This window comes from Girardinichthys multiradiatus, chromosome 18, assembly GCF_021462225.1.
Source record: "Girardinichthys multiradiatus isolate DD_20200921_A chromosome 18, DD_fGirMul_XY1, whole genome shotgun sequence".
Classification (NCBI taxonomy): Eukaryota; Metazoa; Chordata; class Actinopteri; order Cyprinodontiformes; family Goodeidae; genus Girardinichthys; species Girardinichthys multiradiatus.
In genome coordinates this window covers 34,570,560-34,693,547 of record NC_061810.1, presented here as the reverse complement: position 1 = coordinate 34,693,547, position 122,988 = coordinate 34,570,560, and the positions used below count along the sequence as shown (strand labels likewise).

The 122,988-nt window shown below is 39.4% G+C and overlaps 2 protein-coding genes across 10 annotated transcripts; both read right to left on the bottom strand.

Moving 5' to 3' along the window:
• Nucleotides 1–47,648: 47,648 nt before the first annotated feature.
• traf4a (tnf receptor-associated factor 4a) lies at nt 47,649–100,679 on the bottom strand. The gene is made up of 7 exons (XM_047391218.1): nt 100,259–100,679; nt 63,613–63,664; nt 58,222–58,326; nt 57,958–58,119; nt 54,749–54,910; nt 52,285–52,440; nt 47,649–51,314 (listed from the first exon to the last, which is right to left on the bottom strand). The coding sequence occupies exons 1-7, from the start codon at nt 100,399–100,401 to the stop codon at nt 50,682–50,684; spliced, it is 1,413 nt and encodes a 470-aa protein (XP_047247174.1). The 5' UTR covers nt 100,402–100,679; the 3' UTR covers nt 47,649–50,681.
• Nucleotides 58,257–120,641, bottom strand: nek8 (NIMA-related kinase 8). 9 transcript variants are annotated; one of them, XR_007042326.1, is made up of 16 exons: nt 120,543–120,641; nt 118,135–118,340; nt 116,902–117,134; nt 116,552–116,683; nt 114,344–114,552; nt 113,922–114,249; nt 113,201–113,348; nt 112,720–112,796; nt 110,724–110,841; nt 110,476–110,626; nt 108,916–109,079; nt 108,557–108,709; nt 106,531–106,689; nt 104,556–104,695; nt 63,613–63,664; nt 58,257–58,326 (listed from the first exon to the last, which is right to left on the bottom strand). XR_007042326.1 is itself a non-coding variant. In XM_047391214.1 (15 exons), exons 1-15 carry the CDS (start codon nt 120,587–120,589, stop codon nt 104,667–104,669), a joined length of 2,085 nt encoding a protein of 694 aa, XP_047247170.1. In that variant the 5' UTR covers nt 120,590–120,641; the 3' UTR covers nt 102,129–104,666. The 9 variants fall into 9 exon arrangements, 5 of the variants coding, with proteins under 5 accessions (XP_047247170.1, XP_047247171.1, XP_047247168.1 ...); XR_007042327.1 differs by lacking the exons at nt 58,257–58,326; nt 63,613–63,664 and adding an exon at nt 92,220–93,062; XR_007042329.1 differs by lacking the exons at nt 58,257–58,326; nt 63,613–63,664 and adding an exon at nt 100,543–101,260.
• Nucleotides 120,642–122,988: the final 2,347 nt, after the last annotated feature.

Below are 122,988 nucleotides of genomic sequence, written 5' to 3'. Positions count from 1 at the left end.
CTTCCATTCCCTCATTCTACGTTTTACACAACCTCTGCAGGGTTCATGGTATCAATGTTTTACATGTTGCTGTGCACCAGAATATTTAGTCTAGTTTCCAAGAATGGAGCTGAACAAATCATTTAAAAAAGTGAGATTTTTAAACTGCATCCATTCACTACAGCAGTAATTTATAAAAACAAATGTAGGGTTTGCTAACATCCACGATCCAAATGTTAAATATACGTTGTAATTTGCGGAAGCTGGAACAATAAGCAAAGACCCCAGTGGTTTTGGATGTTTCACTGTCAGCTTCAGCTAAATAGACAGTTTTCTTGTTTAGGATGGTTTCTAATTGTGTGAACTGGTCTGGAATCATCTTAGTTGGAGCAATGATGAGAACTGCTCAAAAGTTTTAAACTGCTCAGTGAAGGAACCAGAGCTCTGTATTATTCTCCTCATAGAAAATAGTAATAGCATAGAAATGAGCTTAATTTAAAAGCACATTTCAGTATATTCTAGTGCCAGAGCACCTAAAAATCCCGAACACAATCAGCCTTTACAATGTTTTTCAAACCTATTGATAAACTGCCATTTCTAAAAGCAGAGCTCCTTTTCCCATCATTATAAACAATAAACAGTTTTTGGTTTTTTTTTTACAAAAAAGAATTGCTGGTTATTTTCTTCACCATTTTGTAATTTTGTAGTTTTCTTTTTGTTTGCAACTTTTAGAAGAACAAAAAAGATGCGTCTGCAGCTGAATGTTTTTTACACATGTTGTACCTCCCTTGGGGGCGTTCTGTGCCTGCTTTGACCACCAGTAATTTATAATACATTTTCTATAACCTGCTCATCCTCCACTGAGCTGAAATGTGCTTATGAGATAGGAAGGAATAATATCCTCCAATAGGAGGTCGCTCTGAGTTATTATATTGTGATCAGGGGTCATATTCATATTCATCATTCAATGTAAACTGAACATAACATACAGGGTTACTACGCACTCTGGAAAAGTACTGAGGAGGCTGGAATTTGATTTAAGCATGGAAAAAGAAAACAAAGTAAGGAAAAAAATAGTAATTTCAGACTTTATTCCGTATCCAATTGTCTAAAATCTCTTCCTTCCCTCAGCCCTCAGTCCTCATGAACGTCTATCCTTTTTTTCTTGTGCTCCTCCATCTTCATGACCTTCCTTCCTTAGTTCTTCCTTTCTTTTTCATCTGTCTTATTCTAATCTGTTATTCATTCATTCCTTTCTTCTTTTCTTCCTTTCTTTCTTCCTTGTGGCCTTCCTTTTGTCCTTTCTTCCTGTCTTCCTTGTATCCTTCTTACCTTCAAAAAACATTGTAGCTGAATAAAACTATATTTTAGCATTTTCATAATTTTGTATGTGAATTATTAATCAGAATTATTTAACTACTAATATAAATAAACTGATAGGAAATGATTAAGTTCTTGGGTACCAAATTATTTACTTACAGGTAGAATATGTCAGTGTGTGGCTAAAGAGCAACGGGTTCAAAATGGTAAAAGGGTAAACTGACCCTGAGCCCACAGAGTTATTCTTTTCTTTTTGTCTGAGCCAAATGAATAAGCCTTGACTGTTGTTTGTTGGACCAACGTGCAGACTGAAACTCAGGAGCAGAATGATGAGTAAAAATGGTTTAATGATCATAAAAAAGCAAAAACCTACAGAATGGCACAAGGAGAACAGGAAATTGAGCATAGATGGAAAAACAGGGAGATCGATGTGGAAAAAACAGGCATCGTAATGGAAGGATCCAGTAAAGAACAATGAGAACCAGAGAGCTGATATGCTGAGGGAGGTGTGGATAATGACATTGGATATTGGTGTGTTAGTCAGGCGATATGTGGAGCAGCTGAGACAGAAGGTAAGCAGGGAAACTGAGGAAGGAAGACTAATTAACACAGAGAAGGTGAATTAAAAGACAAGAAACACAAAAGAAATGAAACGAATTCAGCAATAGGCTACCTTAAGAACATAACGAGCAACAAGGAAATAATAGAAATACAAAAGAAAATCAAAACCCAAACATCTGTGGATCGTGATACAAACACATAAAGCATGTTCTGTGAAAACTAACTTTAGATGGACCTACAGAGTGTGAGTTGTATGACAATGTCCTTCAGAATACGTTTTGACAGCTTTGTTACTGTGGTGCAGATTGAGGAGATTTTAGTTGTTGCCATTTGATACTCCTGTTTTACAGAATCACTGCACGGTTTACTGGTATAATGTACTCTAGAGACAGTTGTGTCTGATAGAAGATGACAAAATGATTATTATAGAGTATAACTCGACTCATGGACTCGTTCAGCATCCCTGAAGGAGGACTAGGCAAGCATCCATTAATCTTTTTATGAGTTAGACGAACAAATGTTATAGTGGTAAACCCTTAAAAAGGCTCTAATGAGCTAAAAACTAGAAATAGGAAATAGTGCTATTAGTATACATTGGAGGCTGATCAGTTTGGATGAGAATGATGTTGGAGGCTTCAGAAATATTTCACTGAGCATTATTTTCAACTGCAGCTCATTTAAAATACCAGGGTCAGCATATGTGGGAGCATACTGTATAAAATCACATCTTGGCAGGCAATGCAATCCATTATCCACGCGCACATTAACAAAGAACATAGTGTCAACCTCGCAGAGTGACATGTGGACTTCTCTAGGACAGACGCTGCTGCAGCAGCATCATCACCACATCTGAGCAAACAACCTGCTGTCTCTCCAGCCACATGCAAACCGCCTTACACCTACAGACAAGGACATAAAAGAGCTGGAAAACCCCTCACCCACCAGGCTTTACACTGCTAATTAGGTTCAAAGACTGACGGGCTAGGGCTTTCTGTGTTACAGGGGTGTGCCGGATTATGTAGAGGCGTATCAAAGACTTCCCCACTGCATTATATCTTTAAAAACTCCCCCGATCTCTGGCCACTCCTTTGCCTTAAATCACTTCCCAGCTGCTGTGATTTGAATATGAGAACCTCCCTGAAGAAAAGGGGCATCTGGCACACGCCTTAGAGGCGAGGAGTAAAAAAAAGTGTTAAACTGATGCTTTCAATGAAATACACAGGATTAAACCACTTTAAGCAACTTTCTGATGATGTACAAAATGTATCATCAGGAGACACCGGGGCAATCTAATTGTAACATATCTAGTATTTGCTTTTGTTGCTGTGGCCTAAAAGTACATATTTTATATAGTTTAATCACTTCAAATTATGTCTTCAATCTCAGATTTTTAGCAACCTATCTCTATCTGTAACTGATTAGCAGAGTTACTCACAAGGCTTTCAAGAAATCACTACTTTTTATCACTCTTAAAAAGCTTAAGGATTGTAATGTATCTCTTGCCTCTTTATGTGTGTTTTACTGCACATTTAAATAGATCCAATTTACACATGGATCCAGTGCCTCTACTTTTTTATTAAGAAATGTATTGTTTAGCTTTGGGAAAATTCCAGTTTCCACTATTAGTCAAGTTAATTTTTAGGGCTACTCCCGTGTTCAGATATTTTTAAAAGAGAGACAAAACCAGAAAGGCTTCAGGTCAATTTATCCCTTCACTAATGTGGACCCCATTTCATGTTTTAGGTGTTTGTCCCAGCCCACTTCCATTTTGTACCCATAAACAAGCCATATAGTATTTGGAGAAACATTTAGCTATAAAAAAGTGAAATGTCCCATATGTTTTTTATTTATTTCTTTGTAAATAATTCTTTTTTGATTTTTACCATCTATTGTGGTGATTTTGACATATCATGACCTTGGGGGAGACAGTTCTTCTGCCTCCCCCAAGCAGCCTATTTTGAAAGAAAGAAAGAAAGAAAGAAAGAAAGGGCTGAAGTGCCACTCAATATTGAAGAAGCCATATATATTAAAAGGTTAGATTATGGGTTGCTGTCACAAAGCCCAGATCGGTTTCCCATAGAAACGTTTTGGTAGATCCGAAAAGATGTGTGCAAGAAAACCAGCCTACAAGCCTGACTCAGCTACATCAGTTCTATTGGGAGGAACAAGTCAAATTTCCAGCTAATTCCCACTGTTGTGTAAGGAGAAAGTTGTGTAAGGATACCTAAAATGTTTCACCCGAGTCAAACTGTTTAAAGCTAAATCTACTAAATAAAAAAAAAATAACCTATATAAACATCTGAATTTAAAGAAAGGTGAAAATAATAATTGTTGTAATATTGTATTGTACGTAGCATGTACATGTTCCTTTTCATCAGAACACTGAAATGACCAATTAATTAATTCATTATTCAGCACTGCGTAATAAACTTTAACACAGATACGACCTTCAGTGTCATCAGCCGACCTTGGTGCAGAGCACTATTTTTCTAGAAACCTCATCATGTGAGGTTTTTTTCTTAATTTTTAGGGTTATTAAGTTTGTGGAGGTTTGAGCTGGAATATTTGAAGCCATTATTAAACATTTTTCCTGCTTAAAGCAAACTCCAGGGAATGTGTACTCATTCAGTGACTCTAATCTCGACATAAAGATTTTTTAGATTCATCTTACTTTCCATAGTAGGTCACAATATGTTATTAAAATTTCTGCAATGCATATTTAACAGAACAGTAATCTTAGAATCAGCTTTATTCACACAAACAAGAAATTGACTTCAGTTCCACTTTGCTCTTGTTCGTTAAAGAGACAGCCTGGGAAAAGAAATTGTATCTGTGGAGGCTGGTTTTGCAAATAGCGATGACCTGAAGGTAATAGTCTAAACAGTTTGTGTTTAGGATGTGTGGGGTCTGCAGAGATATTAGCTGGAGGGAAGGTCATCCTTGATGATCTTCTCTGCAGACCTAATTATTCAGTAGGTCTGCAATTCAATTCAATTCAGTTTATTTATATAGCGCCAATTCACAACACATGTTGTCTCAAGGCACTTCACAAAAGTCAGGTACATACATTCCAATTAATCCTAATTATTGAACAGTGCAGTCAGATTCGGTTATTTATTCAATTTGGATAAAAAGTTTTTCTGTCTAAGGAAACCCAGCAGATTGCATCGAGTCAGAGACTTGTAGCATTCACTCCTCCTGGATGAGCATGTAGAGACAGTGGACAGTCACTGGCGTTGACTTTGCAGCAATCCCTCATACTGAGCATGTAGCGACAGTGGAGAGGAAAAACTCCCTTTTAACAGGAAGAAACCTCCAGCAGAACCAGGCTCAGTGTGAGCGGCCATCTGCCACGACTGACTGGGGGTTAGAGAGAACAGAGCAGAGTTACAAAAAGAACACAGAAGCACTGATCCAGGAGTACTTTCTATGGGAAGGAAAAGTTTATGTTAATGAACAGATAAACTCTGATCCAGTTTTCAAGGTTAGAGTCTGAAAGAGAGCACATAGAGTTAGTCACAGTAAAAGCTCAGTCAATTGCCATGTCTAGGAGAGAGAAAGGGTTAAACACTGAAAGACAGGGCCGTGTGGATCATCGGTAGAGGGTGAGCATTAAGTTGTTGCCAGCAGAACCTTGGACGTTGCCCCTCTCCAGAAAGGTGTCACAAGTAGACACAGAGTCATGCCAGGTATAGGTTCTAGGAAGAGAAAAGAGGGAGAACATCAAGTTAAAAACTGAAATAACCGCAAATAATGAATTAGGGAGTAGTGTGAGAATGTAGCGAAGATGGTGAAAGTGGTCATTATGTCCTCCAGCAGCCTAAGCCTATAGCAGCATAACTACAGAGATAGCTCAGGATAACCTAAGCCACTCTAACTATAAGCTTTATCAAAAAGGAAATTTTTAAGCCTAGCCTTAAAAGTAGACGATTTGTCCATCTAGAGCCCACTGATGGTCATTGTTATACAAAAAACCACAATGATTGGGATACCTCTCTCTGTCAGATTGACCATAATCATTGGAAAAGAGAAGGGGTCATACAGGTAGCAGAAATGGAGGGTGTGTTTGCACCTCAACCATAACTGAGACGGTTTAGGCTAAACCTAACTCCCCCTTACTCCATCCAACAGGGAGGGAAGAAGATGGAGGTACAAAATATGGAAGATAGCTCAGGATAACCTAAGCCACTCTAACTATAAGATTTATCAAAAAGGAAAGTTTTAAGCCTAGCCTTAAATGTAGACAGGGTGTCTGCCTCACGGACTAAAACTGGGAGCTGGTTCCACAGGAGAGGAGCCTGATAACTAAAAGATCTGCCTCCCATTCTACTTCTAGACTCTAGGAACCACCAGTAAACCTGCAGTCTGAGAACAAAGTGCTCTGTTAGGAACATATGGAACAATTAGATCTCTGATGTATGATGGAGCTAAATCATTAAGGGCTTTATATGTGAGGAGGAGAATTTTAAATTCTATTCTGGATTTAACAGGGAGCCAATGAAGGGAAGCTAAAGTAGGGGAAATATGATCTCTCTTTTTAATTTTCATCAGAACTCTTGCTGCAGCATTTTGAATCAGCTGAAGACTTTTAACTGCATTTTGTGGACATCCTGATAGTAAAGAATTACAATAGTCTAGCCTTGAAGTAACAAATGCATGGACTAGTTTTTCAGCGTCACTCCTGGACAGGATATTTCTAATTTTGGCAATGTTCCGGAGATGAAAGAAGGAGATCCTAGAAACCTGTTTAATATGGGATTTAAATGACATGTCCTGGAGGTCAATTTAATGCCATCCAGGTTAAGTGATTGACTAAGCAGTTTATTTTTTAAAGACTCCGGTCCAAAGACGACAACTTCTGTCTTGTCTGAATTTAGAAGCAGAAAATTTAAAGTCATCCAAGTTTTTATGTCTTCACGACATGCTTGTAGTCTTTCTAACTGGTTGGGCTCATCAGGATTCATGGATAAGTAAAGCTGAGTATCATCAGCGTAAGAGTGAAAATTTATCCCATGCTGCCTGATAATTTGACCTATTGGAAGCATATATATAGTAAAGAGAATTGGCCCAAGTACTGAACCCTGTGGTACTCCACAATTAACCCTGGAGTTTAAAGATGATTTATCATTTACATGAACAAACTGGAATCTGTCAGACAAATAAGATTTAAACCAGCCTAGCGCTGTTCCCCTGATCCCTACAGCATATTCCAGCCTTTCTAAGAGAATATTGTGATCGACTGCATCAAATGCAGCACTGAGATCTAAGAGGACAAGTACAGGCACAAGTCCATTATCTGAGGCCATAAGAATATCACTAGTGACTTTCAGTAGAGCTGTTTCAGTGCTATGATGAGCTCTGAAGCCTGACTGAAACTCTTCAAACAGGTCATTGCTGTATAAAGGCTCACACATTTGATTAGCAACAATTTTTTCAATAATTTTAGATAAGAATGGAAGATTGGATATAGGTCTGTAATTTTTCAAGTCATCTCAATCAAGCGAAGGTTTCTTAAGTAAAGGTTTAATTACAGCTAACTTAAAAGCCTATTGTACATATCCATTTACTAAGGATAGATTAATCATATCTAAAATGGGGCTGGTAATCAGAGGGAACACTTCCTTAAATAATTTGGTTGGGATTGGGTCTAACATACAAGTTGAAGGTTTAGATGAAGCTAATATTTCTGATAACTCAGGAAGCTCCACAGGATCAAAACAGTCCAAACACAAATCATGTTCTACAGTTACTTCCAATGTTGTCTCACTTGCTGAGGATGAAGTAATCATCTTCGGGAGTATGTCAAAGATTTTCTTTTTAATAGAATCAATTTTATTTTGGAAGAATCCCATAAAGTCATGACTGCTGAGAGCTAAGGGAATGGATGGCTCAACAGAGCTATGACTCTGTGTAAGTTTAGCAACTGTACTAAAGAGAAACCTAGGATTATTCTTGTTCTCTTCTATTAATGATGAGAAATAAGCTGTTCTAGCTTGGTGAAGAGTCTTTTTATACAACAGTAGGCTATTTTTCCAGATTAAGTAGGAATCCTCTAGGTATGTAGAGCGCCATCTTCTCTCCAATTTTCTAACTATATCAATTTATAAAGGGGAAGAAACAAAATTATTGCCCTCCACTGTGCTATTCTGTGATAATGAGGAAATCAAAAGTTGAACAGATTCTTTTAAGGTTGTTACAGCATTGTCTGATAATGATCTACTATAATGAAATGTTCTTTCAGGTGTGGAGTACTCGGTTAAATTAAACTCAAAGGTTATTAAAAATGGTCAGACAGGACAGGGTTATGAGGAAAGATTGTTATGTCTTTACACTCAATGCCATATGTCAGCACAAGGTCCAGAGAATGAAGACAAAGGTGGGTCGGTTTGTTAATGTTTTGAGCAAAGCCAATTGAGTCTAAGATAGCATTAAAGGCTATATTTAGGCTATTACTTTCAGTGTCAACATGAATGTTAAAATCCCCCACTATAATAACTTTATCTGTATTTAACACTAAATCAGATAAAAGGTCTGAAAACTGATCTAAAAATTGAGAGTAAGGGCCTGGTGGACGATACAAAACAACAAACAGAAGTGGTTTTATTGCTTTGCAATTTGGATGAGGAAAACTAAGGATTAAATATTCAAAAGAGTTGTAGCTATTGATTGGTCAGGGACTGATTAATAAATCGGACTGAAAGATGGTTGCTACTCCTCCTCCTCGCCCAGTATTTCGAGGAATGTGAAAATTTATATAATTAGTAGGAGTTGACTCATTTATAGTAACATAATCCTCTTGCTGCAGCCAGGTTTCTGTTAGGCAAAATAAATCAATCTGATTGTCAGAAATCAGGTCACTAACTAACAATGTCTTTGAAGAGAGATTGTATGTTCAGTAAGCCACATTTAATTGTTTTCTTTTTCTTTTCTGAGTTGTGTTTATTTTTATGAAATTTTCATGATTTCCTCATTTGAGATTATTTTTTAATCTATTAAATTTTGGCCGTGGCTGAGACACTGTCTTAATAGGGTAATGGGTGGGAAGCAGTACAGAAGCTGCAAAGAGGAGTATTAAACTACGACCCTGCTTCCTGGTCTGAACCCTGGGTTCTCAGAGTTTTGGATAACTAATAAATTTGGCCAGATTCCTAGAAAGAAGAGCTGCTCCATCCTGCAGAACCCTATTCTATAAAGGAAGATTATGATTTATCAACACCATAATCTCCTTAAGATCATCTGAAGTCCTTTCTTAGATATAAAAGAAAAAATTAAAACCAGAGCAAACCCCTATATCTGTGTCATCACTGTATTTTTGCTGACTGAGACGTTCCCCCCACATATGTTTCTCCTCCCTTTGAGCTCTGTGAATTTCTTCCCATGGCTGAGTTATCTCTGAAGAATCAGCACAGTTTGAGTTCATGAAGGTCAACAAGTGGGTGTGGAATGTAAGGTTTTTCCTATGTAGAGCAACACAACACAGAGGCTCTGAGAAAGCATTAGTTGGCCTTCAGTACAGCTCACAGGAATTCAACAAAGACCAACTGATTCAAGTTAAAGTAGGTACTTCACACCAGACTTCGAAAACAGTTTCAGATCTGGAGCAATGAATGATAAAGTACAGAAAACCCATGTCTCTACTGAACTACTTTAACACCAGAACCTTCTGCCTACATTACCCACAATGGATCCCCGTTCTTGACAGTTCTGTCTAAGGCTGATGTGGCAACAAGCAAGCTGCTAAAAGTTAGATTTTGTTTCAGAGCTAAAAATTTGATTCTGAGTAATTATCTTTGTCTCCTTATGTAAAGTTGATTAGTTGATTATAATATAGCAATCTCAACCCATAGCATGAGGAAAACCCTGGGAATTGTGGGATAAATGGGAAAAAAGCAAGAAATAACATCAGAAAGTACTTATTTTATTATATTGGTTGTCTTTTGTGGGAGTAAGCTCCTTATGCTTTACACTGCTAGTTTTTGTTTTTGCATTTTTGAGTTGCCATGTCAAATGCTTTGATTCAGAGAGGACTAATTTAAAAAGGTGCTCTTTGACTAAAACTCATTAGAATCAATAGGCTTTTTTAAAATTATTATTATAACTGGTTGGTAGAAAACACAAAAAATGTCTGGGAGGACCAGAGAGTGTGAATGAAGGAGATAAGACACTGTCTTATCGAAGCCCAGTGTTTAGTTATGTCTTTCTCCTCTGTTTTAGAGAAACCATTCAGATACTTCTGGTTATCTGTCCACAATATAACCACAGCATCAGGGTCAGGGTTTTGCTTAATTCAGGATAAAGTTAAACTCAATACTGTTTTAATTCAGTTTATTTATTCATCGCCAACTCACAACAAATGTAATCTCAAGGATCTTTGGAAGAGAAAAGGAACAATTCATATCCAGCTATTCACAATTCTTCCATCCACTGTTTATGCTTGTTTATCCATGGAGGCTTGCTGAAAACCACAACAAGGAATAACCAATTTTTTAGTGTTTGACCAGTTAATCAGTTTTCGGAGGGGATCAAGGGAAATTGACCTCTGTCTGACCAATTGGTGCATCTCTACATCAGAGTATTAAAGTACAGTCTCAACAAAAGGAAACTATGGTCTATTCAGCAACTTCACAAATGTTTTTAACTTTAGTTTTTGAGAAACATGTGTACAAATGCAAATGTGTACAAAAGATTTAACAGACATTGTTTTTTAATCCCTGCAGAGGAATAGACAGGAGGGGAGGAGTAGGAGTGAGAAACCAGGTTTAGAAAGGTGCCTACACATACAGAGGACATCCATTGCTGAGACCGAGCTGTGGATGTTAGAGAGATCTCCCCGTGTGAAGCTCCGTGTTTCCTATGTACCTCTCATGACAGAGTGGATCTACCACAACACTGTCAGAACAAATCAGCCGCTGAGGCCATGACGGCCTCCACGCTCGGCTCTCTCAACACAGCCCCCTAGAGACACCACAGCCCTGTTGCTTTAGTCCTGCCTGCCTTGCTCTCAGTAACGTGGACACGGCCACCTAACACAATACCCTCAATGGAATACTCTGTGCAGGATGAATGATGACCTGCATTATGAATTATTTGTGCTGGCAGTTAGGAGAATGGACAGAAACAACAGTACGAGGTCATGGAGAAAGTTTTCATAAAAGGCCAATCTGGTGCAGCTGGAGCATAAATGGCCTGAAGGTCTGGAGCTATGACTCTGTCTGCTCTGAGAAGAACACTATCCTCCTGACCTCATTGGAAAGAGGGCCAATACAATGCTCTCCTTCCACCAGGTGGTTGAAAATGTGTCCTGTCGTCGCTGTGGTCCCCCCTTACTGCGGTATGCAGTCTGTCAACAGACTGAAAGTATTCTTGGCTGTCACCTGCTCTTTAGGAGTGAAAGTAATGCTGAGGAGCATTAAATGGCTGTCGGGGACAGAGGAGGAATGTAACGCCAACAGTGTGACATGGAAAGATAAAGACACATGCTTCAGGCTTCGATACCTCAAGGTTACGACCCTTCCGTTTTACGTCTCTACACACTGGCCTCGGTCTGGGAGGAGCCACAGCATTGTGGGATATTACAGCCAGCTGCTGGGTGGGAGAATATAAAGAGTCCCCGATGGATGGATGGATGGATGGATCAAATCCAGACTCTTCTAGACTGCAGGAACCTGCATTGAGAGCTCAGTGTGTCATGAAGATCACACTAGAGCGCTGATGATGACACCAAACTGCTGAGTGACACAGATGAAACGTAATTGCCAATGTTCAGACTTCACACACCAGCCGGGGACAAAAAGAGTGCGTTTACAAGTACATCCTAGTGGGGCGGTCAGTGGGAAGGTGTGCTGTGTCAGGCTACAAAGGTAGCAGGAGGCTTCAGGAAAACAGGAAATCTTAAAGTCACTGTTTCCACATACAAAGTTACTGCAGAAAAGCAAAAACAAAATATTTTTTGAAGGGTAAATCTTATTGCTGTTCTTTCCTGAAGGTGTCACGGTTTCGAAGTCTAAGGTTTCTACATTATTTGACTAATCTGTGCTAACAAACAGGACTTTTTTGGCTATTCAGAAATGTTTACCTGTAGAAATATACAAAAATTTAGAAAAACCTCTTTAACACTATATTAGACAAATAGACATAATGTGTTGAAACTACATGCCAGCTTTTTTTAGCTGTTCAGTCTGGACTTATAACCCCTGGATTCCCTTATCCCATCTTAGCAACCGCACAGACATGGTTGTGTTCAAAATTATAGCTGCATGTTCAAAACAGCATATTGCTTTTAATTGCATACACACTGTAGAAAAAGTGTTGTTATCGCTCTACAGAAAGTGAGGAAAAAGAGATTCTAGGCTCTTCAAAACTTATAATTTACTGTAAAAACTGAATAATGCTGAAATATTTGGCTTTCCAATGCAACACTGACCTAATATTTAGTCATATAACCACTATTTCTGAGAAATGCTTCACATCTGTGTTGCATGGAGTCAACCAACTGCTGGCACCTGTAAACAGGTCTTTCAGTCCAGGGCGATTGCACCACTTTTAAAAATCTATATAAGATGTCCTGTTTCTGCCTGAGAAACAGCATGTTTGACCACAAGTTTTCTATTGGTTTTACATCCAGGGAGTGAGGTGGGCACTCCACAACATTGATCTAGGTCGTCTGGAACCAAGTTGCTGCAGTGTTTGAGGGCTGTTCTCTTGACAAAAAAAAAAAATCATTTCAAGAATGTTTTCTTTCTCGGCATGACAACATGACCTCTTCAAATACTGGGATGTATTCAAACTGACAACCAGCCTACACAACATTCTCTCCCTTCATTCTTTAATAAAGGCCACCTATATGACAGTTGTTTTCCTACAGGTTAGATGAAGTACACACATGCCCCTATCAGTTGTTAATTCAATTAGACAGGATCCCCAGCATGCAAGTCATGACAGTTGGGTCTGTTGATTTTCTAATACTCTACTATAGCTACTAGTAAGTAAATTATTTCCCATGTATAAATACAGTTTCTACCAAAAACAGTGAATGATCCGGTTGGTGTAGCCAGCTGGACTGCTAATATTTTAAACACAACTGTATTAAAACAGTCCTTTTCCACACTTTTTTGTTTCTTCAGAATTATCGTTGCTGCTTATTTGTGCAAGTTTTGAACAGATCTATACATCAGGGATTTCCTTCACATCCCAAGCCTTTTTAATCCAGTGTGAAAACCTTTGTTTGGGAGGAGCTCCATGTTTGAAAAGCAGCCTGAAAATGTTGAATGAATAATGAGCCATTTTTTGCACTTTTGGGAACGGGACATGACTGGGACCAGGGACAGTGATCAGAACATTTTGGGTTGAAAACTGACATGTGGTTCTCATTGCTGCAGTTTAGTGAGTAATGGTTGTGCACTGGTGCCTTAACTGGCCTGGGCTTTGCATGTGAGACGATCAAAACCACATGTTCTAGTATGATTGTGTCTGTGGGATTGTAAAGTCAAAGCTTTGGCTTGAACAGCCACTCAGACCCCTCTTTGGAGCTTTAAGCATTTTTTCACCCTCTTGGCTGATGCAACGTAGCAAAACTTCCACATGGAGAGTATTTTCCCTGACTAAGGAGTTTGAGATCTGATTTATAGTGGAGAACTGTTGCGGCAATGATTTTTAAGGAGTGGGACTTTGTTTTTCTAGGAATAATGCTAGATTTGATCCTTCAGCAGTGATACAGAGAGAATAGAAGTTATTAAAAATAATTACAATTAAAGCCATTTAGAACATTACTGTTTTCAATTGCTAAAGATCATTTACAGAGTTGGAATTGTCTTTAAAGTTATCCACCCTGTTAGTAGCTCTGCTTTTCTCTGCTTTGTTTCTGCTGGTACAGATTATTCTGTCAACATCTGGTTTACATTTCTAAAAGTACATTCCTTTGACCTATACATACTTTAGATCAATTTTATGGCATCAAACTATCTTTGGGAGAACATTCTTGAAACCAGAGACACAAAATGAAAATGTGCTGCTTCTTTCAAAAATGTTGTCAGGGAAATCACTTTTAAACAGCCATTGTGCTTCTAAGTCCATTATTTTATTGTTTTTTTTTTTTTTTTTGGTACTCTGAAATAAAGTTCTATTCTATTTATGTGTGTTGCCTTTGCAAAATACCTTGTTATCCCTGGAAGAGGACATAATGTATGTTAATGAGGTTCTTGTCAGTAAATAAAGGGCAAATTAATCAAAATAATTTTTAGGAGACCCCATATTCCAGTATGATTATGTCTGTGGGATTGGGATGACTCGCAGCCAAACAGGCTACTGTAGGCATGTTTATGACATGTTTTTCTAGGCTCTTACTGATGCAGTCTGGCACAACTGCAAAGGGGCACCACAGCACCCAACAATCTGCCCTATATTCTGCATTTATTAACATCCAAGTCCCAAGTCTTTGTTTTTTGGAAAGCCTCCTTGGCATCATCCTAATCTTTAGCTCCCTACACACATTCTCTTTGTAATATTAATACAACTTCAAGTCAGAAGAAACATATTTATTAAACTGAACGATTACTTTAAATTAAATCCACCAAGTGTGTGAATACTTTCGGGGTAAACTGTATGCCTGATGCTATTCACCTTGTTTTAGGCCTTTGAGCATTCATTTGATGCATTTTCTTTCAGGGTGGAATGAATGCCAAACAAACACATTACACCATCTATTCACACAAGGTCAATATTGTACATACTTGTACACTCCCAGTAATATTTGGTTAAATGTTCCTTAGGGAGTTGCCACATGCTTTCTCTAGACATCAACAGGCTTCTGGCACATTTGAAACCAGACATTTAAACATTTATTTTGGTAAAATTAGTTAAGCTTCATGGTTTCCTGGCACCAGTGGCGGTTTTTGATGCAGCTCATATTGGCAATTGCTCAGGGTGCCATTGGAAAGGGGAGCAAATATAAAAGAATGTTAAATATTAACCTGTCATATGCACCCTGAACAAGTTTTTTGCATCTTTAATGCATGTGCAGTCAGTAGGAAATTGGCACCCCTGTGTGTTGAGTAGGCACCCTCTGCTTGCTGCTAAGAATAGAATTGCCTGTCAGTCACACTGTACCCATGTAGATTAAGGCACAAGTTATTCTGTTCTTTTTGCTGAAGTGTCTCAGTGCTACTTTAAGCTAAGCCCAACCGGAAATTTGAATAACTCACATCTTGACAAACTAGGACCATTTTTGTGGATGTTTGTATCACTGAAGCAGCCACAAAGAGGAGTAAATACAGTGCTAACATGGACCACAATAGCAACAAACCTGCAGCAAGTCAAAACTTTGGCTATAGCTGAAGGCAGTTCTGCATCAGAGAAGGCTCACCTGAACGCTCATCCAAAAAGTACAAAAAAGAGTATTCGGTCTAAGGTGACATTTGCTTTTGTTGTGGTGTTATGAGCCTATGCTGCTAATTTTAAAGGCCAGGTTGGTGCTGTTTTTGTGTTTTTGTTTAACAGAAATGGTTCTGCAGGTTTCTGTGATAAAGGGTGATAACTTGATTAAAAACGTAGTGATAAACAAATTCAGAGCTTTTGTTGAGTACCACTTGCTCTGCTCTGTTATACTTGTTTGCAGATATTTTCAGTGAAGTCTAGTGTTTAAATTTGTGCTTTGGCATTTAATTTAAAGACAAAAAGGAACTGTTATGTTGATTTTGTCTAGTAGGTTGTTGAGTTAGAAAAACTGCTTCATAAGAGTGGCTTATTCTTTGGATGAACAAACATAATCACAAAATAAAAAAGATGTGTCCTTGATATACATATATACATTTCTCCTTTTAGATTAATGCATTTTGAACAACATTTCCTTTTAAAAAGACCAGCTTTGGATGATAAAGAGTAAATGCAATGACTTTGATAACAATTTTGCATAAAAACTGCTGTTTGGTACTGTTCTAAGGTATTTAGTCAGGTTTATGGATGACATAAAGAATCCAGATGCTTTAACGGTAATATTATCACTGAGAGTTGAGAATGTTGTAATTAAAATAAATATATATCAATGAGGGCTGCACAATGTAGCAGTTGTCAGCATCGCTGCCTTGTAAGAAGATCTCAGGTTTGACTCCTGGGATTGTTCTGCTTGGAGTTTGCACTTTCTCCTTGTGGTTGCTCCTAAAGTCCCCAAACACGACTGTTAGGTTAACTGGGAACTCTAAATTCTACCTAAGTACATGTGAGTCCTGTGGACTGGTGAGCCTTCCAGTGTTATGATTTGGGGTTGTTTGGTTTTTGGTTGTGGGTTTTTCCTCTTATGTTTCTCACGGTTGAGGTTTTGAATCCTGTTTTTGTTTATTATTTTCCTGGTCATGCTTTAGTTTTTTTATTCTAGTTCATGTTTTGTAAAGTTAGCTTTTTGGATCATGTTTCTGGTGATGCTTTAATGTCAGGGTTTACTAGTTGTATTTCTATTAGTATGTATTCAAGAGTCTCTGTTTTGCTCCAGCTACGTTTTGTTCTCTCCTGTCTGTTTTCAGTCATCTTCATTCGGTTCATCTGCACTAAGCATTCAGTCTCCTCGTTTCACTTGGTTATTGCTCCATATATACACATCTGTTCTGTTCATTCCTCGCGGAAACATTTTGGATCACGTCGCTCTCAGTTCATGTATTGTCCTTCGCTCATACCAAGCCTGTCTTGCCAGCCTGTCTATGTTTGTTTTTTGCCACCATCTTCTTAAGTAAGTTTTGTTCATTAAATCATTTCACTTACCATCATGCTGCCTGCTCGTCTGCATTCCGGTGTCCTCCGTTACACAAGTCATGACATCCAGAGTGTACCGTGTCTTTCATCCAGTGACCACTACAGAAAGCATCCACCACCACCCACAACCCTGCACTGATCCATCCATCCATCCATCCATCCATCCATCCATCCATCCATCCATCCATCCATCCATCCATCCATCGTCTATATACCTGTTTATCATTGTGGGGTCTTAAGGAGAGAGTGGTGCCTATCTCCAGCAGTTATTGGGCGAGAGGTGGGGTCACTAAGCCTTGGCGATGGACTAAACAGAACATGCGAAAATCTAATTGACCCAGGTAGACATGATTAAGCCAAGGATCTGACAACAAATAAAGGAAATGTGGGACTATTTAAATAAAATTCCAGACCACAACTGACAACGGAAAGACACGAGAAATACAAAACATTGTCCTGACAAACATTTCCATTAAGCTATTTAGACAAGTTTTCTCTTTAAAATTTTAGAATTTGGTTCATGTCTGTTTGCTTTTCTGTTTCCTACTCTCTCAGTCACATCAATCTCTTTTCAGTCAGAGCAGCATGTTTACTTTATCAAATCCATCTTTTTGTACCTCCTGATCTTTTCTGCTATCTGTTCGCAGCTGCAGATGCACCTTATAGTGAACAAGTGCTCCTGTAGAAGCTTATTACAGACCTAAATAATTGATTAAATTAAATAAACTATTTTTCCAATCAAAGAGTTGATTCAAATAAAGTGCTAAAGTGCTGTTTACAGTTAAACTTGGGATCCTGAAGTCTCTAGGCAGAAATCCAGCAGCAGCAGCTTGACTGAGCAGCTGAGCCTTATCTCCTGCAGACAGGATGCTGATTACAGGCAGACTGTAGAAGCATGCACATACATCATGCTCTGTGTCAGAGACATCATGACTGTGCATCAGCCTCAGCAGCTCTGCACATGTGCTCACAGTCATCATTATGCTGCTCACTGTGATAGGACATATAGGGGCCACATTTGCACTGCAGCATTGTGTGATGTAATCTGACTCCTTGGACACAACAGGTAATGAGAGCAAAATTATACGTTATTGGTTCCGCTTTTAGCCAGCAGGGCTGTGGTTGATTTATATTAGACTTTTTTCTTCCCCATATATTGCTTTTAAAAGGCCGGTTTTGTGACATATTCTGCAGCAGTGGATTAAATACTGATTTCCTCTAGACTGAAAAATTTTTCAAACAAGACAGGAATCTGGAATGGACAAAACAAAAGCTTCTTTGGTTACTTCTCTACAGTCTCAAAATACACGCATAAAATGTTTTAATTGTGTAAGACTGAAAAATATGTGAGGAAAGAAACAACCTGCTTTACACATGCAGAGACTGTTAGTCTTGGGTGTCTGGGTAAGTGGAGGAATTGTTTTTGAAGTACTGCTGCTGTGCATAAAAACTGGAAGTAAAGTAAGTTAAAACTATGGTTCGGAAGAATGTGACCGCTGCAGACGGACCAAGTATTTATTGATAGTGCTAAAAGGTCACAGTAACAACGCCTCATTTTGGTGCATTTCATTGAGTGGAAAAGGCTCAATGTTAGCCATTTTCAATATCAGTAAGGGTTTGAAAATTAGGGGAACCAGAGAAATGTAAGAAGCAACTTAAGAGGAAAATGCATTTTCTACAACATCTCAAGAGTTTTATATGGTTCATTAATGCTGCAAGTGAGTGAGAGAGAGCAGGACTTTCATCAGACAATATGAAGGCTGAACTAAATACAGCAAAGCCTCTGTCTGAGCATGCTGGATTCAGGGAAGCTGACAACCTTCAGGAAGCCTGCAGCCTGCAGAGTTATTAATAAGGGTTTACAGTAGCATCCAAGTTTTGTGCCATTTGGGCCACAAATTATCCAATTCAAAGTAATAAAAACCACAAAAATTCAGTTTTTTAATTAAAGGCATAAAAAATGTTTTTTCAATTTTCACTTGCTAAACAACAATCCAAACTTGTAATATCTTATTGAAACAAACAATGCTGGGTCATCTTAGTTTGCCTTATTAAAAGAAAGGCATACAATTCCCTAACGTTTTTTTGGGTAAATTATTTTCTGTTTTCTTGAATAGAAAAAAGAATTAAGCTCATTCTCAGCAACAAGAACAAGATGTGGTTAACTCTTTGAAAACTGAGTGTAGCCAAGTTTAATAAATGGGTGTTTCTAAATGTTTTGGTCTTATTTACTATTAAATTTAAGTGAAAGCTAAAAATGTGGTTAAAAACAAATACTTGTTGTAACTTATATTTTCCCTTTTAAAACATTGGTTATATGTTTTCAAATATCACCCTAAAAAACATAAGAACTGTATAGATCAACCACCTGTGGGCCACATTTACACCAGGCCTCAATTACAACTTTCTTTAAGAGATCTGGATTTTTTTGAATTCTGATTAACCTTTATATCTCTATCTACATAAATGCAATAAATGTCCCAGAAGTCTAAATTTGAAATGCATGCAGTTCATTTTAAGGAGGATTAAAGCAGACTTTTAGTTGGTCTCATCAGCACATTTGGCTCATATGTTGATCCTCTAAAACAGAAATTTTAAAACAGCTTTTCCACACACTCAGTGTAAAAACACAAAAGCTATCTATTCAGACATTTTTCATGAACTAGATTTATTTGTCTCCTTGAAATAAATACACATAATGAATTGGTATTCAAACCAAAAGAAAGCACAGGTTATGGATCAATGCGTCTCTATCTGACTGTCTCTTCCAAACAGGGGATTTTAACTGTTAATGACTGATTACGGGGTTTTAAGACATAAATTATTGATTTTTAAAATGCAGCACAAACACGTGAAGAACAGTTAAATATTCAACTTGCTGCTGCAGACTGAGGATAACTCTGCAGCAGATAAACAAGAACGGAAGATGTATCTCCACCTGTTGAAACTGGAGCACAGGTGGGACCACCCAGAGCTAGAGGATTACTGTGAGATATTGTAGTATTTAAAACCTCTTTTAAGGTTAGCAAAGTACAGTAATTCTTTCTTTTCTATGCTTCATGAAGGCATATTAACAGCATGCCACATGGCATTACTGCACACTTTATAAGTTATATCCATTATAATCCAATGTAAAGTGACAGGGGGAGGCGCAAAAGATGTGTGACTCCATACTCCATACTCCCATAATCCTTACCGTATGGTGTGCTGTTTAAAAGGTTTAAAAATACTGTACAAGCCATAACCTTTATGATCATAAATCCTTTTGTTTGTTTGTGTTCATTGCTCTGATACCTTTGCATTTCATTCAAAAAATACACAAATAAATAATTTTGAGTGACAAAATATGATTCAAAATATAGAAGTGGTAGCAGCAAAGGAGCAAATAATGGAGTAATTGGATCATTGTTTCATATCTGTGTCACCTATGCAATGAGGAAGATTTGCCCCATTGACCACAGATCCTAACAATCTTTTTCCTGCAATGCAACAGTCTGAGGGCTTTCTGACAACTCAGCCATGTGCTGAAGTGCTAATACAGTCAGATGGATACAACAACAGACAATAACTATCAAAGTATCCATTTATTTTATTCTCAGGGATGTAAACCATTGTTGCTGGCTGCCCTCTAACTAAAGAAAACTTCTTTTGCATTCATAACCATCATCTCTTAGAGCTTACTAGTGTTTTTTGGAGGATTTCACTCAACATGATCTGTTGTTTGCGCGCTGAAAATGACGCTGTCTCTTTAAGTGATGAATCTAAATGTAAATGAATTAGAGCTGAAACAGATTTTCTCTCTGTGCGGCAGAGACATAAACAGCTGAAATATCAGTGTATCAACGTTTTTTTGCAAGAGGATGTTTGTTGCCGTCTTGTTTCCTCACACATTTTCTTTCTTATAAGTTTGTGTTTCAAGATGTTGATAGTACAAAATTGTTGGTTTACCCAAAGGTTATCCACACCCCACCCTAAAATCAGCTTAAAAAAAACAACTTAAAAGACAAACTATGAAAGAGTACTTTGGTACTGTATTTGTGGTATTTTAACCAAATTACATCATAAACATTTCTTTAAAACGTCAAGATTTTGTTCAACTTATATGAACAAAATAGATGAAACTACATCTATATTTAAATAAATGCAATAAATGTTACAGAAGTTTAAATGTCAAATGCATGCGGTTTATTTTAAGGAGTATTGAAGCTGCCACCTGCAGAATTTTGGTTGGTCTCATCAGCAGATTTGGCTCATTTGTTGATCCTCTGAAACAGAAATTATAAAACGGCTTTTTCTGACACTCATAAAGTATATTTAATTGTCTCCTGGAAATAAATATAAATAATGAATTGGAATTAATACAGAAATAAAGAAAACTTTCATTTGTGATGGTGAAATCTCTACTATTTATACATATAAGTATATAATGCTGTCGTGAAAAGAGTTTTAAAGCAAAACATTTAGTTTTTTGGCACTTTCTCGATCAATATGTGTCCATCTGGGTGTATCTTTATGTTTAAAACCACAAAATTTGCAGTCTTCAAAAAATATAGTTTCCAACTATATTATACCAAACAACTGCCTAATTTTGATAATAAAGGTAATGAAAATCACTTTTAGGTAAGTAAATAATGGAGTTATTGCATTATTGTTTTATACGCCTGTATTCTATTTAATACGAAAATATCTTTTGAGTGATAAAAACGCAACTAAGAAAGAAAAGCAACATTCAAAAGTTCAATCAGTTAAAACAACAAACCACTAATTGCCCATATGCCCCTGAAATTGACCTTAAAAGTCTCTTTCCTGCACAGCAACAGCTTGTGACAGTTTTTTAACAACTCAGCCATGTGCTGAAGTGATTGAGCGACTGTTGAGCAATTCCCTCCTTCCTCTGCAACAAAAGCTGCAATCCATCACTCACTTCCTGTTTGTGTAGCGGCTCGTTTTACACACTTCCTGTATAATCCAGAAGACTTCCTTTAAACCCCTCTGGGCTCACCAACTCTTTCAAGGGTCCGCTTATCTCCTCAGCACAGCGTGACAGAAATATGGACTCGAGAATCATTGGAACACAGGCACAAACAAAGAATCATTAATGAACAATAAGTGAATGGCTGCATCCTGGTCAGAAGGGGAAATATTATTAACTCAAACTTTAAACTCTGTCATAATGGTTGTTTGAGAGTCTTTCTGGTTAAACTGGGATTACCAGACAGCTACAGTGTTTTTAGACTCCTACTCTGATAATGTCTCTTTACCTTAAAGGCAATTTAAGTGACATAAAAAGCAAACTTATAGCTGATTTTTTTTTACTAATTCAGAGTTTTTTCTTTCCCTCTTCTCCTCACCCACAATTTCAGTCACAGCCTTTGTATCTGACACAGTATCCCAATGCTGACAGAGATCTCCTGATTGATTCTCATGTTTTGTCACTGCTACTATCAGCAGAGCCTGCAGGCCAACCAGGACCACCAGCAACACTTCAAACAAAGTGAACTCATTCAATGTTTCTGCGAAAGCGAATGAAGTCTACAGGTGTGCCAAAAGTTATTATACAATGTCAAGACCACAGTTTTTGTGAATTCATCATATAAAAAAATGAGTTGCAAAGTATTCAGACAACTTGAACCTCCTCACATTTTATCATGTTTCAGCCAAAACATTTTAGGTATCTTGTAATGTTACAAGTTAGAGCAAACACAAAAGACTGCATATTTGGGAAGAAGAAAATAGTACATTATTTACATTTGTTTAATACAAATAAAGATCGGGAAGGTGTGGTGTGCATTTATATTCGATCCCTCCTTACTCTAGTTCCCTTAAATGAAATCCAATGCAACGTTAGAAGTCATAATTACTATATAAAGTACACCTGTGTCTAGTCTTAATCTTAGAATAAATCCAGTGGTTCTGTGAAGGCCTCAGAGGTTTGTTAAAGAACATTAGTGAATGGAAAGCATGATGAAGACCAAGGAATACAGCAAACAGGTCAGAAAGTAGTGGAGGCATTTAAAGCAGCAATAAGTTATAGAACATTACGTTTTAATCAACCCACAGCATATGGTTCAATCCATTTTCTGAAAATGGAACCAGTATGGCACAATTACAGCCCTACCATGACAAGGCTGTCCCTTTGAAAGGACAGCCAAGGATTGTCTTGATTAGAGATGCAGCCAACTCGGAGGAGCTACAGAGATCCACAGCTCAGGTGGGAGAATCTGCTGAACACTGCACATCATACTGAATATACCATCCCCATGGTGAAACACAGTGGTGACAGCATCATGTTGTGGGGATGCTTTTCTTCAGCAAGGACAGAGTAGCTGGTCAGATTTGATGTGAAGGAGCTAAATGCAAGCTAATACATGAGGAAAGCCTGTTAGAGGCTGCAAAAAATATGAGACTGGGTTGGAGGTTCACCTTCCAGCAGAAAAACAATGGAGCTACACTGGACTAAGAAAAGATCAAGTGTTAAACTCAAATTGAGAACTTGTAGCAAGACTTGACAATTGCTTATCTTCAACAATGGCTTTAATTATGTGCAGAAATGAAAGTATCTGGTTGTGCAAAGCTAGTAGAGACATACCACCACAAACCTGCAGTGTAATTGCAATGAAAGGTGGATCTACAAAGTATCGACTCAGAATGGCTGAAGACAAATGCATGCCACACTTTTCAGATTTTCATATAAAAATTTTTAAAGTAATCTGTCATTTACCTCCACAATTATGAACTTATGAACTGTGTTGTTCGATCAAATAAAGTTGTAATAAAATATACTGAAGACCCAGCTGGCCTGCTACTGCTGCAACATAACTCTTCTTCTGGCTAAGATGGAGAAATGTTTTATTCATGATGAGGTCATGACTGGAGTTAGCTGTACCAGCGGAGAGAGAAATGACTTCCTCCCTGCATGCCAAATTGTGCCCACCCTAAATTATTCAGCACTGGACGGTGATGACAAGATTGTAAAACAGAAAAAGCATGAAGTTAATGGTGTGGTGGTGATGGTGTTATGTTTCTGCATGAAAAGACTTTATTTGGCAGCTTTAAACTCTCATAAAATGTACTCAGACATTCATTAAATTCTCATCAAGGAAAAAACTTAACCTTAGTGGATAAGATCAACTGGAACTGTTAAAGTATTTTGAAAATAATAGCCCTATTAAATATTCGCTTGTTATAACTGCCGTCAAAAGGAGCAAGCTTAAAATCTGCTTTTGCATTTTTTTTATTTTATTTTATTTACTGAAAAATATTTTCCCTAAACTGTTAAGGTGTCTTATTTTATTTGTTTTCTATTTTATAACCAGTCTTAAAAGTCTAAATAAAAAAATAAACTGCAGAAGTTGATCCCATGACAAAATCATTTTATACTGAAGCTGACAGCGAAATGTAAGCATTAGCCACGGAAATTATTTAGATTCATAAAGGGGAGAAAATCTAATAGGTAATTTAGCAATACAGGTAAAGGCACGATTAATGTAAAAAAAAAAAAAAAAAAGACAACTAATTAAGGGATTTAAAACCTGAATAATAAAATTAAGGTTTTTACTTATTAACCACAGGCTGGACACAATTTTTCTTTTGTGTAATTCACAAGTTACTTTGTTAGGTTTTTGCTGCTTTTTTAAACTCAAAATTCATAGAGACTTTATTGTAGACAGATTAAAAAAATAAAACATTTGGTTTGATAAGATCTTCAGATGAATCCTTCTGTTTCTGATGCTGGTATTTACATTGTTGTGAATTTTGAATGTTTTCTATACCACCAGAGGTAAAAATTAAAGATCATATTTTCATTCTGTGCTAACTGATCACTGGTTAAGGACTCCTTTTTGTTTTTGAGTGCTCACGCCGTCCCACAGGACTTACTGCCCTGGGTGGTAAACCATGTTTCCCATATCAAGAACTGCCACTGGAAACATGTCCTCAGTCCCAGACCCTCTGTTAAGTATTTAATCTGCAGATTACAGGGACATGAGGCCAGTTTGGATCCTGAGGTTAAATGCATCATCAGCAGAGGTCAGAGGCCGCAGGAGCTCTGTTACGTAAATCTGTTTCACGTCTGACACCTGATGTCAATTTCAACCAGAAAATCAATTCTGTCAGGAGTAAAGCAGATGATCATCGAGCTAATTCATTGTTTCTGGGCGGAAACTGTTGTAAGGCACATGGCTGTTTCCCCTGACAAAGCCATTTTCCCTGTGTTATAAGAACTGATGCACAGCAGCAGCAGGGAGGATTCCTCCAACAAGAAAAGGTATCCAGCTGAGGTGAAAGGCCACGACCCACCCTTTCACAGTCAGAGCAGAGGACTTTCAGATAAAGAGCGGCCATCTGCAGACTAAAATAAAACCAACTGTTTATTTTAAAAGCCCTTTGTTTTTAAAATATGTTGCTTTTGGATTTTTCAGCAGATACTTTTACATCAGATTGTAACATGGTCTGCAAATATGGCCCAGCATGTACCCTCTGAGAGGAGATGTGTTCAACCGCGGATAGAGGAATGAGTCAACTTCAACCTGTTATCTGTTGCTATTTCATCTGTCACTCCTAAGCTCATAAGGACATCTCGTGGCCTCAGAGAACAGATTTATGCACTCTCAAGGCCATTACAGGGGTATTACACTAATTTCTCTACACCTTTTTGACGCAGTGATCTCCATGTGTGGGCTGCTATCTCTCTCATGCAAAGTAGATTTTGTATTTTTAAACAAACTCATCAGTTCAGATAAGATGTCTCTTTTTTATTTGGAAGCACAGAATGTCTGTATAATGATAATTACAGAGAAATAATTTATACACCAACAAACTCAGAAACTATTTAAGTTGAATTATTATATGGAAATTTACTGTTTTAAACATAGGAAGCGTTAAAAGTGTAACATGGTTATAAAAATCTGTCATACTGCAGCTTTTACACTCAGTCACTAGTGTTTTTTATGATGGCACTGATGTGTTAGTTGTTTTATTTAGAGGCGATCATTATTTTGCCTTCATGTCCTGAATGCATTCAGTCAAAAGTGAGTCTGATATCCTGCAGATTAGCGCAGGAACCTTCGACAGCAGAATCCATCCATCATCCAGTTGTTTCTTCTAAGTCCCAACCACCAAGTGCTCACCGATGAGTATGGCTCCAGGACAGTGCTCACTTCTGGTGGTTCTTCATCCAGATCCAGCACGTTTTTTCATTTGACCTGAGGTCAATTCGCTCTACAGGAGTCCAAGAACTGGTCAAATTAGCCTCCTAGATCGGAAGGATACTGAATTTTCCAAACAGCCCCACCACCATCTCCACCATGTTGCCACCAAGGTGGAGACTCAGCTGAGGGAAAACACTTTAGACTAATGGGACAGACTGATGGATAATATTTACTAAAAGCATACACTGTAGTAACACAACTGATTCTGTTTGTTCATTTAGCTTAAATCCCCAGACAGACTACACAATGTTGTATTATTGGTAATTTTCTGCAGTTTTGTCTTTTGTAAATAAGATAACATATTTTGCTGCAAGAATAATACATCTAAATAACACAAATCACCTAATCTTTGTGATTAGAGTCCAGACTGGATGTGTGCCTCTGTCAGTCATAGGCCACGTAGGCCATAGCTGTGGGCTCTACGTCAATGTGACTCAGTTACAGACGTGGCTTACATACCACAGCAGAACATGGCTGTATCTTAAAGAACAAGCTGGAAACATGAAACTGTGCCTGACTGCCATGAGGTACCGAGATGAGATCCTCAGACCCCTTGTGAGACCATATGCTGGTGCAGTTGGCCCTGGGTTCCTCCTAATGCAGGACAATGCTAGACCTCATGTGGCTGGAGTGTGTCAGCAGTTCCTGCAAGAAGACATTGAAGCTATGGACTGGCCCGCCCGTTCCCCAGACCTGAATCCGATTGAGCACATCTGGGACATCATGTCTTGCTACATCCACCAACGTCACGTTGCACCACAGACTGTCCAGGAGTTGGTGGATGCTTTAGTCCAGGTCTGGGAGGAGATCCCTCAAGAGACCATCCACCGTCTCATCAGGAGCATGCCCAGGCGTTGTAGGGAGGTCATACAGGTACATGGAGGTCACACACAATACTGAGCCTCATTTTGACTTGTTTTAAGGACATTACATCAAAGTTGGATCAGCCTGTAGTGTGTTTTTCCACTTTAATTTTGTGTGTGACTCCAAATCCAGACCTCTATTGGTTAATAAATTTGATTTCCATTGATGATTTTTGTGTGATTTTGTTGTCAGCACATTCAACTTTGTACAGAACCAAGTATTCAATGAGAATATTTCATTCATTCAGATCTAGGATGTGTTATTTGAGTGTTCCCATTATTTTTTTCAGCAGTGTTTATCTAGGTAGTTCTGCAAAATATCAATCTATAAATACAATACAATAACAGGAAAAAAGTATTTTATTGACTGAATATTCTTTCAAGAAACAATCTTATCACCAAATGAAGCTGAAAAAATTGGGTTTTTCTGCTTGAAGTTTTAATAATGATTTAGGTTGGAACGACCTTTGGAAAGCTGAGTGACCTCAGCTTAAACTCACTAAATCTTCAGCCAGGGTAGCTGCTTGAAACTGAACACCAACACTAACACTCTTACTATCACCTCCTTTAATATAACTGTTAATGTTTAATGGGAGAGTTTACCTTTGTGCCAAAGGAATGTATGAATCATGGTCCTGTTGAGAAAAGGTGTTGTAATCACTGCAGTTTATTAAAAGTGCAAAACTGGAACACAAACTGGAAGATAAACTTCACTGTTTAAAAAATCTGTACTAACACGGCTGATGGCCTTAAAGTCACGGTTTTAATATAAATTGGCTCTATATTGTGTCAGCAGAAGTGTATATGAATATTTATATCTTTGTTTGGGACATAAATGTAGATATCGATGTCAAATACTCTAAAGAAAAGAAAACTTAGAGCTTGTTTTATACACAGTATTACATAACAAAGATCATTGTCTTAATCACCCTTTTTCTCTTATTCAGAGGAAAAAAACAATTTAGGAAATTCATCATCAGTGGCGTTACTCTTCTTGGCACCCCTAAAAAGTCCTTTAAAATAAAGGTAACAGAAGTCTTTTTATCATTAATTAAATTTATGAAAGTTTCTAAAAACTCGAAATCACTAATAGATGATTTTCTATTTTACTGCTGTTTAAATACCACACTATTTCCCTAGCTACTCTTAAAAATGGGAAAGACAAGAGAACATGACATTCTTCATAAGTCAAAAAAAAAATGGTCACAAGAGAGAGTGGTCAGTTGCTTAAATATGCTAGTCTATACAGTGAGGGCCATGACTGAAAAATTTAAAACAACTGGAACTGTGACAAACAAGGCTGGATGAGGACCAGAGTTTACCTCTCCACCACAAACGTGGAACAAAAAAAATCCCTAAAGTTCACTGTTAGAGACTACAGCACATACTGGGAACTTAGGGTCACCAAGTCTACATAACAATGTGAAGCTGTCTACATGCCAAGATTGCGTTTGGGAGGCATTTCAGGAAAAAAGCTTTTTATTTTATACCATCACAAACAACTGGAGCAACTGGGAACTTAACAGAAACGGTGCGCTTTAGATAAATGAGACTAAAATTGAGCTGTTCAGCAACAAACACTTCAGGAGAAAACTTAGGACAATTATGTGGAAACTTACTCACTGCTAAGTATAGTGGAGGATGTGTGATGTTGTGGGCCTGTTTCTTTTCCAAAGGACCAGGGAACCTGGTTAGATCACAATGCGTCTTAACCTCTTTAAAATACTGGAACAATAAAAATATGGTGGTCGCTGTCAGAAAACAGAAAATGAGTCTTGTGTCTTTTAGCTGGATATTGTTCCAGGGCACAACTAAATCAACACAGAAATGTTTCATCAGACAAAGTTAACCTACTTGGGCATCCCCAGATCAGCATGCCAGGATAAACTAAGAAAAACTACGTTCAATGAAATTAATAGTGAAGTCTATTTTCTCCATACAAAAGGTATCTGCAAATTGCTATAGATCGAAAACATAAGAAGGGTCTTGAAGTTTACTACTATTTTTGGGTCGATTGTTTTCAATTTTGGTCTAGAGATATATTGTTTGAGTCTACATTCAGCAACATAAACAGAACATGGGTGACCCTTTTTAAAAGAGCTTGCTGTAATAGGCCGTCTTAAGTGAATGGGTCTGAATAAGTTTCATTTTGAGTAAAATTTCCTGGGTTTTTGTGGTCCCACTTAGAAACTTTAGGACTGAAAATCAGAAAGTGTGGCTAGCAAAAGACATATAATTTGTGTTGTAAGTAGCATTTCCATTTTAAGAAGTCTTTTATTTATCTGTGAAGATTTTACCCCAAGAAACCTAAGAATTGGTCATCGGCCTTTGCTAGTGGGCCAAATTTATAGGATTCTTGAACTGTGGTCAGAGGACGCACTAAATCATTTAGAGAGCTACAAACACCTGGGACTCCCTTGATGTAGAGAGATTGTGCAAAGACGAACGGTCAAAGATTCCTACCTAGGTGCGCTCCAAACTAGTGAGATGTTGGTAGAGAAACTGTGGGAATAAATGTATTTAGATTAAATGTTGAATTTTTAACAAATGTATCAGTGTAACATGATGTCACTGCAATAACATGAATTTCTTTTAAGGTTTTTTCACATCTACACATCAATAAGTGCACAGGGTATTGAATTCCAACAACATTCCTCACTGATTTACAGCAGGGGCCTCAGCTTCAGTAAACAGCACCGTCCTGCAACAACAGGTCTCAAACATACACTGTGTTTACAGAGAAAACAAAGCAAACAGGCCAACCGCTGCGCAGTCCGGATGTGGTGGACGTCACCCTGCTAAAGTGCCACATCCAGGCTGGTTAATCCACTCTGTGTGCGTGAAACACAGCACAATGCCTGAAAGAGGAGCGCAACGAGACAGTTAGAGCTTTAGGTGATGGAGGACTCCCCATTGACCCATCAGTATGACACGGCACAGCTTGATGACCAAATTCATTACCCAGCTCAGCTAAAACCTGTAGCCTGACCTGTCAGTACAATAAAGCCAGAGTTCGTAAAGCTTCAAACGACAGAGGAGACCAGGTTCTTACCGTTTAGGCATTCATACTGTTAGTCTGAGCTCTGAACTAAAAAACAGTTATCTGATGAATATTTTTTTAAAACATTTCCACTGTTTTATTTTTCTATTTATGTTCTTATTTTAATCTTTTGAATTCGAAACAAATTGACATTCTGTACAAAGCAGCAATGTTCAACATGATAAGATTGTACAATAACAATAGTTTATCACATCTTTGTTCTATATTCATCTATATTATTGTTGTATAGTGAAAACTGTTTTGGAATATTTAGTGATAGTCTTCAAAACGTTGTATATTGAGTTTTTGTCTAAATTGCTGAGGTTTTTACAAAGTTTTGGTAAAGTAGTGTGTTTAACACTGGATATGATGATACTGTTAAAGGAAGCGTTTGATTCATAGCTTGGTGGTCGCGTAAAAGTGCAGATACTTCTTTGCGAAACAGCTTCAGCTCAATCAGATTGGATGAATAGTGTCTGTGATCACCAGTTTTCAATTCTTGCCACTAATTCTCAGTTAGACTTTGACTAGACCATTCTAATACATGAATATGCTTTGATCTAAACCATTCCATTGTAGCTCTGGCTGCATTTGTGTCCTGCTGGAAGGTGAACCTCCACCCCAATCCGAAGTCTTTTCTAACATGTTTTCTCTCAGGATCATTCTGGATTTAGCTCCATCCATCTTCTCATCAACTCTGATCAGCTTCCCAGTTCCTGCTGAAGAAAAGAATCCCCTCAGCATGATGAAATGTGGATATGGTGTGGTCAGGATGATGTGCGGTGTTAGCTTTCTGACACAGATGGCACTTGCAGTGTGATGCTTTGTTATAAATTAACACTGTAGATGTACAGTATATCCTTACAATGTTTAGAGACAGATTTTTGGACCTTCTCTTTCTCCCAGCATGAAGGAGTTAGTGTTGGAGTATAGGACGGAGTGGTGGATGAAGATCTCATGTTTCAGATGCCTGTAGCAGTTTCCCCTCCACGTCATTCCTGCTGCAGAGTTCTTGTTTTCCTGCTTACTTGGAGTTTGTTGAGCCATCCTTCACAAAGAAAGACAAAGCACATCTGGAGTCGCAGCCGTGGGGCCAAATGTGGCGCCAGTCCGAGCTGAGCCAACACCACAAACACTCACACACGCAGACACACACACAGAAACACACACTCCTCCCCTCTGTTTGACCCAAAATGCTGCTGGGTGGTGACAACAAAGTGTTTTTTTTACCCGCTTATAATTTATGCAAGCAGGAGCTCAGAGGTACTTGATGGGCCTTCTCCTAATGTGGAAAACTGTTTTAATTCGACTCAACTATGCAGGAATGGAGTCGCTCCACTTCTAAAAAATCCCCACTGAAGTGGTGCCCTTAAAATCTCCTTAAATGAATCCTGAGAAATTAACACGAGCACGTGTTATTCCTCTCCCACTGAGGGAAGGCAGATCCTCATGCATGTTAATTGTTTTCAGCTTTTCTGACCCAGTCATGCTAAAGTGGGACCTGATCCAGTCAGCCTGTTTCTGATTAACACTCACGTGATGAGGGATGCTGGAAAAAGAGCGGTCGAGGTGCACTTTTCACAGTTTTATGGATTTCAAACTGTTGTCTTTAATAGCTACCAGAAACATCCCTTTCTAAGTCTGGCGATAATTGCTGATTATAAACATTAGCTTTTCTTTTACTTTCATTGGACTCTAAGTATTATTTACCACTCCAGCTGTCAAGATTTCTTCTGCTGGGAGGAATTTACAATAAAAAAGGAGACATTAAGTCCCAAAACAAACAGATAGCAACAGTTTCAGAATTCTGCCTTAATCATCTTTCAGTCCTGAATATCTTTGGATTATTATTTTTTTATCCAACTCAAGGAATTTAGTTTTTACAACGTACTATTTACTTTATTTAGACACCGGGCAAAACTGTATGAAAATTGCTAGAAATGGAAAAGGTTGATTCACGGTCTGAACATCTGAGAACATTTTATTCTTGTGTTCAATTGCTGACATTTGAAAATAACATCAACCTTATAACTAAATAACACTATTCATTGTACTTCTTTATTATTGGGTAATATGAATGCTACGCTGATGTTTAAGAAAAGGCTTAAACTTTTACAAAACTTTCCCTTTTAAACCAGACATACCCAAATTTTATTTAAATGTTAAGCAATTTCAGTGTCCATTAGAATACTGCCAGTGTGGGAGTACAAACCTGCTGAAAGAGCAAATATTTAAAGCAAACATTATTGTTAATATGCAAAAGAGACAAAGAGGAACTGAGAGGACATTTTCCTGAGCCCTGTCATGTTTTGGTGTTTTTATGAACCCATATGCCGACATGAGGAGGTAGGAGCATTTTAAATAAATAGCAAAATCCAAAACTTATGTCATCTCAAGGCACTTTACAAAAAAATACATAAATTCAATTGATTCATAGACAGATTCCAAATCAAGTACATACATTCAAACATATCCTAGTTATTAAAGAATGCAGTTAAATTCAGTTTATCATTCAAATTGGTTAAAGAAACCTAGTAGATTCCATCGGGTCAGTGACTCCTCCTGGGTGAGCACATAGTGACAGTCGCTTGCATTGTGTTGTTAACTTTGCAGCAATCCCTCATACTGAACATGCATGTAGTGACAGTGGAGAAGAAAAGTCCCGTTTTACAGGAAGAAACCTCCAGCAGAACCAGGCTCAGTGTGGGTGGCCATCCGCCACGACTGACTGGGGATTTGAGAGAGCACACCCACAAAATAATACAGAAGCACTGATCCAGAAGTACTTTCTATGTGGAAGAAAAGAAAAACGTTAAAGGTAATAGTAGCCTCTTCAATGGCTTCATCCAGGAAAGAAAGACACCTAAGTTGATAAGCTCTGGGCCAGTTTTTAAGTCTATCGAATGAAAGAGAGCAAATAACATCAATGGTTGTCATTAGTCATTACTGTATTCTTCTGTTGCCATGCCATTTTGACCTGTACTTCATGACCTGTTCCTCTATTTTTTCATTATTATTGTCAAAGCCACTCTCTGCCGTTGGGTCCATCACTATCACAAATATGACATGTAAAGGTGAGTGTGAACAAGGCGGCACACAAATTGGACTCAGTTACACTGGTCCGGTCAGGAGAAATGGACAAAGACAGACAGACAGAAGTGCAACTAATGACTGACATCAGAACATGCTGCCACCTTGCATGACAAAGCTTTGACTATACCTATGCTGTGGCTTTAAAATTACAAGATGATAAAAATAAGTCCATAACTCATATTTTTGACTGTGTAACACGATCTTGGAAATTAGGACAGAAGAAACAAAGCTCCACCTAAACGTGCAAGGGACTTGGCTAAATTAAAAACGTTATGGTTTTTACATACAAAAAATTGTTTTCCTGCTCACACCCAAGTTATAAAGGGCATATTAAAAACTAAGGCTACACTGAAGAAAACCTTCAAAGAGAACAGTGAATCATTGTTTTCCATCTTCTTCACAAAGATAATGTCCCACAGCTTCAAACATCCTGAAAACACTTTAATAAAAACTGGGAGGATCTGTCTGTATATATAGCTCAAATATTAAGAAAGCATCTACTGTAGGAAAAAGGAAACATAAGCTGAAATGCACAAAATGACAAAACAACACTTCCATTTTTACTTATCTGAATTATGAACAGACATCTTCATGCAAAAAGAGATAAAATAGATAACTAAACTACTTCGAATGTTTGATTTTAATAAAAGCAAGTAGTTTAGTTTGTGTTAATAACAAATGAGCATCTAATAGTTTTATTTTGATTACTGATACAGATGTTGGTGAATAAACTAGAAAATCATATGTGATCATTTGCATAAACGGAAAAGCATTTTTTTAAGCTTTCCTGAGGGGATGGGAGGTGAAACCGTTGGTGGAGAGAAAAATAAATACACAAAAAACAATGACAGCATTATGAGTAGCCCAAATTTATGCAAGGAAATTCTTAACACTTCAGTGTTTTATTTGATGCATTATTGTTTAGTTAAACTTTGAGGAATGTAAAAAGGTAAGACATGCGGAAGTGTGAAAATGATCACACCCTATTGTATTTGCACTTGGCGAACAGGTTTTGACCTTCTATTTTTTTACTCCCCAGAGGTTTCAACACTCTTTATATGTCAGCAGCACCTTCCAATGAGGAACCTGCCATTGACAAACAGGATCACGCCACAACCTGCACCACTCCCTGACCCGTGTGCTGTGTTTCTTGGTCTTCATGATGCTGATTGTTCTCTAATGTTTTCCAACAAACCTCTCAGGACAGAACCGCTGAATTTCTATTCAGATTAAATTATACCCAGGTGCACTCTATTTACTAATTAAGTGATTTCTGAAGGCAGTTGGTTGTGCCGGATTTTATTTAAGGTTTTCAGGGTAAAAAAGGTTGGATGCAAATAAATGTCAGCATTTTTAGAATTTCATTTGAAAACATGTTAAAAACCACATATCACTTTCCATCAACCTCACTTAAAATCCAATTAAACCCTAAAAATACACTGAAAGGCAGTGTACACCCAACATAAACCTTCCAACAACCAACAAGGATCATTCACATTCTGACTGAGGTTTTTACACTAAAGCAGGGTCTAAAGCTGCTTTAAGTATCCCTTTAAAGTCAATTAAAGGGTTAAAATTTTACATTTATGTTTATTATTAAATCAGACATCAAGAATATAATACAATGAGATATGACTAGTTTATTTTAATTTGGTACATGAGTTACGGCAGGTTATCATGATAGATTTTTAACTCAATCAAAGTAAGTTGCTGCTGGTATGAGAAATGCTCACAGAAATGCCAAATCATCAATGAAATCATCTTTGATCATCTTTTCATTCAATAAAATGCTATTTTATTCAATATGTGTTAGGAATGAATGTAGAATAAAAAAATAATATAATAATAGTTATTTAAAAATTTTTTCATAATATAACTGATAAGTCAAGGGTTTTTAATTGCATTCAAACTATGTTTTAATAAACATTATTTTTTAGCTGTTGATGTATAATGTATTAAAATAATATTTTCACATCTTACAGTAGATTTTCTGTTAATCTATTCACATCTAAGGGTTAATTTATTAATTTATTATCTCATGAAAAGAGCAAGTTTCCAAACCTAAGGAGTGAGCTTGTTGCTCATAAACATTAGCTTTGTACCAGGGCAGCTTGGCATGGCAACAGAATATCAATTGTTTCCCATTGGCAGAGTCCCCTTACTTCAGTGGAGGTTTCAGCCAATCAGAGGCTTTCTCGAGGAAACTCAGTTTGTTCACTGTGGCAACCGCACTGCTCTACCTCTGCTCACTGACAGTCCTCACATTGTTTCTGTAGGACAGACAGGATAACACCTAGCGGTTCACTGAATCCGGCCCAGTGCTCCACAGAACGCACTGTCCTCTCCTGCCCCTTCTTACCATCTCAGAGTGTCCTGATATCATTTAAAGAGGAGAGGTTATCTCTGAGGGTTAGGCTGGTGTTCCAAATGAGTGAAACATGAGATAATCTAGAAGTTTGTGCAGAACTGCTTCCTCCGCCTGCAGCAGATGCTTGTGGGGGGAAGGAGTGATATCTGAGCCACAGCACAGATGTGGGAACACAGCTCGACACAAGTGTGGGTGGTGCTGAGTGTTTCAAAGCGGCTGGGTCAGAAGACAAACCACGCTTGTTTGAGTAACCCTTCCTCAATCACAAATGTATGTACACGGTAAAAAACATGTGCAGAGGTACGAAGATGCAGGGGAGAAACCTGCTCATCAGGATGAAGAGTGTTTACTCCTCTGTGTTGCCGAGTGAGGATAGGGAAACATGTTTATAGGATAATCTTGGCCAGGCCATCTGGTCAAGATTTCCCTGGATTTTTCCATGATCAGAACAAAAACATAGGGGAAGACATCTTCTGAATCTGATTTAGATCTTTCAGTGGATGCATTTTGTTGCCATTTGTTGGAGAGGCAGCAGCAGCTTGTACAACAAACCCCAAGCCAGCGGAGAACCATACAATCTATACCATCACTGATCACTTCCAGTTTAGTCAGCCCATCTGGTAGCAACAGCCATCCCATTGCTTTCCCAGTTTAATCGTCGTTGACATGGGAATTTTAATCCAGAAATCTTGGTGATTAGGAAAGTAGTTGTAATAGGATTAAATGGGATTGACACTGCTGTGACACTTCTTCTATAGATGCTCCTGTATAGTCAATTATATCACTGATGGAGAGATGAAATGTTTCTCAGTTTCTACCTTTATTAAAAAGTGGTTGTTTAAAAAAATTTAAAAATCAAATCTAAATTCATGTGGACACGTAATTCTGAAAGATTAGCTAAAGTCTTTGCTTTTGACTTTGAAATTTACTATTAAAGGAAATTTGAATGTCACATTTGCTTGTGTTTATACTGGAAGAGTTGATGGACTGGGAACAGGTGAGTGGGATGAACAGGTAAATAAATTAAACTATGGCATGTAAAGCTGTTTTTAAAATGAGCTTATAATGTTTAATAGCTGTTGTTTTTATGCTGCAATTTGTTCTTTGAATAAATGTGTATACATTTATAAATTTGTCTAATAAACTTTGTCAGTTTGCTAAATAGCTTAGTCAGATTGTCTGGAGAGCATCTGTGAGGAAAGGTTTTTAGGTCTAGCCATGGATTCTCAATTGGATTTAGCTCTGGACTTTGACTGGGCCATTTTAACACATGAACATACTTTGATCTAAACTGTGCCGTTGTAGCTCAGCTGTATGTTCAGGGTTTGTCCTGCTTCAAAGTGAATCGTCTCGAGGATAAAAACCTAACCCAAACCCACCTCAGTCTCAATTTTTTTGCAGTCTCTAACATGTTTTCTTCGAGTATTGCTCAATATTTGGGTTGGGATTAATTGGAATGTATGTACCTGACTTTTGTGAAGTGCCTTGAGACGACATGTGTTGTGAATTGGCCCTATATAAATAAACTGAATTGAATTGAATTATTTAACACCATCCATCTTCCCATTAACCGTGCTGAAGAAATATGGTGCATAAGTCGTTCTTCTATCAGCTCTTCCATAAAGAACAGATATGTAGAATGCAGAGCTTGCATAGCTGTAACGGTACTGAAAAAATTCGGTACAGCTCTGTCATTTGGGTATGCATGTGTACCAAAAGACTACAGTATTGTTTTATACCTGAACACGTGCAGGATGTTTATATGCAGAAATATGTGCTCAATGCAACATTCTGTTGAGCAACTTTAAAAGTAACACAAAAAAACGAAACAAAGAGGACCTCCAGCTATCTCTATACTCTGCTGTTTGGGAACATGAGGGATTCTCATGCAGCTGCAGTGGAGAAGAAAGGTTGGACTGAATCAAACCCTTATGTCAGCATATGCATCTTTCAACGGCAATAAGGCATGTAGCTCGCTCAGCACATTTTAATATATTTTTAATTAGTTTAACAACATAGAATTTACACCCTGCAGCCACCACACACAATAGAGGGTGGACATAACATAATAACAGGTGGTTTTTCAGCATACACACACATCACTTAAATGTATCCATCAAGCTAACAACTGGTTGCCAAATATAAAATACACTTTGTCGGCTAATGAAGGTGAATCTGTTTTTCTCCAGATGGACCACATTTCCAAATTCTCCTAGCCACATTGTGAAAGCAGGGGGTTTGTCATACGTCCAACCGAGAAGTATCACCTTTCTGGCCACTAGTGTATTCCATGGCACAACCTTCACCTCTATCTTGACCCTCCTATCAACTCTATATTCCTACTTTTGCAGTTTAAGACCATAGTAAAATAAAATTAATTAAAAGAATTTAAGAAACTATTTGGTCAGTGCTGACCAAAGTAAAAAACAAAACATTTATATACAGTTTTTTTTTTTACTTGATTGAAGCGCACTGAAAACCAAACCGTGATCAAAAACAGTATATTACACCTATAAAGACAAGCACTTGTCCTGCTAACAGGTTCTCCCACCTAAGAATCTCTGCAGCTCCTCCAGAGGTACCACAGGCCTCCTGGCCGCTTTTCTGATTAATGCCTTGCCAGGCCTGTCAGATTAGGCAGACTGCCATGAATTGGTAGTTTGCACTTGTGCAAGGTGCTTTCCACTTTCAGATAACAGATTAAACAGTTCTTTGTGAAACGTTCAAAACTTTGGCTATAAGTTTATTTCTGACCTGTCTGCTGTGTTCCTCGGTTTTCATGATGATGTCTGTTTTCTCATGTCCATTAACAAACCTCTGAGGCCTTCAGACCAGTTGAATTCAAACCAAGATCAAATTACACAAATGGATCCTATTTATTAATAACAGTACCCTGCAAAAGTATTCACCTCCCTTGGCTTTTTACCTATCTTGTTACATTCCAACCTGTAATATAAATGTTTTTAGTCATATTTTGTGTGATGGATCTGTAAAAAAATGTCTAAGTTGGTGAAGTGAAATGAGAAAAGTATACATGTAAAAAAAGAATAAAACAAAATACCAAAAAAACTAAAAATTGTCATGTGCATATGTATCCAATCCTTTTGTTGTGAACCCCCTAAAAGGTTCTGGTGCAACCAGTTGAAAAGTCACATAGTTCCACAGTAGAGACTGGAGTATCTGTCCAAAGGACCACAAAACGTCATACACTCCATAGAGCTGAGCTTTATGGAGGAGTGGCCAGAAAACCAGCCAGTAGTGATAAAAATAAGAAGGCACATATTGAGTTTACCAAAAGATATGTGGCCGACTCCCCAAATGTATGGAGGAAGGTGCTCTGATAGCATACTGCTAAAGTAACAGTCGAGTGGTTTAAAGGGAAACATTTAAACGTGTTGGAATGGCCTAGTCAAAGTCCAGACCTCAATCCAATAGAGAATCTGTGGTTAGACTTAAAGATCATTGTTCACATGCAAAAACCTTTCAATACAAAGGAGCTGGTGCCGTTTGTAGAATGGGCAAAAATCCTGGTGGCAAGATGTGGCTGATAAAGACTTATCCAAAGCTACTTGCAGCTGTAATCGCAACAAAAGGTAGTTCTACAAACTTTAGAGGTGGATGAACTGTTATGCATGTTGATGTTTTCTGTTTTTTCCTACTAGCTGTTTGCTTCACAATAAAAATAATAATACATCATTGTAGTTGTAGGAATGTTCTGAAAATGAAATGAAATTGTGGAAACTCTCAAACAATCCATTTTATTTCTAGATTGTGAGGCAACAAAATATGAAAAATGCCAAAGGGTGTGAATACTTTTGCTAGGCAGTATAAAGGATAATTTAAACATGCAACACAAACTAATTTACCAATCTTGTATGGCTTTCATAGATTAAACATTTGGTAAACTGAAAACCTCTGTTAGCGCTGTCATCATACATATTTTTAAAGGCCCATACAGAGATTGTGAAGTAATGGAATTATCATGAATGGATGCCCAAGTAGTAAATAATGTTAAAGTGCCATAATGTTGAAATGTCTTGTTATTTTTAATAGGGTGACACCTTCTTCATTAGTTATTTATAAAACGTGCAGCTAAAAATAGACTAAAAGCAGTTCTATTTTAGTCTACAGTGAGCCAGTACAGTCTTTTCTACTTGCTTGTCTGTCTGCTATGTGGCCATTGACCAACCAGCTAGATTATGGCCTGCATGATTGGTGCCACAGAAAGGCTTTACTTATGAGCTGAAGGCTGGAATTAAGATTATGTGCAGGCCCAGAGGCCAAGGAGATTTGTATCCAAAGGCTTGCCAACACAACAGCGTGTTTAGCACTGAGAGGATTGCAGGGTAGAAACAGTTAAATCCATAATTAAGCTAATTGTGGTGGGTGAGCATATTGGTTAAAACAATATTTGAGGAAATCTAAAGAAAAGGTTTGTCTGTGTATGCTAAGTTCCTTGACACTGAATAATTGGGAAGATGCCAACTCTTTGGCATGTGTGTTTTGTAAATCTTATGAAGGTTTATGATGGTGTTCCAGGGGATACTGTTGCTGCCTATTAGGTCACTGTTTGCAAACAAGGATCTATTCAAAAAGCATTGCTCCCTTAAGTGAAGAAAGTTTAGGTTTCTTGGTGTTTTGTTCAAGCATGATGCCAGGATTTAGTGGGAGATGGGTAGATGGATTGGAACCTTTTTCTGCACTGTTCCAGCTGTAGATTTGGTACGTTCCTGTGAAGACGAGGCTGAGCCAATGGTGGCTTGTGGTTTGAGGAAGTGAATTTAAATTATTGCACCAGACTCAGCATGTAGTGATTGCTGCAGCTTCAGTGATGTGGTGCAATCGGTTAGGTTTCCTTAGACAGAAAATATTTTACCAGGTGGCACAATAAACTTAACAGCATTGTTTTATAACTAGGATCGAATAGGAATGTTTGTAATTGGCTTTGAATCTGTCTGTGCTGTCTGGTTGGACTGATTTAAATACTATATGTCTTATATAAATCTGATCTGTTTGCCTTGAAATTATATTTGCCCTATAAAAATAGACTGGTCTGAAAACTGAATATAACATCCATATATTTTCTCTTCCCACCTCCTGACCCTGCAGGGAGTTGCAGAGGATGGTGTCTATCTCCATCAGTGAATGGGTAGGAGTTTTAGAAAATAAAATGATAAATCTCCCATGACTTATTAAAAAACACATTACAATTCATGATAGCAACTAAAAAATGGTAAACAATTGCTTTACATTGTTTTTTGTTGACTTCACGTTTTTGTCCTTGATTTGCAGGCCTAATAAAACAAAATAAAAAACCTGCTGGTCAGGCAGGTTGATCTGTGTTAAAAGTCTTATATTGGAGTCAACAGTATTGAGTGACATGACCAACAGCTGTTTATTGGCTGATGTTTTTCACAGTTTGTTCACAGCAGCTGACTGATATTCACACCTTTCAGTGTTTACATCTTAGCTGATGAATCACACTCACAGAGGCATCTTACTTCATGCATTTATGGAGTCTTTGAAAAATGTCTTTCATAAAAATAATGATTCAAGATTATTGACTATATTCCTAGTAGATTTCACTGTAACATGTTGGAATGGTGGAAATAATGAGAAAGGCAAAGCATGTTTGCTTGATTCAAGAGTCAAGTAAAATTGCTGGCCATAAAAAGATTGCATATTTTATAATATACAGTATTTAGTATAAACATTTTGGTTTTTGACTCATTAAAACCAGAACCCTCAGTCCATCCATTTTTTAATCCACCTATGCTCTCTCCCCACAGTTTTTTTATAGGATTTAGATGTGGAAACTGAGATGGACATTGAAGAAGGTTAATTTTTTTGTCTGCTTAACCATTTCTGTGTTGATTTAGCCACATGTTTTGGATCATTATCCTGTCAAGAGACCCAATGATGACCCAGTTTTAGATTCCTTGTAAAGGCCACTAGGTTTTTATTTAAAATGTCCTTGTATTTCAAAAAGTTTATGATGAAATGATCTCTGACAAGGTTCCCAGGACCTTTGGAAGACAAATACTCCCACAGCATCACAGGTTTTCCACCATACTTAATAGAAGTCATGAGGTGCTTTTCGGCATATTTATTCTTTGTTTCACACCAAACCTACCTGAAATGTTAGTTGCTAAAAAGCTTAATTTCAGTCTTATCTGACAAGCTGGCATGTAGATGGTGTCTAAGGGTTGTCATGGAGACTTGGAGATCCCAAGGTGCTGCTTTATGTCGCATTTTGGAGTGAGCCTCCCTAACTATCCTTCCTTTGCACATGGTGTCAAGTTAAATAGGGGTCCATATCGGGCTTGTTGGCCAAAGTTCAAGTTGTTTTAAATGTTTTAATTATTGCTCCTACAGTAGCCATTTCCTAAATTATAAAGGCCAACCCACATCTACCTTACTTGTGTGGAATGTTCTCCTGTCTTTGCCATTTTGAGTAGCGATTAAGAAAAATGGGCCTCTGTGTTGTGTCATGTGTATACCCCAGAAAAACAGGTCATGGATTAATAATTGAAAGGTTCTAAACCCTGTAATCAGCCTCAGAAAATAAAATATAAATAAAGAAATGTTTCAGAATTTGTTGTTTTGTAGGAGCACCACTTAAAGCACTGCGGATTTTGTTGAAAAAAATCTGGATCTGCAGCATATTTATTATAATCAATCAGAAAGCTCACTGAGATGTGTGAGCAAGCATTTTGTTCATAAATGCCTCCATGTTCCCCCTCTGAGGACTTGTGTGTTTGTTTCTGAGAATGCCAGGCGAGTAATTGATCCATGCCTGGCAGTGGTACAGCCACGGTGGGTCTCACTGACCTTTGGCCCTGGGCCATAGCTTCCAGTTGAACCAAGCTCAACTTTATTATCCAGCTGTTGCATTGATATGTAGAAAAAGTACATATTCAATCACACACATTTAGGCTTTTAATTTTTTTAAACCTTTTATAATCAGACAGGTTATAATCAAAGAGGTTTGGGGAACATATGGCAGTTATTATGGTTAATCCAGAACCGTGTAAGTGTCAGGAATGTTTTGACTAAACTTTTATAAAGACTTAACTAAAGAAAATCTTTTGTATCTCAACATCAAGTAGTTATTTCAGTTCGGAAATCGAGTCATATAAAAATAAAATGTAGGACATCTCCACAGAGAGGTTAAAAAGTATGGGCTATGAATGATATGTGCTTTGCCCGTGTCACAGTTTTACACCAATGGATCTATTGGTGTGAGTCAAAGGTAAGTGGGGTTGACTCATTAAAGGAATGGGTTGGGTGGAGCTGGCTTGGTGTAATACAGGATTACGGTGGGAGTATTGAAATACAGAAAATGAATGGCAGTCATAAGAGCTGATAATCCTAGCATGATTCTGAAACTTTTAGTAAAAATTATTTGGTAGCACTTCTTATTGAAAGTTATAAACAAATAGGTTTCTACACCCGTAAAAAGCAAATTTTAAACTATATGTAATAAAGCCAAAAACAGCAAGATTAAGACCATTAGGTTATTGAATATGTGTCAGATAATAAGGCTGTAGATTTTAGAACCAAGGACTAAATGCTTAATTTTCTATCAATAATTGTAAAGCTACAGTAGATCTGTCAAGCTAATTTCAGTTACTAAACTCTGCTTTCAAAGTTAAAGTAAAAACTTTAAAGGTAATAATCATAATGTAAAAAAACATAAAGAAAAATAAAGTTATCCCAACTGAAATAAATTAAATTAAAAATACTTTGTAATTGAATTAATATATATAAAAAATGATTTCCCATAACACTGGTTTCCAAACGTTTCCGCTTTCGACCCACAGGACCCGAACAACTGGTTGAAGATACCCGCAGTATGTTGACTAACAGGGTTCTAATGACAGCACAAACACGGTCAAAAGCCAATGTATTACTTTTATATGTATTTGTATGTACAGTTTTTGTAGTCTCTTCTAACTACGACCTCACCTTTGGGAACCATGACCTTATAAAACCTGCATTAAAACTATTCTTTGTTTTTTTTTTTGCTTTGCTTTTTCAGGCTCATTTGACTTTCTTTGCTATGCATGCAACTTTTAAGTTGCAAGAAAAAAAATCTACTTGGCAAGGTTGAGGCATCAGAACTGCAGCGTTCGGATAAAGAAAATAATTTGTTCCATTGCATGACATTATCTAAAGAAAACACAGAAAAACTCAAGCTTTTCTTTCCTCTGATGGTATGAGTTTACAGTTTCTTTGCTGCTGTCACACAGAACCTCTGGCACAGGACTGGTGAACCATTCAGGCACATCTGGCAGATGGAAGCCGCAGACCATCACTACAGATAGCTGTAAGTACAGTAGAATTACTAATATATCTTAAGCAATTAAGATGGTTCTTTTAAATAAGAGGTTTGTGAAGATTGTATGAGTTCATCTAAATTCTGCTTTGTGAAATGAATCAGTACCACTGCCAGCAACACAGCACTACAGCATGATGCTTGATAGTTAGTACAGTGTTCTCAGGCCTAAAAGCCTCAACTTGATTCCTCCAAACAGACTTCCCCTGTCATTATAATAATAATAAAATAATAATACATTTTATTTAATAGGCGCCTTTCTGGCACTCAAGGTCACCTTACAATAAATACAAATCAATATTAAAAACAAGAACAAATAAAAAATTTTATACAAATATAAACACAGCGATCAAGCAGTTAAAATGTAACAGTGCGAAATAATCAAGTGCAGAAGGCAGTCCTAAACAAATGAGTCTTTAGTGAAGATTTAAATTGAGAAAGTGAATTTATGTTCCTTAAATCGGTCGGTAGAGAGTTCCAGAGCCGAGGAGCAGAGCGGCTGAAAACTCTACCCCCCATGGTGGTGAGACAGGCAGAGGGAACAATCAGGTGAATAGACGAGGACGATCTGAGAGTGCGAGAGGGAGTAGCAACGTTGAGAAGATGGGATGGAAAAGGTGGAGCGAGATTATGGACAACCTTGAAAGTGAGAAGAATGATTTTAAAGTCTATACGGAACTTGATGGGGAGCCAGTGGAGCTCTGACAGAAGAGTGATGTGATGAAAGGAAGGGGTTCTAGAGATGATACGGGCAGCTGAGTTTTGAACTAGTTGAAGCTTATGAAGAGATTTGTGTGGAAGACCGAACAGGAGGGAATTGCAGTAATCAAGACGGGAAGTGACAAGGCTATGAACTTGGATGGCAGTAGTATGTGAAGTGAGGGAGGGGTGAAGACGACTGACATTTCGCAGATGAAAATAGGCGGACCGGGTCATGTTATTGATGTGAGATTGGAAAGAGAGAGTACTGTTGAGGATGACACCCAAACTCTTTACCTGGGGCGAAGGGGAAACAGAACAGTTGTCAATATCAATGGGAAAACCATTTGTTTTGGATAATGTGGTTTTTGTGCCAATTAGGAGAACCTCAGTTTTTTCACTGTTTAATTTGAGTAGATTGGTGGAAAACCATGATTTTATTTCAGCCATACAGTCAGTAAGGGAGGTGGACGGAATATTGGGAATGTCTTTGCAGGAAAAATAGAGCTGGGTATCATCCGCGTAACAGTGGAAACTAATATAGTGTTTCCGAAAGATATGGCCAAGGGGGAGGAGGTAGATTATGAAAAGAAGGGGACCCAGGACAGAGCCTTGGGGCACACCGGAAATGACAGAAGAAGGCTGAGAAGAAAATGCTTTTAGCTGAATAAATTGAGAGCGATGGGAGAGATATGATTTAAACCACTTTAGAGGGGTCTGAGAGGGTCATTAGGACCAAATAGCTCCATCTTTATTTTATCTTCCCATTAATCTTTTCTCCAGAAGGCATTTGGCTTTTTCATGAGGATGACAGCAAATTTAAGTTGAGCTTAAATATGTGCATTGTGGAGCAAGTGCTTCATTTCTTATTAGCTGTCTTAGAGTGTAATTCTGTGCACATTGACACAGGTGGTTCAATCTCCTCCAGTTTTGATAGGCTTCAATCTTGGTGGTTCCTGGACAGTTCCTGTCAATGCAAAAGATCAGTCTGACAAATGTTTAGATGGAGACAAATGGGTGAACTGTTTAGTTCTCTTAATTAGGGTTCCTCTTAAATCAGTAACCGTTTTCATCAATTTGCCATTTGCACATTTGCAGGTCAGCTGGCAATGCTGATTCACAGACACTAAGTTTTTTTAGACAATTGTTCTGACTCATGATGTTAAACCTCTATGGAGGCTTTGGTATTAATCCATGCACAGATTTTCTTTAAGGCTGCTTTGAGACACCACCTTACTTATAAACCACCCTGGTTCACTTCAGCTGTGAGGCACAATTGTTAAACTCCAGTATGAGGAATGACAGCATGGCACCACTTCATATACCACGGCTTCTCTATGATGTGTTGGCTTTTGCGGAAGGAAAAGGAAAGCCTCATGGGTTGGACTCTTCTCCATTCCCACCGCCTCCTCTTCCTCCAACCCTGCTGGCATCTGTTATTCAGCATATGTTAACCAAAGGTTATATGTGTTTGCTCACAGTGTTGGGAATGTGACTACCTGCAAATCATTTACCTTTTGAACAAAGGGTCACTTCAGAGAGCAAAGCTAAAGGACGGCCCTGTATGTAGCGAGCTGCATGTGACTCGGCTCCACATGGGAAGCAAGGAACTATGCTAACGTGTAATTAGCTGTTACTATTTTGATGCTGCATCGCCCTGAAGGAGCACGGGGTTGTTGGTTGTACACTACATGCCAGGAAACTCTGAAGCTTTCAATTTAAATCGAAAAGGTTTCTGTATTATTGAATAGCTGAGTCTTGAAATGAAAAACAAGCCCACACATTACTTCTAAAACAGATGTTTTTATCTTTGAGCCTTAAAATGAGCACTGAGAGATCTGAGTTAATAGCTTTTGCAGGGCCTTGGCCACTGTTTGTACAGTAAGTGAAATGCAAGACCGTCCTCTGTAGAGACTGTAAAGAGATTTTGATGCTAAAAGCTCACTTTCCTCTTCCCTAATCTTGCACTTTAGCCAAATGGAAAGCTGATGCAAGCTCCTGTCTGTCTCACTTCCTCTGCTACTTCCCACCATCTCTGGCTGGAGAAACTTGCAAAACTACATTGACCCATGACCTACATCTCAGAATGTTTGTTAGGAAAGAAATTATTTCTAGATAGAAGCAAAATAAATTGCAGTACCACAAATTAACAGACATTTATCTGCAAAACTGGTTTGAATAAGGGTTTTGTACTGATTTAAGTTAATATAATATAAATATTGCAGCTTCCTTAAATTTTATTAAGCAGAGAAAACAGGACAGATGGCTAGATGAGTTTTACAGGCTTTCAGTCTCATCAAGTATTAATATTAATAGTATATTTAATTAATAATTCAGTAAGGCTTTAAGTACGCTGATGCTTTGAATTTAGAGGTGCCTAGCAGCTAATGTGCTGGTTGAAAAATTCAAAGGGTTTTGATTTCCAACTCTATTTAAATACGAATCTGTGAAACATTCTTTAAACACCTGCTAACCCATTAAAAACTGTAGAAGAATATCAATTTAGTGCAGATTGAAACATCACGTGCAATTTTGGAGCACAGTTAACTTCGTCTTATGTTCAAGAAAGCAGTTGGTGATGCTTTGAGCTTTTTGAAATGGTGCATTATCCTGTCAGAGGTAACCATCAGAAGACGGGTATGCTGTGGTATACTAGATAGGAGGTGTCCATGCTTTCATGTCCATTATGCCAAACTCTGACCTTGCCATCTAAATTTCAAAGCTGGAATGACGAGTCATTGGACCAGGTGACACCAACCTGCTATTTTCCAGTTTTTGTGAGCCTTTGGAAACTGTAGTCTCGGTTCCTTGTTCTCAGTGGACAGGAACGGTGCCCGGTGAGGTCTTCTGCTGCTGTAGCTCATTTGCTTCAACGTTCACTGTGTGTTGTGCATTCAGATAGTGTCCTGCATACTTTGTAACAAGTGGATATTTGAGCTTCTGTTGCCTTTTTACCATCTCAAACCAGTCGGCCCAAAACCAGTCAGCCATAAAATGCCAACATCTCAGGTATCATTTAATCTAAATACATATTTTTTAATAAAGCTTTGCATTGCTCCTTGTTTCCATTAATAGTATTGTGGTTCTGATTCCCATTTGGGCCAGTCCATTATTATTAATTTATATAACAACCTTTTCTTCCAACACATTTGAGAAGATTATTTTAAAAATGACATTAAATAATCGGATGTCGAAGCGTATAAATTGTTTGAATGAAACATCCCGTGATAAATGACTCGGTTTCGGAATTTTTTTGTATAAAAATGGTGCTATACAAATAAAGCGGTATGTTGGAGGCCAATATTTTAGTTAGTTTACTTTTAAAATAATACTACCTCTACTCTGGTGATTTGATATTTGTCAATTGATGTTTTGATGATTTAATAAAGCAAATTAAACAGATAGAAGACTGTAGAGCCCACATGCAAAAAGGCAAAACTATAATATATGGTATTTTATTTCAGATAAGAAATCGACAAGCACTCATCAATCAACATATTAAAACATTTGTGCCATCAGTCTAAACTGAAGATGGCTCTTTAAAATAAATACTTTTAAGAGGAAATAATACAGACAGAACAGGCTCAGACCACACAGACAAACAAATTATCCAAATGTTCAAAAGACGAATGGGTCTGAAAACTCCCAAAGTCAACCCCGACTCTCCAACGTAAAGAGCTTGTATAAAACAGTTAAGCATTTTTAAAAATACATAATCTTACAAAAAAGGTTTTTATTTTCTTGCTTTTTTGTGTCACTGTAAATTATCAGCTGGTATCATGACAAGAAATCAAGAATTCCCCCATGTGTAGTAATAAAAAAAAAGACAGAATGTGCTTCTGTGTTTTTACATTAGTATTCACATATATCATACGTAAACTGTCATCAAAGTCCTGATGGTGCTTTAAAGAAAACGGGTCTACAGCACAGGGCTGCTTGTCATTGACACATTGAATGTTGAGCTGAGGATAGATAATGATTACAACGAAGATGCAGTCAGTCCCATCATGCCAAGCCTCTGAACACCTTTTATTCCCCAGGTGTGTAAAACAGTTCACTTAATCCAAATGTTCATTGTCTTTATAGGTTATACCACCAAGGGCATTCACATTTTATAAAAACAAAATCCGAAAAGCTATCCTTTGACAGTTTTGTCAACTTTCAAATGGTAAAAAAACTAGTGAATAGTCATCACCAAGTGAGGATTTCAGGGTACAGCTTACATAAAAAAAGAAAGTCAGAACCAGGTTTTAACACATGAAGCATGCATGTGCTTGACCTGCTCTCTACTAAAACCCTCATGCGAAGACATACTGTGTAAAAAGGCCACATGGCTTTTCCTTCACTCTTAAATGCATGTGTATTCTGACAGTTGAGAGGAGACAGATGAAAGGTGCTTTAATTTAGTATGAGGACTCCATAATAAATATGAAGCCAGTTAGTTGTGTGTGTTCGGTACATCAGAGAGCTCCGGAAACTCTCTATGATCTGTCTAGTACTTATACAAGAGAGCGCCAGCTAGTTCCTGCTATGGTAGCAACAAACAGATCTTTAGTAGGCTATTGTCGTGTGTTTTGTTTTTAACGCGGCATTGTTTTATTGTAACGTTTTAAAAGTACACAAAATCTGATTTTTTTCCGTTGGAGGAAATAAATAAAAAGACGTTTTGCTCTTTAAGCTATGGTAATGTAAAATCATCAGCAATCTTTAGCCTAAAAGCCTGTGCATACTACGCGGGAGCCAGGAAATTTGTTGTTTTTCCCAGGACAGTGGGAAAATAATGACATCACGTTTTTCATACAAGTAAGTAGGCATCCTGGCAGCATGTTCTCAGTTTCTCATAAAGGCAAAACGTTTTTTCTCATGTGGTGATGACAACAATTCTGTGATTGGTCAGAATTTTGCAGAGGGCGTGGTTAATGTGGAAAAGTTGTCATTTCGGCTTTTCCGCCACTAATGTAATTAGCATAGATTTACATAAAAAATTAGAACTACAGCAGCAGTTTATTATGTTTAACAGTTTGTGAATGGGTACAAAAGTTAGCTTTATATGAAGTGTTGGGTGGTAGTTGTTCAGTAAAAGCCAAGCTGGTTTATCTTACTTCAAATATTTAAGCAAAACCTAACAATCTGGAAACTGGTTTTAGTTTCAGTTTCAAATGTTTTTGTCAAGTTTTAGGGAAAAAGAGATTAGATTTCTTTCGTTTTGATCTAAATGAGAAGGGATTTTTCACGTTATGCTATGCCATGCTAATGGCAAACTGAGTGAAAAAGAGGGAAAACTAAAGCAAATAATAAGCTTGCTCTGTCAAAAGATTATGTTTGGGATTAGGACTGAGCCTTACATCTACTGTTCAGTGCAAATTGCTCACTAAAAGGTTGTCCTTGGTCCTAGTTCTTGCTACAGATATTTAAGCGATTCAGAAGCTGAATTTAGTTTCATTGTTAGCACAGAGGATTTTTATTTCTAGCACTGCAAGAACTATTAAAACCCTAATTATTTGATTAAAATATGATATTTTAGGTGTTTAGGTACGTCTCTTGAATATATTAATGTGTTGGTCAGCGTTCTGCTAAAGCTCAGAAGTAGCAACCAGAGATTTTGAGCTTAGGGGAGGTAAATGAAACATAAATCAATGAAAAGTTGGCTTTGTTTTAAGTTTGTGTCTGGATCAGGATTACACTTTTTAGCTGCAGTTAGAGGGATGTAGTTTCTTGAACAAAACCACGCTACTTTTCAGGCTTTCACTCTGTACGGTAAGTTAAACAAACAAGACACTAGCTGCGATTTCATATTTATCATATTGTAAGAGCTTTCCCGGCTTAATGAGAGCTATAAACGCAAAATATTTAATTAAAACATCTAGATATTTAAGGTTTCCTAAAAATATTAGTCTGTATGTTGGAAAAAACTTACAGGTACTTCTTACCGGTGTCTGTGTGTTTGTTAAAGGATCAGTATACTGTCTGAGTGTGTAAACAAAAGGCAATTGGGCTTGAGGTTTAATCTACTTAGCTCCCTCTTCTTATGAGCATTTCTGAACATTTTCTAAGTTTCTTTCAGCTTACAGATGCCCCCCAACCATATCGCTGTATCTTTACCACATTCATTTATGTAGGTACTGCAGAAACAAAAATTAAAGTATAACTCAAGATAAACACTCTAGGCACTGTTTGATTTCAAAGGCTTTAAGTTGTAGAGGATCATTAAAAGGTCAGCAAAAGCACTGAAAAGCTAAAATAAAAAAGAAACATCAACGAGGGACACTTCTGCAGACCAAACATTTTCCCCTCTCTGATGCAAGTTCCTCCAAGTCAGCTCAACTTGTCCTCATTTCAAACCCTGTGGTGGAGAGGCTGTGAGGGCAGAAAGTATCTAAAGGGTAAATGTGTAGAAGTTTTCAAGGTAAAGAATCAGTTCCAGTCTTTAACCTATCTTTCTCCTTCATGAACAGAAAACAAACATTGGATCTTAACCCATTATCTTCTGGGGAATATCTATTGAGGCCTTGATGAAGATGCAGTTGTCTCGGATGTAGTTCCTCTTCTTGATTTCCTCATGGGAGATGAACTTGGGATAGCCAAAGCCCAGTGTGCTCTCGTCCAGCGAGTTGCGGCTGCTGCAGGGCTTCTGGAAGTTCTTCCAGTTGGGGTCAGGGTTGAAGGTCTCTGTGATGTGCTGGGGTTTGGAAAGAGAAGGGTCACTCTGGTCCAGGATGGAGAAAGTCACCTTGTAGGAGAAGGGCCACTCTAGTAGGTTGTCGTACTCTCCCGGTAGAACACGGATATAGACGGAGAGATGGGAGCCCTCGCCGCTACCATTGCCATTCAGGAAAGCAGACACCTGCAGTTTGTAGCCATAGCGGTGGGTGTAGAACGGCGGGCTGAAGAACTCGTGGTTGCTCCGGAGTTTGGCTTCCTGGAGTTTGCGAGAGTAATCACTGAGTTTCCAGATGAGGACACCGTCTTGGCTGACTGACAACTCCTCCATCTCTCTTCGCAGCTCCAGAATTTCTTGCCTTTGACGACCCACCAAGTTACACATCAGGGTGAGGTGCGACTTGGTGGTCTCTTCCAGGTGACGGCCAATAGCCAGTTTAGGGCACTGCAGAGAGAAAGCAAATTGATTATACTTTATATTTCATGCAGAAAGTTTCCATGCTTAAACTATGCTTTATTGAATAATTTTATTATTTTAAAATGTAAACAGTATATACTGGATTCCATTTCTCATTTGTCTTTTTCCAGTAAAGAACGTTGAGTAATGTTTTTCAATTAAGATTTGTTCATCTTAGTGGTTAAGTGTGAGAGCTGCTCCTTTTGCCCCAAGGACCCACAAGCCTCTAAAAGAAGTGTGAACCACATATCTAAATTACCACAAAGACACACAACTGGGTTGTAGGTCTACACCTAGAATGAGAATGTTATCAGTACTGTTTTATATTGAATTAGCTACCTTCAAAATTTATAAAATCTTATTCATTTAAATCTGAATCTGAAAAAAAAAAACACCATTTGCATTTGCTATTTCTTCATAATTGACGTACAGTCTGTATTTTATTTTTATAATTATTATTGCTAATTTTTATGTGTATATGTGTGTTTCCATTTGCTTCTCACTTTGCCTCTGACACATGTCAATTTCCCCTGATGGACAAATAAAAAACAAATTTATTCTTTTTTTATAATTAAATTAAAGAGCTTCAATACACTAAAATATCAATTTTTTAGGGGATCTATCTTCCTCTCTTTTAACGTTAAGGTTTCCTGTCTCTGGGAGTCTAAAACAGTGCAAAAATGATGTTTGATAGTCATCTATTCACCTTTCCACATTTTGGTACCTTTAAAAATAGACACCAATAGATGTTGTGTCAATTTGTAAATGTTGGCCCTGTTGTTATATGCTCTAAAGGCACTAAACTGGATCTTTGGGCCTGGTACCCAAGGCCACAAAGAAAGTTTGATGTAAAAAAGCACCCTGGCAAATTATTAACATGCAACAATAGCTGTGGTAAAAGGAAAATTCCTCCAGAGGCAGGGGAATTTTAATGAGAACAGATGCAGGTCAGCCTTACCCTGTGTTTGCAGCCGGCGTCTTTGAAAGGACAGAGGACAAGTGCATTGCCGCAGTTGTCCTTCACGTGGTTGGCCAGATCCTCCCGGGCAATGTTGGGAGTGCCGCACTGGTTTGGACACTGGACAGGGAAGCGTGGGCAGTGATACTGGTGGTTCTGTGTAGAAAAGAATGAAAATGGAAAATATTTTTGATTTTAATTAGAGAAAAAAAGTGATATACTTTAATTTCAGTATTTAAATCCATTTCAAGTATGTTAGAGATAATCATTACGTTTTGTCCATTTCTGACAAAATGACAAACTCAAGTTCAAACGTAACAAGGATCACTGCAAAATCAATGACTCAACGCAATTCCCTGGGTTTCCCTAGTTAGAAAAGCTTTTGGCAAATAGAAATTGAATTTGACACCACTGTATTATAACTACGAGCAAATAGGAATGCATTTCATTGAATTTGAATCTATCTATATGATTGTCTACATCTTGTAACAGCAGATAGTACTGTAAGTAATAGAGTGTTGTTTATAGCTGAGAGTAAGGGGAGGTAGCCTTCAAATAGTAGAAGGTGATTTGAAAGCCCCTCCATTAATTTCCCTTTTTTTTTTAAAAAGGTAAAGACTTTCAAAAACACCAGAGGTCTTGGCCAACATCTGCTGAATGAACTGAATTCAACAGTTGACCAGCTGACAAAGCACTAAGTACAGGGGTTGGACAATAAAACTGAAACACCTGTCATTTTAGTGTGGGAGGTTTCATGGCTAAATTGGACCAACCTGGTAGCCAGTCTTCATTAATTGCACATTGCACCAGTAAGAGCAGAGTGAGAAGGTTCAATTAGCAGGGTAAGAGCACAGTTTTGCTCAAAATATTGAAATGCACACAACATTATGGGTGGCATAGCAGAGTTCAAAAGAGGACAAATTGTTGGTGCACGTCTTGCTGGCGCATCTGTGACCAAGACAGCAAGTCTTTGTGATGTATCAAGAGCCACGGTATCCAGGGTAATGTCAGCATACCACCAAGAAGGACGAACCACATCCAACAGGATTAACTGTGGACGCAAGAGGAAGCTGTCTGAAAGGGATGTTCGGGTGCTAACCCGGATTGTATCCAAAAAACATAAAACCACAGCTGCCCAAATCACGGCAGAATTAAATGTTCACCTCAACTCTCCTGTTTCCACCAGAACTGTCCGTCGGGAGCTCCACAGGGTCAATATACACGTCCGGGCTGCTATAGCCAAACCTTTGGTAACTCATGCCAATGCCAAACGTCGGTTTCAATGGTGCAAGGAACGCAAATCTTGGGCTGTGGACAATGTGAAACATGTATTGTTCTCTAATGAGTCCACCTTTACCGTTTTCCCCACATCCGGGAGAGTTACGATGTGGAGAAGATCCAAAGAAGCGTACCACCCAGACTGTTGCATGCCCAGAGTGAAGCATGGGGGTGGATCAGTGATGGTTTGGGCTGCCATATCATGGCATTCCCTTGGCCCAATACTTGTGCTAGATGGGCGCGTCACTGCCAAGGACTACCGAACCATTCTTGAGGACCATGTGCATCCAATGGTTCAAACATTGTATCCTGAAGACGGTGCCGTGTATCAGGATGGCAATGTACCCATACACACAGCAAGACTGGTGAAAGATTGGTTTGATGAACATGAAAGTGAAGTTGAACATCTCCCATGGCCTGCACAGTCACCAGATCTAAATATTATTGAGCCACTTTGGGGTGTTTTGGAGGAACGAGTCAGGAAACGTTTTCCTCCACCAGTATCACGTAGTGACCTGGCCACTATCCTGCAAGAAGAATAGCTTAAAATCCCTCTGACCACTGTGCAGGACTTGTATATGTCATTCTCAAGACAAATTGATGCTGTATTGGCCGCAAAAGGAGGCCCTACACCATACTAATAAATTATTGTGGTCTAAAACCAGGTGTTTCAGTTTCATTGTCCAACCCCTGTATGTGGAAAGAGTCAGGCACCATAGAATTGCTAAAAGGACCTGAAGAGTGAAAATACTTCATAGTGTTCACACAATGATGAAAATCCATAAAAATACAGGACATCAGCTGTTCAGCACTGTGATCCAGGTTTGGTTATTTCAGCACATCCTGACCCAATATGTGAGGGGAGGGGAAATCACTGCTCTGTCAAAGAAGTGCTGAGAGGAAGGTGCTTTGATTTAAAAGCATTAATGGCAGCAGCTCACACAGCATCCAGCTGAAGAAGGACAGAGACATGCTGAATGGAAACGTCCTGCTGCTACAGCACTTTTTCTTTGCCCTGCCTTGCTCTGCTAAGGCCTCAGACATAGGATACTTCAGTGATACTTACCTGAGAATAAATGTGTTTCTGCCCATTATTATTAAATATAGGTTTTTGGTTTTTTTTTACAATTCAAGCAGCACTTCTATGAAAAAAATGGTTTAGTTCTTTGCTTCACGTGAAACCCACCTGGATTGTGTCGAAGACAAACTCTTTGCCGCAGTACTTGCAGGGCTGCGTGCGTTTGGGACACTCGGCCATGCTATGTTGGGACAGCAGGCGACGCATCATCCTCGCTCCACATTTATTCTCACAATAAACGCTCTCCTGAGGACACACACCCTGGTGGTTCTGGCACACAAAGGAAATAAAAAAATGTGATTAGAGAATCTATTGATGATATGTAAAATAATCAGATTCTTTATATTCTGGAAACAAAGAATTTCCATCATTACCCTGTCTATAAACACATCAAACTACATCATGGACTAGGATGAACATGTTTTAGTTGAATAAAATCAAATAAATGTAAAGGGAATACATTTTCATGTAATCCTTTACCTAAAATTTTGATTCTAAAGTACAATCTCTTAAAACCTTGCAGCAATTTGTCTCGTTTTTGTTTCCTTTTATGGTACAGCTCTAAAAAACAATCTGTGAAATCTGTGAAAATCCAAATTGGCAGGTCAGCCCATGAAGAAACCAGACATTGCCTAGTAAAACCCTGATAGGATCTCTATTATTCAGGATTCCTAAATATTTTCAAGTTAAAAGTCGATACAATTCCAGTTCTTAGTCCTTTACGTTTATTTTAAACTATTTCTGGTAGATATTCAAAACTTATCTTAGGGAACCCATAAACCCAGAGACAAGAAAAGAGGGAAGGAAGGAATAAATTAAGGTGTACACAAGGACAGATAGAGGAGGCAAAAGAAAGGAGAAAGGACAGGAAAGTAGGAAGGAAAGGCAGAAAGATAGGACTCAAGGTAATAATGGTGGCAGGACATGAGGTAGGAAAGAAAGGTGGGAAACAAGGAGTGAAAAAAACAAGGAGGAAAAGAAAGATGCAAGGAAGGGAGGAAGGATAAAGGACATAAAGGAAGGATATGACAAAGCAGGGAATAAAGAAAGGAAGGAAAAGAGAAGAGCATAAGGGAGGGAGGAAGGACTATGGAACAAAGAAAAACAAGTCTGGAAATACAGTGCCTTGCGAAAGTACTCGGCCCCCAATTTTTTGTGAAGAATCAACAACAAGTGGGACACAATCGTGAAGTGGAATGAAATTTATTGGATGTGTCAAACTTTTTTAACAAATAAAAAACTGAAAAGTGGGGCGTGCAATATTATTCGGCCCCCTTGCGTTAAACTTTGTAGCGCCACCCTTTGCTGCAATTACAGCTGCAAGTCTCTTGGGGGATGTCTCTATCAGTTTTGCACATCGAGAGACTGAAATTCTGGCCCATTCTTCCTTGCAAAACAGCTTGAGCTCAGTGAGGTTGGATGGAGAGCGTTTGTGAACAGCAGTCTTCAGCTCTTTCCACAGATTCTCAATTGGATTTAGGTCTGGACTTTGACTTGGCCATTCCAACACCTGGATACGTTTATTTGTGAACCATTCCATTGTAGATTTGGCTTTATGTTTGGATCATTGTCTTGTTGGAAGATAAATCTCCATCCCAGTCTCAGGTCTCTTGCAGACTCCAACAGGTTTTCTTCCAGAATGGTCCTGTATTTGGCCCATCCATCTTCCCATCAATTTTGACCATCTTCCCTGTCCCTGCTGACGAAAAGCAGGCCCAAACCATGATGCTGCCACCACCATGTTTGACAGTGGGGATGGTGTGTTCAGGGTGATGAGCTGTGTTGCTTTTACGCCAAACATATCATTTTGCATTGTGGCCAAATAGTTCGATTTTGGTTTCATCTGACCAGAGCACCTTCTTCCACATGTTTGGTGTGTCTCCCAGGTGGCTTGTGGCAAACTTTAAACGAGACTTTTTATGGATATCTTTGAGAAATGGCTTTCTACTTGCCACTCTTCCATAAAGGCCAGATTTGTGCAGTGTACGACTGATTGTTGTCCTATGGACAGACTCTCCCACCTCAGCTGTAGATCTCTGCAGTTCATCCAGAGTGATCATGGGCCTCTTGGCTGCATCTCTGGTCAGTCTTCTCCTTGTTCGAGATGAGAGTTTAGAGGGACGGCCGGGTCTTGGTAGATTTGCAGTGGTCTGATACTTCTTCCATTTCAATATGATTGCTTGCACAGTGCTCCTTGGGATGTTAAAAGCTTGGGAAATATTTTTGTATCCAAATCCGGTTTTAAACTTCTCCACAATAGTATCTCCAACCGGCCTGGTGTGTTCCTTGGTCTTCATGATGCTCTCTACGCTTTGAACAGAACCCTGAGACTATCACAGAGCAGGTGCATTGATACGGAGACTTGATTACACACAGGTGGATTCTATTTATCATCATCAGTCATTTGGGACAACATTGGATCATTCAGAGATCCTCACTGAACTTCTGGAGTGAGTTTGCTGCACTGAAAGTAAAGGGTCCGAATAATATTGCACGCCCCACTTTTCAGTTTTTTATTTGTTAAAAAAGTTTGACACATCCAATAAATTTCATTCCACTTCACGATTGTGTCCCACTTGTTGTTGATTCTTCACAAAAAATTTGAATTTTATATCTTTATGTTTGAAGCCTGAAATGTGGCAAGAGGTTGACCAGTTCAAGGGGGCCGAGTACTTTCACAAGGCACTGTACAAATATGACGTCCATATTCTTATTTTATTTTCAATATTTATCCAAACCTGGAAAAAAATCAAAGATTTTCCAGACTGCGTAGTATTATAGTTCTGAATTGAGTTTTTTCTTCCAACAGGATGTTAAACATTGAGAAATTTGTTTCCAGCAGGCTGAAATACTACAGTATGACTCCTCCAACAAATATAGGCTTACTTTAAATAGTGAAACGTTCCAAATATGACTGAACTAAACCTTCCTAAAACATGTCTTTAACTTTTTATTTAGCTGTTCATTTTAAAGTTAAAGGTAGATTGAGTGGTTCTGGAAATGTGTGCTTAGAGATAAACTGAGTAAGCAGGGGAGAGTTAGGAGCACAGTGAGGTAGTGAGGAGAATAAAGCCCCTTGACTCCCCTGCTAAGGAAAAAAAACTTTTAGTATAAAAGATGCAGTCAAAATGTTGTTTCTCCTTCCACCACTCAGGTTACTAGAAAATATTTTCCTAAAACGATGACGCACAGGCCTGAGTTTTTCCAGCTGCGGTTCACAGGTACGCCTTTCATTTAACATCATGAGTCTTCTCTCCAGGCATTTTTCCATCATACTCATACGAAGATAAAAACAAAACAAAATGAACGGTGTTTACCTCGTAGGCCTCGCCGGTGAACTCACTGCCACAAAACTCGCACTTGACCTTGCGCTTGGGGCAGTCGTGTTGCAGGTGGTCGGGCAAGTCGCGGCGCGTCAGCTTGACGGAGCAGCGGTTTGGGCACGGTATTACGTTGAAGGCGCAGGTGGAGAAGTGGCCCTGAGGGAGGCACAGCAACATGTTTAGCAGACTCGCCCCATGTGTTGGGCACCGAACAGGGTAATTAAGAGAGGAGCGGAGGAGGTAGGAGCTCCTTCTCACCTGCAGCTGCTTCATCTGTCCGGTCCAGCGGCAACCCTCCTCGCTGTGGATGCAGCGGATGGGCAGCGCCAGAATCTGCTGCTCCAGCTCTGGGTCTGGGTAGATCTGAGGATGAGAACATGGGATGGCGTCAGGGTGGCAGATACATACACAGTACCCTCCATATTTGTTCACCTCTGGTAAAGATCTGGTAATTAAAAAAGCAGAGTAATCTTTTTTTTGCGGTACTATTGTCTTCACTACGCGTGGTTGCAGGATAAACTTGAGCTCTCATTCGGTTGAGTTTGTTACAGTTTCAGTTGTTTTAAACTACAGATTTCGGCATATTTAGGCAAGTAATTACTTTCCTGTAGCCATTTTCAAACTTATCAAGAGTATAAACACATCTGTCTTTCAAAAATGATGTTTTCTTGTCTTTCCCATCTTGAAAAGGGGCTAAGAGATTTGGGCCTTGGTGTCGCAAGCTTTTACGCCGGGAAAACATAAACTCAAAGAGAAATGGGCCATGACAGGTGACCGGCTTGTCAGAAATTCAAAACTCCGATCTTATTTAGATCACTGAAGGCATCACACCCAAATGCAAGCAGGTCCAGCTGATAACAAAACGTTACGGGGTGTGGACCAGGGCTTCCTGATACATAAAATCTTGCATTGGCGATATATTGGTAAATATGATGACGATATCAGTTCGACATAACCCAAATTTTATCCTTTTTCCATTCCTCATCTGTGCTTCCTACACAGTATTTTGGGGAATGTCATTTGTTTCCAGTGTACGCATCTGCTGCCGTGAGACTCTGTCCAACAGGCTAAATATTATTCTTAAAAAAAAAGCATAAATACTCAAAATAGGTATCTGCAGGTCAAAGCCCAAAGGAAATTGGTTATTGGAAGTCAGCCACAAAACTGATCGGTGCATTTCTAAGAAAAAGGCTTCAGCTACATTTAATTTAAAGGAGTTGGCAGGCATGTCAATATTTATGGCACAGGTGACTTTGCAGAAACAATTGTTTTCTATTGTGGGATATTTTTCCATTACTGAGGAAATGTATTCAAATTAAGGACTGGATTTTCTATGTACAATTATGGTATAGGAACAAAATAGCAATCTAAAAATTGTTTATGAATTTAATATATTATTGCAGAAGAAGCAGAGCAATAAGTCAGAATGCCCCTAAATCTACCACCATTTGAAGAAATAAAGCTCTCATTTGCAGAAAAGCTTTAGTGATTAAAGACACTCATCTTTTTATCATGGTGAGAACACCCAATAAAGTCACCAAGATTTTGGTATTTCCTGTGTAGCAAACCTTTGATTAAACAAAGTCCTATGAGGATCAAGTCTTAGGTTTTATCCTCAAAGTCCAACATATCTTCAATTATTATCATGTGCAGTGATTACATATAACAAGGACACTGTGGTTATTTGGAGTCCACTTTATCAATAATTTCCTGCTGCTGTAAACACTGAGAACAGAAAATTTATTTTGTAATAATCCGTGGCATGTTTATTGTTCATTTCTATTTCAGAAAAATAGAAACTGTAACATCAAGATGTGTGAAGCTATGAGATCATTTTATTTCTGTAAACATTGTAAGAATATTAAAAAGGTTTGAGAATAGGTCCCTAAAGTTAAAAGCAATAACTGGGACTGAAACAAGTTATTTTTGTTTATTTCTGTCCTTTTCGGCTCTTAACTTGTCACATTTTTAGGAAAGTTAAAATTTTTTGCTGACAAAGGAATGTTCATAAGGTCCTTCTACTTTTGGACTTTGACACATAAACGAGTCTGACTGCCAGGTCTAGTTTAACCAGGAACACAGGATCCTGTTTGTGGATTTCAGCTCTGCCTTCAACACCATCGTCCCTGCTCTGCTCCAGGAGAAGCTCTCCCAGCTGAGTGTGCCCGACTCCACCTGCAGGTGGATCACTGACTTCCTGTCTGACAGGAAGCAGCGCGTGAGGCTGGGGAAGCACGTCTCTGACTCCCTGACCATCAGCACCGGTTCCCCCCAAGGCTGTGTTCTCTCTCCTCTGCTCTTCTCCCTGTACACCAACAGCTGTACCTCCAGTCACCAGTCTGTCAAGCTTCTGAAGTTTGCGGACGACACCACCCTGATCGGACTCATCTCTGATGGTGACGAGTCCGCGTACAGATGGGAGGTGGACCATCTGTTGGACTGGTGCAGCCAGAACAACCTTGAGCTCAACGCTCTAAAGACAATGGAGATGGTTGTGGACTTCAGGCAGAACCCAGCCCCACCTGCCCCCATCACCCTCTGTGACTCCACAATTGACACTGTGGAATCTTTCCACTTCCTGGGAACCATCATCTCCCAGGATCTCAAGTGGGAGCCAAACATCAGCTCCCTCATCAAGAAAGCCCAGCAGAGGATGTTCTTCCTGCGGCAGCTGAAGAAATTCAACCTGCCAAAGACTATGATGGTGCACTTCTACACAGCCATCATTGAGTCCATCCTCACCTCCTCCATCACCATCTGGTACGCCGCTGCTACAGCCAAGGATAAGGGCAAGCTGCAGCGTGTCATTCGGTCTGCTGAGAAGGTGATTGGCTGCAGTCTACTGTCGCTCCAGGAACTGTACACCTCCAGGACCCTGAAGCGGGCAGGGAAGATTCTGGCTGATCCCTCCCACCCCGGTCACAGACTCTTTGAGACTCTCCCTTCTGGCAGGAGGCTGCGGTCCATCCGGACCAAAACCTCACGCCACAAGAACAGTTTTTTCCCATCTGCCACCAGCCTGGTTAACAAAGCCTGGAAACCACCCTGACACTCTCCCTTTCCCCCACACTCCCCCTTTTTTGCTGACAGGACACCTGTAACCTGCAACTTTATGCGTTACATTAACGCTCAGCATGGACTCCTGCTTTACTTGCACTGCCATACTTGCACACTGATCACCTGCACTGTTGTACCGCTCTCGCACCCAATACTGCTCTATATTTACTCTCACTCACTTAAAACTGTGCACATATATTTATATTATATTGTAGATATGTTTATACTGTTTAATTTGTATTGTATTGCACCGACTACGCCAAAACAAATTCCTTGTATGTCCAAAAACGTACATGGCAATAAAGCTTTTCTGATTCTGACAGGTAGCCTAAAAGTGGCAGTAAATAAGTAAATAATTGCTTAAGTGAGCCTTCTTTGAGTACCATTAAACACCTCCAACTGAACTAAAACCACAGGTTTGTTGGCTGTAAGGGCAGATATCAAGGTTAGGCTGTGTAAATAAGGGATCTGGGCAAACAACAACGTTTGCACTAAGCTGCACAGAGAAGTGAAGGAATTCTACACATTTTCCAGGAAGAAACCCATCCCTCTGCAGCACAGTGAGTCAAACCTGCCACTGCAGTGATAATGAGGTTTAGGACGTTTACGACTTTATGGGTCCTCTGAGAGAGAATTAAACAGTAAAGAGGCAGAGTAATATTTATCTGTGGTCAGTGAACAATGAGGAAAAGACAGTATTCTGCTAAAAATCCCCCCAAATCCTCTCGATCAGGTCGCCGTCCTGAGACTTTAAAGCTTTGCACTGAGCCTCCGTCCCCCCACACCGCGGCAAAAAACTGGCCAAACAAGAAACGCCACTTCCTAACAACTGTCACAACAGCCCTCTAAACAAATCAAAGCACACACGCATCTGCACCGGAACATGGGAGTAATCGCCGTCCAATCAAACTACAATGGAGGCCAGCAGTATTTTGCTGCGACGAACTGATTCTGGAAAAAACTAAATCCCATAAAGCTAAATGAAACACTCTCTCATTGTTCCAGTCTTGGAATCTGCAGGGAAGACTGCAATAATGACCTTTTAATAACTTAGTTCCCGGCTCATCGGGGGAGGTTAAGCTCTCTGGTTCAAGTTGGGGGTTTATTCTGTCTGCAGCAGCAATTTCAGCCCCTCACTAAAACTACAACAGCAGTGGCAGCAGTACAATCCTTTAATGACTGCACCACTGTTGTTATATAGTTGCATGGTTGTGTTTGTGCACGTTTTGGAAGGACAGCATGCAGTGAGCTTCATGATAACCCTGACAGGAGACCACCAGGATGGGGGTAATTTGCAGGCGACTAGGAGCCTGGGAGTGCTTGGTAAATAACAATGTCTGACAGGTGTGCCATGAACACATCCTCCCCTCAGGGAGTCCCTGCTATTACAGGCGCCTTCATCGCTCCCAGCACCAAGTTGATGCCCCGCTGATCCTGCAGCAGTTCGGGTTAACTCCTAAATGTAAACATCTTTCCTTTAATTTTTTCCTTTAAGTCGCCTTGTCAAAATGATCTTTTTTCTCGCTGTCTGTGCCAACAGTCTCTGCTGAGGACCATACAAACTAAATGCTTTCTTCCCTTGTTTGATTCTTCATCCTGAGAACACTAAGTGAACAAGCTTTTGATGACCTGGGGTCCTACATGACTTGCAACTCTGAGATGTATCCTAGGCTTGGGACCGGACGGTCTAAGATGCATGTGCATCTGCGCGATGAAAATGTGTTTTACTGCTTTATGTAATACTGTAAATCAGAGACAACAACATTCAGGTTTTTATTGTGAAAAGTTGAAGTCAAAGTCACAGGTTGTGCTGTTTTAGCCTATCAGAACCTGATGCCTGCATACGAGATACATAAACAGATACCAGATGTTAGGAGGGCTCAGCAGGTCTCAACAGGGTCACTAGATTTGTTATAATAACTGCTTGCCTCCTCTGAGGTTGCATATTTGTCCTCATAGGACCAGATCTTAACAATATTTTATACTATATTAGAAAAAAAAAAAAAAACTATCTTAACTGGGTTGGCTTTATCTTGTTTATAACCCATTTTTGTATCTTTTTTATGTTTACGACCTAAAATGCTAACCAGAATTGACATAAGTCAATGAGTATGTAGATATTGAATAAAAGCTGGCCAAGAATGGCGCCTTGAGGAACTCCACGTGTAATTTTGTTCGCTGAGATTTAGAACTGCCAAATGACACAAAGTTGTCACGTTCTGCCAAATATGGTCTAAACCGACCTATAATATTCAGACTGAATAAAATCAATGTGGCGTTTTGGTTATTGCCTATTGATTTGTGGACTTGCTTTTAAATGGGCTCTCAGCATTCTGGTTGTTAATATTTTGGAGTTTTCATAGAGCATCATAGAATATCCCTCCTCCACATGTTGATGGGCACTGCCTATCAGCTGGCTGAAACAAGGCTGTCACACTTTTCCATCACTTACTAGAAAGACAAATTTAGCTTTTGAGTCATGATGTGGAAACTAAAGGAGCCTCAGAGCTAAGTTACTAACTTTGACTGCAGATTAGCGACCCCAGCAGATAGCTGAATGGTAAAAAAGATATCATAAAAACCACATCGTACCTTGGCATAGTCTAACGGCAGCTGATCCTCTGGACATTTGAAGACGCCCTCACTGCAAAAGAACAGATAAAAATGTGGTTATTATTAAAAATATACAGACAATTGTAAAGTAGAGGCATTAAAAAAGAACCGCAAATCGCTGTCAAATGACTATCAAGCACAGATAAAAGCCTCCTCTTTGAAAGCCTGTATGAGCAGCACTGCAGAGTACAAAGTTTTAGTCTTTTCAAGCTCACCCTTAATCTGAGAACCCCTCTGACTCATCAGGCTGCGTGACGTACAGACCTCACACTTTTACATGCACAATGAAGCCAGGGCCGTGAGCAACTGACTTTAATAAAGTCTTTCATCCTCTTTCCCTCGGAAGATGTGCTCTGCACAGTGGTTATGGAACTGCTGCAGAAAAAGCTAAAAACTTCCGTTTTGTTCACTTCTGAAAATCAACTATTACTGACCTTCACATCTGTCTGTGGCTCTGTTGATACATTTTCAGTAAGAATTATCAAAAAGAAGAGTGTGCGGATTTGATCAAACAGTGTGAATTCATATGTATAAGCAAGAATTTTCATTTCCTGAAATTTACCATTTGGTAGATACAGGGCTTCTTCACGACAGTGGTGAAATGAGTCTGGACGCATAATAAAAAACAAAAAAAAAACAAAGCAAGAACCTCTAATATTTTATTGCAATATTCAGGGAAGGTACTTCTGATATAGTGGTGTAACAGGGAAAGCTTTGTTTCTTTGTTTCTAAAACCCAAAACTAAAAGTTCAACTCTTCCTTTACCATGCTAACAGATCCAGATATGCAAAAGAGGCAAACAGTGTCCCATGAGATCCTAATGGAAAAAATGTAAGTGGCTTGGTAGTTTTTCCACAATGTTGAAAGTGTAGGGAAATATACACTACGAGTCAAAAGTTTGGACTCACATTCAATGGTTTGTCTTTATTTTTCCTCCTACCTCTGGGAACCTCTTCAAGAAAAACCATCTCAGGTGACTACCTCATGAAGCTCATCTACAGAATGCTAAGAGTCCGCAAAGTAGCACATAATTGTGAAGTGGACAGAAAATGATATGTCTATGCCAGCTTTGCAGTTCTAGTGTGGGATTTGTTGCCCATTCTTTGTTGCAAATTAGCTCAAGCTCAGTTAGACTGAGAGGAGACCATACAGTACAGGCCAAAAGTTTGGACACACCTTCTCATTCAAAGAGTTGTCTTTATTCCCATGACTATGAATATTGCAGCTTAACACTGAAGGCATCAAAACTATGAATTAACACAGGTGGAATTATATACTGAACAAAAAATGTGAAACAACTGAAAATATGTCTATTCTAGGTTCTTCAAAGTAGCCACCTTTTGCCTTGATTACTGCTCCTAACACTCTTGGCATTCTGTTGATGAGCTTCAAGAGGTAGTCACCTGAAATGGTTTTCACTTCATAGGTGTGCCCTGTCAGGTTTAATAAGTGGGATTTCAAGCCTTATAAATGGGGTTGGGACCATCAGTTGTGTAATGCAGGAGGTGGATACAGTACACAGCTGATAGTCCTACTGAATAGACTGTTAGAATTTGTATTATGGCAAGAAAAAAGCAGCTAAGTAAAGAAAAACGAGTGGCCATCATTACTTTAAGAAATGAAGGTCAGTCAGTCCGAACAATTGGGAAACCCTTGAAAGTGTCCCCAAGTGCAGTCGCAAAAACCATCAAGCGCTACAAAGAAACTGGCTCACATGAGGACCGCCCCAGGAAAGGAAGACCAAGAGTCACCTCTGCTGCGGACGATATGTTCATCCGAGTCACCAGCCTCAGAAATCGCAGGTTAACTGCGGCTTAGATTAGAGATCAGGTCAATGCCACACAGAGTTCTAGCAGCAGACACATCTCTAGAGCAACTGTTAAGAGGAGACTGTGCGAATCAGGCCTTTGTGGTAAAATAGCTGCTAGGAAACCACTGCTGAGGACAGGCAACAAGCAGAAGAGACTTGTTTGGGCTAAAGAACACAAGGAATGGACATTAGATCAGTGGAAATCTGTGCTTTGGTCTGATGAGTCCAAGTTTGAGATCTTTGGTTCCAACCACCGTGTCTTTGTGCGGCGCAGAAGAGGTGAACGGATGGACTCTACAAGCCTGGTTCCCAAGAAGGAGAATGATGGGGTGCTGCGCCAGATAGTCTGGCCCCCACAGTCACCAGACCTGAACCCAATCGAGATGGTTTGGGGTGAGCTGGACCGCAGAGTGAAGGCAAAAGGGCCAACAAGTGCTAAGCATCTCTGGGAACTCCTTCAAGACTGTTGGAAAACCATTTCAGGTGACTACCTCTTGAAGCTCATCAACAGAATGCCAAGAGTGTGCAGAGCAGTAATCAAAGCAAAAGGTGGCTACTTGGAAGAACCTAGAATATAAGACATATTTTCCGTTGTTTCACACTTTTTTGTTCAGTATATAATTCCACATGTGTTAATTCATAGTTTTGATGTCTTCAGTGTGAAGCTACAATATTCATAGTCATGAAAATAAAGACGAATCTTTGAATGAGAAGGTGTGTCCAAACTTTTGGTCTGTACTGTATGTGAACATAGATTTTCAGTTTATGCCATAGGTTCACAAGTTGATTTAGGTCTGGACATTGACTGGGCCTTCTAATGCATGGATATGCTAAAGAAAGGCACCCTGCAAAGAATGTTTTACATTGAGATGGTGTATTCATGGTGATGCAGTGTTTTCTGCAACACACAGTGTTTTACACACAGACCAGAAAGTTCAGTTTTGGTCTGCTCTGATGAGAAATCCTTCAGCATGTTTGCTTTGTCCCCTACAACGTTTGTGCCATGGTGAAAACTGGACTTCTTGTGGCTTTCATAAAGACCGGATTTGTAGAGGACAACACTAATAGCTGTCCTGTCAACAGATTTTTTTTTGGCTCTGCTAAAAATCTTTGCAGCTCTTCTAGATTTACAACGGGCATCTTGTCTGTTTCTCTGTCTAATGCTCTCCTTGCATCAGTTTAGGCAGACATCCACATTTTGGTAAGGTTGCAGTTGTCCTATACTCATTTTCATCTTGGAGAGTTTGCTTTATACTTCTCTGACCTTTCTGCAGTGTTCCTTGGGCTTCATGGTCTTCATTAGTCAACATCTGTTCACTAATGTTCTGTAACAAAATTCTGAGTGTTGGACCACATGTTTGCTGAATATTGGACCATTTGCACGTTGCTGGACACCACCAGGCCTTCCGGCGTTTCAGCCATTTTGTATCCATGACAGTCCGTTACTACAAATCCCATCGGCCACTGCGGCTGATATGACGGGGGCGTCCCAAGTCTGGCGTCACAGGAGATTATAAAGGAAGGTGACCCCCTTTAAAGAACACCTTCAGCTGGAGACCTTGACATGGTTACCACGCAACTGAAGCATCCGCTGGAGAAGAAGAGGTCCCACGTGGAGTCTTCATTTATTCTCCTTCGTTGGCCAACGCAAAATTCATAAAAGAGGTTTCTGGAATAAGAAGGCCAGAAATGTCACTTTGCCAATCGAAGACGTGAGTTTAACACGTAACCAAAAAAAAAACACTCTGCTCAGAGGAGACAACGACAAGTAAAACCCATCCTTTATTTTTATTTCTTTCTTAGAAAGAGTCTGGGCAGGGTAGAGGAAATTTTAGTGCGATTAGATTCACCATTTAATCTAATGTGTTCTGAATTATATGTGCATGCAACCTTTTATTGAAACTTTGATGTTCTGTGTTGGATGTCTGGAAGCAAGCGCAGGCACGCTGTGGAACTGAACTGTTATAATAACTTCATGGGGAAATTCACCATTTTCTTTGTCTTCAACTTTACTGCTTACTAGCTTGCCGCCAAAAGTTTTATAACTCTTTGTGTGCTCACCCTCGCCCAGAGTTGGGGGATGTTTTATGACTTAGTATAACTGAGTTACAGTTTGGGCTACGCTCCCAAACTCCGTTCACCACCACATCCCTTTGTCATATTATCATTTTTGCCATAACTGCTGGTTTGATCCCATAGCACTGTTGTTTTGCTTTATTTTGTTTAGTTAGATATTTTACCCCTTTTGTGTAGAACTTTGCATGTAGGTGAAGATTATTAAATCGGAAGAGCGGATTTTATCAAGCTGTGATTTAATAAATATTCACATAGATAAAGAGAAGTCGTTTGTGTCTATTTTGTGCAAGAGTGATTCGTCAGTCAAAATAAGGTTAAAAGTTCCACACGTTTTGGCAGAAACGGTTGATTAAACAGTGACATCTCTGGTAATAGTTATTAATTATTACTGAGTATTTAACGGTTGTAATTATCAAAGGCGTTGAGCCACAGTTACAACACCAGAAGACATCTCTGGTTTCAATTCATAAATTAGGATTTTGGTAAAGAAATTAATTTTATCAGATTATGATTGTTAATTATAATTCTTGATAAATATTAATTAATCAATAATCATAATTCCAACACGAGGCTTTCACAGAACAGCTGTGTTTATACTGAGATTAAAATACTCACAATGGACTCTAGTCTGAAGCCTTCTGAAGGCAATTAGTTGCACTAGCTTTTATTTAGGGGTATCAGAGTAAGGTGGGTTGAATGTAAATGCACACCACACCTGTCAGGTTTTTATTTCCCTTCTACTTTACAGTTATGCCCTACCTTGTGTCGCTGAATCACATAACATTCCAGTAAAATACATTGAAGTTAGATTTTAAGTGTGTCAAAATGTGGAAAAGTTCAAGAGGTGTGAACACTTCTCCAAGGTACTACACATGAGCTCAATGTGTTTAGGACAAAAGTACTAGTACCTGAGGCTTAATCTAACTTTCTGTACAGAAAAAAAAACTCTTCTAATCCAGACAATGCCTTCATTACAGCTAAACTAATTAGGGAACAGCACTGTTCAAAGAGTGTTTGCCTTTCAGTGTTTTAATTCGGTCAACAGTGTCACCTGATCTTAGCTCCCTGAGGCACAGAAACACGTGACAGGACGGGAGTGCGTGTTCACTTCACTCCATCTACCCAGCTGTGCAACAAGCCCGCTGATGATTTGTGATGGGAGGGGGATGAGAGCAGAGGTCAAGCCTGAGAGCGACGGAGGGTTGATGGAAAGAGGGGCGGAGGAGGTAGGTTAATGCATGACGGGGCAGCAGTAATTCTTCTCCATTAGGGTTACTGTGTCAGCACTGAGCTGGAGACCAATTAACAAAACCACAACGGGCTGTAAGGGAGGGTCAATCGATTGGAAGTTGCAAGAGTCCACTCAGCATCTCTTGTGTGAAACCATTTACTGAACTCATCATCATCACCGAGGAGTCACACAAGGCAGCTCTAAATGTCCTGCGACTGTGAACCAAGAGGAGATCGGAAGTGACAGGGCCTCCGCTTTGGATGGGGAGATGCAGGCGCAGGCAACGGGACGGCCCGAGGCTCCCCGTCCAGCTCTGGTCCTGCATCTGAGAAACTAAGGTGCTGAAAGGCGAAAATAAGCCGAGTCACAGAGAGTCAGGATGATTTCCTTGATCTTTATCGGATCAGTGAAAGCACTATAACTAAGTGCTATTGGGCCATCATGCCTCGGTGTAGAAGTTGTTAATGAATGAAGAAGACCAAAACAAGATTTCTCAACCAAAGCAGTTCCAGAACTAACCAGAGCTGGTGCTGGCACCACATCACTGAGTCCCTATAAGCATTTCATCCAATAAATACAGTTTTTGAGGAGAAATGCAATGCATGGATGCAGATTACCTGCACAAAAATTTTTTTGTTTCTTTACCTCAGTATCCTTGCAAACAGATGTCCTAGTATCACCATCTTAATTTACGTCAGGTAACAGGAAGCGGGTAACACAGCTTTGACAGCAGTATTAATTAAACCGCCTGCAGATATTAAAACACCAGCAAATATAGGTTTTTGGATTCTGTGGAAAATTTGACCTGTGAGAGCAGCTCTGTGAAGCACTCAATGACGAGTGATGTTAAAAATAAAGAGCAGAAAGAAAAGAGAGAGCGAGTTGTGTGTTTCTGATACTGATCTGACTTTTTGTTAACGTTGAAGCTCAGTGTTTTTACAGTTTTTCTCCTAAAATGGGAAGATAAAAAAAAAACTAATGTTCTGGTTGTAAAATAGTTGAGCCTGCCACTAGCTCCTGCTTGTTTCAAAATAGTAAAATCCACAGGAATCCACAATAACCACTCATAGCAAAAACAAAAAAAAACCTGAGAAAGATATTGCTGTTTTTATACCACATTTCATAGTTCTTTAAAGAGAAATCCAAGGGAGCTAAAATCTGTATCGACACATCATAGCTTTATAAAAACACCAGATTTGATCAGTGCATCTCTGCTTTACTGGTAAGAAATTGTCCCTAAAACTTGAAGAAAATAAACTAGCAGATAATAAACTAAAACAAGTTAAGCTGAAATATTAACAGCTGTCTAGCTACCATTTACTGCTTGGCCAATGAGCATCCAGGGACAAATTCATCATCAATGTATCTGTGTTGGGATGAGATGTTGCAAGGGAGCAGCTCTGACTAGACTACATACAGTATAATTCAACCACCTCATTAAAATTTAACCCTCTCCCTCTGCTCAGCTGCTCTGCTACTGAGATGCTCACGTTTACATCATCTCCACACTAGGCTCCTCTCCCCTCTAAATGCCCTTTCTCTCACTCCCCCCTGATCCCCAAATCTTCTTAGGGAGTGTCCATTCATCCAGCTGATACCACTAGCACAACCGTCACAACATACTTCGTCCCTCTGTGCGCAGCTCCTGACAAGCAGACGGTGAGACATACAAATCCCTCAGGTTTAATCTCACCGTTGCAGAGCAAATCATGGGGAGGGGGGTTGTTTTTCCAAGTGACAGCAACCAGCCTGCAGGCCACACATGGAGGACATGTTGGCGACAGTCTGCTCCACTACCCGGGACCCGTGAGTAACCTTGAAGCCAGATATATCGACTAACAGAGAGATTCCTAAACAAACCCCCATGTTTGCCAGAGAGGCAGGAACGACTGCTGAGATGCCCTGAACAAACCAAATCAAAAGCTTTAGAGAGTGCAAGACTGTAGGACATTGACAGGCCAAACATACTCCTGTCACTGCCTCAGGAGGCGTCGGGAGCCTAGTCTGAACCGCCAACTTACCTCCACTAGCTTTCATCTTCATGCTCATGCTAAACCTTCTAGTCTTTTCAAGTTATAACCGGGATTAACTTTAATTTTCCCAAACAGAAGCAGCCTGCAGGCTGAAACCAAACTCTGCCTTCACTCAGGAAGTTTGGAGAGGAATAAGGCTCCTGTTTTATATCACATACGGTTACTATAATCCTTCAAAACCTGTGTGAGAAGTCAGGATTTCCTTTGCCTGATCCTCCTGTTTATAACAATAATGAGGGCTGTTTTCATAGAGACACTCAGGAGCATCGGATGTTTGACAGAGCAGATCAAATTGGCAAGAACATTTTTTCGCTTTGCAGCAGTGTTAGATATGACGTAAATTAATAGAATAGAATAGAATAGTCTTTATTGTCAATGTACTGGGGGGTACAACAAAATTGAGTCATAGATCAGAAATAGACCAAGAAACTGGATGGTAACCGGAACCAGACGATTATCAGCTTGATTGGCCCAGTGATTGGGCCGCTGACAACGCTCTTTAGTTTGGACGTTGTTACTGAGTAAAAGAAGTTAGCTATTTTAGTAACAGTCAAGTGTGTATTAAAGAAGTCAAAGCAAATATAGATATATAAGCAGCTATTTAAAACAAAACAATTTTATACATGTACAGACATTTCTGCTGTTTATTCAGGCAGCATGAAAATGAGAGAGATCAAGAATTTCAGCAGATAACAAGAAGGCTAAATGTATTACACCAAAGAAGTTATATTTAATCCTTTTCAGCTTTGAGCCTCTGTGCTATGAAACATGCTTGACTTGGTAACGTTTGCAGCCTTTTTGTAATCTTAAGAGTGTTATGATTTTGTTATATTAACCGTGCTGATTGCTGATATAAGATGCTAAAGATGAAATGTCAACTCTGTGATTAATTTGTCTTTGTTTAAAATAGTCACTGTTCTCTCTCACAAACAGCCTGATGTCACCTCTAATCCTGATATAAATAACGATTGCTTACGCCGGAACAATCCTGCTCGTATATCTTATCCTGTATTGTAGTCCCTAAATAGAAATTAGAATTGGTTAAAATCTGCTTTGGCAGGTCCAAGCTTTAAAAAAAAAAGGAAATTGGCCAAAGAATTGTGATGAGTGCATCTCTTTTTTAGATGTTATATGTCCTAGCCCTCCTACAGTGAACAACAACATTATAAAGTTATTTTTCCTTTGCCTAGGTGGCAGCTCTACGCTGCTGTATGATTCAGATTTAACTGCCTCGACATTTTAACTGACTGTTTATAGAGGTATTTATGGCATGTTTCCACATAAACATTCAGCATAAATTACACCCTGACTTCTTCCACTTTAACAACAGAAACTTCACAGAAAGAAAGCTACATGTTTTCCCAAAGATTTAACAGTGGATTCTTGTGTTTTTTCAGCAATCTTGAAAGCAGTCTGACCACAAACCACAAGTTTTTTTTTAAATTTCTTCCAAAAACACTGGAGGAGCTACTTGTGAGCATTTCTTGTGTATAGAGCACAATAGGACGACAGGGTTGGCTCTATACCTACCAATTTAAGTTAAGATAAACATTTGTGCCACAGAAATTAAAACATTGGATTCAGTTTTGTCAGCTGAGCAGCATAAGCATTTTAGTGTTGACCTGCACTTGAGGAATGCAGGTATTTTTTGTTTAACCCTCATATTCATGACCGAAAGCAAGTGAAGTAGGAGTGATGGCACAGAGTTTTCTACCTGTGAAACCTGATCAGTTTTGCTCTCAGCCAAGTTTGCTGCAGCGCTTTTATTTGACTAAAAAGGGAGAAGAGAAGCTTTACTGTCACAAAGTGAGATGGCACACTTGCCCATAGGTGGAAACACTGCTTCTTTAAAAGGTCTTGCGTGTTAAACATCCCTGTAGAATGATGCCGTGATGCTTACACAATAAGCTGTTCACTCATCTGCTGTTTGAAGTTTTCTGTTAAAAACTCTGATAGGAAGTCAGCACCTTGCTGCACAACACAACAGGTTAGTAAAATATAGGCTAGTGCTGATACCCAAAGATTTATTAAATTATTGACTAATATATTAGTAACATGCCATTGTTTAAAATTCGTACACAATATTGTGCAAACGTTTTAAACTGAAATTATTTTTTCATACTTAAGAGCCAGACTTTCTTGTGATCTTTTGAAATTGTATTTATCAATAGTTTTCCAGGCTCCTTAAATGTCCTTCAAAGTTTTTTTTTACCCATTTTCTGTTAATCTCTTATTACAAGGAATGTCCTGATCAGAAATGTTTGTCCCCTGATATAGATTTGAGCTATTTAAGAATAGGAATATTTGCAGATAGAGTTCCAGTTCCATATTTCATTAAAATAAATGCCATGTATATGTATGGAAACTCTGCAACTCTGTCCAATTAACTCAGTCTCCAATGACGTTCCGGACACAGCAGTGTTTCGGAGAGGAACATGCAGAGACAGACAAGTCCCAATAGAATACGCTGTAGCTAAAGAAAGGAAGCTTCAGTTAAAATGTAGAAGGTATTCCTTGCTCCAGGTGACAATGTTTCTGTCTTGAGCAGTTTGTTAAAGTTTTAGGCTAACACTAACATGTTCCTCTCAGTCTTAATATGACTTGTTGATAATTTGTTTCAAAACATGTTTCTATGTGGTTCCAGTTAATCGTGTGAGAACAAAATGTACAAAAAAAGTTGTTCCTTTGTTTTATTGTTTTTTTTAAATGTTATAAAATTTTGTGACTAGAGTTTTAGTGGCTTTCTGCATACCTTTCATCCAGCCCAACACCTTCCTGAGGACAGTAAAAGGCTGGTCACATGAAACAGGCAACCTCGGTTGAGGGAACTGCAGTAGCCAAAACAGTCTCTCTTTCAGTATAGACATCATTGCAAATAGTGAAAAAAAACCATGGATTACAAGTAAAAACCCTAAATAATTAGATCAGCAAAGAAATGGGCCCAGCCTAAGGGCATACTGACTGCAGCTGATGTAAAATCCCAGAAACTACACAGAAAACTGGGATCAGGAGTTTTAGGGAAAAAGAACAAAAAGCATCAGACCTATGAACAAAAAGGCTTGTTTTTAAGAAACAGTAAAATTAGTTTATAAACCATTTTTGTGGCTAAAAGATTCATAGGTCATATTTAAGTGGCTTAATAAGCACAAAGAAACTTTCCTCTATGAATTATAAAGGCAAGTCCAAAGAAAATTTTATTTTTATATGATAAAAAATGAAGTGATTTTACAAAAGATTTTATATGCATCCCATCATATCTCCTCCAATGACACAATATTTATACTGACAGTTCAAAACAAGTTTCTTGTCTTTGTGGCTTTTTTTTAAAGTGTTTTTAAGATTTTTCCCCTTTCCAATTTTCTTCTGATCTTATGCTTTTTTTGCTTTTCTGAATAAGTTTTAACATTAAGATTAAAGGCAAAGGATTTCTCATACTGTCAGCAAATTCTAGGTAAATACAAAGATAAACACATCATGCATTCTCAAACAGACTCTTAATTCAAAACTGTTGCAAACACAGTATTAATTTGTTCAACAGCTGGTTTTTGACATACGTATGTTGGGAACCTGTGGTTCGTGTTGACTGGCAATAAAATGCGATCCAGAAATCTGACACCTGCAGAATCATTTCTGCCTTTCTCTGCTGGCCACGAACAGCCTCCGACAGCCGTCTGATATGAAGTAACAATGACTGACAGTTTGCAGGTCATGCTCATCAGCACGACAGAAATAAATCACGTCTGACTCACTGTCAGACAAGCCTGAAAGGACAAGCGGAAAACAGTCTGTTTTATGTTACTTCTGTAGAGCCTCTCCAGTTTATGCTTCTCTTTCTCTGGAAGAAAATAAATACTATTTGTGTCTTGTTGCTTTGGCAAAAAGGAAACAAATGATGCAAGTAGAAGAAAAGCACTACTACTAACGTGTGTGTGTTCATGTGTGTGTATGGGGGTGGATGTCTGGCCTCGTTCCCTCTTCCAGCACCCCATGCAACCCATTCACAGAGATTTGGACTGAGACAGAAATACATTAAAGGATGCTTTTACTATGAGCTACACAAATATTTTTTAACAAAAACTGCATAAAATCCATATCCGATTCTGCTGGACTTTTAAGAGAGAAGATATTCTGACTCTGTAATTCGCTGCATGGACCCCAGGACACCTGGGGCCATGATTACTGCGTTTGCGTCACTGCTTATGTAATGATCTTCATTTCACCGTGCAGTTGTCCTCGCCATGTTGACATTTGGGAGCAGAGGCCATCTGTGAGCGAGTTCACACAGCGCTGGAAAAAAATCTCAGTTTGTTTTCCTTAAATGTCACCTTTGCAGTAGCAGATAAAGACTAATAATATGTTGCATATATACTCTGATTGAAGCAGTTTAAACTCTAACCCAACAAATTTTACAATTTGCAAAGGTTGACCTTCGAAATTCTATTTATTTTAACATGGGATTCCTTTTTTTTTTTCAGTCCAAAGCAAAACCTATTTCCTGGACAGAATTCTTCACCTAAATGGCTGAAATCAGTTTGGATTTGTGAGCAGTTAAACAACGAGTAATAGTACTACGAGAAATGCAACTCTACACACAGCTATGAAAGCCAAAAGTAGATGGAGAGCCACCTGCTTGAGGGTAGGCTGGGTGCAGAAATCGAAGAAGGGGTGAGGAAGGAAAGGAAGGGTGGTCACAGAGGGTCAGAGGGAGGAGGAGAAGCCATCTGCAGGATGAGAGGAATAGCCTGCGAGTTGGCATAATCCATTCTTAAGTGTAAGTGGAGTGGAGGCAGAGCTTATAACTAGTCATAATCCCCCTCGCACTGTTGTCCTCCATCAGCATGATTGGACTCTGACATGGAGCCTATATCACTGAGGGATTGTTTATAACCGGAAGAGCTAATGAAGGTTCTCGGTTTGTTCTGGTAACTTAATGAAATTTCAGGCATCATAAACTTCTTTACTGATATTAATCAGATGTCCTGAAACACTGAAAAATGACAGTAATCTACAACAACACTAGCAGCAATAGCTTGTAAGCTCAGCTGGACTTCAGGAGATCTAATTATGGTAGTTTCTAGAATGGTTTTCACTGAGATTCTAAGTAGAGTATTATAATTTACAGTTCAAGTGCCAAGTCTAACCCTGTAGACCTAGCCCTTCATTTTACACAATCAAAAAGCCTTTAAAAGGCCTTAAAATGAGCAGTAGAGCCAGTAACACAATATATTAAAAATACTCAAATCTGACATGGGGTGGTGCATGACATAGTGGTAGAGCAGGAGCCCCATACACAGAGTTCGATTCCAACCTAGGGAGCTTTGTAGCATAGATTTCCTCCTCCTCTCTCTCTCTGCCTGTTTCCAGTCCTTACTTTGGATAAAAGCGACTTAAAAACAAGTCAAATCCGACACCTTAACTCAAATTCAGGACGTATCCACCTTAATCCCAGTGGTGGTGGTGTAAGATTGATTCTGGGTGCTGCTTCGAGTAAGAAAACAGACGTTACAGTAAAGCGGTTTATTTAGATGGTCCCTTGTGTGCAGCAAGCTGCACTTTACCAAGTAATGAGCTTGCAGTTCAGGTAATGTCGTCTTTTTGAGTCTGTTTTGATAACAGCACGCTTACGGAGATCGTCTTGCGAAGCTCCGGTGCTTGTTGTTGTTCGTGGCTTCACCTTCAACGGGTTATTACAGGTCACAGCTAGAGTTAGAGCATGAGATCGAATAATACTTTGGAAAATGAGTGAACCACAAAAGGCTTGAGCGTTATGAAGCCTAATAATGCTACCTTCTCACTTGAAGGGGCCTCCTCTGTCTGTTGCAACAGACCACAAAATAAGTTAATGGCAATGTCCTAATACAACCATGCAACAGCTTAAAGCCTTTTTTGCATGGTTTACATATACAACAGCAGCATTTTTGTATGATGCTGGACTCTCTGCTTTCCAATTAAGTTTTGAATATTGGAAGAACAAATCCATTTCTCCATAGCTGTTTCTGGTACTGATGCAGGATCATCTAATGTGTGAGAGCAATGACCCTCACCCAAACAGTATGCAGAAGAACTGAAGAGACCACCATAACAGAGGAGTACCCATACAGAGGCTACGATCTACATACATAAAAGGAAAGGAGGGCTTGAAAGGACACGCTTTATATCTGATGCGGTTAAAAAGCAGGTGGAGGAACACATTTTGAGATCAATGAAAAGTCCAGAGCTTTAAAATTTCAAAGATGTGAGAAGGACCTACTGGTCTGCAAAGAAGTGCTAAAAGCTCCTGTCAAGGTTGCAGAAGGTGTGAAACATCCCACTCTTGATTTTACTACTCACTTTCACACAACTGTGAGGATTCAAATGCTGTGAAAGAGCCAAAGAGTGGTATTTAGCAACAAAGAAAGCATTTACAGCCTATAAAGTGTTTTTTCTTTGATGCACATGTACATTTTGGCTGGTTTAATCACAGATGGCTGATCTATTTTTAGCTTCTTGTCAGAGGGCAGATGTCTGCTCAAAAAAAAACTATCTGCATTGATTATAGTTGGATTTAAATGCCTGCCATGAAATTAGATGATCTAAGATTCTCAAAGCAATGTCTGGGTAAGTAAAAAAAGGTTCCCACCAACTGCATACTGCAAATGGTGATGGAAAGGCAGAAGCAAACGCAGTCATGTTGTGTTTCCTTCAAGCAGCATTAATGAATCAGCTACTGGAGCCACAATCATCCAGACGCACAGCATGAAATCACAGCTCTAACACAGATTAAGTGTGAAGGCAGAAGTGTATTTCCAGCTTTTGCTCAAGCTGTCAGTCATATCAAAAAAGACGGAATGAGTGCATTTTTTAATCATTGTCATGTCATATGTAAAAGTATGTATGCAGTGTTGAATTTGAAGAGATTTCTCTTACTATCTCCACTACATTTACACAACTTTAATCACTACAAGCTTTAATACGCAGTAATGTGTTGGGAAACAAGTTTTTTTAAATAAATCCAATTTTATTAATACAGCTGTCAGGTTTATGATGTTACAGTTGGTTTTTAGCTTAGCGTTTTTAGCACAAGACTACACATTGGAAGCTGCAAGTCTTGCAATAAAGCTTTAAAAAATTACAATGTTGAAAACTGTATTGGCAGATTCTTTTAATCTTCTTTTTACGTTATTTAATCATAATTTTTTTTTTTTAGAAAAAGCTTTGCCGAGATCAGTTTACCTTATATCACTTTAGCTTAGCTTGTTTTACCTTAATTTAGCAAAACACTGACATCAAGGGGCTCTGTACCACTTGGATTAAATATGTAGAAAGTGCATATTGGTAGAGGGTGTTGTGTTTTGTTTTTCTTTATTAAAATATTTATTATTTAAGAATAAGCAGAGCTTAGATTGATGTATCGTAACTTGACGTAGTTTAGTTTGGTTTAGCCTTTTGTAGCTTGTTTTATCACAAAAAGTGTAAAGATAAGGAAGCTGTTAGCGCTGAATTACACATTTATAGTGTTGGATAATGGTGGATTTATTGTGTTGTTCTCTTGTTTTTACTTAAAAAAATTTTTTTTATCAGTTTTTGAAAAAGGGCTTACATTAGATTGTTTAATTTTACCTTATTTTAGCTTATCTTAGTTTAGCCTGTTGTATCTAACTTAGCACAAAAACTGTGAACAAATTTGTTAGTCTTGGATTAAAGATTAAGAAAGTTGCCACTAGTTAGACACATTTAGTTTTATAATCTTTTTTGTTTATTAAATTATTTGTTATCCTTATTTTAGATAACACTCATCTTGGATTAGTTTGCATTAGCTAAGTTTGGTTTAGCATATCACATCTTAATGTACCACAAAGATAAGTGAACCTGCTACTCTGATTATTGATTTATAAGACTGTGTTTTGGTGGACGTGTTGTGTTTTTCTTGTTTTTATTTATTAAATTGCTGCACATGTGCTATACGGTGGCACAGTTAGTAGCAATGTTGCCTTGCAGCAAGAAGGTCCTGGGTTCCACTCCTGGCCAATAGTGCATGGAGTTTGCATGTTCTCCCCATGCATGTGTGGGTTCTCTCTGGGTACTCCGGCTTCCTCCCACAGTCCAAAAACATGACTGTTAGGTTAATTGGTCTCTCTACATTGCCTTTAGGTGTGAATGAGTGTGTGCATGGTTGTTTGTCCTGTATGTCTCTATGTTGCTCGTAGACTGCTGGAAATAGGCACCAGCTTGAAATTACTGAACATTATTTTAGCAAAGGCTAAAAGTTTAGGACCAGCTTAGTTTAGCTTGTCTTAGAAAGTAGTGAGTAGAGAGTATTTGTCTTTGCTTGAAACAAGTAAACATGCAATCTTGGATTAAGATTATGTAGTGTTAGATGCATTATTTTTTTATTTTGATATTTAATAAATTATTTATCCTCATTTTAGAAAAGGCTCAGTTAAGTTTACAGGTACTCGTCGTCTTCTGCTTATCCAGGACCGGGTTGCGGGGGCAGCAGACTCAGCAGATATGCCCAGACGTCCCTCTCTCCAGACACCTCCTCCAGTGGGAGCCCAAGGCGTTCCCAGGCCAGCCGAGAGACATAGTCCCTCCAGCGTGTCCTGGGCCGTCCCCTGGGCCTCCTCCCAGTGGGACGTGCCTGGAACACCTCCCGAGGAAGGCGTCCAGGAGGCATCTGGTATAGATGCCCGAGCCACCTCAACTGGCTCCTCTCGATGTGGAGGAGCAGCGGCTCTACTCCGAGCCCCTCCCGGATGGCCGAGCTCCTCACCCTATCTCTAAGGGAGTGCCTGGCAACCCTACGGAGGAAGCTCATTTCAGCCGCTTGTATCCGGAATCTCGTTCTTTCGGTCATGACCCAAAGTTCATGGCCATAGGTGAGGGTAGGAACGTAGACCGACCGGTAAATTGAGAGCTTTGCTTTTCGGCTCAGCTCTCTCTTCACCACAACGGACCGGCACAGCACCCCCATTACTGTGGCAGCCGCACCGATCCGTCTGTCGATCTCCCGCTCCATTCTTCCCTCACTCGTGAACAAGACCCCGAGATACTTAAATTCCTCCACTTGAGGCAGGAACTTCCCTCCAACCTGAAGAGGACAAGCCACCCTTTTCCGGTCGAGTACCATGGCCTCGGACTTGGAGGAGCTGATCCTCATCCCAGCCGCTTCACACTCGGCTGCAAACCGCCACAGCGCATGCTGTAGGTCTTGGCTAGAGGGGGCCAGCAGGACCACGTCATCTGCAAAAAGAAGAGACGAAATCCACTGGTCCCCAAACCAGACCCCCTCCGGCCCTTGGCTGCGTCTAGAAATCCTGTCCATAAAAGTTATGAACAGGACCGGTAACAAAGGGCAGCCCTGCCGGAGTCCAACATGCACCGGGAACAGGTCCGACTTAGTGCCGGCAATGCGGACCAAACTCCTGCTCTGCTCGTACAGGGACAGGATGGCCCCTAATAAAGGGCCCCCGATTCCACACTCCTGGAGCACCCCCCACAGGGCATCACGAGGGACACAGTCGAATGCCTTCTCCAGGTCCACAAAACACATGTGAACCAGTTGGGCAAACTCCCATGAACCCTCGAGCACCCTGTAGAGTGTATAGAGCTGGTCCAGTGTTCCATGGTCGGGACGAAAACCACACTGCTCCTCCTGAAGCCGAGGTTTGACTATCGGTCGGACTCTCCTCTCCAATACTCTGGCGTTGCCTTACCAGGGAGGCTGAGGAGTGTGATCCCCCTGTAGTTAGAACACACCCTCCGGTCCCCCTTCTTATGAAAGGGGACCACCACCCCAGTCTGCCAGTCCAGAGGCACTGTCCCCGACCGCCACGCAATGTTGAAGAGACGTGTCAACCACGACAGCCCTACAACATTCAGAGACTTGAGGCACTCAGGGCGGATCTCATCCACCCCCGAAGCCTTGCCACCGCGGAGCTTTTTAACCACCTCGGTGACTTCAGCCTGGGTGATGAAAGAGTCCAACCCCAAGTCCCCAGCCTCTGTTTCGACCACGGAATGCGTGATGGCAGGATTGAGGAGATCCTCGAAGTACTCCTTCCATCGCCCGATAATGTCTATAAACACTGCTTCCCCCTCCTGAGGCACCGGACGGTTTGCCAGAATCGCTTCGAGGCCAACCGGTAGTCCTTCTCCATGGCCTCACCGAACTCCTCCCAGGCCCGAGTTTTTGCCTCTGCCACAGCCCGGGCCGCAGCACGCTTGGCCTCACGGTAAGGAGTCCCACATGCCAACCACCGCTGATAGGACTCCTTCTTCAGCTTGACAGCTTCCCACACTGCCGGTGTCCACCACCGGGTTCTGGGATTGCCGCCGCAACAGGCACCGCAGACCTTACGGCCGCAGCTACGGGCAGCAGCATCGACAATAGATGCGGAGAACTTGGTCCATTCGGTCTCTATGTCTCCAACATCCCCCGGGATCTGGTCGAAGCTCTCCCGGAGGTGGGAGTTGAATACATCCCTGGCTGAGGGCTCCGTCAGGCGTTCCCAGCAGACCCTCACTATGCGCTTGGGCCTGCCAAGTCTGTCCGGCTTTCTCCTCCTCCAGCGGATCCAACTCACCACCAGGTGGTGATCAGTGGCCAGCTCAGACCCTCTCTTCACCAGAGTGTCCAAAACATGCGGCCAAAGGTCTGATGATACGACAACAAAGTCGATCATCGACCTCCTGCCTATGGTGTCCTGGTGCCAAGTGCACTGATGGACACCCTTATGTTTGAACATGGTGTTCGTTATGGACCCTCCGTGACTAGCATAGAAGTCCAATAACAAAACACCGCTCGGATTCAGATCGGGGAGGCCATTCCTCCCGATCACGCCTCTCCAGGTGTCACTGTCGTTCCCCACGTGGGCGTTGAAGTCCCCCAGCAGAATAATGGAGTCTCCGGGAGGGGCACTATCCAGCACCCCCGACAGGGACGCCAAGAAGGCCGGGTACTCTGCACTACCACTCGGCCCGTAGGCTGAAATGATAGTCAGAGACCTCTCCCCAACCTGAAGGCGCAGGGATACGACCCTCTCATCCACTGGGGTAAACCCCAACACGAGACGGCTGAGCTGGGGGGCAACAAGCAAACCCACACCAGCCCGCCGCCTCTCCCCGTGGGCCTCCTGAGGTCTCCACCTTCTAAAACGGGCTCCATTCTTGGGTTAGTAATTACACTATCTGCACACTGAAATTTCAATTTTAGATCTAATTGGCAGAAAATAAAAGACTGCGAAAACAAAAATGCTAATTTGCCTTGATAAAACAAACTGTTTACAAACATCTCTTAGTTGTTTAGTAATGAAATATGCTGTTTGGTTAGTTCTTACAAAAGTCTTTATACAAAATAAGGACGTTCACAACTTCCTGTATTAACAAAGCTGCAAGCGGTAATGATAGCATCAGATTTAGCAGGTGGCATAAATCCTCTGGTATGACCTCTAACCTATTTTAGGTCTTATTCTAAACATGTGGCACACAGATGGTACATGGGATGGTTAGGAGCTTAATGTTCAGTAAATCCAGAGATAAGGATTTTCTAATCATAAAACATTATAAAATTTACAAACTTTCCCCTACTACTTATGATCCCAGATATAAAGCCGTTCCTTCGTGAAAACAATAGATTAACCGAGGGTCAAATGTCACAATAGATGGCATCTATGTGGGAGATGCAATCCTAAAATATAAAATTGATTAAGATTGAATATAACATTTCTATGATCTTCTCATGCAAAGTGCAACATTTTCTATTAATATATCACCAGTTTATATCATTTAAATATTCGCTACGTTAAGAAGATACAGAAGAACCTAACAAAACAACTTCCCTAACACTCGTTAGAGTTTGATTTAGGTCTTCATAATCTGCCATGATTAGTTTCACCGACACCACAAGCCAAGAGGGAAACATTAACTTTAAAATACGCTTTATTTCAGGCTTGGCCATCAGAGCTGTGACATCAATCAAGGGCCACTTAAAGCGAAGGTTTTATAATTTAGCAGCACCTATAGACTTGTGGAAGCACAGGAAGAGAACGATGATGAGCTGCTGCTCTCATCATAAATAACATTTATACAAGAGAGAAGTCTTTGGTTTGCTCATTTATGGGGACCACTGTCGCTGCCAAACCCCAGCATGGACAAAGACCACTTGTTTTCTAATGCATGCAGTGTATCTGCTGTGTACCCTAAGGGGGAAAACAGCCTCAGTTAAACACAGCTCTCATCGTACTCCAGTTAAAATGTTCTTTGATTGCCTCTAAGACTGAAACCTCTTTGAAAACATGCACAGAGAAGTGTGTTTTAAACGGGCTGAGACAGAAAAACAACAGACCACGTGTTAAATGCTAGAAACAGATCAGCTTCATTTCTACATCAGCATGTCTCCAGGGAGCAGTCCAGAGCTGATAATACTTTTAATAGACAACAAATCTATTTTATCCTTGTTTACTAAATACAGATGAAAATGACAAAAAGAAAACAATCTGCAAACCTAAGCTTTACCTGCTTTAAATCGTTCAGAGTCCTGGTGCTGTCAGTTTAGCAGGATTTCGCAATATTCAGGTGTCTTAGTTGTGTACCTGGCTTAAGATCATGTGGTGAATCAGTTTTTAAAGGGTATAAACAATGATCACTTCGCCAAAGAGTGGGAGAAGGTTTAACATTGGAGTCAATGAAACACTTCAGGGCACTCCTTAAATTGTGTTAGTCAGCAAGCGTAGGAAGATAGTTAGCAAGAAATAGCCTTTATTTGTTTGCATTTACAGTTTGAATTGTGTTTTAAAAAGCTTCAGTTCAGTTCGCTTTCGTATTTTGCGGCTAAACATAGCCATTTCATCTCAACATATTTTAATTTTCATATTCTTAATCAATTTCATAATCATGTACTTCAAACCAAAACAACTCTGAGTGACCTCCCTTTGCTAGATAATATTTATTGGAGTCACATGACCAGTTTCTGCCTGTGGCAAACAGCTACGTTTCGGTTATGAAGAAGTCGGGTACGAGATCAAAAATGTGCAAAAATACAAAATAGGGACGGACAAAAAAAAGTCAGGCACGCCAAGACCAAAACTGCTGTTGTATGAAATGGTGAAGGAGTAAAAAGACCAGCACCTGTCTGTCAATGTGAGGAAAAATGTCTATAGGGTGGGCAGAAACATCTATAAGAAACATCTCATTTTGAATGGGCTTCTTTTGATGCCCGCCTCAGGAGTATTTCTTTAGATAAATGAAAACACCCAGCTGGCAATTTAAAAAGTCGAGTATTTCAGTTTGTGCTTTGAATGTATCTGGGGCACAGAAACTTTCTGAAATCCCAGGTTACATAAGAAGGAGCGGTTCCGCCATTATTCACGAGTCATCTTTGTTTCCTGTCCTTCACACAAATGAACTCCACTCCAAACAAAGCGAGCCCGCACCTTTTCTAGCTGGCCTGTATGTGAGATAGCAGGTGTGAGTAAACCATTATCAGCTTTTCTGTGCAGGTGAGCTATTCTGGTCCAACCCCAGAAGAACACCTTTGGCCAGATGAATTAATGAGAGGCAGGGAGTTCCACCCTACAGGATTACTAAGACATAACAGGGTTTTCACAATGATTCAACCTCTGTGCTGGTAAACTGATAACCATATTTGTTACTGGATGACTGGAGCTCAAAGGTGCAGACTGACATTTGGATTTTCCCCTGTTAGAGTGTATGATCTGCCTGGCTGTGATTCAGCCTTATTGCAGCGTGCTGGTGGCACAGCTGTGAGTCTGATGTGTTGTGAGTCACACTGGTTCAGAACAGAAAACTTTTCCTCCTCGTCGCTGTTACAACTTCATCACATTTTCTCCTGGAAGAACGTGGCCTTATGTAACCTGTACTTCCATTTGATTTTTCTATACGGGCTTCTGTCAGTGATCCGATTGACACCTGAGAGGTGTGCAGGGGCAAATTTATGTTTGTGTCCATGGAAACAGGGAGGGAAAGGGGATGGCCTACCCATATCTGCATTGTATGGACTATTAACTGGTGTAGTCACATCTCAGACGTGCCGTAGGCCGTCCTTATCAGCCATCGTCTGTGAAGACCTCACGTGATGAAGACCAAAACAACACAGAGAGCCGCCCTCACTCTTGTGCCTGACTGTCCTCTTGCTGTCCATCTCTGCTTCGTGGATGCAGCTCCTTTGTTCAGCGAGGCGAGGGGGCTGACGTCAGATCGCCTCCTTTGTTTCAGAACGCCTCAGCAGCATTGTTCGCATGAGGCACGAATTCTGCAACCTGCCCCCCGTTTCCAGGAGCAACAATGAGGTAGATGACAGGATTTTTCAGTTGTTGAATAAAAAAAGAGCAATGGGAGTAATTAGCAGCAAATAGAGATGTCACCCATCTCTCACAGTGACTGTCAGGAAGGAGTGCTTTTACTTTAATCTAAGCAGTTAAACAAAAAGCCTCTTTGGCTGCTTTAGAGCAACACAGTAATTTAATGCAGCAAGACAGCTAAATAAACAAAGATGGTCCTGGTGGGATGCTGTCATTGGCACAACTTACAATAACTGCTTAAAAAAAAAGAAAACAAATTTTCAAAGTCCTCACCTTTAGATTTGCTTCAGGCTTTTCCAGGCTGATGCCAATTTTCTTTAAAGGTCAGAGCTGCCGATTCAATTTTATTCTTCTAAATACCAACACACATTAAAGAGAAAACAATGTTCTGTAGGTTCTTTGATAGAAGTTGTAGAATATGTAGTAGAATGTTGAACCCAACATAAAATGACATTTGAATTTCATCCCCATTTCTGCATCAAAGCATATGTCTCTAATGTTTCAGATTTTTATTAAACTCAGAGAACTGCATTAAAGTGCATGCTGCCTGTTAGCACATTTAGATGCAAAATGGTGACCGTCTTTAGTTGTGATGCATTTAATAATTAAACGAAAATCGGATTTTTCATTATCTGATCTGCCAATTAAAGCATGTTGGCTGATTTCAACTCTGGTCAGCTTTATTACTGTAACATTGTAATGCAAGTATGTTCAAAAACAGACCAGATCATGTGGAGGAAATGTTAAGAGTACACACTGCCCATTCATCTTTTATTGCAGCAGAATAAAATCACACTTAATTGATTTATTTACATATATTCAGTGTGTGTGTGTGTGTGTGTGGTAGAGGGAGGACTCCTGTCTCAGTTTCTCAGTATAGCTTAGAGAGAGCGGCTCTATCCAGATACATCTGGAGCTGCACCTGACCGAGCCACTTCCTGAGCTCCCCTTTTATGGGATCTGCCGCTTGGAGTCAGGAAGGAGGCGGCTCAAAGCGTTAAAGCTGCACTAACACGTTAGAAAATGAGGTGTGAGCCGGACCCTCTGCTGCTACACAAGGCACTCATTAAGTTAAAGGGAAGAGAGCTGAGGAACCTTAGCAGGAAGGAAGCATTTGTCTCTGAATTTAACAAAAAAAAAGGCAACTGGGCAACAACCTTAGCATTGATGAGGACCCCCATTGGATAAATGATTGATTCAGTGAGCGTTCACTTAAAGTGAAGGGCTTAACTTCTCTGCCGACACCTGCTCGGCTCCACAGAGAAGTCTTTCACTGAGGACAGGTGCCTCGGCAGCGAGCCGCCCGGGTTCCCCGGAGCTTCCTGCTCCAGCTGGCCTGCTGCAAGACCTCGGACACACATTCCTCACGTCTTCCTGTCACCTTAGGAACTGCCTTTGGGCCACAGGAAGACTTCTTGACACAAACTTTGCATAAGCTTCTGTTCCCACATGAGTGACAAGACATCTTCTCCGTTACGTGTTAGATTCCCGAGAAATTAAGGATCAAGGAAGTTGTTGCTGCATCGGAGTCATTTCTCAGAAGTTTATTTATAGTCAGAGAAACAGAAAAAAACAGTATCATATGTGTGGCTACTTAAACTATTATTATTACTCAGTTAATAAGTTTATTAAAGTACAGTCTTCAGGTATATCATAGTAAAGAATGTCAGTCATATTTTCTAGAGCTTGAGTTTAAAAATATGAGCCCAAATCAGATTTTAGATTACTTTATTTCTGATCCAATTATTGCAGCTTACAGCAGTTTTGTCAGAATTAAACAATCCAAAACTGACTGAACCCTAAAATGCCGAACATATTGTATTTGACGTCTCACGACTCAAACTCAAATCTAATCGACTCCTCAAAAACCTTGTGTATCGAGTAAAAATGTTTCTACAAATATTTCAAAAGCATCTCTTTAAAAATCCTAAGTGCTGATTAAGTGTTCCATATGTTTTAGTAATGCAAAAGAAATATATTCTTTTCTACTTTTTGCCTACAGAATCATTATAAAATAAAAAAATAAATAAAATAAAAATAAAAAAAACATTTTTTACAATCAGATTAGTATCAGGTATCCACATTTGTGACATTTCTGACATCTTAAACTTAAAATTACTTCTTTCTTCAAAAACCTGCTTTATTGACTTAACATGTTGCTGAATATATTTTCCAGCTCTCCATTAGTAAACAAGTAAAATGCTGTTTTAGTGTGCCATGTGTCTTTGTAATGCATACAAACCTTGAGTCTTTTTGACTACAGTATAAACTGACTACAAAAGACTTAAAAACATTTGTGAAAAGCATCCAATAAAAAGTGGAACTGTAAAAATAATTCTTGTATTGTGCTTTAAAGGGGTAAGACTGACAAGTTTTTCCACCATACTATTCATATGGTTTAAAGTCCATTTTAATAAGATGTAAAAGAAAGCGGGGGAAGGACTGGAGTTTTCTCTAACTGAACGGAGCGCATACATACACACATATATATATATACATATATATATATACATATATGTGTGTATATATATGTGTATATATATACACACATATATGTATATATATGTGTGTATATATATATATATATATATATATATGTATGTATGTATATATATATATATATATATATATATATATATACATATATATATACACATATATATATATATATATAGTTCAGGTGCTTAGTAATATTTCTAGTTGGAAATACATAATACTGGACAGACCTTGTGTAGAGGTTCTGTATGAATTTTAAATAAAACTTAGGATCTACTGTAGATAAATTATGAAAAGATATACAGCTTTCTTGCCACATACTCAATAACGTAAGTACATTTCTCTGCATCTAATTAAATGTCAATAACAACTAGGTCACCACACTTCAACACCTAAGTATTTTGCTAAGAGTCATAACAGTTACTGATGATGAGTTTAAGTAAAGATGAATTGTTTTTATTTTTTTTTATGACATTTCAATACCTTGCAGAAACCCTGTGGTGAGAAAACTAAAGGAAAGCCACCTACCACTCTTATTTAAGGAGCTCTGTTTTAAAACAAGAGTAAAAAGTAAAAACTCAAGCTGGTAGGCAGACTGTTTCAAAATAAAAGTATTTAGATAATGTGAATTTGATTTTTAAATCTTTATGTAAATATCTTAAAACCATGATCATTTTGCTCAAGGTTATCGTAATAAAATATTAAATATCATCAACCCAAAGTGTGCATGTCCACTTGAGATTTCCCAGTTTAAAGCGTGAAATCAGAAAGGGAAATCATTTGTGTGGGAGCTCAAACACGTGCACTGACTCTGCTCGGTGACCTGTAAACAACACAAACACAGTCTGAAGGGAGCAGTAAAGGGGAGCAGAGATAAAGAGTTGAGAATGCTAGAAAACAACCACAGTTCTGGTTGCAAGCCTCTACTTGCATGCTGTGCGATGCAGCAGTGGGAAACAGGCAGGGAGCATGTGCATTATAAAAAAACACACCTTTATCTGGGCTGCCTGGCATATCATGCATACCCGAGCGTGTGTAAGCAGCAGCCACGCTGTTGAGATCTGGGCCAGCTGGCTGCGGCCCAGTGGTGGGGCTGGGCTGAGCGGCTCGGTCCCAGCATGATCACTCGGCTAAGGGGAAGGTGGTTCAATGCAGAGTTGTAATGTTTTACGCCTTTGTTTTCTACCAAAAGGCAGTAGGGTTCATTTTAAAGTAGGTTTTATAGAGAAGGACATGATGAGACATGTCCAGATGTGATTTATATGGAGACTTCTATTCTTACTGGGGAAAATGCTCTTTTCTTCTGGGACAGGAATCTAGAATCAGCAGATGAACACTTTACTGAAACACTGCTGCCTTCAAACACAGCCTTTCAGAAACATTATATATTAATGCCTCTTACAGACATTTATGTGGGTTATGATTCAGGTTAGTAAATGCATATTTAGGATTAATAAAGTATTCTTGAATTGAATTTAAAATAAATTAAACTGGTGCACAAAAGACTTTACAAACAAATGTACCCAAGCAAAAAGAGCTCTCTTGAACTGCCTCTTAAGTACACAGCAGGCAGACTTTGTGGTGATAAATCAGTAATATCCAGAGAACTGACTGAAGCCATCAGATATCTTTTAATATTGTGTGATTAATAACTAAACAAATTAAGCAGAAATAGCCCAGCTCCTCTTCATCCATAAGCACGTATTTCGATGCATGTAATGTGAAACAAATTGATGTCATTCAGGTGTAAAGACGGAGTCACATTCTTCATGTAAACCACAAATTACCTCCATCATAACCCTGACATACCACGAGCAGCAGAGACTGCATGTATTTCTATCTAAACCCTCACACCGAGCAAAATCAGTGTCTGACACGAAATGTTTGTCAATAACAAACGGTGCCTGGAAAATTCTCACACAATTGTCTTCCCTCATTCCTTCACATCTAAAGCAGCTGTCACAGAAAAAGGTCTGGAAGTGGCATCTTTCCGGTGTTCGGAGGGCCTTTGCAGCTGTGTGAAATGTTCAGGGTGTTTTCTCTCATCGTTGCAGCTGCATCTTTAAAGCCGCTCTGCTTCCTCTCAGGAGACAATAATCTAATCCCAAAGCAGGCCAGTTTACATCTGACAGTCTGTCTCTGGGGTGGGTCGATGAGTCCACAAAGTTCCTTCTACAAACTTTTATTTAGGAAGAAATCATCCGTCTGCTGTGATGTGGACGTTTGGCAGGGCTCTTGCATGTTTTAGTTAGTTAAATTTAAGACCTTTATGATTTAAATTTACAACCAACATAAAATCCTCCCACCCAATCTAAAAACACCCAAATTAATCAGCTGGAACAACAACATGGAGAAAAGAACAAATCCCGTCAGTGCAATTCTTGAAAAAAAAAAAAAAGGTTAAAAAAAAAGTGTGAAATACGTAAATAAATTACATTTCAGATCTATGTTGGAAAATCTGGACGTATTTTAGACTTTTTAAGGCATATCATTGAGATGATTTAGTTCAGGGCTCTTCATGACTTTTTAACATCCCGAGAAACCCAGTTTTATTCTGAAACATGCTGGGAAAAGTTTACTCTTGAGACATACTGAGGCATATAAACAAAAGTCACATCAAGCCAGTGGGGTTCAAAGAGAAAAACTGATTTCTTTGGCTAAATCAGACAGTCGATCGGTCGGCAAGGAAAACAATATTTTAAACAAGACGCTGCAGGTTGAAACTGTAGTTTTAGTTTTCCTAACTAAACATGGATAACTGGGACAAACATCCACTTCCTAACCCCATAAAACCCTGTAATCTGGAGGTGTTTCCTGTTGTTTCTTAGGATCCTTCCTGGACTTTCTCTCATAACAAACTAACTATTTTTGGGTTTATCTACAAGATAAAAGGATGTCATAGAAAAAGAAATGATAACTGTGATAAATGATGGCAATAAATGCAAATTAGTTGGTCCAAATCAAGCCTTTAAAGCTGAAACAGAAGTTGTTGTTTTTTTTTATTGCAATTCAGGATGTAAACATCAACAATGGCTTTCATTTAATCATTATTCCAGCAGCTCGCTGATGTGCAAAGTCCAGTAACGTTTGGTGACTCGCCTACACAGGAGCTGTGTTTGTCCTCTTTAACTTTACAGGTAAATTAAGGCAGCTTTAAAACAGGCACCCAATGGTCTTTGTTCAAAACAAACACTGCTCTGTTCTCCAGCGTCTCTGATCTCTGCATGCGTCTGTCTCTGCATTGATGGCGTTAAGATTTACTGGGCCATTTCCAGCTCTGTCACCCCGAGAAGAAGAGGAGGAAGCAGCTTCTAAGAGGCACTGACATCCCAAAGTGCAGAACGAAGGCTTGGGCTAAACACTAAATGCCTCTGTGTGTAAGAGAAGCACAGAGTGCTCCCCCCTAACGCTCCGGATCTAGACTTGGGACGTCTGTGCAGCCTGAGGACACCTGTGGAGGCTCTGAATGTCTCTGTGAAGAGATCGAAGGATGAGAATGGCTTTGAGAACGCATTCATTCATCAGCTATCCTTGGCTTTGCTGCCATTTAGATACAGATACCCACTGAGATACAAAAGCCCAGCTGCCTCAAGTGGCAGACGTCTACACAACACTGAGCACTAATGAAACACAAACTCCATTTAGGTCTTTAAGAAACGCCCAAACAGTCTTTCTATACAACACTGATGTGTGTAAGTAAAGCTACCGTTTCCTCTTGGTTTTAATGTTCTGTGACTTTAAACTAGCAGCAGAAAAACTATATTTTTAACAAAGATTTGAGTAACACGTTTCATTTCCCAAGAAAAACTTTAAATTATGCATGTATTGTGGAAAAGCCTGCATAAAATTAGGGAATGACTAATGGACCTGTTGTTCTAGTCCCTGACATGCAGGCATTTTGTTCATTTTGAGCTTAATGAATTTGACTTGGGTTAAAACTGTACAAACTGTCTAAAGATATTCACACACCCTAACCAATATTTGGCTGAGTGCAAGTTGAGCCTCAACCACAAACTTCTTGTGGCTGTAAACAAGATTCTGGCATAGTTCTGGCTTGATTTCCGAGTAGGCTTCAATGAAACTGGTTGGTTTCCTTGGCCCGGACATGGCTTCCAAGCCCAGTTCAGTTTTTAATCAGGTTAAGGTCGGGTCTTTTACACAAGCCTCCAAAACCAGATTTAAAGTGTGTGCAGGATCCCTGTTATGTTGACACACTCAATTGTGTCCTACGTTCTACTGATGGGCCAAAACTGTAACCCCCAGGTTAAAGGAAATTTGTTTGGATGTTCAAGAACAACACAAGAATCACCAAAGCTCAAGCAGAATAGAAACTGGGAGGTGCTGGAACACCGGTGTCACTTGTCCACCATGCAGCTGGTTTAACGCAGATAGGGTGTCATCTAACAAAGAAGCCCTTCAAAAAGCGACACCTTGAGTTCACTGCCCACATGGACAGTCCAGACACCTTCAGGAGAAAACTTAATGGTCAGATGGTGCAAAGGCTAAGCTGTTTGCTCACAATGACAAGAAGAATGTTTTTAGAAATCAAGGAGAGGTTTTCAAACCAAAGAACTTTTCTGCAATGTCCCTGATCCAAACGGATAATTAAATTAATTAATTAAAACAGTAATCGACTATCGAGCGAGAATGATGACAGATTCTTGATGATGGTCTAAAAAGAAAACTAAAATGTTTGGTCGAGGCATTACTTACTGATGGGAATTTAACCAAACATTAGCATATATCTGAAGTTTATCTGTAATTATGACTTTGTTGGGGATTAGAGAAAACTCTAAATGAATTAAAATTTATGCACCCAATTCTTGTTTTTAAAATGTGGCGATTTGTTTTGTTGCATCATCATTTCACACAGAAAAAGGAACGGCTTAAAAAACAACAGTGTGTGGGACTGCATAAAAACGAACATCTGAAGAGCTCATTTAATGTTTTTTAGGAGATACTGGCTGTTTGCTTCTACCACCAGTATACAGAAGCAGCATAAGTGATGGATGCGCTGCACACAGGTGAAGTTGCAAAGTAAAAACAATAAATAAAACTACATCTTCCACTTGTTTTAGGATGGTTGAGGTGTAAAAACGTTCCCACATTGTCTCTTTGCGGCTCCTTGTAACGTAGAGGAAGTCAGCAGTGGCTCAATGCAGACATGACGGAAGACACTTTGAGCGGAGCGGCCCCTCCTCATCAAGGCCATCGTCCCCACAGTGGGCGCCACTGTCACACCGTGTCTCCGTCAAGGCCAGTGTGCATGGCCCAGTGCTAAGTTATTAAGCATCAATTGTCCAGACAGGCGGAGGAGCTAAAACAAAGGCCTGCCCTGACGAGAGCACCCCGAGCTGCTGAAGCATGTGACTCATATTTGATTGCAGAGAGTGTTAAAGCTGGGAGGCAGGCCTGCTCTTACCCCATGACTCTCCCTCGGAGCAGGGGCAGCCTGCAGGACTGCTGCTGCGGCACATTTCTCTCTGGAAGGAAATGCAGCCCATTAGCATCACATGCTAACTGAGGCGCCTGGACACGGTGAAGCGAGAACAATTCAAGTGTTTCCTTTAGTGCCTCTCAAGAACCAATCAAGCATAAATCTAGGATTAACCCTCAAAAACAATCATTTAGGATTCTGTAGCTGCATGATAGCTCTAACTAGAGTTCACAAGACATTATATTGAATTGATATGATTTTTATAATGTACTCCAAACTGACGGATTAAGAAACACTGTATGAGACTTTGATGACTACCTGATATTTAAGTAAGAGTTTTTTTAAGTGTTACAAAGTGAATGTGGGGCTGAAACAAATCTACATTCTGTCACATAACAACTATAAACTTCCGAGTGTTTTATTATGATTTTATGTGACAGATCAACATACATGTAGAGTATAACTGTCTGTGAACAACAGAGGTCCTGTCTCGGATTGTCATTTTAGGCCTGGAGTTTAACTGGACCATTTTAACACATTAATGTACTTTGCTTTAAATTATTAGATTGTAGCTCTGTCTGATTGTTGACAGTCAACTTTTGCTGAAATCTTTCATCTTTAGTCTTCTAGGAGCCTCCCATCCCTCTTCCCATTAACTCTGTCCCTGCTGAAGAAAAACATCCCCACAACATGATGCTGCCACCACCATGTTTCACCATATGAATAGTGTGGTCAGGGTGATGTTCAGTTCGTTTTCTGCCACATCTTATGTTTTGCTTGTTGGCCAAAAAGTCCTGTTATACCACAGCACCTTCTTCCACCTGTTCCCCAGGTCCCCTACCTGGCTTGTGGCAAAGTGAACTTCTTTCAGCTTTCTTTCAACAATAATAAAGCTAAATTTTGACCTATGAAGACAATCCATTCTCTCTGGTTCTCTCTGAAAACTGCATCGTTTTCATTGGACTTTATTACAACATGCTTGTATGGGTCTAACACAAAAACTCCTAATAAAATACATTGAAGTCTAAAGTTCTAAATGTGAAAAAAAAATTTAAACGGTGTATGAAAACATTTGTAAGGAGTACACAGTCAGTTGCACATGTGAAAGTCCGCTGACTGGGTTGGCAAGCCTGGACTGGATGTGACACAACCTTTAATAATTAGTGGGAAAGTGGATCAACTCATGTTTGCACAATGGGCACAGCATTAGCCAACTACTGTCTGTCGGTCTCAATAAACCTGAACTCTGCTCACAATGGGCGCTCCCCGATTCAATGGCCTCAAATGGCACACTTCGTTAATTAAAGAGGTGAAAACGTAGCCGGCTGAGTAAATCTGTCAGCGCCCACGCGTCTGCTGTGGTTACTGATGTTTATTTGCTTTTAATATGTCAGCGGAGTGAAGCAGGAAATCTATCCTTAAAGCAAAAACTGATGTGATCTGTGACAGTTTGACCCTTTATCATCCAGTTTATTTCTAATTTCTGATTTTCTTAAATTTATGTTTTAAACCTTTATCACTGGTAAATATGAATTTTTATTTTTTTTAAAAACCTTTTGATTCACAGCTATAGAGTAATTTAAGACTTTAGAAATATTGAGGCCATCATCTATTCTGTCATAGACAGAGATAATCAGTTTATAATGAATTCTTACTTTTATTCAGTAGACCTATACAATATCAAGGCAATAAAATGACCTTTAGACATCTACAGTGTAATACATGAGAAATAACCATTTTAAGAGCAATTATAGTTGGTAGATGGGTGGATGCACTGAGAAACTGGTCACTATCAGCATCAGTTGATTTTCAGGTCATTGGTCTGGACAGGTGACTAGCAGGTTGGAAACTCCAATAATTTTGCTTCAAAATCAGCAAATGCACCAAACTAACTGCTACTAGGTCCAATCAAACTCTGTTATTTTCAGTATTAATGAAGAAAGCCATGAGAGAAAGGATCTAATTCCCTAGAAAAAAGACAATGAGATTGCTTTTTGCAATGCTAACTGAGCTAAGTGCTAACATAAGATGCTAAACAGTTTAAAATGTCAACTCTGTAATAATATTGTGACTGCTTACTTGAACAGCAACATGATGCCGCCTGTGCTTCAAATATTAATATGTGATGGCAGGAAAAAATATTTTCAATGCTAGTCTTATATTTTCTTATATTACAATCCTTAAATAAAAATCAGCTGAAATCGATATCGGCAGCTCAAAGCTTTACAAAATTAGCCACAAAATTCTGATCAGTACATCTCTAGTTATTAATAGGGTTGAAAATTGACCCAAAAACAAAAGGGAAAAAGGGCTACTCAACTGAAACTTCGCAAAGTTATAAAATTGTGATTTCAGTTAGCATGTAGGAGAAAGTGAACCATAATCTGGAGGAGGAGGCACACGGAGGCGAGCAGGACGAGGCAGACAAAGAGTCGGGCCGAACTCATTGATTAGAAAAAAACTCTTCCTCCCTCGCTCTCGTTTGTTCTTCCACTTCTGCTTCTTGTTGCTGCTGTTTAATAAACCAGAGGAGGCTTCCTGATGACTCAAAAACCACTGCGGATCAGGAACTCACGACAGGATAATGTATTCACAGCATCACTCCATCTGCAGACGCTCTCACAGAGTATAATCGCCAAATAAGATCTTCCCTTTCCCTTAAAGCAAAATGGAGAGTTTAAAAAAGCTCTGTTTGCTGATGAGCCCCCCCCAGGGTAACTTCATGTTGCATCAAGTCAAAACTGGAGACATTTTAGGATCTGCAGCCTTGGTGAAGATGAAATAACACTGCAGATCAGTCGGAGTGAGAATGTTTCCAGGGTTCTTGATCAAAATACTCAATTGAGACTTAAATATTGACATTTCCCTGCCAGGTATTTAGCCAATTTGAACAGTATAAACGCAAAAGTTCACACAAAATGTACAGCACATATTTCTACTGCAGTTGGGCTGTATTAAGATGGACGTTGCAAGCACAAACAGAGAAAAGAAGCTATAATTAGTAAGTAAGCAAATTAGACAACAGGAAACAATATGAGCCCTTCTTTAACCTGAATAACATCTATCCAAGATATTCTCAGAGATGTACATGCATGCAGCTGCATTCATATCAGTAACTCAAAAACAATGCCTGACATTCTGGAAGCTTTTCCAATGGCTATAATCAGTCTGACAGAGAGAGGTATCCCAATCCTTGTGGTTTTTAGTATAACAATGACCATCAGTGGGACCCTTTGTGAGGTGCCTTGAGACGACATTGTTGAAAATAAGCGCCGTTTAACTAAATAATCTGAACTGAAACTATCTGTGTAGTTATGCTGCTATAGGCTTAGGCTGCTGGAGGACATAATGACCACTTTCACCATCTTTGCTACATTCTCACACTACTCTCCAATTTTGCATTATTTGCAGATATTTCAGCTTTTAACCTTGTTCTCTCTACTCTCTTCCTAGAAGCTACACCTGGCCTGGCTCTGTGTTACCTGTGACACCTTTCTGGAGAGTCCGAGCTTCTGCTGGCAACAACTTAATGCTCACCCTCTACCGATGATCTACATGGCCCTGTCTTTTAGTGTTTAACCCTTTCTCTCTCATAGACATGGTGATTGACTGAGCTTAACTGTAACTAACTCTATGTGCTCTCTTTCAGACTCTAACCTTGAAAACTGGCTCAGAGTTTATCTGTTCTTTCTTTCTAGGTGAAACAATTAAAGGAGCTACATCCATTAACATTTACTTTTCCTTCCCATAGAAAGTACTTCTGGATCAGTGCTTCTGTATTCTTTATGTGTCTCTGCTCTGTTCTCTCAAACCCCCAGTCGGTCGTGGCAGATGGCCGCTCACACTGAGCCTGGTTCTGCTGGAGGTTTCTTCCTGTTAAAAGGGAGTTTTTCCTCTCCACTGTCGCTACATGCATGCTCAGTATGAGGGATTGCTGCAAAGTCAACGCCAGTGACTGTCCACTGTCTCTACATGCTCATCCGGGAGGAGGGAATGCTGCAAGTCACTGACTGGATGCAATCTGCTGGGTTTCCTTAGATAGAAAAACGTTTTATCCAATTTGAATAAAAAACTAACTCCGACTGCACTGTTCAATTGTTAGGATTAATTGGAATGTATGTCCCTGACTTTTGTGAAATCTATATATGTATATATATATATATATATATATATATATATATATATATATATATATACACTATATATGCTACTTATTCTGAGAAATTCCAATTATCTTGCGAGAGGGACTAAAGTTTTGAAAAAATTACAATCTGCATCAGCAGCCTTTAAAGACCAAAGCATTAAAAGTAAAATGTCAAATTGCCGTAAAAGCCTGGTTTATGTTTTCTAGACTTATCTTTCCAATCAATCACTGACGGTGAGATATTACTTAGCAAACGCGATAACCATGACTCAGTTGGTGGCATCTCCCTGTATGTTATGTGGAACTGGAAACGAAAACATAATGCTGGTTTCCTTAGAACTTCATGATTAATTTATGGAATTAATTATATTTTTACTGATCAGAAAAAAATGCTAATCTCTTTCAGCTTGAAGTAACATTACTGAACACTTATTTCTGACCAAACAACCCCCAACATATCCCATAACAGTGAATCTTCATGTCTGGGCAGCAAAAGGAATCAAATATCTGAAACCATTGGCACAACTTTAAAAGGACTTTTTTTCTGGCAATCTTCCCGTTGACCAGTCGGTTCTTGTTTCTGATTTTCCCGTCAACAAAGACATATTTGCAGCAAAGCTATGTTGCGATGGAGTTGGATGGAAGTTTTGTTCAGTTTATCGTTGGAGTTGTGAAAATATGAAGTGGTTTTTGGTCATCTGTACTCTAGAATATTTCACAGTTGATTTTAATACTTCCACAGTTTCTCAGCTTTCTTGTCTAACAATTGATCAACTGATGTGCCAATTCTGTTTTTTCCCATTTTATGTTATTTTCATGCAATCAAGAACAAAAGAGATTAAGTTTATAGTGTGAGAGAGGAAAAACTAAAAGGACCCAAACCATGAAACAAGATTCAAAAAGATGGACAGAGAAACTGACTGGTGACCAGATCGGGCGATTTTCAGCTTCACTCGCCTTGATTGACGGGTCAGAAAATAAAAAATCCAATATTTTTCTGATCAGTAAACACACCATACCAAAGTTTTACTAGATCCCAGAAATACTACTGAATAAAGACACTAAGTTGGTCATTTTCTGCATCTATGAGTCTAAAACTAAGGAATCTATTTAGGGAGATGTTAAAGGCTGCTGAAGAGTGAGAGAGAGCAAGTCAGTTTTTTACTAGTTTATAAAACCTTTTTATAATTTACTTAAAGTGAACAATGTTATTAAAGCGGAATACTTATAATTTCCAGCGTTAAAGTCATTAAACAATTGAATCTGCAGTTAGCGATTTGTTAGCCTTTCCTCAAAGGAAGACATTTTCTGTTTAGAAAGAATTCAAATTAGTCTGCACAATTATACATTACTCATTCATTAAAAAATTATGTATATCTAAAGTGTAATTCTATGATGAAGTGTTCCCTTATTAAAGATTTTACCATCTTAGTGGCAGTTATTGGCATTAATAAGTTATTAATAGACATGCAGCAAGAAATTGGCCAGTAACCCTTAAGTAAAGAAGTTAGCCATAATCAGTATTTGTGAGTTATTTAAAACTCAAGTTAACAGAAGCTATTAAAATGGAAACTGTGTTTTCAAAAACAAGTCGATGTCTGTGTGTCATTCAGGCTGCAAAAGAGTGAGAGAGAGCAAGATATTTCACGCAGATACCAGGAAGGAACATTTTATTCTTTTGTGGTTTCAACCTCTGATTGTTATGGAAATTGTTGGATTTGGAAATGTTGGAAAACATTTGGAAATCTCAGAGTTAAGGTAAGGATCTAAATCTATGAAAATTCTACAGTGCAGTGACTGCTGTTTTAGAAATATTAGATGTAGTAACCTTGCTAACCACTAATAAAAACGGCTAGTCTTGGTCTTAACTTGGTCTTGACTCGGACCCGGGTTAGTGGTCTTCTTGACTACAACACTACAGAATGCTAAAGAGTCTGAAGTGTTAGCTTTGTAACCATTCTGTCCTTGTTTTGAATATATAGTTTAAAATAAAAGTAAAGATTTGTTTTAGACCTAATGCTTTCTCACATCCACAACTAATTTTTAAAGCACTCTTACTTCTAAGATAACCATTTCATGAAAAAAAAAAAAAAAAGTGGTTTCTGTATCATCCAAATCTGTATCTGCAGGTCAAAGCCTAAGCCACAAAACTCTAGTATGTAGTGAAAAGAAATATCTGGTTTCTAGGAAGAGAAGATTTTACTCTAGCCACAACAAAGTTGTGCTTTTCTAAGAGTTTTGAGAGACAGAAGAGAGCCTCTATGCGAGGAGAGGAAACAATGAGCCATTAAACCCTAAATAAAGACAAACAAGAGGTCACATGTGCTCTATCTACAGGAGGGACCCACTGACAGACTGATGTTGGGGTGGATTAGTCTGAGAAAGGACACATGTGTGTGAACCATAGAGATCTAGATCTAGGGTTATGTGATTGTCCTTTAAGTCAATAGAGATAATTACTGATGGTGCCATCTTAAAACCATCAAAACAAAGGCTGTCTTTGTATGAGTCTTAACACACACTTCAGTGTGGAGCAGATTAGGAGGGTGAGGAGGTCTCTTGTAGTCCTGACCCGAAAGTGAAAGGTCCCTAAGAGTGGACCCCTAAAGAGAAAAGATCCTGACTAATTTCAGACACAGGGGCACTTTCTGAGCCATCCCTTGCAGGATGAGGAGACGGGGCCCTCTGCAGGACAAATTTACCCCAAATAGACAGCCGTGAACTCCAAATCACTTCCACCTACAGATTATAATTGCAGAAATAAGACCTAGTCTGCAGCAGCGGGCAATAACTGATCAAAATAGGTTAATAAAGCTGTTTGCATTTGCACATGCGGACCAAAATCTCAAATAAAAGTGAAATAATAATCGGCTGCTCACCAGGCCTTAGGTTGTCCAATTGCTTTGTGCAGCAGAAGCACAAAAGACTAAAAATAAAACTAGAAAAGCTCGCTGAGGAAAGGTGAGCAGGACACACCTTCCCATCCTTTATTTGCTGAAGCTCGACCGAAACAGAAGCAGGTAGAGCTGCAGTGTAAGGTATCATCTGCAGAGAGCTGGATCTCTGCACACAGAGACAGACACAGAGGGACACCGTACCTGAGGAATTCTTGCAGACAGGTGTCACAAAACCGGTGTCCACAGGTGGACACTTGGACGGGCTCCCTCATCGCCTTGCTGCACAGCGGACACTGGAACCGTCTCTTCGGCTTCTCCAGGAACTTGTAGTCGAAGCCGGGCATGTCTGTGGGGCTTTCGGACGCTTTTCTCTCAGGCCTTCAGGTTAAAAACGGTACAGCTGATCCCCCCTTGTTTTCCCTCCTCTTCCCTCCTGCAGACACCGAGCTGTGGGAGCCGTTCAAGGCGACCAAGAGCTCACATCAAGCCCGTCAACCGATGGATCGACTCCTCCGCTGCTCTTTCCTGCTGCAGCCGACAGAAGACAGCCGCAGCTGCAGAAACGATCCTCCTCTCCGCTGGGTTTGTTTTGACCGGCTGTGTTGCTCTGTGACTGAGCTGTGTGCAAGCCTGACACACTGAACACAATGCATTACCCCACCGTCTGTTTAGGTGCACACAGCTCCTCCTCCACCTCTTCCTCCTCCTTCAAGCAGGAGGAGTCGATGAGTTCCGTTCACTCCATTTCCTCTCCCCGATCTCTCATTATGGGCATTTAATTAGACATCTGCACATCTTCAATCAGATATGCAATGTCATAAATGCTCAACTGTGATCAAATGTGTTAAAAGGTGGGGAATGAAAAAATACAAAACAAACATTTGACTTGCCATAAATTCAAGCGGAGTTTAAAAAGGACAACGATGCCCTCTGGTGGTGGAGCGGTGCAAGAAGTTAACGTTAATCTTTCAGATTAATGCAAACATTCTGCACCTATGCGCTTTAAATCTCCTCCAGCTGACATTGTTACAGCTGGTTTAAAACACAAACACTGTGATATGATGTGAAACAGAGGCAGACAGGCGCTCAATCCACACATCTGGATCTTCTTTCACCTGCTGCATTGCCACCGGATTACATCACCATTACATCACCAGTACAAGGACAACAATGGTAGCAGGGGCATGTCCTCACTTTAGGTGTCTGGAAGGAGGGATATGAGTTTATGAGGCTGGAAAAATTATTCATAATAGTCAAAAATTAAATGGAACGATTGCCAGATGACAATAAAATGCATATTTTAATGAAAAAATTCCTATATTTACCTGATAAAACAAAAGTAGTGACTGAGTTTTATTCCCTTTAAGAAAATTGGATTCTATTTTGTGATTTTCAGACACAATTATTTCACATATCGGTAAAGATAAATAATATGATCTTTCCGTTGCAATACAACCACAAACCTTAACGGATTTTATTCTGGATTTTATACAAAGCAGTCCATAACTAGAAAAGTGTAAAACGCACGATACCGTTTTTAAAAAATTTAAAAATAAAAATTTGAAAAGTATGCCATGCATTTCTATTTAGCCCTCTTTAATATTTCTAAATAAAATACAGTTCAGCCAACTGGTGTTGCACAGTGAAAGAGTTGTTAGCGATGTTGCCTTGCAGCAAGAAAGTCTTGGGTTCAAATCCTAGCTTAAGGGTCTTTCTAAAAGGAGTTTGCATTTTCTCCCAGTGCATGCGTGGGTTCTGTTTGGAACTCTGGCTTCTTCAGTCCAGGAACATGACTCTGAATTTGCCTTAGGTATGAGTGTGTGTGTGCATGGTTGTACCATGCCTCTCACCCAATGACCATTGGGGAAAAGTGCCAGCTCCCCCGCCAATCCAGCAAGGATAAGCAGGTATAGATGATGGATGGTTGCACTCAATTGCCTTCAGAACTTGCCTAACTAGTAAATAAGTCCACTTCTGTGTACTTTCACCTTAGTGTAAATACAGCCGTTCAGCGAATGCCTCAGAGGTTTGTTAGAGAACATTAGTAAACAAGCAGCAGCATAAAGACAAGTCAGGAATAAACCTGTAGAGATGTTTAACACAGGGTTAGGTTATAAAACAACATCAGGAACTTTGAACATCACACAGAGCACAATGTAATAAGTACGACACAACAGCAAACCTCCAAGACATGCCTGTCCATTTAAACTGACAGGCCAGGTAAGGAGACCTTCCACCGCTCAACTAGGATAATCTGTTGACAGAAAACTTATCAGGCATGACATCCACAAATCTGTCCTTTATGAAAGGGTTGAAAGCCATTGATGAAAGAAACCCATGAGAAGTGAGGTTTACAGCTTGACACAAGTCATGTATGGGGCACAGGAAACATGAGGAAGATGGTGCTTTGATCAGATGAAATCAAACCTTTTCAATCTGCATGTGGTGGAAATACAGCACATCACTCTGAACATGTCATCCACAGTCAAACATGTTGGTGGCAGCATCATGCTGTGGGAATGCTTTTCTTGAGCAGGGACATGGAAACTGGTAGGAGCTGATGGAAAGACGTATGGAGCTAAATCCAGGATAATGGTGTAAGAAATCCTGTTGGAGGTATGAAAGATTTGAACCTGGGGTGGAGGTCCACCTTCCAGCAGGACAATGACCCTAAACAACCAGAGCTACAATGAAGTATTTCACATCAAAGCATATTCACATTTTCCAGTCAAAGTCCAGACCTAAATGCAACTGGAAATCCGAGGAAAGGCGTAAAAAATTGATGTTCACAGACACTATTCATCCAGTCTGATCAAGCTTGAACTATTTTATTAAATGGGAAAACCTTTCTAGATATGGGAAGTTGGTTGAGACAGTAAGTACAATGTGGTTCAGTGATTTATTAACTAATGGGAGCTGACTTAATATACAGGCCACACTTTTCAGATGTGTTATTTCCAAACATTTTTAAAAACTTGTCATTTTCCTTCTACTTCACAGTTAAGCACTACTTTGTGTCATGTAATGTGACAAAATATGAAAATGAACCCTTTTGCAAGGCACTGTTTGTTCACTAAATCTCTCGTGGTGTTTTTATATAGTTTTATACACATGCTCCACTTCATATAATGAGGCTTTTTTTTTACTTTGCTTAACTTGCTAATTAGCACACAAATGAATATATTATAACATAATTAACTAGAAATCAATAATTCACATTTAAATATTAAAGGAGGCTAAAATATATAAAACTTTAACCTATTCCACTATTACCAGCTGCAGCATAGAAGCAAGTACTATTAAACATTAATCATCAGCATAATAAATATAACTTTCTGGTAATAATTATTCTAATAATTGTAGATGGTTTCCACACTAACGAGTGGCTGTTTTTGTAAAATAATCAGGTCATAAGTTTTATTCAACCCATTTAAAGCCACGTGCAATAACAAGGCATCCAGTTCGTTCAGATTACTTCCCCTCTTTTGTGTTTGTCTCAGTCAGTTTTTATCACATGAAGACAGGAAGAGTTTTTCAATGTTTGCTCTGTCCTATGGGGCCAGAAACTTATTGTCCTTCAAAGGTCAGATGTTTTGGACCCACAGAAATCGAAGTTATTCATTCGGTTGATCGGTTTTGCATGAGATCATCTCCCAAACAGAGTATTTATAAAATATAACAAATATACGAGGTACATCCTAAACGCCTTCAAGTGTATTGTGTACAAACTGTCAGCTGCTCAGCCTGTAAAAATTCCTAAGATGGAATGAAAACAGCGCTGTTAATAGCATGTTATTTACTGCTCGCAACAGTGTGAATAGCTGCCTGTTTACTCTACAGGCAGCTATTCTCTGCTCTAGAGAAGCTGTGAATGTGTCGGAACGAGGGGGTGACTGCTGCCCCGGTCTGGCATGTCCCCTTACACCCCCTTCGTTATCTGCTGTTTGCGTTTGTGAAACGCACTAATCCAATAAAGCCCAAACTGACCCCTCACAGTGCGACGCTCTCGACTGAGTGGCTTCATTCTTTTCGTCTCATTCACCGGCGTCTTAAAAGAGACAAAACCTGTTTGACTTTTACTGGCTTTTCATGGTTTACTGATAGAAAGCTACATGTGTGGGAAAACAATGGCTCACCACATGAGAGCTGCCTAATGAGCTCCTGTAATCCAGCTTCATTATCAGTGTTGCAACATTTCTTTGACATGTCTGTAGCGAGATCCACCTGCTGCCTCAGACAGGCTCTGACGTTCTGTGTGTGTTATCAGCCCACCAGCCGAAACAAACATGTGTTCATAAAGAGGCGACTGTGCCTCAGTAGGAAGAGTAGTCGTCTTGCAATCAGAAGGTACTTAACTTCAAGTTGCCTACCGACCTGCGTATCTGCGTATGAATGTGTGAGCGTTAGTGAGTGTGATTGGGTGAACGTTGCTCTAGTGTAAAGCGCTTTGAGTGGTCTTTGTGACTGGAAAAGCGCTATATAAGTTCAGTCCATTTACCATTTAAAGCAATAGTAGAGCAAGTGGAACCGTAGCTGCAGAGTGAAAGGAAGATCTCCCCCTGAATGATCCTCAGAAGGACTAGTCAAGGGGAAGGATTTCAGCTCAAAGTCATCTTGAAACAGGATCCTCAAACAAAGCTGAAAATTTAAACACAAAAAGTTAATGTTAGTACATCTGAAAGAAGCCAAGTGAGAAGTTATTAACAGATTAATTAGTGAATCTACATTTTCTTTCTAATATATGGGTTTAAAACTCAGAATGTGCTGCATTGTCTTACAACATTAACTTTATAAGGACTAAACTGTCTAAAGTTTACTTAAAAAAATAAAGCATGTGCATTGTAAAAGTATTCATACCCCTTAAACTTTTTCACATTCCATCACATTATAACCAAAATCTTCTGTCTATTTTATCGGGATTTTATGCAATCGACCAACGTAAAGCGGTGAATCATTCTTTAGAGCAAGGAAAAGGATAAATAATTTTAACAAATAAAAATCTTAAACGAATGGACCAGGTCTCTCTACCAGCTTTCAAGATCTAGACACTGAAATGTTTTCCCTTTTTTATTTGCAGATTAGCTTAAATGCAGTCCGAGTGAATGAAGACGTCTATGAACAGTAGTTTACTTTTGCAGCCTATAACACTTTTTTTCTGGACTGTTCTGTATTTAGCTCCATCCATATTCCCAAATTCTCTCCGCACCGGACTTTATTTAGGGGTGTCTAAGGAAAGGGGGCTGAGTACAAATGCATGCAAAACCTTTCCAATTTTTATTTGAAAAACATTTTCAGAAATATGTATCACTTTCCTTCCACTTCAAAACAGTGCTCTGCCTTGTTTGGTCTATCTAGAAATAGGTCCATGCATAAAATCCCAACGACATGGCGTGAAGCTTGTGGTTGTAACTTGACACATTGCGAAAAGCCTAATGGGTTTTGCAAGATACTTTAAATCTGATGCCATGACTCCAGTTTCCATGGACATGCAGTATATCAAACACCTGAGGCAGGGGGAGCACCACAACCCCCCTTAGAGTAAAACACAGATCCGACATCAATAAAAACACACGTCTCACTGATGGAGTCAGACACGTGAGAATAGTGAGGAGTTTGGGTGGAGGTGGGATGGAGGAGAGGTCTGAAAGTAGAGCAATCATTTCGATGCTCGGCAGATTTGAACTAACTTTGCATTCAGATGATTTTATCAAATCAAAAGACTTGAGACTGGGACTGGGGTTCATCTTCCAGCATGACAGGGAGCCTAAACCTACATCTACAATAGATTGGTTTAGGTCAAACCATATTCACGAGTTAGAGGGACCCAGTCAGTCCAGACCTAAATCCAAATGAGAATCTGTGCCAAGACTTAACAGACTACAGCCTGTTCATGGAAAGGATCTGTGAACAGGCTATTGTTCACAGATCCTTTCTGTCCAATCTGTCAGAGCCTGAGCTAATTTGCAAAGGAAATGTGTAGAGAGTTCAGGTTCTGGATGTGCAAAGCTGGTAGAGACATAAACTACTGGGGCCTGGACACTTTCTGTTATTCTGTCATTTATACTGATTACTCTTTTCTCTCTTTTACATATTACAAAAACTGGGATGGTCATGTATCTACTCTTTGCTGGAAATGTTTTAACTTTAATCCAAGTCTATGTGTTTGTGTCTCAGAGCTCAGGTCAAAGGAAGGATTTTAAGAAAAGCAGCAGTCAGGAGGGGAAATGACCACCAGCAATGTAATCTTTAAGAAGTTTCAATTTAATGTCCTCTAATTCTGCAGATGTTTTCAGTGCAAAAAAAGCAGATATAGCAGAAAATAATCATGCATCCCCTTTTATTTGCTCTCAGACAAACATGAATCCCTCTGACGCCATCTGAAGATGCTTGTCTAGAGTTCAGACGCTCTTTCATCAGATTAGTTAGATTTCACCACAGTGTTTGTTAACTGAGAGTAATAAGCAAAATATTACGTTTCACTGCCAGCAGAGTGTTGCCATGACAACAGGCCACCGATGTCACCACAAATGGGTGACGCTCCTCGAGCTGCACCGGCTTCGGTATCCCACAGTCCTCCTCCTTTCTTCCGAGGCGACCACGGGCCCCCTTCCCCCATGTGTACACCTCCCCTTCTGCAAAGACAAAGACAAAGACAAGAGGAAAAAATAAAGCTGATCACCAAACTCAGGGAAAGTTCCCACTTCAAACACCCCTTGAGGGATTAATCCACACAAATCTTTAACTGACAGCTCTGTCTCTTCTGCACTGGAGCCATAACAGCTCTATCTGTAGAAAGTCTAAGCTGAAAAAAGCCGGTCTTCAATAAAGACAGAGTTACAGGCACAGTTGTCCACTCCCCAGGGAGCCAATCGCTGGCACAGTACAACATTTACTGTGTTACACTTTACTGTGATAACAAAAGCCACACACCTAGACCCACAACAGACATCTGTTATCTATCTAAAGGCCCACAGAGAATCAGTCCAGTGTTTAAATAGGTTTATTTAATCAGGTACAACAAATGTGCTCCATATAGACACCAACAACAATAGCAGAGGAAAAAATGAAAGTGATTCTAAATCCATTTTAGCGAATTACCTTCATTTTGGAGGTGAAGTTACTTTACTGGTAAATGACTAAAATATCTGCATGCAGGAACAGTTTTAATCTTAGCATATGCAGCGCCGTCAAAATGTGTCAAAATTTGTCCCTTCAAGATTGCTTTTTTGTCCCACCTAAATGTCATCAAACAGTTATTGATATAATATTGGGGCTGACGACTAGGGGCCTCTACTTACACCCAGACTACAGGATATTAAGATTTACAGATATTTGTGTTCTTGGCGCCTTCTGTTGCTCTTTTGTTCTCAGCTGGAGTTGTGTAACGAGGTGATCGAGCTTAGCTCCTGTGTCTTCTTCATTACTACTCCACAATCTAACCTGAGTAAAGATGAAGATGTTTTTAAATGATGACTTCATTTAGTAGGAGAAAATAAACTTTCCTGGGCCTTTGTGAAAGGTTAACAGTCCCTTAAAACTAATAACCGGCTGTGCCACAACTTTGTGGCAACAACTGCAGTCACATGTTTGCAATAACAGGCGATGAGTCTTTTACATCACTGTGGTGGTATGTGGGTGTGTATTAGATCTATTTTTTAATCACACTACCAAATAATTTACAAGGTACGTCAGTCTTGATATTTTACCATTATTTAAACAATGTAATAATCAATCTGATGTGAATTATTTTTATTTCCCATTAAACAATCAGTAGTTCATTAGACCAGTTCTTTGCAATGTAGCTTATATCCAACAGAGATAGAGACACAGTAACTAGCAGTGCTTTTTGAGATCATTTAGCCTACTTCATGTTGTTATACAGGTTCTATTTAAGTAATTGTCTGATTCTACGGGACTGGCATTAACTTGTGCAATTTTACATCCAAAAATGCATTTAACTGTATTTTGTGTTTACTCAGCTTATTTATGTTGGAAATAAAAAATCAGTTGATGATCTGAAACATTTAGGTGTGACAAAAAAAATCTGTAAAGGGGTAAATCCTTTTTTTTTTACTTCACTCTATTTTATGTCAGTCTAAACTGGTTATGACTAGTGTTGACCGATTCTTCTGTAATCATCATGTAACTCAGTAAACTACTAAAGCACTGAGATGTAGGACAAAACTGAAACCTTGACAAGAAATAAAAATAAACACAAAGGACTTTATGGGAGCTACTGTCCTAGGCGATGCTGTCAGAGACGTACAATGACAGCCTCTCAGTTGCAGATAAAGGAACTTCTACTCTTCCTCATACATTTTTTTTACTGCAGCTGTTGAATAGCTGCCACTCATGATGCTTCTTTACAGCATGACTAAAAGATATAAACACTGGGAATGAACCCATCAGAACACATTTTAAAATCTTGCTGTTACATTTGACTGTAGTATTGTTATCTCACGTTAAAGCTGTTACCAAGAACGCAAACCATCAACTTACCAGATCCAATGGCCAGGGTGAAAGCGTCACCGCAGGCAGCCAAGGTGATGTCCTTCAGGCCGGGCACCAGATAGGGCACACGGCTGCTGCGCCGCGAGCTGCAGCCCATCTGACCGTGCTGGTTGCTGCCAAACGTATAACACCGACCCTCTTCTGGAGATGTAAAACAAAATAAATGCAAACACAGAAATCAACAAAGTGAACAGTTTTAACATCAAGAGTTTAAATTTAGAACATTTACAAGCAAAGCTGACTCAATCAACAGTGACCCTGTTCTATTTTGTAGGAAATGAAGAAAACTAACAAGGTTAGAAACAAATCTATTTCATGCATTTATTATAATATGGTAGGGTTTTAACCTGTAACAGCAACACAATGGGCCGTTCCAATGTCGATGTAAACAATCCTCTCAGAGTTGAGCGGGTCTGACTGAATCGGAGTGTAAGAATTAACTTCTTCAACTTGATTCACAGGATTTGGCTCCTCTGCAGCTGTAATCTTATCCAGACCAAGCTTGTTGAACCTAAGGGCATTCAATTAATTTTAAAAACAAGAATTGGATGCAAAAGTTTAAATTTAAACAGGGTTAAACTTATACAAACAGGCCCAGCATACAATCCTACAAATACTTGGTCAAATGTCCCTCACCCACCACCTTTTTATTTAGCCATTAAAAGGCTTCTGGATATTTGATCACTCATCTTAGAAATGGTAAAGACCCAGCTTTAAACATAGTCCATAAATCTAATCTTCTGCAGGGTTGAGGTTTTTAATAGAATTAAGGTTGGGGCCAATCCAGTAGCTTAATATTAGCCTGGTAGGAGCAGATTTGAGGTGAAGTTTGAGAACTTGGCGGTAGTCCTCCTTCTTCATTATTATTCCGCCCTTTGTGCAATATTACAGTACCACTATCAATGAAACAACCCCACACCATGATGCTTCTACCACTGTGCTTGACAGCTGGTGCAGCATTAACATGACTCCTCCAAACATACTTCTTGTCATAACTATAAATCTAATCTCCAGGTGACATTTAGCTTGCTCATGTTGGAAGTCCCAAATGTCTGGTGAGCTTAAAGGAATTGTAATTTTAGAACAAGAACATGTCAGGCATCCTTCCAGTCCAAGCTGATGTTAAACCCAGTTTACTGCAGACAGTGAAACTGGGCTCAAGTGTTGTTAGTTCTCTGGTTGATCCGGAACATCTAACGCACCTTTTATCTAAGGGGGGCAATTTAGGTCAGATGACTGAAACTTGGACCAAACTGGGTGTTCCAACAGGCCAGGATGAAAAGCACACATCAAAACTGTTTTAATGTAAAAAAGCAGGTTAACATCAGCTTCTGGAATGTATTTATGGACTACACCTAAAAGCCAAGTTGGTCAGGAAATCATATCTTGATAAGTACAGAGTTCAAATATCCAGTCAAAAACCTTCCAGAATTGTGTTGATTACTTTCAAAAATATTTTGTATATGCAAGTGTGATTTGATCAAATATTAGGGGTGTATATATTCGAGCCCATATGTATAATTTTGACCATGTATGGATTGGAAAATCCACAATGTTTTAAAAATAAATGACTGTGTTTGATCATTCCAGAGAGTAAAGAGCATTAAAATGTACATTAAATGTCCAAAAATCATCAAGTCCTCATGCGGATGACTAAACATAGATATTAAATAGAGATTTAAGATGTACCAAGAGTCACTGGTTACATAAGGAGTCCACTACTAACACAGAGATCTACAGAAAGGGTTCACTGTCGTTTTAGGAGAATGCTGTCTCACAGGTTTTGCACAGTACAAATATTTCTTTAAAGATTTAATCCATCACCATCCCACACACAGCATAAACGCAAGTCTACAGGATGTCAAATTAGCTGGTCATTGTTTTGGGTTGAGTGACAGAATAACAACCTGTTGCTTCCACATGCCAGAATGCAACACTGCATGCTGATAATCATGGAGCAGTCGACGCCGCACACAACCCTCTGGGCCTCAAACTCTGCAGGTAAAGACACCTGCTGGGGGCAGTTGTGGGTGTCCTGGGTGCCCAGACCGAGGCGACCTACCAGACAGAGACAACAATCACACAGTCATAAATCACTGGTGTTCAAACATGTGGCAAAAAAAGACAACCGAGACAATTGGTTCATTAGTTGTACCGTTGTCTCCCCTTCCCCAAGCAAACACTTCTCTTTCATTGGTCACAGCGAGAACATGAGAAGCTCCACAGGACACTTGGACCAGCTCATAGCCGAGGAGTGCCTCCACAATCTTAGGCTGTGCACACAAACACAAAGAGATCTAGGTATAAGTAGTGTTGTGGATAGGCGTAGCGTGGGATCACGTGGTGCTATTAGTGATTGTAAATCACCTGGGTGATTTTTAGTGAGTGGGTGATGGGGGAGGTCTACCTTTTTTGCTGACCGCCTTAAGCTAATACGTTTTTTGTCCTTAATCACCGTTTAATCCTACGGATCCATTTTTACGCTGCTTTGGATACTGTTCTACCTTGGATATTGACAATATTGACAAAATAAAACCATCTTAACTGCATCTTGGATTGCGTTTTGATAAGCTGCCGCGTCAACAAGGATTCCAATATTCAGCTGCTCAGCGAATATGTTTGACAGTCGCTAACAAGCAGAAAAAATGCATTTCATGCTATGTGTTGAATGGATTAGTTGATCTGCAGAAGAAGCTCAAGTAAAGCAGTAAATTTGGCTGAAGGGTAAAACTAGATGATATTAGAAGAGTAAAAAATATAAAGAAATGTACTGAGTGTTGCTTTAGTAGTACATATTTAGTGTAAGTCAAGTGTGAGCAGGTGAGCTTTAGTGGCAAACGTGGGAATTCATGGTAAAACGGGTTTAAAGTGTTGAAACCTTAGGTAATGTACTTCAAAGCACTTGTACCTTTGTAATACAGGTATATTTAGAAATATTTGTACATATGTGTCTGATATCCTAACTGGAGGGACCAGGAGAACTGTGGGTTGCAGGGTGTATTGTCCCAGTTTTAAAAACATTGAGACAGCAGCAACTTTTTGGGAAATCGAAGTAGAAGTAGATGTGACTTCCTTGCTTCTAAGATATGTGCTTCAAATATGTTCTTCTTCTTCTTTAGACACGTTTATTTCATAGTCACAAGGTGTAAAAGAGGATGAAGACAAACATTTCTGAGAGTGACCAGAGTTTGTTTTATTAAGTTTTGTAAAGCTAGAGAAAATCAGCCTTCAAGTCAGACTGGGTGGCGTCACCTGCCTGACATGTCCATTGGTATTTTGACAATTCTTCTTCTCTATGAGGTTGGGACCCCTCCTTGCCATCACCCTAATCTTTAGCTCTCTTGACAGAATCTATCAAATTTAAGTAAGGGCAATGGCTGGGCCGCTACAAAAGATGAGTAATACTTTCAGTCAGAAGAAACATGCTGGTACAATTAAAAGATTGAATTTAATCTGAATCTGCCAGGGGTAAGAATAATTTTGGGCCTGACTGTTTACATCACCTTGCAAGACACAGATCACAAATTGTTGTACATAGGAAAAACTAAAAAGGTGAAACAACAGTGTATGCAGATACTTAAGCAAAAGCAAGTTAAAAAATTTGATTTTTATTTCGTTTTAAAAATTCTAACATGGTCAACAGTCTTCAAACTCAATAGGAGCTAAAAAGCTGCGTAAAAAGCTCTGTGCTCCAGCTCTAGTGTTCAGCATCGCATGGTGGCAGAACCGGCAGAGCCTGATCACAAGACCTGAAAGAACTGTAAGGCCCATATGGATTCAAAAGTTCTGAGATGGATGTCGGTGCTTGTCTATTCACAGCCCTGCAAGTAAGAACCGAGATGCTGATAATGTGCTCTGAAGTGAATGAAAAGGTCTTAAATACCAGAGGTCATAACCGTTTTGTTCTGAAAGAGCCGAGCATTTTGATATTTGAGTAATTGTAAACGCGCAGCTGCAGTTGCAGTTAGAGTCCAAAAAACATATGAAAACATTAAAAGAGCAAGAGAATCACACAACAAACATTCATTAGGCATCCTGGGGGTAAATGAGTTGAGTAAAAAACACAGCAGCTAAACTCAGGGAATAAAGAATGCTTTATAGGAATTGCTTTTAAATAAAAGCCAGACAAATGTTTTCCCGTGAAGTCGTACCTGTGTTACATCATTGAAGTTACCGTGTCCCAGACAGCCATTGCTTCCACTTCCAAATGTCATGATAATACCCCGGTCTGCAAAGGGACAATAAAAACAGGAGATTAACTGCGCTTTTATCTGATGAGTATACATGTACTGTTGCACAGACCAAAACAATTCTAATAATCCCGATCTAGGAAATGGTCATCTGTAAAAAGTGCCAGACAGGCAGACACAAGCCTGCAGCACAATGAATAACAGAGCACATTAGTCTAAACTCAAGAAAAGCAGCTCTGTCAGACTGCCAGACAGAAATGTTTCTTTTTTTCCAATTCACTCAATCATAAAATGAAACAGCCTGTTGTATTCACACTTCAGTTTTTATCCTCAGATGCTGCCTCAGTTTTTAATCGAGCATTTTCCGCTTTGAGAAAGGTAGGAAATCACAACCAAAACATCAGTTTTCTCTGGTCAGTGCAAAGCAAAAAAGCTCACTAACCTGTCATGCAGGTGGTAAACAGATCGCCACAGGACACAGACTTGATGGTAACACCTGACTGACCCTCAAGAAAGCGAGAAATGAACAGTGGCTGCATCTGATCCACCCCACCTGGAAGACTGGTCTCACCAGACACAACCGAAGGAGCCTGGGACGAAATTACACATTAATGGAAAAAAAACTACTGAGATACTCGTTATACATCACTGTCTGTGATATTTGGTCCTATTTAGGTGTTGCATTAATATGTTTAATTTCTTATTTCCCTATTTGACTTAATAAAATATATAAAAGAGAAAGCAAATGGATACAGGGAAGGTTTTCATTCACGTGCATTAGTTGCCTTGTTTGCAGTAGACTGAAACTAATCATGTAAAATCATTACCAAAATATCACTTTGAAGTGTTGACAATGGATAGAAAGAAGTAAATTCACAGAAAGTCCCCCTGATGAGACAAACCTTGAACCACTTGCAGTGAAAAGGTAGTTCTAAGTACTGATTTAGAGGGCCTGAACATAAATAAACAAATTTTCATTCCACTCCACAAGTATGTTCTACTTTGCTTTGGCCTACCACATACAATCCCAATAAAAATACATTGAGGTTTGTAGTTGTGGCAAAAGATGTAAAAAATTAAAGGCATATGAAGAATGCTGCAATAAACTGTAATTTCCCTTCAGGATGTTATGGAGGTATGAAAAGGATGGAGCTCAGACAGACCTCCCAGGTAATCAGCCGGCCAGACTTGGTGACTCCCATTTTTTGAGTCCGGCCGAGAGACACTTGAAGCACTTCAGTGTTAAGCATCGGTAGACGGAGAGGCGCTGTGATCCCACTTCCCCACAAATACACCGAGGACAGTGGGAGCGAATGCACTTTTCCCGATCCCAAACCCGCTGATCCATCTGTTTCAGGGCAAGAAGAAATAAGGCAAAAGTCACTGCGTTGGAGCTTGACTATACAAACAATATTACCTCTGGTCCTGTTAGTAGAAACTCTCTCCCCTGGTCTGCCTCGTGGCTGCACAGCAGACAGCGGTTTCTCAATCCTGGAGGGAAAAAGTCACAGGTCTTTGCCAAAAATTGATGCAAACCAACAAGTTTAAAAACCTACTTATCATTTATCACCCATGAAATATGTACCTGCGCATTTTCACATTGCCTATATCTGTGTAGAGATTAAGCAGGGGCCTGATGCATATGGGCAATGCCATTATTTCATTGAGCTGGGGCCTTTTAGATGGATCTAGGTTCAGCATATTGAGGATGAGCTGCCGGAGTTCTGGGCTGTACCGGTCCGATATCGGAGCAAAGGTACCGCTCATGATCTTCAGAACGAGGGCAGGTAGATTCTGAAAGAAAAAAAAAAAAACAGGCTAAATCAACACGCATTTTCAATAAAAAAAAAATTATCCACAAGCTTCCAGCCAAATGCTGGAGTCCTTAAACTGGTATGCCAAGTGAACCCACATATAAGCACAGATCTGAGCATTAAGAAAAAAAATTTGATAAAATATTAATTTGTGGAAATAAAACGGATATTATTCTTTAAAACAAGATGAACTGCAATGTTCAGTTGAAATACAGGTCCTTCTCAAAATATTAGCATATTGTGATAAAGTTCATTATTTTCCATAATGTAATGATGAAAATTTAACATTCATATATTTTAGATTCATTGCACACTAACTGAAATATTTCAGGTCTTTTATTGTCTTAATACGGATGATTTTGGCATACAGCTCATGAAAACTCAAAATTCATATCTCACAAAATTAGCATATCATTAAAAGGGTCTCTAAACGAGCTATGGACCTAATCATCTGAATCAACGAGTTAACTCTAAACACCTGCAAAAGATTCCTGAGGCCTTTAAAACTCCCAGCCTGGTTCATCACTCAAAACCCCAATCATGGGTAAGACTGCCGACCTGACTGCTGTCCAGAAGGCCACTATTGACACCCTCAAGCAAGAGGGTAAGACACAGAAAGAAATTTCTGAACAAATAGGCTGTTCCCAGAGTGCTGTATCAAGGCACCTCAGTGGGAAGTCTGTGGGAAGGAAAAAGTGTGGCAGAAAACGCTGCACAACGAGAAGAGGTGACCGGACCCTGAGGAAGATTGTGGAGAAGGGCCGATTCCAGACCTTGGGGGACCTGCGGAAGCAGTGAACTGAGTCTGGAGTAGAAACATCCAGAGCCACCGTGCAGGAAATGGGCTACAGGTGCCGCATTCCCCAGGTCAAGCCACTTTTGAACCAGAAACAGCGGCAGAAGCGCCTGACCTGGGCTACAGAGAAGCAGCACTGGACTGTTGCTCAGTGGTCCAAAGTACTTTTTTCGGATGAAAGCAAATTCTGCATGTCATTCAGAAATCAAGGTGCCAGAGTCTGGAGGAAGACTGGGGAGAAGGAAATGCCAAAATGCCAGAAGTCCAGTGTCAAGTACCCACAGTCAGTGATGGTCTGGGGTGCCGTGTCAGCTGCTGGTGTTGGTCCACTGTGTTTTATCAAGGGCAGGGTCAATGCAGCTAGCTATCAGGAGATTTTGGAGCACTTCATGCTTCCATCTGCTGAAAAGCTTTATGGAGATGAAGATTTCATTTTTCAGCACGACCTGGCACCTGCTCACAGTGCCAAAACCACTGGTAAATGGTTTACTGACCATGGTATCACTGTGCTCAATTGGCCTGCCAACTCTCCTGATCTGAACCCCATAGAGAATCTGTGGGATATTGTGAAGAGAACATTGAGAGACTCAAGACCCAACACTCTGGATGAGCTAAAGGCCGCTATCGAAGCATCCTGGGCCTCCATAAGACCTCAGCAGTGCCACAGGCTGATTGCCTCCATGCCGCGCCGCATTGAAGCAGTCATTTCTGCAAAAGGATTCCCGACCAAGTATTGAGTGCATAACTGTACATGATTATTTGAAGGCTGACGTTTTTTGTATTAAAAACACTTTTCTTTTATTGGTCGGATGAAATATGCTAATTTTGTGAGATAGGAATTTTGAGTTTTCATGAGCTGTATGCCAAAATCATCCGTATTAAGACAATAAAAGACCTGAAATATTTCAGTTAGTGTGCAATGAATCTAAAATATATGAATGTTAAATTTTCATCATGACATTATGGAAAATAATTAACTTTATCACAATATGCTAATATTTTGAGAAGGACCTGTATTCAGAGAAGTGTTCCATTGTGAATAAAGCGTAGCGATCATGTTTGTCAGGAGGGATTCATGTCCTTTATCCACAGTAGTTTATGTGTGAGAATATTATTACTGTACATGCCAAAACAAAGGCAGAATTTTAACATCTTTAAAACGCAGAGAAGAGTTTTCCCATACAGCCGCCTCAAAGGCCCTCTTCAGGCTCGCCAGCTCATACAGGACGCAGCCCAAAGCCCAGATGTCACTTTTCTGGTTGTAGGGCTTTCCCTCACACAGCTCCGGGGAGATGTAGCAGGGAGTCCCGACTACCTGCACAGTGAAACAGCAGCTGTTAACGGAGGTACAAACTAACACCTTTAATCAGCATTCCTACACATATTTTATCTTCAAATTCCATACTTTCCCAAACTCAGTTACTCCAATGGAAAATACCTAACCTAAACTCCATACTTTTCCAGACTTTGTGGGAACCATGCTTAATTATTAGATTAATTTCAGCTCCTAAACCAAGAGGAAATATATTTCACCGTGTAAGCTTTGCTCTTGCTGACGAGGATTTTGGAGATGCCAAAGTCTCCGATTTTGACAATCATCTGGTGTTTGTCCAGCAGAATATTCTGGGTTTTGAGGTCACGGTGCAGAATGAGTTTGTTGTGCACGTGGTACAGAGCGAGTAAGATCTGCACGAAGAAGTGAAGGATGGTGTCCTCATCCAGGAGGGAATTACAGCGCTTCTGTATGTATTCAGCCAGGGTCCCACCTGCAAGACGCAAGAATAAACATGTCATTAAAACTGTAGTGAAATGCTGTTGGACTAGGAAAGGTAAGGATATCAAAGCAAGTCATTCATGAGTTTAACAGACAATAGGAACACAGCAGAGGTCCTCACTGCGTGAATGAAACTTTAACATCAGGTTAAAAGAAAATATCTGCTGTGGCAAAGCATTTAGATTTTATAACTCCAATTACCAAGCAGCTTCAGGATTTGAAGTTAAATAAATCTTTACTTTCACCCATCAGAGATGTATTTATTAATGTCAGGGAACGACAAGGAACTACTAAAGAGAAACCAACAAGTAAGAAAGCACATACAACCAGGAATTAACCAGCAGCAGCTTGTTTCTGGCCAAACACCACAGCCTAGAGACAGAAGGATGAACCTTCTCGTATTCTAATAACTGTCACTTATGTACTGCATTTATATTTAGACTATTATGGGCTCAAAAAGTGTTAAACAAACCAGAAATTGAACAGTAATCTACTCAGGGCCTTTGCGAAGAATTCAACCCACAGCATAACACATCCTCCACCATACCATGGTTTGTTTCAAGCCAATTATCTTAAACAAACCCAGAAATAAAACATAAAATGTTTTTTTTATGTACAAGTTAATTGTGTCCAAGTTAAGTAGGGTCATAAGTTTGACTTATCTAATTCTATGGAATAAAAATCCAAACATGCAATGACAAGTTAATAAGAAACATAGTGGAATTGATGGCAGCTTAAGCTTTTAATTTAGGGGTAAAGAAGATAGTTTGAAGAACTTTGGAATCACCAGTGCAACTCTATATAATTAGCCTCATTACACAGTCCTGCAAAATACCTACTTCACGCAGACTTAGATGTTAAGGTGGTCTCAAGTGGTCTTCTCATGCTTCATGTGAATGAGAAAATGTTTGGAACCCTAAAGTATGGGAAAAGTAAACTGGTTTGCAATGGACAAAGGAGGACTGTGTAATTGGATATAGCAGTAAACTGACCTGGTGCATACTCCATCGCTATCATGAGGGCCTTGTCTTCCAGGAAGTTTTCATAGTACTCTATGATATTTGGGTGGTGGAGCAGCTTGAGCACTTGACACTCGTTCTGGGCTGCCAGGCGTTCATCTCGTGACATCTGCTCAACTGGGATCTCTTTCAGGATGACAAAGGCTCCATCGCTGCGCCTCTGGCACAGATGAACAATCCTGACAGACCAGAAGACAGCAGAAAAATGAGGTACATATTTCCTCAAAAAGAAAAAAAAAGGGAGGATGATTTGTGGCAGTTCGGTTTTGGTAAGATCACCGGGACAGACGTGTAGCTAAAGTTGATACATTTCACTTAGACCGCAAAGAAACTGTAAAAAAATATAGGTTTAATTTCTCTTCATACTCTTAGAGCAAATAAACCTAAATTTTGCTTTTTCTGAATTAAGATTTCTAATGTTAATTTGTCATCTTTAATGGGGTTAACAAGGGGCACTACAATCAGTCATCCACCCATTCATACACACATTCACACACTGACAGTGGTAGGGTACATTGATCAAACAATCTGTAAAGTGTGTGTCAACCCCCTGAGTAAACAGTTTGTAGAACCACATTTTGCTATAATTACAGCTGCAATGCTTTTGGGGCTATGTCTCTACTAGCTTTGCACAGATAGAGTAAATGTTTGCCAGTTGAATGACTCAAGTGCAATCCGATTGGATGGAGGGCGTCTATGGACATTAATCTTTAAATTCTCAGTTGTATACGGGTGTGGACTTTGACTTTGCCATTCTAACACATACATATGTATTTTAATCTAAACCATACCATTGTAGTCCTGGTTGTATGTTTACAACCAAAGCCTGTTGCCCTGTATCTAGCTCCATCCATGACCCCATCAAATCTGACCAATATCTCTGTTACTGCTGGAAACAAGCCTCCCTGTAGCATGATGCTACCACCACCATGTTTCACAATGGGGATGATATTTTCAAGATGATGAGCTAGTTTTAAGCGTTTTGCATCTCTCCTGAACAGATCACCTTCTTCCACATGTCTGCTACTTCCTAATTTGACAACTGACTTCCTGCGTCTTTCCATGAATAATGGCTTCTTCTTGCCACTCTTCCATAAAGCTCAGATTTGTGGAGTGCATAACTAATTCCTGTTGCATGAATACATTCTCCCACCTGATCTGCAGAACTCTGCCCTCAGCCTCAGGCTATTTCTCTGATTAATGCAGTACTTGCCTAACCTGGAAGTCTGGATCTCTGCTTTTAAATTACTGGATAAACAGTGCTCCATGAAATGTTCAAAGCTTAAAATGTTGCTTTAAAAACTAACAACTTTATCTCTGACCTGTCTTGTGTTTCCCTTGGTCTTCATGATGCCGTTTGTTCACTATTGTTCTCTAGGGCTGAAACAATTAATAATAATAATCATGGTTAATCGATTGTTGAAATAATCGTCAACTGATTTAGTGATTTAGTAATTGAGTAATCGTAAACTGGAGTATACAGACGCTAAAACATGCCATTTGCTTAAAAAACAACCCACTCAGAGCAATAATTAGGCAAAAACTGTACAAAAAAAAATCAATAAATTTAAGATGAAAAAACGTCTTTGTCTGTAAATGTGCTCTATCCAAAACTCCTAATATAGTTTTAGCTTCACCCGGTACAAGTCCTGTAACAAATCTCCTGCTAAGCACCTTTTGCTATCCGATTGTTAATCGATTAATCGAAAAAAAAATGATCGACAGATTAACGGATTAGCAAAATAATCGTTAGTTGCCGACCTAAAGTTCGCTAACAAACCCCTGAGAACGCCACAGAACAGCTGCATCTATTTAATATTTAGCTTTATTACTAGTTGCGCTGGATCTTATTTGAAGGGAGTTTAAGACACATGCGTGCCACTTTTCCGAATTTATTCTGTAAGAAATAAGAAACATGTACTTTTCCTTCCACCGCACAATTATACACTATTTTGTGTTTTTCTGCTATAAACATGAACAAAATTGAGTGTTAATACGTTTCCAATGCGCTGTATTTACATAATAACGGTACAGTTTCAATTGCCTTAGCTATAATTATCGTTCATGTTGGAGTACATTAGTTTTATAACTCATTTATTTACATTTTATGAATACAAGGCAGCGATGTCAGTAAGATTTAATCACGGTTCCACCTTAAAATCCTTTTTTTTTTCAGAAATATGTCCGGACGCTCCTTTATCTCCGCCCTCTTTTCCCCCCTCATCAGCAGACGGACATTCCGTTAGACATTGAAGGGGAAAACGGGGCTTTTACCGACTTCCGGCTCTCTTAATAAACTCCTGGCAGTCCCGGCTTGGTTCAGACAGACAAAGGAGTCTAACACAAAATAACCTTAATGTGTGAACAAGAACGGGGTTTACCCAAAAGCTCCTCTCCCAACAACTTTGATTTTCTCATACTTCTCCATCGAAGCTGCGCCTCAAACGTCTCCAAACGTCTCCTGGCAACTAAACCACGGCACTACGGCAACCAGCGAGGGACGAAATAAGAACTCACAGACTTTTCATACTTTTATAGTTATTTATTTCGTTAGTTTGTTTCGTTTTCTCTGTATGCTTTTGTAGGTGAATATTGCAAATGTTAAAAGTTAAAGATTATTATAATTTTTTATTTTACTGATATTCATTATCAAAATCAAAACAAACACCTAATTAAAAGAACCCAGCAAACTACTGGAATACTCAACAGATTAGTAAAAAATTTGTTAAATACATAAAACACAAGATCGATAAAAACACCAAATAAGTGTAATAATATAAATTGTATGGTGACAGCAATTTCCACAGCTTGAAGAAGAAAGCTGTAGAGCAGTCTGGTGGTTCTGCTTTTATGAAATCACCCTTTACATGATGGCAGCAGTTCATGAAGTTCATGGAGAGGGTGTGAGGAGTGTCTGATAATGTTCAGAGTCTTGTTCCTCAAGCTGCTTTGAAACATCCTGGCGAGAGGGTAGGGCATAGGTGTTGGTCAGACCACCCTTATCTGCAGTACCCCAGAAAAATGTCTACATCAAATTTTAGAAAGAGAGAGTGACACTGTTTCGTCCTCTTTCAGCTAACTATGCTGTTTTAAAAACAGTTCCTCTTTGCTGTAGAGATCTGCCTTACAGAGAGAGAAGGTAACACCTGGCAGCAAATAAACTACAGTAGCACAGTAGTCATGTTACCTCTCCTGGTGAGATCATGTGACACAGAAAATTCCTGTTTATATTTGTTTCAATTTATGATGGTGTTTGGATGAACAGTGAGACCTTTTTTTTTTTTTACTATTAAAACATGTTTTATGCCCTAAATATGAAACCTTTTTAAAGAGCCTCAATGAACAGAACTCAAATAACTAAAGTTTTTCCCATGTGGCAAGCTGAGGACAAGAGTGTGAGATATTTCCTCTAGAAAGCACAGCTACAATGCAGTATGTGAAGGCTTTCTCCACCACAGCTCTCTGGAACGCTGTGAGAACATGCTTGTAGAAAGTGATGCTGGTTTTAGCTTCCTCAAAAAGCACAGTTTTTGCTGGATCCATTTAAAAGATCCCAGTGGTGTTCTTTAACCAGAGATCCAAATCACTTTAATACTCTCAGCTGTCTTTTCGGCTTGCATCTCAATAAGGAGGTAGGTGCTCTCAGGTTGTGGCCTCCAGAAGTTGATGATCATCTCCTTGGTTTTATCCAGTTTGAGCATCAGGTTGTTTTCTCTGCTATAGCTCACTAGCTCTGGAGCTTCCTCCCTGTACATTAATTTATCATTCTCATAATTGACTCCCACTATTGTGGTATCTTCCACAAATGTACTCATCATGTTTTCTTTGTGTGGGGATGCATAGTTGATTGTCAACAGCAAGAATGGACCGAAGACACAACCTTGAGGGGTCCCGGTTGCAGCATGTGGAGTGAGATATTTTTGTGTCCAATGTGGAGTATTTGTGGGTCAGTGCGACAGGGCAGGAGTCTCTCACAACAGATTTGTTTACCTATCAGTATAATTGTAGACGTTTTAGAGAAAATAGGCATCATGGCTTGACTGAAGAAGTTGTTAAAGATGTGAATTACTGTTTTCTATTCTGCTTGTCCTTTGAGTGTTAACTAATACTCACATACTACACACACATGCAAAGAAAAGCTGCATTATTGGTTATTTAAAAACATTTTTTAAGTCTGAAATTAACAAATGTAATGGTGTAATATGACTGAATTTAACCTACAAAATTCCTTCACGTATTCTAATCAACCACAGTTGTATTTGCTCAGGTTTATTTTTCTCAATCATAAAAGGTAATGTGCTGGAAACTAGAAATTGGAAGCTATACACCACAGTTTACATTTCTTCCAGTATGTTTTCAACTTAAACTTCCTTTTTTGTGAAATGTTACTGATTAGATTTGGCTTCAAACGGACAACCTTTAGTTCTGTAAAAAGTCTATGTCTCCTTGGAAGAAATATGTTCTCCACCCATGAGCACATACACAGGTTATGTGAAAAGGGAGGTTGAGAGGCGATGTTGTCATCAGTGGAGCATCTCAAGTTCTGCAGTCTTGCTTCCATATACCTGGTAATTATTAAGCATCTTTCCCGTTGCCTGTGCATGAAGGAGGGTGTGTGACCGCTGTTTCTCCTGTCTGCCACGGTGGGATAATAAAATGCTCTGTGCTGTGACAAAGCCTGCTCTGTGTGGTGAAATACCTACTTCCTCTATTATTATCAATCTGAAATAATCATGCATTACTACAAACAACCATCTGCATGTAACTGAACCGTCTCTTTTTTTAATGATCCTCCTCAGATGGAAGTTAGATTAGTTGCTGGTTTGC

Excerpts from the sequence above, each read along its gene's own strand:
- traf4a (XM_047391218.1), bottom strand. The coding sequence starts at position 100,401 with ATGCCCGGCTTCGACTACAAGTTCCTGGAGAAGCCGAAGAGACGGTTC. Across the intron at positions 54,911-57,957 it reads TCACCGGCGAGGCCTACGAG|AACCACCAGGGTGTGTGTCC; the intron begins GTAAACACCGTT and ends TTTGTGTGCCAG. Across the intron at positions 52,441-54,748 it reads TTGTCTTCGACACAATCCAG|AACCACCAGTATCACTGCCC; the intron begins GTGGGTTTCACG and ends TTTTCTACACAG.
- nek8 (XM_047391212.1), bottom strand. The coding sequence starts at position 120,589 with ATGGAGAAGTATGAGAAAATCAAAGTTGTTGGGAGAGGAGCTTTTGG. Across the intron at positions 112,797-113,200 it reads GTTTACCACCTGCATGACAG|ACCGGGGTATTATCATGACA; the intron begins GTTAGTGAGCTT and ends GTCCCTTTGCAG. Across the intron at positions 109,080-110,475 it reads CTGGCATGTGGAAGCAACAG|GTTCAACAAGCTTGGTCTGG; the intron begins GTTGTTATTCTG and ends GAATGCCCTTAG.